General features: G+C 46.5%; 6 protein-coding genes across 14 annotated transcripts in view; 3 read left to right on the top strand and 3 right to left on the bottom strand.

Moving 5' to 3' along the window:
• Positions 1-4,248, bottom strand: part of RHNO1 (RAD9-HUS1-RAD1 interacting nuclear orphan 1) — an 11,797-nt gene extending 7,549 nt beyond the window's left edge. Inside the window, exons 1-2 of one of the 2 annotated variants that reach the window (XM_075900290.2) lie at positions 3,858-4,248; positions 2,198-2,404 (exon numbers count right to left, since the gene is read on the bottom strand). In XM_075900290.2, coding sequence (XP_075756405.2) covers positions 2,198-2,365 — 168 coding nt within the window. In that variant the 5' untranslated portion in view covers positions 2,366-2,404; positions 3,858-4,248. Of the gene's footprint in view, positions 1-2,197; positions 2,458-3,857 lie in introns of both variants that reach the window. The other variant, XM_014573606.4, reaches the window with a different exon arrangement.
• A 101-nt stretch (positions 4,249-4,349) lies between these two features.
• FOXM1 (forkhead box M1) lies at positions 4,350-17,269 on the top strand. Of its 4 annotated transcripts, none has more exons than XM_075900276.2 (9): positions 4,350-4,500; positions 6,358-6,954; positions 8,492-8,640; positions 8,861-9,064; positions 10,470-10,598; positions 13,133-13,177; positions 14,140-14,215; positions 14,736-14,917; positions 15,627-17,269. In XM_075900276.2, exons 2-9 carry the CDS (start codon positions 6,405-6,407, stop codon positions 16,683-16,685), a joined length of 2,394 nt encoding a protein of 797 aa, XP_075756391.2. In that variant the 5' UTR covers positions 4,350-4,500; positions 6,358-6,404; the 3' UTR covers positions 16,686-17,269. The 4 variants fall into 4 exon arrangements, with proteins under 4 accessions (XP_075756391.2, XP_075756397.2, XP_075756394.2 ...); XM_075900267.2 differs by having other exon boundaries at positions 4,351-4,500; positions 14,137-14,215; XM_075900282.2 differs by lacking the exon at positions 13,133-13,177.
• A 9,633-nt stretch (positions 17,270-26,902) lies between these two features.
• Positions 26,903-29,403, top strand: TEX52 (testis expressed 52). 3 transcript variants are annotated; one of them, XM_089770595.1, is made up of 2 exons: positions 26,903-27,042; positions 28,854-29,403. In XM_089770595.1, exon 2 carries the CDS (start codon positions 28,882-28,884, stop codon positions 29,401-29,403), a length of 522 nt encoding a protein of 173 aa, XP_089626721.1. In that variant the 5' UTR covers positions 26,903-27,042; positions 28,854-28,881. The 3 variants fall into 3 exon arrangements, with proteins under 3 accessions (XP_089626721.1, XP_075787118.2, XP_089626712.1); XM_075931003.2 differs by having other exon boundaries at positions 26,922-27,057; XM_089770586.1 differs by having other exon boundaries at positions 26,923-27,057; positions 28,858-29,403.
• Positions 29,404-53,229: 23,826 nt separating this feature from the next.
• Positions 53,230-74,776, top strand: NRIP2 (nuclear receptor interacting protein 2). 2 transcript variants are annotated; one of them, XM_006123018.5, is made up of 6 exons: positions 53,230-53,574; positions 63,456-63,635; positions 70,999-71,081; positions 71,930-72,057; positions 73,021-73,073; positions 74,647-74,776. In XM_006123018.5, exons 1-6 carry the CDS (start codon positions 53,344-53,346, stop codon positions 74,737-74,739), a joined length of 768 nt encoding a protein of 255 aa, XP_006123080.2. In that variant the 5' UTR covers positions 53,230-53,343; the 3' UTR covers positions 74,740-74,776. The 2 variants fall into 2 exon arrangements, with proteins under 2 accessions (XP_006123080.2, XP_089626692.1); XM_089770566.1 differs by lacking the exon at positions 74,647-74,776 and having other exon boundaries at positions 73,021-73,211.
• A 3,946-nt stretch (positions 74,777-78,722) lies between these two features.
• On the bottom strand, positions 78,723-101,258 carry ITFG2 (integrin alpha FG-GAP repeat containing 2). 2 transcript variants are annotated; one of them, XM_075900247.2, is made up of 12 exons: positions 101,050-101,258; positions 99,394-99,489; positions 98,906-98,947; positions 97,562-97,739; positions 97,075-97,214; positions 96,049-96,197; positions 94,055-94,149; positions 88,900-88,953; positions 86,341-86,432; positions 85,255-85,372; positions 84,379-84,552; positions 78,723-84,219 (listed from the first exon to the last, which is right to left on the bottom strand). In XM_075900247.2, the coding sequence occupies exons 1-12, from the start codon at positions 101,071-101,073 to the stop codon at positions 84,071-84,073; spliced, it is 1,311 nt and encodes a 436-aa protein (XP_075756362.2). In that variant the 5' UTR covers positions 101,074-101,258; the 3' UTR covers positions 78,723-84,070. The 2 variants fall into 2 exon arrangements, with proteins under 2 accessions (XP_075756362.2, XP_075756355.2); XM_075900240.2 differs by having other exon boundaries at positions 100,963-101,257.
• A 4,773-nt stretch (positions 101,259-106,031) lies between these two features.
• Positions 106,032-140,710, bottom strand: FKBP4 (FKBP prolyl isomerase 4). Its single transcript, XM_075900255.2, has 10 exons — positions 140,522-140,710; positions 132,001-132,145; positions 129,895-130,037; positions 117,919-118,039; positions 117,374-117,530; positions 114,467-114,557; positions 109,482-109,565; positions 108,353-108,538; positions 107,578-107,817; positions 106,032-106,736 (listed from the first exon to the last, which is right to left on the bottom strand). Exons 1-10 carry the CDS (start codon positions 140,603-140,605, stop codon positions 106,626-106,628), a joined length of 1,362 nt encoding a protein of 453 aa, XP_075756370.1. The 5' UTR covers positions 140,606-140,710; the 3' UTR covers positions 106,032-106,625.
• Positions 140,711-141,849: the final 1,139 nt, after the last annotated feature.

Here is a 141,849-nt window from a genome sequence, read left to right as displayed (position 1 = left end):
CTGAGCCTGGGCTCCCTGTGGCGCTGACGTTTTGAAACGTCGCAGGGAGCACAGGCCCAACATGGGACTACTTGAGTCCCCTGCTGGCCCTGAGCTCCCCACAGCACTTTCACCTTTGAAGTGTAGCAAAGGCAGAGGTGCCCTAAGCAACTAATCGAATAATCGATGCAATTTGCATTGACTATTTGATTAGCCAATTAATCTTCATTTAACATCTCTAATCCAAATAAGTCCTTGTCTACATTGGGAAATTTTCCATCGTTCCAGATGGAAATGGATTCTGTCTCCTCTCAGGAACTGTTTTACTCATGGAGTTTAAAATGCTCTATTAAAAATACAAAAATAAATTTAAAATCAAACAGAGAAATCTAGATCTCTGGGGCTGGTGGAGTGTTTCATATGAGTTTTAAAGGGGTTGCCATGTTAGGCTGTGTCTGCAAAAACAAGGTGGTGTCCTGTGGCACCTTACCAACAGATTTATTTGGGCATAAGCTTTCATGGGTAAAAACCACTTTGTCAGCTGCAAATAAACAAGATGCCCAAATAAATCTGTTAGCATTTAAGGTGCCACAGGACTCCTCATTAAAGTTTTAAATCTTTTAGGGCTGCTTTGTTATAAAGCTTTGAGACCTAAGTGTTGTTATTTAACAGAGCTGCCTGGTAATGGCTTCTGCAAAAACAGGTAGCTCCTACAGAACAATTACATGATTTTTTAAGCAAATGTGCATATCATAATAAAGTATCCTAGGACTGAGTGAAAAGAAACTTAGCAGTCCTCTCAACAAGATTTGAGTCTATTGGAAGAGTTGTGTTAGGAAAAGCAGAAGATTTAACACACACAAAAATGAAAAGGAGGGCAGGGTTAAAGTACATAGAAAACTGCTTCAAAAATCTGCTGCCTGGATATCTTCACCATAGTGTCTGCTTGTAGCCTGCATTATCACCCTGCTTTCCAGAAGAGATAATCTATTTGCTGGTTTACTTCAGGCCCAACATTTTCTTTTGATTGAAACCAAGTAATATTACATTAACAATATGTAACAGAAAAACAAATAGTTGAGATTTGTTATCAATGAAAACATGTTTCTTTAAAGAGCTCATTGGGGTGTTGACAACCCCCCCACCACACACACAAAAAGAGCACTGACCTAAATGAAGTGTAACAGTAAAACTGACCAGCATTGTCCAATCAGGAATGAAATGCAAGACATCAATAAAGTACATGAGCAGTGAAAAGTGAACACAATTTTAATTTTTTTTAGAAAATACAACTCTCTCAGTAGTACCATTTTTCTTGCTGTTGATTCTTGGTTTGTAGTCTATGTAGTTCTGCTAAAGCCTCTGAAAACAAACACATCCACTCCTTAGGCTTGATCTTCCAACAGACTCCCACTGACCTCAGGCATATACTTGTTTGTTTCCAAGCAATACACTGGCTTTTGAAGCAAACTGCATTTCTCACCAACAAGCTTAACTAAGGGAAGACACCTGCTCCTTATCACACTGCATCTGTGGAAGTAGGCCTCATCATTTTACATCAAGTATTCCACCTTTTAACTATATACATTACAAGATATAACATCCATTTTAACCCACATTTAACTCCATTGGGGGGTGACCATAGATAGGCAAACTTACAAAATTGAGATTATTAAAACATGAATATTAAATAAGAGAACCACAATTAAGATGCAGACTATTTCTGTATCATAGTTGAGCAGGAAGTTGTCACATTTAAGTGCTGGAGAGTTGAGAGTTATACCAAACAGTTTGAAATAATTGCTGTAGTTTAAATATCAAATCCAATAAAGAGTAACTAAACAGTAACTATTCTACTATCCATTTCCAAGGTTTTCAGTTATCATAAAAGCCAAAAAGAATCCCCATCTCATATGGATCCCAACCTTTTCATGCCACCATGAAAGTTCCCAAGACAGGGAACTCTGCCAGTGGCCACCATTTCCCATTTAGATGTGAGTGCGCTAATTTAAAATACATCTCAGGCTGCTTGTGACTGCAAGATTGGGATCTGAAGCAACTGTAACACTGTAACCAGGCGGGGGGGGGGGGGGGGGGGGGGGGAGTGTGTGTGTAATCCATGTCCAAGATCCACTCCAAACAATTCTTTATTAAGATATGCATAAGAAGGCTGAGAACACTTACTATAAGAAACTAAGGAAAACAAACGTGCACCTACCCATGAGATGGAAGCATTTTGGTCAAGAGGTTTGGTAGAAACACGTCTTGGGTTCTCAGCCAAAGGCAATGGAGATCCATAGTGATGTGTAGGCCCCTCTATTGGGGTTTCAAGGAATCGCAGTTGTGTCTTGTGAGCCTGGTGGATGCATTTCTTCTTTGGAGGCATCAAAAAGGGTAAGAAAGTCGCTAAGAAACCTCATGATGCCTGGTGGAGCCAGTTAGGGAGAAGAGGAAAGAGATGACAAACTGTACCCAAATCTGCAGAAAGCAACAGAGGGATGTCAAGTCGTCAAACAAACCTAGCAACTGTTTTTTCCTACATAGAACACACTTCTGATCTGCCTCCAAAAAAGTCTAATAAAAAATGGAAATATACATTTTTATATACATCCACTCAGCCATACTCCCATTAGGGACACAATCAGAGCTTTCTTGGTGTTACACAAGATATAGTCTGTAGTGGGTGCCTCTCCCCATGGTCTTGGGTTTTTGGGGTGCCCTCCCTATTGATGGCTCTGGGAGACAGACCCATAGTCTCCTATAGACAACCACCTAACCTCAAGATGATTCTTACCAACCACCACAGGACATACCACACTAATACCAACCCTGGTACCTTCCCTTGCAACAAACCCCGTTGCCAGCTTTGTCCACATATTCATTCTGCTGATACCATTATTGGACCTAACCAAGTGAGTTATAAGATCAAGAACACATATTCCTGCGCATCCAGAAATATAATCTACGCTATCATGTGCCGAAAGTGTCCGTCTGCTATGTACATTGGACAAACATCTCAGACACTTCGCCAAAGGATTAATGCCCACAAAACAGATATTAGACAAGATCACAAAGAGAAAACAGTTTCTTGCCACTTTAACCAGAAAGGACACTCTCTAAATGACTTAGCCACCTGCATTCTGCTACAAAGACCTTTTACATCTGCACTTGAAAGGGAATCCTCTGAACTGTCATTCATGTTAAAATTCGACACTTACCACCAGGGACTTAACAAGTCTTTGAACTTTCTCACCCATTATCAAGACAGTTTCCCCAATTATCACCTGTAATACCATTAACTCACAAACATCCCACTCTCCCTACCTTTAATATCAGCAATTCACAGACACTTACCTTCCTTCCTCCCCCTTCCCACCCCCCCGCATCCTCCTTCTGTTCTGCAATGTGATTTGTCCTTTTCATATTTGTTCATTTTTTTAAATTGTATCCTTTGGTATATATGGTTGTGACTACTTTCTTCCACTATTTGATCTGAGGAAGTGGGTCTGGCCCACGAAAGCTCATCATCTAATAAACCATCTTGTTAGTCTTTAAAGTGCTACATTGTCCTGCATTTTGCTTCAACTACCCCAGACTAACACGGCTACATTTCTATCACTCCCTATTGAGTATATCCAGTCATGTCTTGCTCCTGGGAAGATCCTCACTAAACGACATCAGCAAGGTGGAACTGACATAATGCTGCTCCACCATCCCTAGCCGTGGCCCTTTCCGGTTACCTAGTCCACACAGCCGCTCCAGCTGGAGGGTGCAGACAGGGGAGGAGGAGGTAACGACCCTGCTAAGTTTGGGGTCCGCTGCTCTACTTATCTACAGGCGTGTACACACACATACGCGGTGCTCTCGCTATGCCCTACCCCAGGCATCCAGTAACTCCTGGGCACTTTTCTCTCGCGCACAGCCCGGCAGCTGAACGCACACGCCGCCCGCCCAGCTGCTCTGGGGCTGGCTGTCTCTCGCACACGGCGGCTACTCTGCCATCACTGGCTGGCCGGTTGCTCCAAGCTGCAGCGGCGGGGCGGGCGGCAGGCCCAGGAGCACAGAGCAGGTGCGGCGGGGAGGGCAGCGGCAAAGGCGCTCAGGGGCCACCGTTTGAGAGCGGGGGCAGAGCCCCGAGACAAACGCCGCCGCCTCCTACGGCCGCGCCCCCGCCCCTGCGGACGCTGCTCCGCGCAGGGTGGGGGGTGGGGGGGTTGAACCGGCCTCGTGTCCCCCTCGGGTCTGATCCCAGCTCCTGCCAGGGGTCAGGCGTGTGCGAGCACCGCCGGGCCGCGGGCGCTCATTGGCCACTTCCGTTGCCGGATGGAACGCTCTGGCCCCAGGCCTCATCTCCATTGGTCCCGCCCTCGCACGTGATGCCAACGGGCCGCCAGGCGCCAAATTCAAACCGGGAAACGAAACGAACTGCCTCTGTGCCCTGAGAGCTGCGGAGCCCGGCGGTGCCGGGTCCCCGCGGGGAGGCAGCGGGGCGCGCGACCCCCTGCCCCCACCGACACCGGGGTGAGAGCGGGCTGGGAGGGGCCTTGCTGCGGGAGCGGGGCCGGGGCGGGGAGACTGATAGGGGCCACTAGGAAGGGAAAGGGGGTCGGTGGGCACCGGCGGGCCATGGGGGGGCAGGGCGAAGGGGTGAAAACACGGGCTGGGGGCTCTAGGAGCCGGAGAGCCTGTGGGGAGATGGATGGGGGAAGGGGCTGGGGCCAGGAGAAAGAGCAGGTGAGAATTCCCAGCGCGTGTGTGACAGCGCAGAGCTACCACCCGCAGCCAGGATGCAGCGAGGCCTTTGTCAGTGGCTGCAGGGCGTCCCGTGAAGCCGCCTCCTTCCAGAGGCCAGGGTTGGACGTGTCACTTGCCTCTATCACTTAGGAAGGGGGCTAGTTTATTTTTCTGTCAGTTTTGTTTGTACCCTTTTATGACCGTACAAATGACTAGGGTACTGCACGGATACAAAATACGGATCCATAGCTGTAAAAATGAGCAGCAGATATCCACAACCATATCTGTGGAAGCGGATATCCGAGGATAGAAAGCAGATATCTGTGGATTTGCAGGGCCCTACAAATTATCGGTTCTGAGGATGTTTTGTTACTAACAGGCTGGATTGGCTCTAAAGATGTAATAGTGTAGTCTATTAACCGATAAGCAAAAGCTTGTCTGTTAATGCTACAGACTACACGCATCCTCCCCCCCCCCCCCCCACTCCCCAACACTTGCCAATAAATTTTTTAGCAGGCTGGCCAGTAGCCTACGTCCTGCCTTGTGCCAGATCAAGGATCTACCCCTGCTGTGGCTCTACATTTAAAGTGTATTAAGAGCCAAGTGGGCAGCTAACCTGGCTCAGTTCTGGTTCACGCCAGGTCCAGGAACTCGGACCCCTCTCCTTCCGGACAGAAGCTGCTGCCACCCAACGCTGTGGGGTGACAGGCAGCCAGTTTGTGAGGGGAGCTGTTTTTTAAACTGGCTCCCCTCACGGGCCAGCTCCTGCCTGGTGCCCTACGCTGCTGTCTCTTATACACAGGCAGCAGCACAGAGTGTCAGGAGGTTCTTCTGGAGTAGGGCTGGAGCGCACTGGTTGCCAGCCCCACCCCTAGGGACTATAGAATAGTCAAGTAACCAATAAGAATTCATGAGGTTAATCGACTATTCAATTAACTGATATTTAATACCCCTAATCCGCTCCAATGATGTGAAATCCTCTCCATTTTGGTTAATTCTTAGTCTCCCATACGTTATCTGTATAATGCAAGCACTGTAGATCCACTGAAGATTTCTTGTGCAAGAGCAAAGTACCACTTGCCACAACTCCCATAAATGCAACAATTATCCTATCTCCACATCCCTATTTCTGGTTTTGTCATTGATTCCCCTAGTTCTAAACTTTAAAATTGTTTACCATCCATAAAGTCCAGATTAAGAAATTTATTCTGACATTAGATGATGGTGAATTGAGTTACACAGTGCTAAGAAAGGAAGTGCTTGGCTTCTAACAAATCTATTTCAAGCTCTGAGTTTATGGTGTTTCTATAAAACAAATATGATAACACTAACCTCACGGGTGTGATCTGAGATATTCAGTTATCATGCAATTAGTGCTCCTCATCTGTATGGAGTTTTCACAAGATGTGTATCAATAAATAAGGAGGAACCTTTCCCTTCAATGGATGTGGCATGCAATTCTTCCCTATGGGCATAGGGATTGTCCTCTAGTCACAAGACAGATGGTGAGGAATCTTCCTCTTTTAGGATTACCACTGTACCCCTCATACATCAGCTGATTTGGTACCTTGCATAGAGATAATTCATTCCATTCCTGTACGTTCCATGCTTACAGCTCCTCTTTCATGTTCTTATATTTTGCAGGGTCTGTTCTTGCAGTCTTCAATGGCGAGTGACTGTACAGATCAATCATGAGGACCAGCCCTCGCAGGCCTCTGATTCTCAAGAGACGAAAACTGTCCCTCCCAAATCGCAATTCATCCAACACCCCAGCGAGAGATGAACCAGATGGGCAAAGTAAAGGAGCCCCCAAGCATGAGCAGGTCAGAGAGGACAAATCCAGGGACAGAGTGGAGGGTAGCACCCAGAAATTCCCAGCAGGAATAAAGATCATTAATCACCCTACCATGGCAAACACCCAGGTGGTAGTCATCCCTCCCGATGCTGACATTCAGAGTATCATCGAGGCTCTGACAGCCAAAGGGAAAGAATGTGGCAGCAATGGGCCCAACAAGTTCATTCTCATCAGCAGTGGGGGCAACTCACTCCCCACAGGCTCACCAGCAACTCAGCAGAAGCTCCAATCAAATGATGAGACAAGCACAGCAACAAAGGGAGCCACAGCAGCAGATTGTCAGGATGGAGAGAAGAACATTGGACAAAACCCTGGGATTATGGAAAGGCCGGTACTGTGGCATCCACAAGTCAATTCCATGGAAGGACAAGAACAGGAAGGAAACAGTACGTAGGCTGTACCCTTCTGTTGAACTCTTCAGCACAATGTGGAGTGGGTAGAGATGGGGGATTGATGCTCTGCTTGATATAGGAGAGCGCAGTGGTGAAAATGTGAAATTTCAAGCAACCCAGGTGATTAATATATTAGGTTTATATGTACGCTGATAGGTGTTCAAATCCTGAGTCCAAGTAAAAGTCAGTGATTTTAGGGCCTGGGGTTTTTCTGAGAGTTGGTAAGGTATGTTACAGGTCAGGATTTTGGTATACAGAAAGTCCCCAGCTTATGAAAGGGTTGTGTTTGAAAAGTTTGTAAGTTGGTTATTTGAAACTCAGAGTGCATTTTCCCACAGAAACAATATTCTGAATGGTGGTTAGGTGCCCAGGCTAGCCCACAAAAGCCTATGTGACCCATAATGTAGCTGAAATACTATAAATTTGCAATGAAAAATTATAGAAATAGTTTTTCATTTAACCTTGAATGCTGCTGCTTGAGGAAAGGAGGATGAGGAGTTAAGTGGAGATTTGAAAGGGAACTTCTGGGCATCCCTCAACTGTACTCCCTCCCCGGTCTCTGTGCTGGCTCCTGCAGCCATCCCCATCTGCCAGCTTTCCCTCCCCTCTCATGCTCAGTGCCTGCTCTGGCAGCCCCCATCCTCCCAGCCATTCCTCCCTTTCCTCCCCACCCCACTCCCCTACCCTCTGGGAGCTGCACCTAGCTCCCACTCACATGGAGGAGGAATGCGGAAGGAGAACTCCAGAGGAGTAAGTGCTGCTTCTCTTCAGTTGCCAGCTGCACAGTCACCCCCTATTCCTACAGAGTCCTCCGTCTAGCACTTGCGCTATTTGCTGCAACCTGTGCCTCCTGCCTGTTCCCTGAGGCTGCAGGTGCGTTTGTGTTTGCAAGTGCAGATTTTCGTAAGTCAGATATTTGTAACTTGGGAAGTGCCTATAGTGACAGAGTGGGAAGTGAGGGGGGGTCAGAACTACAAGAGAGAGGATTTTTCAGCCTGGGCCTAGAGATGTTAAAGGTTAACCAGTAAACATATACCTTACCAGCATACTTATCTGTTGACCCCATAATGGGGGCCTGGCTGGAGGCGTGCAGGAGCAGCTGCCACAGCGAGCTGCCGGGTCCAGAGCAACCCGCACTGCCTGCAGTTAAATCATTTAACTGCTTTACTATTCTGGGCTGTTTTTACATCCCTAGCTGGGACAAAGATGTTTGGGTCATTGGCTAATAAATATCTTGTGATGTTTTTAAGCACTATTCTCAGCAGTCACTCTGGGCCAGGGCAGTTGAAGGTTCAGATCCAATTTGGGATTTTTAGGTTTGGAGCCTTTACGGCAATTGGGCTGATCTGCAGCTAAATCAGGAGCTCTGTCTAGATCTGCAAGATGCTTTTAGCATCAGATCTCCACCTTGTGTCTCTAGCTAGAGATGGGGAGCTTGAGCCCTTTTGAGGAGACCTTTCTAGGATCTCTCTCTAAGCATCTGGAATGGCAGCAGGTGAATGAGCAGGGCTCTCCATTTGTTTCCCTGCAGGCAGTGGAGAGGCAACAAGCAGCGGCTTGGATAACAGTTTGACTAACATCCAATGGCTAGGGAAGATGAGCTCCGATGGGCTGGGCCCCTGTACTGTGAAGCAAGAGATGGAGAAAGAGAACAAGACACCTGTGCAGGAGAGGATGAAGGTAAGTGGGGAGATGTGGGGCACATAACAGAGGAAACTTCTGGAAACTGAAAACAGGACATATGGGTGAGAACACTCAAAGAGAGCCCAACTGACAAAAATCTGTGTAACCTGAGCCTCTAGTTGATCTTTGCAACAGGGTCCTGAAGTTAAGAGGATCTTCCTGGGAATTTTCCTGGGCCCCTGCAAGTTTCATACTGTTATCTCCTTTTTTCTTCCAGACTGAAGAAGACTCCATTGCTCCCACTGCTACCGCCTCCTTGTGGCAGGACTCAGTATCAGAACGACCCCCTTACTCCTACATGGCCATGATTCAGTTTGCCATCAACAGCACTGAGAAGAAGCGCATGACCTTGAAGGATATTTATACCTGGATTGAGGACCATTTTCCTTATTTCAAATATGTGGCCAAGCCAGGCTGGAAGGTAACAAGTTCTGCTGGGGGTGCACCTGATCCCACCCCTACGTGTGGGCAACAGTGTCTTGCAGGGGTGCTAGAACAATTTGTGTAGTGGGGGTGCTGAAAACCATTGAACCAAACTGTAAACCTCATAATGGAAACCACTTCCAGCCAAATTGCACAGCATCATCTCTACTTCTAGCACCTATGGAGTCTTAGGGCTTGTCTATATTTCCCACTAAATTGGCACTGCTGAGATCTATGCAGCAGTGTCAATTTAGCGGCTCTGATAAAGACAAGCTAAGTTGATGGCAGAGTGCTCTCCTCTACCTGTATCTGTGCTCCACCTCCCCAAGAAGTGGAAGACAATTCAGCAGGAGAGCATCTCCTGTTGATACAGCGCAGTGTAGACGTTGTAACTTGAACATAGGTACATCGATTTCAGTAGTACTCTCACCGAAGTAGTGTAACTTAGGTGATTTACAACATTAGCATAGACTCTCACTAGGGCAGTTCTCAACTCTCAAGCCACCTGCGGCCCAATTAGCATACAGCTGAGCCATGGCTGTGTGGTAAAAAAAATTTCACAATTTACTGCTCTGGTCTGGCAGAGGGCAGGCGCTTCCTTAGGGGTAGACAGCCTCTGAAGGGCTGATATTGGGCTGGAGGTGGAAGAGTGGATCTGAGGGGAGAGAGGGACCTCTGGGAACTTGGCATTTGCCCCAAGTTTTATGTGGAACACTGCTCCTAGACCCTCTTCTCGGATCCTGGCTGTCTGGCCCTGTAGGTTGGGATCCGAGTCCCGGCTCCTGCCTGGCCAAGAGGGTTGGTGTCCGCACCTGAGGCTGCCAAGCCCCGCAACACCAGGATTTGGGGATCATACTGCACAGCCTGCTCCCAGGGCTCCTGGCCCTGGCCCACTGAGAAAAAGCAATGGATATAGGTGACTGTAGGTACTTTTAGGGTGCGGGGCTATGGTTCTCAACCTACAACCCACATAATATGTTATGGGCCACTTATGTGGGCCACAATAATTAATAGATTGAGAACCACTGTTCTAGGGGGATACTTGGGTGGAGAATTGCTTTTCATTTGCATCCAAAGGAACAAGCAACCTGTGAAACAGGAAGGAAAATAGTTTGAAACTAAGGGCCCCCCTCAATTCCTGATGTTCCCTTTTCCATTCCAAACACCTCAGCATACTCTCTTGACTTCCTTCAGGCAGGGCAGAGGGCTCACTGGTTACTGGACTGGCATCTGAAGTATCTTTGATGCACTATGCAGCTTTAATGATAGGGATATATCTGGGTAGCGGGTGAGAATGCAGGACCGTGGTCTGCCAGGGGGAACTTTCCCTGTCTGGTTTGTAGTGTCAGGTCCTGCATTTGCTTGGTTTTTCAAAAACATTAAGGTTTTTCCTCTCCACCCAGAACTCAATTCGACACAATCTATCCCTTCATGATATGTTTGTACGGGAGACGTCTGCCAATGGTAAGATCTCCTTCTGGACCATCCATCCTGAGGCAAACCGCTATCTGACACTGGACCAAGTGTTCAAGGTGAGTGGCTCCTGGGAAGGAAAACAGGTAGTCTTCCCAAATCTTGAACGTCAGGACCTCTGACAGCACTTGATTTCAACAGAGGGATGAAGTCCCCTTGGCATGTGGCTTCCGTTCTCTATGGCTACATCTAGACTGCATCCCTCTGCCAACAGAGGGATGTAGATTAGGCACTGCAAAAGTGCAAATGAGCCCAGGATTTAAATATCCCGGGCTTAATTTGCATACTCACGTTCGGATGCTGTGTCGATCATACGCCCTTTCAAAAGTGAAAGTAAAGTCAAGCCGTGGCTCTGCCGACAACGGGAAGCTGAAAAAGCTCCCCGCTGTCAGCAGAGCCACGGGTAGACTTTACTTTCACTTTCGAAAAGGCGTGTGATTGACACAGTGCCTGAATGTGAGTATGCAAATTAAGCCTAGGATATTTAAATCACGGGCTCATTTTTGCACTTTCGCAGTGCCAAATCTACATTCCCTCTGCCGGCAGAGGGGTGTAGTTTAGACACCCTAGATGTTGGACTAAGTCACTGTTAACTTTAATAATGGCAGGTTTTCTGTTTGAAGTGGAAAGTAACATGAAGGGCTAGAGCAACTTTGAGGCGAAAGGACTCTCCAGGTGCTGTGTAGCAATGTGATTACTGAAAGAAGGACGCTAAGCTTTCAACTAGGCCTGTTGAGTAATTGCAGTTAACTCATACGATAAATTAAAAAACATTAATCATGATTAATCAGGTTTTTATTTAAAATACAACACAGAATATAACTGTACAGTGATCACTATATTTTATTACAAATATTTGCATTACATAAATGATAAACAAAAGAAATTGTATTTTTTCAGTTCAACTTATAAAAAGTACTGTCGTGCAAACTCTTCTGTGAAAGTGCAACTTACAAATCTGGATTTTATTTTTTTTGGTTACATAACTGAACTCAAAACCAAAATAATGTAAATATTTAGCGCCTACAAGTCCACTCAGTCCTCTTTCTTGTTCAGCTAATCACTTGGAGAACCGAGGTTGTTTACATTATGTGAGATAATGCTGCCTGCTTCTTATTTATAGTGTCCCCTTAAAGTGAGAACAGCTGTTTACATGGCACTTTTGTAGCTCTCATTGCAAGGCAATTATGTGCCAGATATGCTAAACATTTGTATGCCCCTTCATACTCTGGCCACTATGTCAGGGCATACTTCAAGCTGATGATTTTTGATTAAAAAAATGCATTAATTACATTTTACTGAATTCCTTGGGGGGAAATAGTAGGTCTCCTGCTCCATTTTACCTGTATTCTGCCTTACATTATGAGCCAGTACATGCTCGTTCTAAGAACACTTTCACTGCAGATTTGACAAAACACAATGAAGATTCCTAGGTGAGATTTCTAAAGATAGCTGCAACACTTGACCCAAGATTTAAGAATCTGACATGCCTTCCAAAATCTTAGAGGAAGGAGTTGTGGAACATTCTTTCAGAAGTCTTAAAAGAATAACATTCTGATTCAGAAACTACAGAACCCAAACCACCAAAAGAAAATCAACCTTTTGCTGGTGGCATCTGACTAAAATGATGAAAATAAACATGTCTTGTTCCACACTATTTTTGATCATTGCCAAGAAGAACCCATCATCAGCATGGATGCATGTCCTCTGGAATGGCGGTTGAAACATGAAGGGACATATGAATCCTTCACACATCTGTCACAAAAATATTTTGCAATGCCAACTACAACAGTGCCACATCAATGCCTGTTCTCACTTTCAGGTGACATTGTATATGAGAGACAGCGTTATCTACTGCAAATGCAAACAAATGTTGAGCAATTGGCTGAACAAGAAGTAGGACTTGAGGGCTCTAAGTTTTTCACTATATTATTTTTGAATGCAGTTATTTTTGTGCACATTAGTCAGTTCTACTTTCAGATTAAGATATTGCACTACAGCACTTGTAATGGGGGAATTGAAAAATACAATTTATTTTGTTTATTTTATGGTGTAAATATTTGTAACTAAATAAACATAAAGGAGTACTATACAATTTGTGTTCTGTCTTATAATTTAAATAAATATATTTGAAAATATAGAAAACATCCACAAATATTTAAACAAATGGCATTGTTTAACAGTGAGATTAATCACCATGAAGTTTTGTAATTGCTTGACAGTCCTACTTTCAACTAGCCACTTCCCAAAGGCCTGATGGAAATTCGCATGGCAGCTAATGGAAAGACTCCTGTTGACTTAAATGAGAGTTTGGTTGGGCCTTTCATGTACTGCAAGGTTGTGTTTAACCTGTCGGGGGCTATTAAAAGGATTCTCTCTGTGAAAGGAATGGAGACCTTCTCCTGTGGCAGTGATTGTCAGAGCAGGCAGGCTGGACGCTTTCTATGATCTATCCTTGGTGGGTGGGCATGTTCAATAGCTGGCTGCTCTGACTTAAGAATTTTGTGCAAGGGTTAATGTCCCATATTTTTTTTCCCCTTTGGTTGGTAACGCCCTGTTATTTTTCTCCCCTCTGATGCCTTGCTGCCACCAGCCACAGGATGCGGGGTCACCAACGTCGCCTGAGTACTCTGAATCAGTAAGACTTTCCCTCTGGCTCGGGGCTTGGGCTGCTTTTCCTTTTGCCAGTCATTGCAGAAAGGATGCTTGGGGAAGGGAAATGAGTCACTGTAATTGCCAGTCCATTAGCTCCTTGCACACCTTTCTTGGGGAAGGAGACATGATACAATGGAGGGCCAAGTTTCTAACTGCTGCAGAAAATACACTAGCTGTTGGAAGACGGGATAATGACAGATGGGTATTTGCAACCCACATAATAGCTGCATGCACATATTTATAGGTGCAGTGAGGTACCAGCACCTGAATATTGGCCTGAAATGTGTCTCCAGAGAACAAATCCAGCCAGAAGTTTCATGTACAACCTTGCCTGGCAGCAGCTCTTCTTCTGGACAGTAGTTTGAGGAAGGGCAAATTCTCTGTGCACTACTTTCTTCCCCCTAGAACATGGCAACACCATGACTTTTGGCAGGATGGAAGCTGATGCTGCCTTTTTCACCTCCAACAGTGTAGTGCTAACAGGTGTGCAAACAGCTAGCCAGACTTGCCTCCATTTCCTTTCCAACCCCATCCCTCTTTCCACTTGCTTAGATCTTCAGTTCCTTTTTTTCCTCTGCTGGTCCTCTGTTGAGCATTTTTGGCTTTGGCTTGTACAAAAGACAATACATGCTATAAAGCTGTACTGTTCACTTTTCCTCAGGCAGTGAGGACACCAAAATCAGATCATTTCTTCTGAAGCAGAGACCTCAGCTAGAGAAGCTCCAACATGTCAGCTCAGCCTCTACAAGGCTTGGGTGGCAGCTGGCAGAGGGATGGCATGAGCATGCAATGGCAGGTGGCACTCATACGCAATTTTTCTGTTGTCAGTAGCTCAGCAAAGGTCTCTGGATCCAGGTTCCTAAGCGAAGCAATCAGAGATGAGTTCTTCTCTTTAACTCTTTTCCCTCCCCCCCCCTCTTTCTTATCCCATAATGACCATAGCAGCAAAAACGACACATTGCAGAACTCCAGAAGAACACAGGGGGCAACAGCAACAACAAAACTGAGCCGCAGAATGCACGTGAGTGTGTGCATCTGTCTCGGACAGAGAGAGAGCCAGTCCCCTAACCAGGGTGATGGGCGCTTGATCCTGTACTGCCATTTCCAGTCCATAGGAAAAGAAATGGAAATTGCTGTCCAGCTTTGCCTGCTTGCAGGCTTGCCACGGCCGCTCCTGTTTGACAGGTTTGGAGCTGAGGGCAGGGCTGCTGCACCTGAGAGAGAAGACATCTCGGGGGGGAAAACTTGATACAGGCATTCAAAGGGAGCAGGAGCTGAGCTCTGTTGGGAGCAGTATCCCAACCTAAGACACCTTAGTTGGGGGGTTTGTTCACCTGTGCTCTGGGGGTTCTGCTGGGTTTCAGCTCAGGACATGCATCCCCATAACTATGCAGAAAAGGCAAGGAAGCATGAACCCTTTGTTATTTTGGGAATGGTTCAGGCTTCTCAGCTCGTGGCGGTCTAGTGCCTGGGGTGCGAGGGAGGAGGTGAAGAGACTCCCCGAAGCAGGACTCTAGCTTATCCATTCTCTTCCCTTCCAGGCCGAAAGATGAAACCTTTGCTTCCTCGTGTCAGCTCCTACCTCGTTCCAATCCAGTTCCCTGTGAGTCAGTCTCTCATCCTCCAGTCCTCCCTGAAGGTACCTCAGCCTATGGCCCAGGGAGCCTCCCTCAGTGGCTCAGAGGCTATCCGGAGCAGTAAACGTGTACGCATTGCTCCAAAGGTCAGTGTTTCTGCTAGCCATGGGCTTCTGTGGTGCAGTCTCCCCTGATCTGCACACGGTGTTCTTGCCTACCCTCCGTACTGTTATCACAAATGTTCATTCTTGCCGCTGGGGGAATTGGAGCTGGCTGGCGCTTGGCTGCCCCTGCCTTCCATCCCCCATTCCTAAGACGACTGTGCTTTGCTCTAATTGCCTTATCATGGGTTGACTGTTTTTTAGTCTACACAGGGATTCTTCTCTCACAGTGTGAACCGACTCTCTAGTGAATCAGAGTTGGGAGCAGAGTGGATTCGTTCCTTTTTTCAAGCTTTCATTCAGTTCCGAATTGAACCAGCTTGCGCGCTCAACGCATTTTTGGTCTCCCTTTGCATTTTGAACAGTGTGATTTTTGCCTCTTTCAGAAGCACTTAGCTCTCCTTACTACCTGCACCCTCCATTCACAACACTCCTTGGGTTCAGAGTGCCCCTCCAGCAGTACTGCTCTCTAGGGTCGCCATCTGTTGGTGCTGTGCTAAGTTCCTTCCCATCTGTTCTGCTAGCTCTTCTCTCTCTAATCCTGTTATTGCTACTGACTTCAGTGATGTGCATTCTTTTCCTTCACTCTTCCTGTGCCCAAAACCCTACTGCCCCTCTCCTTCCTGCTATCTTTCCTGCCCTATGATTTACTCACTGCAACGTGTCTAACCTCATTTCTATGCTTTCTGTGTAGGTGTTGCCATCCATTGACGAGCCATCCTCATTGTTGCCTGCGGAGCCCATGAAGGAGGAGAGTCACTGTGAGGAAGGGCTGTCCCCATTTGCTCCAACCCAATCTGTCAAGGAGAACGCCCAGCTTGGTGGCATACCAACCTCTTTCCCTGCAGCTCTGTGTATAAAGGAGGAAAAGGAGGACTCCTATCCTGATAAATGGCTGTCCTCATTCCCCCCAGCCTTGTCTATAAAAGAAGAAGTGGCACAGTCTGATGAAGAGCCAGGCCTGTTGCTCCCAGTGCCATGTGTGAAGCAGAAGAAACACTTCACCATGCTGAAGTCCCCACCGCGGGGCGTATCTGACACAGTGATTATAAAGAGGCGGGAAATGGGCAGGTCCAGAAGGAAACAGCACCTAGTGCTGCCTTGCTCAGAAGAGCCAGTCCTGGTTATGCCAGAGAGCACTGGCTCTGACTCCTTCAGGCTGACGTCTGACCTTTCCTTACTGTGGGAAACCCAATCTCTGGAGCTCAGCTGCTCCCAGGAGGAGGGTGGCCCCTTTAAAACACCAGTCAAGGAGATGTTCTGCAAGCTGCCAGTTTCATCTACCCCCAGCAAAGCTGTAACTGTTACTCCACCAATGGGGGGTGCTGACTCTTGGAGACTTGCACCTGTTGCTAAGGAAAACAGCGAGTTGGACTTCAGCCCCGTGAGAATCCCTCAGGTACCATTCACACCCCTCCAAGAGAACTTGGATTTGCTGGGCTTCAACGGCACTCCCCTTAAAAATCCTTTGTTTGACTCCCCTCAACAACTTCTCCAAACAGAGTCCAATGACATGGTTTCCGGGCCCCTAACAAGCTCTCCTGCTTCTACTCCTGAGTTCACCAAGCAATCCTCCCCAGAACTGCCAGTCTCTGGCCTTCTTGAGAATCAGTCTCTCATGGAGGGTCTGGTCCTGGACACTATGAACAACAGCCTGAGTAAAATCCTACTGGATATCAGCTTTTCTGGCCTGGAGGATGATATCCTGGGACCAGAGATGAGTTGGTCTCAGTTTATTCCTGAACTGAGATAGGCTGTGTTTGGCTTGTTCCTAAGCTGTAATGGAAACTGGGTTCTACTGAGACTTGCTCAGATGGTTATGCAGGGGCCCATCATGTGGTTTTGACTTATTTCCATTGGAAATACTGGGCTGTACTGAGATCTGCTTGGCTGGAAAACAGACAGGCCCATTGGCTGCTATGAGCTCATTTATGAGCTGCAATAAATATTAGTTGGGGACAGGCCAAAACCTATTGGTTGGTCTTGCCTCAGGTCTGTGTTAGTGGAAAATCAGAGTCCCTTGTGAAAAGGTTACAGAGAATGTCTCCCGATGGATGCTGAATCCTGTCATCGAAGGGGTTGGAAGAGATGGACATAGGCCCTTCCAAAGTACAGCTACTGGAGGGAGAAAAATTCCTAGCCTTTCCTGGCTCTGTCCTCAACAACTCCCTCATACAATTCCCTTCCTCTCACTTTGCTTCATTTTCCTTAGGTGTCTTGCCTGTAGGGTTCATGACTGTAAATACTGTACATTCCTTAAATTAGCTTTTAATTATAAATGTCACTTTATTCTTTTAGACTTTTTATGGGAATAAAAATGGGTGGTAAAGGGCATGATTTGAAGCATTGTCCCTGTTTCTTCCCCCTGAACCAGGTTGAATGCCTTAGAGGCCATTGGTCTTCCTTTCACTTCAGAAACACGTTGACATGGGGCATGCTGAATGTTGTTGGGGTAGAGACTGAAACATCCCTCTGCATGTGTCTGTCTCTTCCAACTGCAATGTAACAGCTTTTTATGCTACAGTCCTACTTAACCCCTTTGCTTGGGTTTTGTCTCACAGCAATGTCATCCAGGTTGTGGTGGTAAAGAGCAGTTGCTCTGAAATCTAGGTCTCTTCTTGGGTGCCACTCACCAGCTCCCTGACACTGTACACTTGGAGACCTAGCTGCATTTATTGCTGCAGCTCAGACTGACATTTAGCCAAATGCTTCAAGCTGCTCTAATCAGTCCCACCAATTCAAGAGGCTGAGAGGACTTGTAAGATGAATGTTAAAATCTTCACTTAAAAATATGGAGTCTCTTGAAACTCACTTGTGTATCTTCCATTGCCGTGTGTAATAGGTGTGAGTCCTCTGGAGTTTATGTAATAACAAGGAAAGTGCCCTGGAAGGGGTTTAGATGACACCTCTGTTCAAAAACAAAATAAGACACAAAAGTACCTCAACCAAACTGTTTCTATTTCCTGTCTCCTAACTGGGGGTTGTATTGCTGGGCCACATGCTGCCAGTGCTCAAGGGGCAGAATCAGCATGGTTATTCTAACTTTCTTGGTGTACCAACTTTTTAACAATTCACTCAAGGTAGACAATGCTATGTCTATTTCTCTTGCCTGCTATTCATGCTCTAGCACTGTGACTCAGTTTTGGAAGCAAGTCTCTAGACTAATTTTGGTGGTATATGAGGTGGAAAAAATTTGGGGGGAGGGTGGGGGAATGAGTTGGGTTACACCCTGTCAATGTTTGAGAAAACCTTAGAGTTATGGAAGACTCCTGGAATCTGTTCTGCTAGCTGTTCAGAGCTAAAGACCCTGACAGTAAGTTGATGCTCCTAGCATTTGTCCTCCTCAGCTGTGAGAACATAAGGATCATGGTTTCATACAGTCACCATTCAACTTCTCCCTATTTTAAATACTACTTAGCTTTGGGGTTCAGCAGAAGTAAAACATAAGTTGTTTAAAAACAAAAAAGAGGGGTGGAATGGAATAAAAGAAACCAACAAGGCTGAAAGGAAAGAAGCAAAGAGACTAGAAAGAGGGGAGATGGTGGCAACAGTGTCCACCCATGGTGCAAGTTGACTGCCCACCAGTGTATCACAAGCAGGAGCTTGAGAAAAAGACTAGCAGACATTTGACGAGCACCAAACCCCTGTCTGGAATTCTAATCAAAGCATGTTAAACAAAAAACTAATACTGGATTAGAACCTTGCTCCAGTACATTCTCTCTGATGGGATAGTACCAGATATTTAGAGGAAAGTGCAACAGTCTCCACACTAGAAAATTAATAATATATCCACAGGAGAAGCACTCTTATATAATTAGGTGTTATCAGTAAGAATGTCTAATCAATGATATCTTATGTCACTGCGTTCCAGAAACTAACGCATCCAGGGGGTGGAGGAGGATAGCCTGTTGTAATTTTAATTTGTTTCTGTTTAATATTGTGTTTGATATCCTTCCACCATCTTCCCCCTATATTCCTGAAATCTAATTTTGCAGATAGAGTTGCAAGGGTCTTGTCAAAGTGGAATAATACAAAGAAAAGCTTAGATTGGACTGTAAAGCCTCACTATTTAGCACTGGCCTTTGCATTTAAAGGGACACAAATCTCAGTGATTTCTAACAATACTTGGTAATATTCCTTAGTAATACACAGGCTGATGCTAGCCAGTGGGGCTTTGTGGTCCAGTCCAATAGTCCCTCTAATCTTTTTAGACCGAGTGCAGATTCTTTCCATCCATGTGCAGAATACAATTTTTGTGTGCATAGAGACATGTGCAAATGTGCACTACCAGTGGAAGCAAAGAATTCTGCTCATCAGCTGGGTGGCATTTGAATCTCTTCTGAGTGGTTGCACTGGTTCAGTCTAAGATTTCCCTAGCACAATTCCACCTTCATAACAACATTTTCCCATCCCCTTGTTTTATTGGTAAGGAGATAAAACCCTTGCAGCTTGGTCAGATACCATTCTTAGAATTTTGCCTCTGCCTTCAGTGAATAGAATGCTGAATATAATCCAGCCCAACTCATATTCATTAGTGCAGAGGGGTATTCCATTAGGAAAATTATGGGAAGTAACTATTAAAGATATTGGGTCCCATGTTGTCTGTGCCCTTGGGACTAATACAGGATTGTTTCCTTAGTTGTGGTTTCCGTATGTAGCTTCCATCATTTTCATGGGGAAAGTCAGTGGACAGGAAAATAGGGCATTTGTCTGATCATATTATCTCCTTGTACCACATTAAATAAATCCTCTCTCCTAGTATTCATAGAGAAGCCCTACCACCATGACCTTTGATTTTATAAAACTAAGATGTATGGGGTCTCCCAGCCTGCTAAGTATATCTTCCCTGTCTTTAGAAAACATCCTACACAAGTTTTGGGTGTCCCTCCTCCTCTTGAGATTTAAAAATCCATATTTACCTATATACCTTTTCAAAAATTGCAGTTAAGTTCTTTCATGCTTCTCTCTTAGTGGTCATTTGCCTAAGACCCATGTATATGGGTCATTCCTCAGATGTCACTTCCTAACTACATAATCACATTTGCTGTTGGTTTCTCACTCCTACATCTGTGCTGTGCAGAATAGAATATGCCAAGCGTGGTCATATTGTTATCCACCCTCACTCTATGATGTGATGTCTCTACAAATATAGCCTAAAAGCCTATCTGTGATTTTATGGTCTCTTTTGGCACAAACAAAAGAGGAATTATGCAAGGTGAAACAGCTTCTGTTCACTAATGTACATTCAAATACAGCCTCTCCGCGAGTTACAAACCAAATACTTGGCCGTAACTCGATCTGTTCGTAACTCGGACCCCATTGAGTTACATAGCGACCGCGCTGTTCATAAGTGCGCGTCGCATTCGTAACTCTGGGACCGCCTTTATGACTACTCCATGGGAGCTATGGTCGTAAATGCAAACGGTTGTAACTCGACCGTTTGCAAGTCGGGGACCGGCTGTAGAAAATTCAGAAATGAAAAGAGGGTACAATCAGATCCAACTGGTTTGGGAATGAAAAATGCAACTTCACTATTCAGTTCACATTGAAATACTAAAACTGGTTCTCCAGCTATTTACCATTGTAACCCACAAAGTGTTTTCTGGGTGGCAGGTTGAGAACCACAGTGCTCCCCTATCTAACGCCACTCAACCTCTATGCCTAGTGCCCTCTGCCCTGAGACTGCTCCACAAAGTGGGGCCAGGAGGAGGCAGAGCAAAGTACCAGGCAGGTGGCAGGGACCCAGACCCCGCTATGCAGGGTGAGCAGGAATCCTGACCCTGCTGCATGAGGCCGGGTGACAGCACCAACCCTGACCCTGCCAGGCCAGGTGTCAGCCAGCACACCAGAGCCCACTAGGGCAAATAACAGCACTTACTCCAACCTTGTTGGGCCAAGGGGCAGCCAGCACCCTGGAATCTGACCCTGATGTGCAGGGCTTGGGGCTAGCCAGCAGCCAGGACCTCAGAGTCTCACACATGGGCCCAGGGGGTATCCTGAAGCCTGGGCAGAAGCCTGAACTCCGACTCCTCCATGTGGGGCCAGGGTCAGCCAGGTGCCCAAAGCCTGCTGAGTGAGGCTAGACAGCAGCCAGCAATCTGGACTCTACTGAACAGAGCTGGGCAGCAGCCAGGAGCCTGACATGCGCAAGGGCAGCCATGACCGGGCCCTAAGCCTTTAGCATACAGCTGAGCTGTGTGCTTAATGGGTTGCACATGACTCGCAGGTTGAGAACCACTGTGCTGATGGATCTAAGTAGAAAGGCACAAGAAACCTAAAAGTGGGATTTTCAAAAGCAAGGAAGTGTTTGCCTAAAGGGAGTTTCGCCATTAACTTCAATGGTATGGGCAGCAAAGAGCTAAACACATGACAAGCCTGCCAGAGAACTGTACTCTAATGAATTGAGCATGTGTCTGAGAGACAGCAGACTTGAGTTTTATTCTCACTTACTTTCCCCTGTCTATGCTCAGACTAGCCCTGCCAAGGATTAAATAAATTAATTGCAATTAATCACACAATTAAATGTGTGTGATTAATCACATTAAGCAATAATAGAATACCCTTTATTTAAATATTTTTGGATGTTTTCTACATTTTCAAATATAGTGATTTCCGTTACAACACAAAGTACAAAGTATACAGAGTGCTCACTTTATATTTATTACAAATATTTGTTCTTTAAAAACAAAATAAATAGTATTTTAAAATCATTTCATACAAGTACTGTAATGCAATCTCTTTACCATAAAAGTTGAACTTAAAATAATAGAATTATGTACAAAAATAACTTTTATATTTTAATACAATGTAAAACTTTAGTGCCTACAAGTTGACTCAGTCTTACTTCTTGTTCAGCCAATTGCTCAAACAAGTTTGCATTTGTCTGAGATAATTCTGCCCGTTTCCTGTATACATTGTCACCTGAAAGACAGAACAGGCATTTATGTGGCACTGCCAATGTCACAAGATGTTTATGTGCCAGATACCTTTCATGCTTCAACCACCATTCCAGAGGACATGCATCCATGCTAATGACAGGTTCTGCTCAATAATGATCCAATGAAATGCAGACTGCCACATGTTCATTTTCATCATCTTAATCAGATGCCACTAGCAGAAGGCTGATTTCTTTTTTTGGTGGTTGGGTTCTGTAGTTGCCACAACAGAGTGCTGCTTTTTTAAGACTTCTGAAAGCATACTCCATACTTTGTCCCTCTCAGATTTTGGAAGGTACTTCAGATTCTTAAACTTTGGGTCGAGTGCTGTAGGTCTCTTTAGAAATCTCAGATGGGTGCCTTCTTTGTGTTTTCTCAAATCTGCAGTGAAAGTGTTCTTAAAAAGAACAAGTGCTAGGTCATCATCTGAGACTGCTATACAATTAAATATATGGCAGAATGTGGATAAAACAGAGCAGGAGACATACTATTCTCCCCAAGGAGTTCAGTCACTAACACATTAGTTTTTAAACAAGTATCTTCAGCATGGAAGCACATTTTCTGGAATGGTGGCTGAAACATGAAGGGGCATACAATGTTTAGCATATCTGGCACGTAAGTGCTTTCAGTGTTGGCTACAAAAGTGCCACATGAAGCCTGTTTGCATTCACAGCTGTAAATAAGAAGCGGGCAGCATTATCTCCCATAAAGACAGGCCTGCCAACATGGGGGGGGGGGGAATAAAGGGGGGCAGTTGCCCCAGTGCCTGGCAATTCAAAGGGATCCAGGGCTTCCCACCATCGCTGCTCCTAATGAATCAGTGGCAGTTGGAATCCAAGGCCCTTTAAATCACTGCTGGAATGCCATGCCGTGTGCTACATGCAGCTAGGAGGACTGGCATGGTATGCTCTGGGAGGCTCCAACAGCTGGCTGCCCAAGCCCCACCCCTTCCACCCAAGGCTCCACTACTTCTGGGAGCATGGCGCTGCCACCCCCCACCACCTTGCCTGCCAAGGTTGTTGGCTCCCCTGCAGAAATGTAAACAAACTTGTTTGTCTTAGTAATTGGCTGAACAAGAAATAGGACTGAGTGGGCTTGTAGACTATAAAGTTTTACATTGTTCTGATTTTGAGTGTATTTCTGTGACAAAAATAAATCTATGTTTGTAAGTTGCACTTTCACAATAAAAGTCTGAGGAGTAGCCATGTTAGTCTGTAACTTTAAAAACAATGAGCGATCCCATGGCACCTTAGACTAACAAAAATATGAGGGCCGTCAAGAGATTAATTGCGTGCACTGCCCCTTTGAAATGCTGCAGTGGTGTTTCAAAGGGGCAGCACTGCAGAAGCCTGGGATCAGCTGGAGTTCTCAGTTGACCCCAGGCTCAGTGCAGCTGCCCCTTTGAAATGCAGTGGTGGCATTTCAAAGGGAAAGCACTGCGGGAGCCCAGGATCAGCTGGAGTCCCAGCTGACCTCAGCTCGGTGCAGCGCTGCCCCTTTGAAGTGCCAGAGTGGAGTTTCAAAGGGGCAGTGCAGCATTAATGCCTGAGATTAAAGTGTTTTAAAAAATGAACGCGTTAATGCACATCAGTTGACAGCCCTAAAATATATACAGGCAGTCCCCAGGTTACGTACAAGATAGGGACTGTAGGTTTGTTCTTAAGTTGAATTTGTATGTAAGTCGGAACTGGCTTCCAGATTCAGCTGCTGCTGAAACTGACCAGCGGCTGACTACAGGAAGCCCGAGGCAGAGTTGCTCTGTCCTGGGCTGCCTGGAATCAGCCGCTGATCAGTTTCAACAGCAGCTGAATCTGGACGCCTAGGACAGAGCAGTTGGGGCGTTGCTGGGTAGGTCCCCGCAGGGGCGGCGCTGTGGGGACCAACCGGGCAGCACCCCAGCTGCTCTGCCCCAGGTGTCCCCAAGTCAGCTGCTGCTGAAACTGATCAGCGGCTGATTCCAGGAAGCCCGGGGCAGAGCAACTCTGCCTCGGGCTTCCTGTAGTCAGCCACTGATCAGTTTAAGCAACGGCTGACTTGGGGACACCTGGGGAAGAGCAGCTGGGGTGCTGCCCGGTTGGTCCAGTAGCGCCGAGGAGCGGTGCTGCAGGACCAACCCAGCAGCCCCAGCTGCTCTACCCCAGGCGAGAAAAGCCTGGTCTGCTGGGGGGCGCACTAGCTGTGCCCCCCAGCAGACCAGGGAAACCCGGACGGTGGGACCGCAGAGATGCGCTGCGGTCCCGCCTGCATCCTCCCCAGCTTTGCTCCGTGTCTCCCTGGTCTGCTGGGGGGTCTCCAGGAAGACGAGGAGCAAAGCCGCGGAGGGGCTCGGGCAGCCGGGCAGCCCAGGCGCGCTTGGGCTGTCCCGCTGCTGGCTTCTCCCAAGGCTTTGCAAAGCCTCGGGGGAAGTCAGCAGCGGGACAGCCCAGGCGCGCCTGGGCTGCCCGGCTGCCCGAGCCCCTCCGCGGCTTTGCTCCGTGTCTTCCTGGTCTGCAAACAATGGGTGCTCCTGGGAGCTGAGCATTTGGAAATGAAGGCTCTTAAGTGCTTGGATGTTGGGCAGTGAGATCTTTTGGAAATTTGTCCCTAAGAGGGAGTCTTTCAGGCTCAGTGCCTATTCCTGTTCTACCCACAAAGACAGGTTTACTCTTTATTTACAAAGCCCCTCTCCAGTGCGATCTATGTGTTTTACAATGCTTCAGTATTACCTGCAGATTGAAGGTACGGGCACGCAAGGATACAGCTGGGCTAAACCAAAAGAACCAACCCAAAGCTAGCCCTATTGCCCCTCAGGCATGAGACTCCATCCATTTAAAGGGAGTAGCACAAGTTGTTCTGGTAACTACAAATGCAAAGCTGGTTGGACAGAATCACAAGGCATCTACAGCCTCATTCAGCTTTCCTCGGTTTGAGGTGTGTGCATCACACACAACGTCGCAAGGAAAAATATCTTATTAATAAAAAGCTTTTACCCTCAGGCATGTCAATTTTATTTGAGGCTTTTGTTTGAAACCTCGTTAAAATTCAGTTTTTCTTTCCATGTTGAGCAGCTAGATTTCTAGGCAGAGATTAGAGGGTGGTAGGAATCTCCAGAGGTGAGTCATCCAATCAGTAGTCTGGGAACTCCCTGAAAAGAAATGTCATGTCCCTGTTAAAGAAAGGGGAATCAAGTCACCTGGATTTGTTTCCCCAAACTGGCTATTCCTTTTTGTCTGAACCTGGAGAAGTCACTTAACTTCTCTTCTTTCCCCACCTGTCAGATGAAGATAATAAAATGGAGCTATTTTTAGGAATGTTGCAAGACTTTGATAATTAGTGCTGGATTCCCAGACTACCCCAAACTCAATTTCCAGCCTGGGCTACCCAGCAAATTTGAAAATCAGGTCCACGATATTTGTAAAGCACCCTGAGATGGTTGGGTAAAGTTCCTGTTAGAGGGCAAAGTCTTCATAAGTTGGCATTAGTTAATGTGTCAGTCCTATTAGGAATAGGTGACCAAATAGCAAATGTGAAAAATCAGAATGGTGTGGTTTGTGAGGGGGGAAAAACAGGGGAAAAAAATATTGGGACTGTCCCTATAAAATAGGAATATCTGACAACTCTATTGGGATATACCTTAGGCAAATAATGTCACTTGAGAGTTTTCTCATGCTTTAGAATACTTTCTTTTATGACTATACTAGGTGGAGTTACCCAGCATTGCTCGGGAAACCGGAGGAAGAAAATGTAGAAAAACAGTAGTCCACTATCTTTTTTTTGAATGGTAGAAAAGTTGCACTGATTTCTATAGGGATTAAAATATAGGTCTGCGTCATGCCCGGGGGGGAGAGGGGGAGAGGGAAGAGCGGGTGCGACCCTGGGTGGAGGGGAGGTTACATGTGGGAGGGGCGCCCCAGCTCGTGCCCGGGGCTACAGGTGCCACAGGGGACAGGGCGGGTGCCCAAGCCATTGTGCACGTGGGAGTTGGGGCACTGCATGCCGGTGCGGGGGAGGGGGGGAAGAGGGTTACTTACGTAACCTTGAAGGCAGGAGGGGGCCAGTCCTGGATGGCGCTAGGGGCCAGGCACGGGACCTAGGGCCCCTGCAGCATAGCGCGGTGGGTTACATTTTTATTTTTACAGCTTGAGCTTGGGCCCAATTGGGTCCAACAGTACCTTAAAACCTTCTCCTGGAGGAAAGGTTATCCCACGCAAAGTTTGGTTGAGGTAGCTCTTATAGCGTACAAATTATTAGCGCACAAACTTACAAACATTCTCCTTTATATATTGTAACTGAAATCAATATATTTGAAAATGTAGGAAAACATCAAAAATATTTAATAAAATTAAACTGGTATTTGATTGTTAAATAGTGTATCATAATTAACTTTTAATCACAATTAATGTTTTAGTTAATCACGTGAGTTAACTATGATTCATCAACAGGCCTAGCTCAGAGATTTTAAAGCTAGGTGGGACCCTTATGGTTGTCTGGTCTGACTTCTATTTCATAGACAGAGAATTTCACTATATGGTTCCTGTTTCAAGTCCATAACTTCTGGTTGAACCTTCAGTTTCCTCATCTCTAAGTCGGAGACACACTTGCCTTTACAGAACTTTGAGGTGATGAAGTGCTAGGTCTTGCTTTTGCCCCTAAATGAAAAAAAACATTCAATTTAGAGGCAAAGCTGCCAATATTTGTAGGGCAAGAAGGCTCTCTTCCTTTTATTTTACCACAAATGTCCTTTCAAGATTCCTTAGTTCATTTGCTCCTGCTTCAGCGCCAGCTGAAGTCATAGTTCTCTGTACATGACATCACAAGCGACTGCTGTGAAATTTGATCTGTGCAGTGCAGCTCTCAGGTCCAAGGCCCAAGGCAGATGAGAAAACAAGAGAGCCTAAAGGGAAATCCTAGTTCTGCACTGGACAGCAGGGCATGAAAAGAAGAAAGAGGAAGCAGCAGTGAGATGTAGAGAAGTCAAGCAGCCAAGAAGTCAGGAGTTTTTCTCTTTTGAATATTTTTTAGCATTTGTGATTCTTTGAGCCTTGCAGCATTTTGTTTTTGTTCACATGAAACTTACAAATCCCCATCACCTGCCATTCTGGAGCTGGGCTGGTAATGCACCGAAAGGAGGAGGATCTTAGATTGTTTCTCAAAATTATGACCTAGGCATCACTGTCTAATTGCAAACCTCAGAAGGTAAACATCTGTTGGGTGAGTCTGAACTGTGCTCTATTGCCAATAGTGTTATAGAAAATCTGTGTAAGTACGACCGAGATATAGTTGCCATAACAACAAATACACATACTAATGTCACACAGAGCTAGAGCTCTTGGGAAATCGGCTGTGTCTGTCCGAAGAGAGTTGCCTCCAAGCCCTTCTTTGTGCCCAAGCAGCTTGCCTGGAGAGAAAGAAACAGAAACATCTCTAGAAAGGTGCTTATGGCAAGACTGTCAATTTACAGTCTGCAGATATTACTTTTGTTCCTGAAATTCTTCCTTTATGGAAGAGACCCGTTGATTGGATAGAATGGTCTTTCCATAGCAGGGGACCTAATTCTGAATTGAATTCCACATTGACAGAGACGATCTCATTTTCTATGGCATTCTAGAGGCTTTTTAGAATGATTTTCCAGAATCCTATGGGTATCAAACTACAAACTCAGCAGATATCTAAAGAGGAAATTGGATTCCTTTTCCCCCAGAGTGGCAGTACACAATATCCACAGAGAGCATGCAGTTCTAGGTAAGATGCTACACAGGACTCATCGTGGCAGGGTGTGCACTGTATTTGCATGCCGCTTTGCAATGAATCTTTTGTAAGTTGTACTGTTTATAGCAAAGCTGGTGACTTTTAAACATTTCTCATTGTAGTACCCAGGGCAAAAAACAGCACCCCCTTGTGCCAGGCACAGTACAAACAGGCTAACAGTCAATCCCTGTCCCAAAGCAGCCTGCAATAGAGAGAGTATAGAGAAGGTAGGGGAGAGGGATGGAGCATACATGCAGAGTGAATGACAAGATGGCACCATTTTTTGGTTTTGTTATTTCAGCCCTTTCACTGTTAGAAGTAGATTAGCCAGCTGGAAAAACAAATGACCAGGGAGGGATGGAGACAGGGAGGAAGGCAGTTGGAAGATGTATAGAGGGAAGGAAGGCGTAGGAAGTGATGGAGCAAAGAGTCAGCACAGGGGAGAAAGTATTGAGAGTGCAAACAGCAGAAAGCTCTCTCTGATGACAGATTCTGTGGTCATTTGGTCCCTCAAGAAGATACATACCTTCACACTAAGACTACATCTAGACTGCCGCTTTTTATCAGAAAAAGATACACAAATTGCGCTCTGCAATTTGCGTATCTTTTTCTGATAGTTTTGTTGGAAGAGGCTTTTCTGAAATTTGGCCCCTCTACACTGGGCCAAATTTCGGAAAAAACCTCCTCTTTCGGAAGAACTCTTCTTCCTCGTGGCACAAAGAGGACAGGGCTTCCGAAAGAGCGTCTGGTCTTCCGCAAAATATGTTGGAAGAGCAGATGCGTTCCCTGGACACCACAGAGTTTTTCTGAGATACCAGAGGTATCCCAGAAAAACTCCATAGTCTAGATATCGCCTCAGTAAACAGAAGTTATGGGACACTCCCTCTAGTGTTAGGTGCGCTAAAGGATAAATGTGAACTGAGTCTCCTCCCTCTTCTCTTGGAGGAAAACAGTGGAAGATGCTTTCTTTCTCTCCTGTGGAGAGCCCAGGGCTAGAATAGCAGGGGGGCTGCAGGGCAGGACTGAGGGGGCACTGGCAGGGCTGTGTGGGGAACCCAGGGCTAGAACAGCAGAGATGGTGCAGGGTAGGACTGAGGGGAATTGGCAGGCCTGTGTGGAGAAAATTTACAGTGAACACTGCAAATTGTACCTGACTTTGCTCAGTTGAGAAGCTGCAAGCTATGGCAAGAACACAGAGATGGTAGAGATCTTTACCGAGGACTGGCTTTATCAAATGTTTTCTCCCTGCTTTTCCCCAGCTAGGACTTGTCTGGGATCTCTTTGCAGATGACCACTTGGGCAGAACCTGAGTTCTTGTGTAAAGAGAGGCATACAGCATGGCCTGGTTTTTCCCCAAGAGCTTATCATAAACTGGCAGTTGCAAGACCACCATGCACAGATGCCAAGATCAAGGTTCATCAGAAACAGCGCTGCCCCTGGGAAGACACATGCTGTTGGCACATCTGGGGATACCACACCTGGCTGGATGTAGGGAGGCTGCCACCACTCTTCCCTTCAAGGCCAGACATCCCTTACGACAGCAATGTGTGGCGATGGATTACAACTGCCAGGACATACTGCATGCCTCAACCCCCTGTCCCTCCTCCTTCAGAGATGGATGAGAATACTTACCTCAAGTTCATCACACAGGGAACTCTATTTTTGGACCAGAAACATAAAGAAAAAGCTATGGCCCAAATACAGAAAGAGTTACAGGAATACAAGCGACTGAAGATAATGAGCGAATGCCGAGCACCTCCACTAAATAGTCAGGGAAATATTTTGCCTCCTAAGGAGTTTAACCGGTAAGAAGCACTGACTTCCCCATTCCCGTTCAGTTGCTCTGGAGAACATGGCAGGCCATAGAAACTTAGTCACCAGTTCAAAAAGGATTGGTGGTAGGTGGGCTTCCAACTGTATATGAAGCATCTGGCATTGCCCATTGTCTGGTACTGAATAGCTGGGCAGATGGTATTTTATCAAGACACAGATTTTATAATTCCTGGGTTACATCCTGGTGATAACATTGGGGGCTACGTCTACACTGGCCCCTTTTTCAGAAGGGGCATGCTAATTTTGAAAGTGGGAATAGGGAAATCCGCGGGGGATTTAAATATCCCCCGCGGATTTAAATAAACATGTCTGCCGCTTTTTTTCCGGCTTGGGGAAAAGCCGGAAAAAAAGCATCTAGACTGGCCCGATCCTCCGGAATAAAGCCCTATTCCGGAGGATCTCTTATTCCTACTTCAAAGTATTTATTCTGGAGGATAAAGCTTTATTCCGGAGGATCGGGCCAGTCTAGACGCTTTTTTTCCGGCTTTTCCCCAAGCCGGAAAAAAAGCGGCGGACATGTTTATTTAAATCCGCGGGGGATATTTAAATCCCCCGCGGATTTCCCTATTCCCACTTTCAAAATTAGCATGCCCCTTCCGAAAAAGGGGCCAGTGTAGACGTAGCCTGGTGGTATCTCCCCTACACAGGAGCCTCTGAGTTCCTAGGGACTGTGCACAAGACTAGAAGAGCATTTATCCCCAAGTCTTTTGTGTGATCTTGGGCAACAGTCATCAGTGCTCTATGCCTCAGATTTCACCTCTGGAAAACAGGGATAAAGGAGTCACAGATTCTAACGCCAGAGGGTTTAGTTGGTCCTGCCTCAGTGCCAGGTCTAGGGCTTGGTGACCTCTCAAGGTTCTCTTCCCATCCTACATTTCTATGACAGGCCACCAACGTCACCCAGTCATCCCCACACTAAACCCAGCAACCAGAATTAGAGGTGAGAGCCAAGTCGACCAACCCTTAGGAGATTACACTTACGTGTATCACTAGCAGAGAACAGCAGGGATGGAGCAATGCCAATGGTCTCTGTAACAGCAAGGAATTCACAGTCTGAGATGTACCCAGATAATACTTCCCTTTCTTTGGAAAGCACTGAGATGTTATAGATGAAGAGCTATGGAAGGAGGAGCAGGGAAAAGGAAATAGAAAGAGAGCCTCTTTCTAACCACCTTTTCCCCATGCAAACCCCATGTTAATGGTGATCAATAGCCCCTTCTGTTTAGCGCCACACTCTTCAGTTCTCTTTGCTACCCAACCTGATTCTGTCTTCAGCTCTCCAAGGTCTTATGGTGGATTACTGCATAGAGCCATGCAATCTATTCCCAGCAGTCCTGGCCATTTGAGGGCCTCTGCAGGAATGCTGGAACCTGTTTTGGCATGGGGGAGCACCAGCACCAGAACTTTGGCCCTATGTTTGCTCCTTCTCTTTCCCTTGGAGTTCCACACCTGTCCAGGCCAGAAGTTGGAACGAGGCCCTGGGAAGAGCTGCCCAGGGAACTTGGGCTGAAATGGGGAGTAGGGTTGTCAGGCTGAAAAGGGATCTTGGCAGCTCTGGTGAGCTCCACTGACTGCGCCAGTTGATGAAACAGCGGGACTAAGCCAGGTTGCCTGTCTGCCCTGGCCCCATGCAGCTCCTAGAAATGGCTGCCAAGTAAAGCTCTTAGATGCTCTACATACTGCTCCCGCCCTGAGTGCTGGCTCCACAGTGCCCATGGGCCAGGAACTGTGGCCAATGGGAGCTCTAGAGTGGTCTCCACAGGCATGGGCAATGTGTAGAACTGCCTGGCCACTCTGTGCCTAGGAGCCAGGCATGCCAGCCACTTCCAGGAGCTCCTTGAGATAAGCATTGCCTGGCTGGAGCCTACACCCAAACTCCCTCCCAGCCCAGAGCCCCCTCCTGCAACCTGTACCCATATTTCTTGCCCCACATGGAGCCCTCACTACCTCCAGCACTCCAACCCTGTGTCCCAGCTCAGTGAAAGTGAGTGAGGGCAGGGAGAGTGAGTGACAGAGGGGTGGGAGCTTCAGAGAAGGGGTAGGCATGGGAAGAGGCAAGGGTGTTTGGTTTCATGCAATTAGAAGGTTGGGTATAGGGCTAGGGAGCCTATGAGCAGCCCTTAGTCCATGTTCCTGTTCCTTGGGGTGCACTGCCCAGGACAGGTGAAGGGGCTGGGTCTCCCCATAGAGGTCCAGGCTCCCAGGGTGGCTCTTACTATGGCCTGACTGCAACTTCTGGCCTGGCCAGGAGATAGGGCCCCAGGGGGAGGAGTGGAACAGATGATGGGTCCCCAGGGCAAGAGGCATATGGGAGGCCCAAATGTTCTTTGTGAGGGGCCCCAATACATTGTAATCTGCCTCTACCAAGGACAGCCTGGTTCTCTCCAAAAGGCTTAACCTAAATGCTCTGAGGAGAAAGCGTGTCCCTACAGAGCCAAGCACCTGGGATGTGAGCTCCCTAAGAACTCACTCAAGCAATGTTTTAATCCTTGGACTGGAACGGCACTTCCAACATAGAGCCGACACTCCACATTCCTGCAGCTGAGCCACTAACATCATCCCTGCCCGCAGAGCCCTGACTGGCTAGGGAATGGATAGACAGGAGGAAAGGGTCTCTCCATCCCCACCCTTGCACAGTCCTAGTTGGCTAGAGAGCCAGTAGATCATACCCCTGTGGACAGGTTTCCTCCTGCTGGAGGACAAAGATGCTGTTCAGTTAGATGCTATGGCAGCGGCAGGAAGCATAGCGACATAGGTCATTGTGGCATGTCTTCTCAGCAAGCCTCTTGGGCTGTGCTCAGAGACTCACAGCGTGAGCCCTGCTACTTTAAAAACAGCGCTTTGAATTTGTGGCTCAGGTCAGAGCTTGGGCTCAGAGCCAATGAGAGTTCAGAAGAAAACACTTACAACTGAATATGGAAGTGCCAACAGCCCACTGGACCTAGCTACTGATCAGTGCAGAACCAAGAGCTGTGTCTGCTGTGGAGGCTGTGTCCTAATACCTGTGCAGCTTTGGACAGCGGCTGCAGCTCTAGAAATGGAAACTTGGCTATGGTATGGGAATTCATCAGACAGTTTTGCTGAGTTGATTCTAAGGTGTTTGGAGGGGTGCCAAGAGGCTGCCATCCTCCTTGGGCTCTGGAGATTAGGTGACATACTCCTACATTTTGTTCATACCACAGGGATGGAGAAATTCTCTCCTTGAGAAGATCATAGGGGAATGTATCTCTGTGTGTGTACCAAAGTATAAAAGTTGATTTATTCTGTTGAAACATAGGAATGAAATATATGAAGCCACAAAAACAGAGGAAGTCTGGATAAATAGCACCAATAGTTTGGCCCTTGAATGGTTGTGTTTAAGTTGTTCAAAAATATTCAGAATACCGTTTGCAAAGATTTGTGTACATATTACATAGTTATTTACTAAGAAGTTGTATGGTACTGTCTCTTAGGCTGATTGATAAATGTTAACACCAACATCCAAGGGCTCCGCACACCATAGCTTTGAGGTTCAACGCTGTATATTTCTTCTTAATACTTTTCTGCAAAGAACGTACACTGATCTGTGCTTCTGCAGAGCAATAAACTGGGGTGCTGGAAAAAGGACAGTGTAGTAAGTCATACATACTGCCTCAGCACACCCCTGGCTGAAGGGGGGTTCTTCACCTCCAGGCAAGGGGTGGGAGTCTAGAACAACCTAACTCTAAGAGAGATGCTCCACCACACCAATAAGCAACTTTGTCCTGCTGTGGCATCCTGGCTGAGACACACCCCAGTTCCTGTCATTCTGAACCCAAGAATGCCAACAGTAAGTACTGTACGTTGAATGGCCACTAGAGAGCACTCACATCACAGAAATTAGGTCTGACAAGCATTGGCTTATCTCTGCAGGTAGTACTGTTTTCATTACAGTACATTTCCTGCTGCTGTGTCCAGCCTCGCTAAGAATTCCTACATGATGGGGTTTCCACTACTTCCTGGAGAGACTATTTTACAGCTGCCCTAAAGCATATCTCCCTCAGGAAGTTTTGCCCCCACCTGATAGTCTGCCTAAATGTTATTCCCTGAGGTTATGTCTACACAGCAGTGTTATTTCAAAATAATGTAATTTATTTCAGAATAATGTCCAAAATAACAAAGAGCGCATCTACACAGTAAGCCTTTATTTTGAAGTAATGGCAAGCTGGAGGATTTTTTACTCTGACTTCTGTAACTCCCATTTCACGAGGAGTAAGGGAAGTCGGAGGAAGAGTTTTCTTCCTTCAGCTTCCTGCTGTGTAGACAGTGCAAAAGCCAAATTAAATTATTTTGATTTCAGTTATGTAATTGACATAAGTTGTGTAGCTTAATTCGACTTTTGCCCAGCTGTGTACATGTGCCCTTGGTTCCATCCTATTATTCCTCAAACTGCCACAAGGCAGCTTAAACAATTGCATGCTCACAGTGATACTTCAGTAACTGGCAAACTGAAGCCAAATTATCTAAATTCTGTAGAACCTTCATTCTCTTTGTTTTTTCTCCCTTTTGCACGTACATATTGCTATGCCTGCTGGAACCCCTGGAGGATGCCTATTCCTTGCAGACTAGGAGGTTCTAGCCAAGCCTAGCTATAGGACAGAACCACTCCTTGCTAGTATCGATTAGGGGAGCTTGCTAAACATCTGTACTTCTATGAGCAGGCATGCATTCCTGTAACTGGGATCAGTCTTGAACAATGTTTTCCAGAAGACAGGGAGACCTTTATCCAGCAGTGCAGCATAGTAACCAAGTATATTACCCCTTTCTTTAGAGAAAATTAGTATTAACAGTGAGGTCCTAATCCCTCCAATCCTATGACAGCTAGCTAAGTCAGAAAAAGACATGCAAGGTACCTCTGTGCTTGGAAACTTAATGCATTGATCCTCCTTTCCTTTTGGACAGATACAAACACCTGATTGCAGGAAGAGGCCTGCGATCTCTCTATGTCCAGCTGCAACCAGTCAAACCTGCAACTAGAGACTGTTGGGACTTGCCTTGCCCCAGTCTCCAACCACATTATCAGGAGACAGCCCAGAGACTCGCCTTGAGGAACAGCAGTCCGGTCTATGAAGAGCTGCTGCAGAGATACCAGGAGCTGGCTGTTTCTGGGAGACAAATGAGGCACCAGGGCCCTGTCAGCAAACAGAACACAGCCCACTAGATGGGCTAATCCTAAGGCACAAGGAGGCTGTTTGACACTATAGGCAGGGGACCCAACTATATGAGATTGAGCAAGCCATCATGTCAAATAACAGCAATCAGCACCCCAAATACTGAGAGTACACAGATGATGCAAGTAGGATTTGCCAGCAATTGGGCACCTCCAGAATAGCAAGATTCCTCTGCTTCTTGATATAAAAAATTATTATCCAGGAACCTACCCCATAAAAATACTAATGCAACAGCTTGGCTTTAAAACAGCATTGTGCTTGAGAGTCCCCAGCACTGAGGCACAACTGCAGCACTTAGACAGCGTGACATCCTTGCCTGTATTTACCCGTGTCTTGGATTTCGGATGCTTATTGTTGAGCTGGCCAGCATTCTGATAGCTCTAGAGAGTCTCTGGCACCTGCCCAGGAAGATTTCCTTCTCTTCCCATTTGTGAACCAGTTGGGTGCTGAGCTTTCAGGTAGCCCCAAATACAACCAGGAAATCCTGTTGCCCCTCCTCAAGGTCATCCAAATCTGCAATTAGGCCCTTGGTTCTTGTATAAAATGCTAAGCCAGCTGGGTTGAAGCTTTCAGTTTGATTATGGTGGCTGGAACCTGTGTAACAAGACAACTTGCAGTGCTTGGTCAGGATGAGTGGGAGTGGCTTGTTACTGGGAAGAACATTTGGTCAGTGTGTTCACTTGGCCTTTCGGTCAACGGGAGGGGGAAGGTGCATGGCTTGGTTGGCTTAGGGGTATGGGAGGGTCAGTAACTGAGTGGAAGGCCTGGCTGGAGAACACAGGGTGTATGTGTGGGGAGGGTATCAGTACAGAAGAAGTCAACCTGGGGTTCAATGTGACAGAGAGTTTGTCTGACATGTTAAGGTTGCACTTATGCATATCCTGCAGGGCACGTCCCCTGCTCTTATTGCAAAACACTTCACAGATATGCCACACATGAGAATTCTGAGAGCACCATTTAGGAGAGATTCTGGGTAGCCCCATATTCTGTGACCAATGTTAAGGGCAAGGAGAACTTTTAAGGGCCTGATTTGCAAAGCAGCTGAGCACTGACAAATCCAAGTGAAGTCACTAGGAACAATAGGTACTCAGAGCCTCTGAAAATCCAGCTCTAAGTCTGGAAAAAAAGGCACAGCACACACAAGGGGAGAGCAACTCACTGATCCTTTCCAGTCAAGCAACTTCTTTTTCTTGCCCTCACTAAGTGGGCTTCCTCACACAGCATCCTGGACTGATGGGGAGGGTCTGGGCACTCAATGTGTTAGGGAAGTAGAGGTAATTCCTAAGATTTGTCTCCTGCATCTTGACTGATGAAGCAAGAATAGGAGTTTCCTCCTTAAGGAAGGGAAGGACCTAATTATACTAATTAACAATCATCACTCAAGCAAAAGCAGCTGTCAGGGTTCTATCACCAAGAAGAGGGGACTCCTATTGAAATAGCACCAAAACAATCTACTTTATTTGCTGAAATCCCTATGGAAACATCTGGCCCTGGAAAGATATAGCTTTCTTTTTAATACCCCTCATGGCAGTGCAATATAGTTAGCACTGTCCCTGTCAGCTGATACCAGAGTAAATTGTATGTCCTGAAGAATTGCAGAAACTAATTCCTAAGAGTTAAATATTTAAACAACCCCACAGAATGAGATCAAAACACCATTCTAAGGGTATGTCTACACTACCCTCCTAGTTCGAACTAGGAGGGTAATGTAGGCATACCGCACTTGCAAATGAAGCCCGGGATTTGAATTCCCTGGGCTTCATTTGCATAAGCGGGGAGCCGCCATTTTTAAAACCCTGCTGGTTCGAACCCCGTGCAGCGCGGCTACACGGGGCTCAAACTAGGTAGTTCGGACTAGGCTTCCTATTCCGAACTACCAGTACACCTCGTGGAACGAGGAAGCCTAGTCCGAACTACCTAGTTCGTGCCCCGTGTAGCCACGCTGCACGGGGTTCGAACCAGCGGGTTTTAAAAATGGCGGCTCCCCGCTTATGCAAATGAAGCCCGGGAAATTCAAATCCCGGGCTTCATTTGCAAGTGCGGTATGCCGACATTACCCCGCTAGTTCGAACTAGCGGGGTAGTGTAGACATACCCTAACTTACTTAGTTGCCAGCATTCTTCTATCAACTGCCTTCCTGACAAGTTTAATTCAATGTAGATGCATGCCAGAATATTCACGACAATGAAACTTCCTTCGAATACTCCTAGCCATTCGGAAGACACCAACTGGGACTGAAGCAAGAGCTTCTTTCTCTTCCAAAGGGCCACTGATCAGGGCATTTCCTGTCATCTTTTATTAATGCATTGCTTGAGTCTGGTCAGCAGGGCAAGGGCAGGCTCCCTACCTGGCTCTGTGTGGTTCCTTAAAGTGGCTTGCATGTCCCTGCAACTCCTAGATGCAGAGGGGGCTGGGAAGTTCTATATGCTGCTCCTGCCCCAAGTGCCAGCTCCACAGCTATCATTGGAATGGAATGGAGTGAGCTGGGAGACCTCAGAAAAGGGGTTAGGGGTGGGGCAAGAGTGGTTTTTATTTTTGTTTTTGCAATCAGAAAGTTGGCAATCCTAGAAAAAGTCCATAGGTTTTCATAGCAGATGTTTTCTTAAAAAGAAAACAAAAATTTGTTGGGGTGTTAGCTGGAAAGCTTGAAGCGATACAAGAGTAACCTATTATTCCACCAATTAATAACAATCAGCAAAAGATAGTTACGCACCTTAACAAAACAAATGTTATTGATGATAAAACCATCTATATGTCGATATGCCAAGTCCTGAAACTATTCTCCAATATCTGGAAGTAACAGGCTTTTCCAAAGATGAGGACAATTGATAAATTGTAGAGGAATTAATAGACAAAGCAATCATAGAAGCAATAATAACAAGTGTGAAAAGTGGTAAAACTGCAGGGCCTTGAGGGCTTTTCACCTTAACTTTTTGCAAAATATTTAAGGAGTATTAGTGAGTTCCTTGAGAGGTACTGTCAGTGACATTCTCTAAAAGGAGGAACTTCCACAACCTATGAAAAAAGCTACTGTGGTGCTTTCTCCTAAAACTGGAAAAGACCTAGCTTATGCAGCTCTTATAGATTCATAGCACTGTTGAATCATGACATAAGGATTTTAACAAAAATACTAGCCAGCCAATTGTGGTCCATGCTCTCAACCTATATAAACCCTGATCAGACTGGATTCATTAAGTTTAGACGACACTCAAGGCACGTCTACACAGCAGGGCAAAAGTCGAATTAAGCTATGCAACTTCAGCTATGTCAATTGTGTAGCAGAAGTCGAAATAGCTTAATTCGGCTTTTGGTGCGGGCTACACAACAGAAAATCGAAGAACACTCTTCTTTCGACTTCTCTTACTCCTCATGAAATGAGGGTAACAGGAGTTGAAGTAAGAAGTCCTCCATCTCAACATTATTTCAAAATAAAGGCTTGTAGTGTAGCCATGCATTTTGTTATTTTGAAATAACATCAGTTATTTCTAAATAACACTGCTGTGTAGACATATCCTCAGAGAGTACTTGAAACCATTCATAATGCCAGATCTAACAAAGGTCAATTTTTCTTATCATCTCTTGATGCAGAGAAAGGTTGATAGAGTAGGACGAAACTCTCTGTTTCAAGTCCTATGCAAATGCACTTTCCTTAAATGAATATCTGCTCTGTATACCAGCCCCAAAGCAGCTGTGAAAGTTAATGGGCTTACAGCTCCTGTTGGAATTACACAGAGCAGTGTTTCTGAAAGTGTTCTGCAAAATCACTTTCAGAAACACTGACATAGAGGGACCAGGCAGGGATGTCCCTTGTCTCCTTTACTTCATGCCCTGGCCCTGGAGCTTTCTGCATACAGGATAAGGAACAATGCATTTTTCATTGGAATATAACTTGTAAGAACACATCAGAATGATGTAATATTATTTTTATCTAAACCAAACAGTGCCCTAAAATTAGTTTCTAAAAAAATCCAGGACTTTGGGAAAGCAGCTGAATTTAAAAGAAATTGTGCCAAATCTAAGTGCTGGCTTTAAATTAGTCAGATTCTGAAAAGTCATTCCTCTGCAAAACATGTGGGCACAAACAGGTAAAAAACTCTGCAAGACACCTGCAAATCCAAATCTCAGTCAGTCTAGAAGAGCTTTCTGACTTAAATATTAAATCAATACTTCAGTAAATGAAAAAGTGCTGGACTGTCTTTCTTGTTTCAAAATCTTCCTATAATCATCCTAGATTAAACCCTAGCAGCAACACAAAGGATCTTCTTAGAATTTATATGGATTCAGAAAAGACCAAGAAGGGGTACAGATACTTTGTACAGATCAATAAAACTACCTCTTTCAAATATTCTATCATACTATCAAACCAATCAGCTCAAAGCAGTAGTGATTTAGGGGTGCTGTAAATCCAGCCAAATACTAGGTCTTTTGTGAATAAGAAAGTTGTGACAGTGGAAACATTGCAATGCTACCATGGATTAATTAATTGAAAAATACAGACCCTTTAGCAAAGGTTACTTTATGAGCCTGGGTTAGAACTAGAGGCAGGACAATTTTTCCCCTACCCAACAATACCCATTGTAAATAATCCAGATCTTTACCCAAACTGCAAACTGGAGAACTTAAAATATTGGGAGAGCCAAGGAACACATACAATTGGCCAGCTATTCAGGCACTATATCTCCCAGCTTTCTAGAAAACCTGTTTTATACAATAAGCTAATTTTAATGGAAATGTTGGAATCTGATCAATTAGGAAACAATATATTATAATAAGTGTGTATCAATCTTGGCATTTTTTGTTAGGAAAATTATGCATACATGTGACATTTAGATATTTGATTACTTTTTATGTAGTACTCAGAGTACATTCAGCTGCAAATAAACAAGCACATCTGTCCATTTTTTAAACTATTAACATTTGATAACATGCCTGCTTTGTGAAATGTGTAATCAGAGGTCACAATTTAATAAAATCACATGTTAAGCGAGTTGTAATAAGGCTCACTCTGCAATACTGTAACACCCTGTTAAAAAGGTTCTTGTGGAGCAGTGATGAGCAAACTGCAGTCAAAAGGCCAGGTGCGGACCATTGGGATTCTATGGTTGGCCCACAAGACATTTTGTTTACTGTTGCCTATGCATAACGTTGCAGATTCTGCTAGTTTTCATCCACATAGTTGGGTTTTTTTTCCTATTGGTATTACAAAAGTGACAGGCACTTAAAGCAAGCGGTATGTGAAGTGAGGTGTGTGCTCATTGCACACAACATTGTGAGAGCTGTGAACTTCCTCTGCATCCAAAGAACTACTACAGTTCAATTGGCACATATCCCAAATTCTTAGTATGCAAGCACAGTTAGCAAAACTACCCTACCCCAGGAAACCATCTTGGCTCTGACAATCTTGCAGTCCATTGAAATGAAGGAGGGGGGTCACTCATCTGGCCCACTCACTAGCCTAGATTGCCCCTCACTGCTGTATAGTCTCCTTAAAGAAAAGCTCAATACTGTAATGATTGTTTTGTTTCTGCTATTTACAAGTTAAGGATTTGTGAACCTATTAATACTTCCTAAATAAAAAATAATCATAATAATTTTTTAAAGGTCACAACTAGAACTGGGAGATAATGTTTTCTGAAGCTCTTTCCCAGCCCTTTCTACCTTTTGTCCCCTTTTTTCACTTTGCAAAAAGGAGAAAGGCAAATTGGATAGAGCATGCCAAGACTGGAGGCAGGGGAGAGTTATCTGCTTTCAGAGCTAATTTTTTGGTCATTTGTAGAAAAGGGAGGTTGGTAATAAAAAAGAAGACAATTTAAATAACAAAAATCTTTTGAAATTTTCTTGTGAATCAGCTTGTCATTTTTGATCTGCTCTGTATGAAGCCTTCTGCAAAGAGCGAATATATGTTCAGTCTTGCTGACTGATTTGGCATAAAGGCAAACAAAGAGAAGAAGAACCGATACTAAGTCTCCATGGCTACGTCTAGACTGGCATGATTTTCCGCAAATGCTTTTAATGGAAAAGTTTTTCTGTTAAAAGCATTTGCGGAAAAGAGTGTCTAGATTGGCACGGACGCTTTTCTGCAAAAGCACTTTTTGCGAAAAAGCATCCGTGATAATCTAGATGCGGTTTTGCGCAAGAAAGCCCCGATCGCCATTTTCGTGATCGGGGCTTTTTTGCGCAAAACAATACCATATTGTCTACACTGGCCCTCTTCCACAAAAGCATTTGCGCAAGAGGGCTTTTGCCCGAACGGGAGCAGCATAGTATTTCCGCAAGAACACTGACAATCTTACATGAGATCGTCAGTGTTCTTGCAGAAATTCAAGCGGCCAGTGTAGACAGCTGGCAAGTTTTTCCGCAAAAGCAAGTGCTTTTGCGGAAAAACTTGCCAGTCTAGACGCAGCCCATGTGTACCTGAGACAGTGAGATTCTCCGTAACAACTGCTGTCCTGAATTGTGTCTCACAGATACACACTGTAATATAAAGGTCCAGTACATACTAAGCAGCCTTACATTTTACATAGCTGCATATGCCACACTTTAACATCAGGCTGCTAGTTACCACATGGATGTGGAAAAAGAATCTGAAAAGAAAAATATGTGGTAACACCACAAGGCAGAAAAAAGCTAACATTTTAAAAATCTAATCTAGGACCACCACACTAAAATACTTTAATCATAAAGCTCCATTTTAATTTTTTATAAATCTAAATTAATAAGCATGGCACTTAAGTGGGGTCACTACAGATGAGAGTAAATATTTGTTATTGGCTTAACTGTGCTTTTCCATAGCTTAGCATGTTTAGATTAATTTTAACACTGAATTTCTTGTGTTTGGGGGCTTTCCTACACTTGAAAGTTCTTTCAGACCAAGATAAAGTGTGAATGTAAAGTGCAATAGCTATTACGGAATAACTCTTGCAGTTAATTTCCCTTTATAGACAAACCCTAAAACACTTGGGTGTGTTACAAAATCCCTGCGGTGTATTATACCTCCAATTACTGATATGTACTTTCAACTTTAATTCCATTTTAATATGATTTTATCTGGGAATACTAATTTATGGTCAGTCAGACTATCATTCCACATGCAGAACAAAATAATTAGAGGAAGAATTGTTTGTGGCTGGATGAGTTTGGCAGTTTCCTTCCTGAGGCCTGGTACTTCAATACTAATGCTTTGCTGGAGCAGTGAACATTGTCACCCATTGTTTGGAGGCAAAGATGACAGATACACCAGACAATGCCTCTCTCTGTTTCTGCCCAGCCATGATCTCCTTTCTAATCCCTCTCCTTAGAACTTTTTTCTTTCCTCCATTCTTCACCTCCTCTTGTTTGCGGTCTTTCTGCTTGTGCCATCTTCCCCTCTTATACTGTGCTCTCGGGTTCCTCCAGCTGGCATTCCATTACTTTCTCGAGTCCCTGCAAAAGAAGGGGACTCTCCTGGAGTGGGATATATTGAAGACTCACATTGGATTACTAGGAGCAGGTGTGGTGGGTGCTACCTGTTTCTTGCCCACAGGCCTCCATCCTGCCTTTTGATTTGGGCTTTTTTTCATTGCCCTCACTTGGCCTTTGACATTTTATCTAGGAAAGTGGTTCTCATCCCGCAGCCTACTTGTGGCCAATCAGCAACCATCTGTGGCTCATCTGACATCCTCAAGGCTGATCAGATAGTAAATGTTTTAGTTCACATAACACATAGGGGGCTGTGGTTGCATGCATGGCCCACAATGGTAAATAGGTTGAGAACCACTGCTCTACAACAATCTCACCATGGAGCAGGTATTTCTTTGGTGCCTGCCTCCTTGATCCAGACTCCTCACACCTAGATTGGAATGAACTCCTCTCACTCTTCTTTCTGCTTGGTATGTTGGTATATATAAGGCTGCTCTTTGTAGTTCCCTCCCACCATCCCTGTCTAGCCCCAGTTTTCACTTTGTGCCCTTATTAGTTCCTCTTCTCTTCCTCCTGCTTCAAAGGCCTCATGGGTCCCCTCTGACTCAGCAGCTCTTTCCTGACAGTCTGTAAATGTCATTGCTTGGCAATCTGTCCACCTGGATTCATCTTCCTGATACAGTTATAGAACAAACCTTTTCCAGTCCTCATGCCTTCAGACAGGAACTCTGTCTTTAGAGTTTTGGAACAGTAATGAAGTTTTACATATTTAACATTCACCAAAGGTGAATAAAACAATGTCTTCAAATGATGTGGCACCAACATCAGGGTTTTGTGACTGGTGTTTTCAGGATCATCACACTTTCTAAACATTCATTCCAGGCTAGTGATCAAACAGAAGATGGTTTGGTCCCAGAAGTACCACCCTGCCACTAGCTGGCAGCATCCAGCAATTACAATTTACTACCATTCTTCACCCAGCAGCCAGCACTGTGGGAGATCAGCACTTTAAGATGTCTGCATTTGTTGTGCCTGGAGGAGCGACCACTATCAGGCCCGCTGATTGATGGGAGGTAAAGGGGGAAATTGCCCCAGGCTTGGCAATTCAAAGGGGACCGGGGCTCCAGCCACCTCTGATGCCACAGTAGCAGCAATGATAGCCAGAGCCCCAGGCCCTTTAAATCATTGCTGGAGCCCTGCATCATGCACTCCATGTGGCAGGGTTGTGTGCTGTGCTGAGGGCAGCACATTGAGGGCTGGCTGCCCTCAGCCCACCCCTTCTGGAAGTGTGAAGTCCCCTCCCCCATTGAGACTGTGAGCTCTGCTGGCCTCAGAGAGCATACTTGGTTTCCTCTACCTTTTGTGTCTGGGTTGCCTGGATCCTGGCTTGCCTGGATCTCGCCCCCAAAGCTCAGCATTGGGAAGCCCGTGCTGGCACTCCAGCTCCCCTGCCAACCACCCACAGGGCTGAAGCACACAAAATCTACTAGCCTGGGTCCCCCCTAGGCTCTGGTGTGCAAGGGGAATGCGGGGAGTGTCTTTTTCCTGTCAGAGACTTCTCACTTTGCTTCACCGTGTGCAGCCCCCAAATGATTTTTCTGTGATTCGGTGGCCCCTGACCCTAAGGTTCCCCACCCCTGGTGTAGGTTATTAGACCCAACAGTACAGCTTTTTACCACTTGACCTAGTGGAATAATTAGAAGTGGTAGTGAGCTATCATCTCCTACATGGACCAGCCACAAGAAGACAATAGGACATGATTTACCAGAGGGTTTCACATCTATTTGCTGACAGTAAGTGAAATATCCCAATAACAAGCCAGTGCCTTAACTACAAGGCCATCAAGCTGAAAAAAGCACTAGGAAAAAAGTTTGGGTTTTTTTACCATGTATGTTAGTAGGGACAAAGAAATTGTAGTTTTCCCACATTACCAAATTGAAGTAAAAACAGATGTGGTATGCACATAACTCTATAACTGAAGGGAGATGTTTTCACTCTGTTTTCTGCATTACACATTTGAATGCTTTGTAGCAGGGCTAATGATTCTAACACTACTTCATTACCATGCAACTAGCGACATCCCATTTTTATGCAGCTGAGCTCAAAATAGTGAAATCAATACATACAGAAGACATCATTAAAATAGTCAATATTTATACAGCAAGTAGAATTCATATCAGGCTGGACACTGCCTGCTACATTTTTCCATAAACTTATCTCCTCAGGAGATGGCTGTTAAGACTGTACTTTAACTGACTAATTAGACTAATTGTTCCACTCACTGATTGATTTGATTGACAAGATAAGCTTCATAGAATCATAGAATCATGGAATACTAAAACTGGAAGGGACCTCAAGAGGTCATCAAGTCCAGTCTCCTGCCGTCGCGGCAGGATCAAGCACCATCTAGATCATCCCTGATGGATGTCTATCTAACCTGCTCTTAAATATCTCTAGAGATAGAGATTCCACAACTTCCCTAGGCAATTTATTCCGGTGATTAGCTGCCCTGACAGTTAGGAAGTTTTTCCCAATATCCAACCAAAAGCTCGCTTGCTGCGATTTAAGCCTATTGCTTCTTCTCCTATCCTCAGAGATTAAGGAGAATAATTTTTTTTCCTCATCCTTGTAACAACCTTTTAGGTATTTGAAAGTCTTCTCTTTTACAGACTAAACAAGCCCAGTTCTTTCAGTCTTCCCTCATATGTCATGTTTTCTAGACCTTTAATCATTCTTGTTGCCCTTCTCTGGACCTTCTCCAATTCCTCCACATCTTTCTTGAAATGCGGTGCCCAGAACTGGACAAAAAAATCCAGTTGAGGCCTAATAAGCACAAAGTAGAGCGGAAGAATTATTTCTCATGTCTTGTTTACAACACTCCTGTTAATGCATCCCAGAATGATGTTTGCTTTTTTTTTTCAACAGTCTCACACTGTTGACTCATATTTAGCTTGTGGATCCACTATGACCCCTAGATCCCTTTCTTCAGTACTCCTTGCCAGATAGTCACTTTCCATTTTGTATGTGTGAAACTGATTGTTCCTCGCTGAGTGCAATATTTTGCATTTGTCCTTATTGAACTGCATCCTACTAACTTCAGACTATTTCCCCATTTTTCCAGATCACTTTGAATTATGACCCTATCCTCCAAAACACTTGCAAGCCCTCCCAGTTTGGTATCATTTGCAAACTTTATAAGCATACTCTCTATGCCATTATCAAAATCGTTGATGAAGATACTGAACAGAACTGGTCCCAAAACTGATCCCTGTGGAACCCAACTTACAATGCCCTTTCAGCATAAGAAGGGCCATATTGGGTCAGACCAAAGGTCCATCTAGCCCATTATCCTGTCTTCCAACAGTGGCCAATGCCAGATGCCCCAGAGGGCGTAACCAGAACAGATAATCATCATGTGATCCTTCTCCTTTCATCCATTTCCAGCGTCTGACAGACAGAGGCTAGGGACACCATACCTACCTACCCTGGCTAATAGCCTTTGATGGACCTAACCTCCATGAATTTATCTAGTTCATTTTTTAACCCTGTTAAATTCCTGGTCTTCACAACATCCTCTGGCAAGGAGTTCCACAGGTTGATTGTGTGCTGTGTGAAGAAAAACTTCCTTTTGTTTTAAACCTTTTTGTTTAAACAAGTTAAATAACTTTTCCTTATCCTCTATACCTGTCATGATTTTATAGACCTCTATCATATCCCTGCTTAGGTATGTCTAGACTGGGATACCAGAAGTATCCCAAAATAGCAATGCTGCATCTTTTAAAGCACCCGCTATTTCCCAAAATAGCGGGTGTACTATTCCGGTGTCCCTGTAACTCTTGTTCCACACCAAATTTCAAAATAAGCTCTTTCGATTTAGACTTGGAATAAGCTACCCAATTTGTGTAGTGCAAATTGCATGGCTTATTTCGACAGACAGGTGCTGTCTAGACACACCTTTAGGCTCCTTTTCTCTAAGATGAAATGTTCCAGTCTTTTTAATCTCTCTTCATATGGGATGTTCCAAAGCCTCACCATTTTTGTTGCCCTTTTCTGAACCTTTTCCAAGGCCAATATATCTTTTTTGAGATAAGGCAACCACATCTGTATGCCAATATATCTTTTTTGAGATAAGGCGACCACATCTGTATGCAGTATTCAAAATGTGGGCGGCGTACCATGGTTTTATATAGAAGCAATAAGATATTCTCTGTTATATTCTCTATCCCTTTTAAAATGATTCCTAACATTCTGTTTGCTTTTTTGACTGCTGCTGCACATTGAGCGTGACTGTGAACCTTTGATAACTACTCTCTAAGAAGACCCGTTTCATACCCACCTTATAATAGCCCCATCTACATTGTATTTTCCTAGTTTATCAATAAGGTCATGTGAAACTGTATCAAATGCTTTACTAAAGACTAGGTATACCATGTCTACCTCTTCCCCCTTATCCACAAGCCTTATTATTCTATCAAAGAAAGCTATCAGGTTGGCTTGACATGATTTGTTCTTCACAAATCTATGCTATCATTTATTTTATCTTCCAGATGTTTGCAGATGGATTCCTTAATTATTTGCTCCATTATTTTTCCTGGCAAAGAAGTTAAGCAGACTTGTCTGTAGTTTCCTGGGGTCTCCTTATATCCCTTTTTATAGATGGCCACTATATTCACCCTTTTCCAGTCTTCTGGAACCCCTCCCATTTTCCATGACAGCCAGATATATCTTTTCATTCAAATTTCAACATCCTCTCCCATTGGTTCTCCTGGCTCCCTGCCAATACCCCTTAACTACCTGAATTTAACCCGTTAGTCACTGAATGCTGGCCAGTACTCCTCCTATCCATCATACCTCTACACCAGGAAAACCTCAAGGGGGCTTCTCTGATCCAACCCATCACAGGTCCCCAAATATATTACTTGTGGTTGCAATGTCTGTCACTCTGTGTTGGCCAACATAGGCAACCCATCACTGGCCTCACCCAACACAAGACCCTGGGAATGGGGTCATATTGTGAATGAGGCAATAGCATATGTTGCTATGGCCATTGTGCCTTGTGGGAGTCTAGTGTAATGTAGTGAAAGCCCGTGCACTGCCTATATTATGTTGGGGATTGTTTTGATCCCTTAGTAGCTCAGAGATGGAATCATGCAAAGATACTTTAAAGTTACTTTTGACCCAACTTCCCCCTGGATTGTGCTAGTCCTCAGACAAGACAAATTAATAGACAACAGATATTTGAATTGGATAAAAAAGCCAAAGATGGCTTTAAAGTGGTAAAATAATTGGGGGAAGAGTTAAGAAAAAGGAGGTTAGGTTAGATAGGAAGGGTTTATCAGCAAGATGCTATAAAACAGGCAGTAAGTGGTAGAAATTCCATGGCTTGTGACTTTAAAAACTATCCTGGACAGAGTGCTAGACCAGGTGTGGCCAACCCATTAAATGAAGAGAGCCGAAACAGCGGCGGAAAAAATGTGAAGAGCCACACCAGAATTTTTTTTTGAGCAACAATGTTTGTTGGGGGGGGGGGGGGGGGGGAAGGAAGAGCTCCCATCCAGCCCCCCAGAGTTGTTGAGAAAAAAAAAGGAAGAGCACCCCACCATTCCGCAGAGTTGTTGAGCAAAAGGAAAGAAAAAAAAAGGACACTGCACCTTTAAAAGACAAGGCTTTTTGGACACCATTTTGAGTCACCACACCAGACAGCTCCTCTGCCCCGGTGAGTACAGGGAGCCAGGGGCCATTTCTAGGGACTCAGGGGAGGCTTTGCGAGCTGCACTTTAAGGGGGGAAAAGCCGCATGTGGCTCGCGAGTTGCAGGTTGGCCACCTCTGTGCTAGACTATGTGCTATAGGGAATAGTGCTGCATTGCTCCCTGAGGCTACATCTAGACTGCAGGCTCTTTCAGAAGAAGCTTTTTTTGGAAGAGATCTTTCGAAAAAACTTCTTCCGAAAGAGAGCATCCACACACAAAAATGCACAGAAAAAGCAATGCGCTTTTTCGAAAGAGAGTGTCCACACTGATTGGACGCTCTCTTGCATAAAAGACCACCTAGAACCACTTCAGCAAGGGCTTTAGGTCACCAGTTCCTTCTGAATGCTGGTGCTGGAGTCTTGCAGAGACACGTGCTTAAAAGGACCCCCCCGGACAGCTGTTTATCTGCTTCTGCTGCGTGCTTGCCTACCTCTTTGGGGGACAGCAAAGCTCTTGCAGTGCCTAATGTGGTTGCCCTGCTTTTGTGGACGCTACAGCTTTTGCTTTTGTACCATGGAGCCGGAGCTGCCCCAGGGCATGCGATGGCTCCACACGGCCATGCTGCAGTTTTTGCAGCACTTTATGCCAGCCGCCTTCCTGGTCCTAACCGAGCTGGACCCCATACTCATTCTAGTGACCCTCTCCTTGGGTGCAGGAGCTACACTCTGGCAACCGCAACCCAGTGTGAAGACGTGTTTCTGGAGGCTCAACACCAGTTCTGACTGGTGGAACCGGCTGGTCATGGAGCATTGGGATGACCAGCAGTGACTCCAAAACTTTTGCATTCGGAAGGTGACCTTTTTGGAGCTATGTGCCTGGCTTGTCCTTGCCCTCCGGAAATGGGACACCCACCTGCAGCTTGCTATTCCCTGGAGCAGCGGGTCGCCATCGCCCTCTGTAAGCTCGCCACCAGTTGGTGGGGAACCAGTTTGGCATGGGGAAGTCCACCGTCAGGGTTTTCCTCATGGACCCTTGTGCCCCCTGTGCGCCTGCCTCCCCCATCCTGAGTGTGTGACAAACTGAGACCACTCACCCAAAGATCCTTCCTTGGCGTCCAATGAGGCCTGGGAGACGTCCTGGCTGATCAGCACTGGTTCCAGGGACAGGGTCATGGCGTCCGTCTCCTCCTCTGCCATGACCTCAGGGCAGGCAACGACAGGGGTCTGGAGGCTGGAGTCCACGACAATGGGTGGGGAAGATGTCCCTCCCTCACAGGATCTGGTGCAGCTCCTGGTAATAGGATTAGGTGTGGGGTCCTGCCCTTGAGCGCAAGCTGTGCTCTCTGGCTCAGACGTATGCCTGACAGAGCTCTTTAACCTTATTTTCCAAGGTCCAGGGTGGGTGTCCGCACTCCACCAGGGATGCAGCCATGCGCTCATAGATGCCAGCGTTTCACTGCCTGGAGCAGAGACCCCACAGCTTGAGGAGGGTCAGGATCTCCACTCAAGACTAGGAGGGTGCCCGCCTCTTGGTCCCCCTGGGTGGGTGTTGGGATCCCTGGGACTGCTCCTTGTGAGGGCCAGGAGGGTCGCAGGGGGCTTGAGGCTCTGCCAGGCCTGTGGCAGGGAGAACCGTGTGGCGAGGTGCTGCTCTCAGGCTGGTTTCCTGCCACAAGGCTTGTCCAGGGTGCCTGCAGCTTTAAGAGGGGTCAGGAGACAGGAACTATAGAGTCCTGATTAATTTGGATGGAGTGTCCACCAGGGCACCTGTATTATTTCCTGGAGGCCTCTTCTTTTGCAAAAAAATATAAAAAAAAATAAAACAACAAAAAAAAACCCTCCTCCCCGTCCACACATGCCTTTTTCCAAAAGAGCTCTTTCAGAAAAAGGCTTCTTCCTCATAGAAAAAGGATTACCAACACCGGAAAAACCCTTCTGTTCTTTCAATTTACTTTTGGAAGAACGCGATTGCAATGTGGACGTAATGCAGGTTTTGTGGGGAAAACAGCTGTTTTTCCGACAAAACTCTGTCGTGTAGACATACTCTGAGAGATGGGCTATGATTAAGTAAATCTCTCATCTCCAGCATCTATGACTCTATCAGACACAATATTTACGGAAAGTCTCCAGTGCAAGGCATGATGCAGGGGGACTCTAGCACTGGAGTTTTCAGCTTTTTTCTTGTGGCACCTCAAAGTTCAACAGCCTTATTTTCTCTGGCTCCATATCCCAGAACGCAGATGGAAGGAGAATCCCATTCACTTTGTTTCCCACTCCTTCATCTTCTGGGATCATCTTCTCCTCAATGCCACTCCGGGAATTTCACTCCTCACCTACCCTGGCTACTGCCACTTGCCCTCACCACATGCTGCTAGAAGGGATGTATTCCGTCTCTTGTTTTTTGGCTAGGTGTGTTGAATTCCCACCTGGCAGCTTCCAATGACTTTTACTCACAAATGAGGGAACTGGTTAAAAATTCTTCAGTGCCTCTCAGGTGCTTCCAAGCATGACAAATTTACCCAAATTTACTTTTGCTGCACAAAAGAGGTATAACTGTGGCTTCTGAGTAAGATGCCAGAATCTTTAGCTCAAAAACAAACAAACAAACAAACAAACAAACAAACAAACAAACAAACAAACAAAACCACCCCACAAGCCTCTTAACACTTGAGCTAAAAGGGAATCTTCATTAGCTGTTAGTAGTAAAGCTTTTATCCTCTGCAGGTATCTCAGACCAGGCAGAGCCAGCAGAACACTGAAGGGCCACCTTTGTGATGGAAGAGAAACTGTGGTGTCATAAGTCAAGAATTTTGAGATATGACAATTTTAAGAGCACTCTGTATGACCTGGTGTGGGTGGTGAGATTTTGTGTTATGGGTTATAAGACTTTCCTCTGTGAATGCATTGATTTAGATTATGAGGGGACTTTGGAAAGAAGAAACAGGAAGAAAACAATCGCCCCAAATAAGGACACTCCAGCACACACCTGAAAGTCAGTGGGAAAGCCGTTACCTTTGGACATCTTACACCATGTTTCTAATAAGATGCAAGTCCTGTTCCATCAAGACTGGGATCTAACAGATCAAAGGGGTATAAGAAGTTAAAAAGTTATGGTGTTTGAAGAAATGGGGGTGATTGTGACTGTGCCAGCCAGACCCTAGAGATCTTGGCATACCTCTGGAAAATTAGATTTACCAGGGTCCCCATGTAGAAGATGGTTAGCTATCTATCATACTAGTCATGCACAAAGTCTATTTTATTATTCTTGGGTTTGTTTTTCTCTCAGGTGCTGTTGCTCTAATTAATACTACTTTGCTCCCAAATGGCTGCCTAGCCACTCGGTACCACTGTCGTTCTTTGCAGAGTGAGCAGAACTGCAGGGTCTGAGCGTAAGTCAGGCCTGATGAGCCAATCAGCTTGCAACTCAAAGCCCAGTCTAAGAACAGGAGAACTGTGTGATTCTATCCAGGGAGCGATGATAGCCTGAGGCCCGAGAGCTGAATGGAGGAGCACTTGGAGAGACCAGGATAAGTGCAATTAACCTAATAACTGTAACAACCCATGAGCAAGGGAATAACAGTGTGGGATGTGGCTTCCCTGGGAACATTCATACCTCCAATGTTAGCCCAGAGTCTACTTGCAGCTATTATGAATTAAAGTCAGATCACAAATAACAGTAAATATACCACCCAGCAATCTTCCTCCATATTTCACAGTCTTCCCATAGCCTTAAAAGGTGCATCAGGAAGCATTCCATCCAGGAAGCCCTACTCTTGAATCACACTAGCCATGGGCACCCCCATCCCCTGGCACTAGTCCTTTGAAAAGCCACCTCAGAGTTCTTACAGACTCTTAAAATCAGGAATAAGGGATCTTTCGGAAAAGGCTTTATTTTCTGAAAGATCCCCGTCTAGACTGGCGCTTTTTGCCGGCAAAGCCCCGAGCCAGAAAAAAGTGGCAGCCATGTTTATGCAAATGAAGCGGGGGAGATTTAAATCCCCGCTTCATTTGCAATTGTGCTGTGTCTAATCTGCATCCCTTTTCCGCAAAAGGGGTGCAGTCTAGACACAGCCTAACTCTGCTACCCCCTAAAGCTCATAATGTTTGGCTTCCCAAGCATTCACATGCCTTGCACTCACATAGCAAGAGGCTGAAGACAAGAAACAGCAGCAATTTCCTTTTACACTTCATGGTAATAACTCTGCTTCTCCAAACGTGGCTGCATGTCACAAGAGTAGCAGTCATGAGTCCAATGCTATTTCAGATCTGAGTGATGTTTAGCATCCCTTGTAGTCATGCCACCCAGATATTTGAAGTGCTCCTTGCAATTCAATGCCTCCTTGGATTTGGGTAGGAACATCTACAAAAATGAAGAGCCATTCAATGCGATCAATGGTAGCTTGCCTGAATAAGGACTTCAGGATTTGATCTTATAGAATTAAATGCCTAGAGCCCAATTCTACTCTCATTCACATCGTGTGACACTAATGTAATGCTGCTGATTTCGGGGAAGACATTCCTGATTTGCTCTTGTGCATGTGAAATCGGAATCATGCACTCTGTGACTCTCAAAGCATTACACTGGCTTACAGGGGGACCAAAACAGACCAAACTTCAGCTGACAATTCAAAGCAGAGATGGAAAGACACAAAAAGGGGTGGAGGGTAAAACCTGCTGTCTGTCCCTGCCCCTACATCAGGGACTGAAGCACGGCTCTCAAACTGCACCTATTTCAGCAGGTGAGAGTCAAAACAGAAAGATTCAAATCTCGAAGGTGTAAATCAGGAGTAGCTGCATTGACTTGAGTGAGCCTGCTGCTGATCTCACTCTGATTTTACACTCACACAAGGCACTGGCTTCAGTGAGTTACTCCCGTGAGATCAGAGTCAGGCCCAATGCAGTTGTGCTGGTGTGAGCAAAAAAGCAGGCCTTCTGTGTCTCACTGGAAACACACAGTAAAATCCTCCACGTTGGCTTTAAAAACCATCCCAAATATATGACTCTCTGTTCAAATAAGAGAGATTGGGCATGCCTGACAGAACCCTGGAGGCTAAAGCTTTTCCCTTTACATCATCTCCTAGAGCAAAGTATGTTCTCTCCAGTATTAATAGACTTACTGAGATGCGTCAAAAACCCCGGCAGAGACTCTGAACAGCACAGCCTGCCACAGAAAGATTTACAGTCTCTCTGGCGTATCAGTGGGGAACAGGACAGTATGTGTGTGCACCCATACAGACAAAGCAGGAGGAAGGTGAGTCCAACCCCCAGCAGCAGGGCCATCCTTCTGCTGCTGGATTTTTCCAGCTGAAGCATCTTACCGTCTCTGCTGCAATTTATGGAAATTGGTTTCTGACGTGGGGCTTTTTCTGCTACAGCAGGGACCCACCGGCTGGAGGAGGCAGAGCTGCAGTCAGGGCAGGAGAAGGGAGGGAGGAAAAGAGCGGAGCGCAGGAGGAAGCCAGAAAGAGAGAAGGGCATCTAGATACCACAGTGATGGGGCAGCTACAGATGAGATAGATAAAGGGGAAAGGGAGAGCAGAGATCCTGAGTGAGTCACAGGAGAGCAGACAAACACAGAGAGGGAGCCTAGAGAGCACTCTGCCATCCCAAAAAAGACCTACCTAGCTGGACTCTTCGCCATGAGCACAAGGGAGACCTATGTCCAGGAAGTGGGGCTAGGAGATGGGGAGGAAAAGCAGAGTGAAGACACTCAAGATCCGGAGAGAAAACAGGGAGATGTGGAGCTGCAGGATAAAGCCATCCTGCAACAGAAGAGGCACCTGAAACAGGCCACCCAGTTCGTGCACAAGGATTCTGCTGATCTGCTGCCCCTGGATGGCTTAAAGAGGCTGGGCACCTCCAAGGATCTGGTGAGTCAAACGGGACCCAGTTTGGAACTGGATATTCCACTCCTCTCCTCCTAGAGATACCAGGGAATCTAGAGATACTAGCCGGGGGGGGGGGGGGGGGAATCATAGGTCCAGGTACAACAAATAGCTCACCAGAGTCATTATAGGGCTAGGGTAGGAGAAGAAAAAGGAGCTATCCCTCCCTTCCTGCATCTTTCTCCCTATCCATCTTCATTAGGTCTAGTCCCCTTCACAGCCTGGAGGAAGTAGATGGCAGGGGATTCCCCCTAGCTCTCAGCTCCAAGCCCACACAGTTTGTGTAACTTGCATAGGGATTCTGTGAATGTTTCACATGTGTTTACACGTTGGGCTGATGTGAATCCATACATTGAGTCACATGATATAATGTGGAAACAGTCCCTCTTGTATTCCGCAGTAAACACACCCACCAGTCCCTGAAACTTTGGAGTCTTCTGTTGAAACGTTTTACTTTTCTGTGCAGTTTCCCAATTCTGGATTTGCTTTGACACATTTCCTTAGGGCGTGGGTGTGGGGCAAGAGCAGGGGGCGAGGGACTCTGCCCCTGCACTCTGAGGAGAAGCTGGAGAGACCAGGCAGGATTTTCCCTAAGGATGTATAATAAGCACAGGGAATGGTTTCTCCTGGGATTAATCAATTAAGTACATCTCTGCCCCTCCCATTGGTCACCATGAGTTTTCTCCGCTACTTCATAGTGTAACACACTATGTTGATCCAGGATCTGAGCTGAAATCCTGTTTCCCAGTCTGGCTTTGTTTCCTGCTCCTTTCCCCTGCAGGCTCCAGGTTGTTTTACCAAACTGATGAGGGCTCCTGCAAAAAGTTGGTTGAGTTGCCTGTAGTCAGTGACCTGACCCAAAGAAATCACTGGCTCTGAGGTGATCTGATTGCTGCTGAGGTGGGCAACTCCTAGGCCCAGGAAATACAGGGCACTATGTCAACTATCTCCACTGCAGGAGGATCTCCTGGCAGCTCCAGCCCACTGGGGAAGCAGGCTAGAGGGACCATCACTGACTCTTCTTGAAACCTAGAGATCTCTCTGTTTCAGAGAACTACACTGTAACGATCTTGGGGGTTCATTAAACAACAAGTCAGTGAATGAGAAAGGAATAAAATTTTAATAAAACAAATGGGAGTGTCTTTGGGAAACTGCTGCAATATCTGTGCAGGGTTCCCAGCCTCTCCCTCACCAGCTGCACATCTCCTAATCCCCAGACAACACAGCCCCTTATGTGGGAGTGTCTCCAAATCTCAATCTTACAGAATTATATCTCTACATGCACCTGTATCCGCTCCATGGTGCCCAGCCAGGTCTCTGGCCTCCAGCCATCCCTTCTCTGACAGGAACCATTGTCCTACTTCCTTCTGGCGGGGTGTGGTAAGGCTGCATAATTCCCTGCCTTTCCTGTGATACCCCCAGTAAACTGGTTTGCCTGTAAGCCAACCCCTGTGCTGAGCTATTTGCCTGAGAGTTATGAACAGTACAATGCCAGCCACTACAAAATACCATCCAGCTCTCTCTCAGCTGACTACATTTTAAGGACAAAAGCATCACAGAAAAAACGTAAAACCAAAAAGTTCCTATGTGATTATTAACAAACATACCAGGAATCACCCTCTTCCTTATGGGACCCAACACCCTTTCCAAACCCTCCTCAAGTGCTAGGGCCCTCCTTTGGACAAAGGGTCCTGTCCATTTACTGACGCAAAACAAAGGGACTGTGTTAGTTAAAGTATGGCACCCTTTCTTTGCCTGAGCCTCTAGAAAACCCACTTTAAACCAGTATATGCTGACCTCCCTATCTGGCTCCCTAGTGTGGTGCCATTTACTATTCCCTTAGGTAATCAGCCCACCCTACTGGTTTTAAAGCTTCAGAGGGGTAGCCGAGTTAGTCTGTAACAGGACTTCAGCTGGTCATCTGAAGAAGTGGGTTGTGCCCATGAAAGCTCATGATACCATCTACATGTTTTGTTAGTCTTTAAGGTGCTATGAGACTATTTGTTGTTTTTTAAGTTTTTTCTACTTGTTTTAGTTCCTAAAGGAGCTGTGGCAACTCCTTTCCATGCTGCAGGGCACAATCATTCAGAAAATATTCATATGTTTCATGCCGTGATCCCCAAAGACACTGCATGGGGTTGCACTAGCTGTCATTCTCACCTCATTGGGCCAGGTACATATATCAGCACTGACTCACTATGTGATTCAAGAGATCACCTAACAACCTAAGCTCAGGGAGCAGTATCTAGTTATCACCTACCCTCCCCATCCTACCTTTTACCTACCTTTTACATCTGCACTTGAAAGGGAATCCTCTGAACTGTCATTTATGTTAAAATTCGACACTTGCCAACAAGGACTTAACAAGACTTTGAACTTTCTCACCCATTACCAAGACAGTTTCCCCAATTATCACCTGTAATACCATTAACTCACAAACATCCCACTCTCCCTACCTTTAATATCAGCAATTCACAGACACTTACCTTCCTTTCTCCCCCTTCCCACCCCCCCGCATCCCCCTTCTGTTCTGCAATGTGATTTGTCCTTTTCATATTTGTTCATTTTTTTAATTGTATCCTTTGGTATATATGGTTGTGACTACTTTCTTCCACTATTTGATCTGAGGAAGTGGGTCTGGCCCACGAAAGCTCATCATCTAATAAACCATCTTGTTAGTCTTTAAAGTGCTACATTGTCCTGCATTTTGCTTCAACTACCCTCCCCACTTTCCCTTATAGTCCCTGTATCTCTACAACTTCCCAGTGCTGAGAAGGGGGAGGGACAGTTCACTCTTGGACCACTCAAGGCAGCTTCTTACCAGGTCAGCAGATGTAGAAACTACAGGAAAACGTGTTACACACCTTCCCCTGCACCATCCATAAGAGGCAGATGGAGTCTGTATTCTGCTGTGTAGGCCTTCTTTATTGCTTGCCAATTGCTCATGAACTGGCCCTGACTGGTCACTTAAGTCACATGTTAACGTATCTAATACACCATTAGCTGACTGAAATTTTTTAAACAGGGGAATAGCAAGTAAATTATGGCTAACTTTCAGATATGAATTTATGAGATTTGTGTTAAAATCACAAAACTTTTAGGATTCCTGAACATTCTCACAAACAGTGCTTGTATGAATATTTGAACAACAAACACTGTAACTCCAGCCTCCCAATAACTTCCAAGAAGAACTCACTCTGTTTATGTGAAAATATTTGTTGCTCTCTTCCTGTACTGGCCCAGTGTTCCCTGTAAGCTGAGTGCTTGGGTGGCCACGCAGATGAGATTCATATGCCTCCGAGCTGTGTTTCTACTAGTGATTCACATCTGCACATGCCTTGGTGCACATAACAAAATTTATTCTGCACGTGAATGGAAAAATTAGAGGGAATACTGTTAGGGCCCAATTCTCCACTCACTTTGGTTTTACAGTGGTGTGACTGCACTAACTTCAGTAAAGACACTCTTGATTTGTACTGGGGTGAGAGGAAAAGGAGGCCTTAGATCTCCAGGAATAATGAGAAACATACAGCAGCACCAGGTACTTCACAGAATCATAGAATACTAGGACTGGAAGGGACCTCGAGAGGTCATCGAGTCCAGTCTCCTGCCCTCATGGCAGGACCAAATACTGTCTAGACCATCCCTGATAGACATTTATCTAGCCTACTCTTAAATATCTCCAGAGATGGGGAGTCCACAACCTCCCTGGGCAATTTATTCCAGTGTTTGACCACCCTGACAGTTAGGAACTTTTTCCTCCCTTGCTAAGCCTCCCAACCTAAACCTCCCTTGCTGCAGTTTAAGCCCATTACTTCTTGTTCTATCCTCAGAGGCCAAGATGAACAAGTTTTCTCCCTCCTCCTTATGACACCCTTTTAGATATCTGAAAACTGCTATCATGTCCCCCCTCAATCTTCTCTTTTCTAAACTAAACAAACCCAATTCCTTCAGTCTTCCCTCATACGTCATGTTCTCTAGACCTTTAATCATTCTCGTTGCTCCACATCTTTCTTGAAATGCGGTGCCCAGAACTGGACACAATACTCCAATTGAGGCCTAACCAGCACAGAGTAGAGCGGAAGAATGACTTCTCGTGTCTTGCTCACAACACACCTGTTAATACATCCTAGAATCATGTTTGCTTTCTTTGCAACAGCATCACACTGCTGACTCATATTTAACTTGTGGTCCACTATAACCCCTAGATCCCTTTCTGCCGTACTCCTTCCCAGACTGTCGCTTCCCATTCTGTATGTGTGAAACTGATTGTTCCTTCCTAAGTGGAGCACTTTGCATTTGTCTTTATTAAACTTCATCCTATTTATCTCAGACCATTTCTCCAATTTGTCCAGGTCATTTTGAATTATGACCCTATCCTCCAGATTAGTCGCAACCCCTCCCAGCTTGGTATCATCTGCAAACTTAATAAGCCTACTTTCTATACCAATATCTAAATAGTTGATGAAGATATTGAACAGAGCCAGTCCCAAAACAGATCCCTGAAGAACCCCACTTGTTATGCCTTTCCAGCAGGATTGTGAACCATTAATAACTACTCTCTGAGTACAGTTATCCAGCCAGTTATGCACCCACCTTATAGTAGCCCCATCTAAATTGTATTTACCTAGTTTATTGATAAGAATAACATGCGAGACCTATCAAAAGCCTTACTAAAGTCTAGGTATACCACATCCACCGCTTCTCCCTTATCCACTAGACTTGTTATCCTATTAAAGAAAGCTACCAGATTGGTTTGACATTATTTGTTCTTTACAAATCCATGCTGGCTGTTCCCTATCATCTTGCCACTTTCCAAGTGTTTATAGATGATCTCCTTAATTACTTGCTCTATTATCTTCCCTGGCACAGAAGTTAAACTAACTGGTCTGTAGTTTCCTGGGTTGTTCTTATTTCCCTTTTTATAGATGGGCACTATATTTGCCCTTTTCCAGTCTTCTGGAATCTCTCCTGTCTCCCATGATTTTCCCTTCATGTGTCTGTGGCAAGATGTCTTTTTGGCTGCATATTATCACCCAGTGTGAATTCCTTAGGTGGTTGTGGAACCACATACAGGGAATTAATCATGATAATTGTTGCAGAGCGACAATAATATAATACCTAACTCTTATATAGTGTTTTTCATCCCAAATCACTTTACAAAGAAGGTCAATATCATTAACTCCACATCTTTGTGCCTCAGTGTCTCCATCTATAAAATGAAGTCACTTGCCTGAGGGCACACAGCCGGCCAGTGGCCAAGCTGGGAATGGAATCAGGAGACCTGGGTTCTCAATCTGGTGGTCTAGTCACCTGGTCACATTGCCTTACTCATGGTAGGGCCATGAGAGACAATTCAGCATTCTATGCATTCCAGCTGTAGGCCAGAATCACCATTCAGTCATTTCTTAGCCACATCCCTCTCTCTGTCTTGTTCCTGACCTCCTTTCTCACTCTCTCCTGGATCAGACCCCACATGCTCCTCTGCACCCCCAATACTCTACCCTGAGCTCCCTTCTGCACCCAATCTCCATTCCAGACCCCATACTCCCTCCATAGAAAAGTGTGGTCCTTGACCACTTGCCAAAAGCTTGGAGTGGCCCCCCAGTAAAAATTATTGCCCACCCCAACCTATGCAAAGACTCATCCCAAAGCTATTTACCCCTTCACATAACATATAAACCAGGGGTCACCCAATGAAATAAATAAGCAGCAGGTTAAAACAAACAAAAGGATATATTTCTTCACACAATGCATTGTCAACCTGTGGAACTCATTGCCAAGGATTGTCATGAAGGCCAAAAGTATAACTAGATTCATAAAAAGAACGAGGTAAGTTCACGCAGGACAGGTCCACTAATGGCTATTAGCCAGGATGGCCAGGGAAGCAACCCCATGCTTTGAGTGCCCCAAAACCTCTGGCTGCCAGAAGCTGGAGCTAGATAACAGGGGATGAATTCCTCAATAACTGCCCTATTCTTGTGTCTATATGCAAAGCATATGGCACCACCTACTATTGGGAGGACAGGATGGGCTATTGGTCTGACCCAAAACTCACACGGTTACGTATATTTCAGTATTACTGATCCCACTTAAATATCAAGACTGGCTTAAAAATCCTGATATGTTTTTAAAATATAAAGGTTGGGCTGTTTATCTTTGCCTTCTGGTTTCTGAGCCCTTAGGGTGCAGATACATCATATTTTTCAGCTTATCTCTGCAAACATGAGGGCTAGAAACAGATTTTAAAACAGAGAAAAGAAAGCTGAGAGTCTCCAGTGATCACATGACTCGGCGGAAAACAAGACAAGTGATAAAATTGTGAGAATCAGCCATATGTAATTGTTGTGTATGATCTAGCAATCAATCCTCAGTTCAGGTGTGTTCCTTAAGCGGGGCAGTGCTGCTCACGGCTGCCAATAGGAAGGACCTGGGGCCTGGTGATTTAAAAGAGCCCCCTGGCTCCCAGCCACCACTACCATGGCAACAGCCAGAGCCTCAGGCCCTTTAACTCATCACCAGAATTCTGAGCAGCACAGGCTGGACAGCACTGAAGGGCTGGCTGGGGAAGGCCCAGCAGCTTCTGGGATCCCGGCAAGTCTGTCAGCAGCCCTGGTGTTGCCATCCCCACCCTTGGGATTCCGGGACCCCACCAAGGTGGGACTGAGTTCCAGAGGTGCAAGGAGAAATAGGGAAGGTTCACTGAATTAGGTTCAGCCTCTACTGGCTAAGGAGCAGCATTGCTGGATTCCACAAGGAGCTCTGTCCAACCATCCCAGAGTCAGGAAGCTTCCCATGAAGGACCATTTTTCTCCCGACACCACACCTCCCAGCTTACCAGTTTATCTTCTCCCTCATGCTGCATTTCTTGCCCTGTCTTCTCTTCATTCCTATTTCTCCTCAGTAATGCAGGATGACAGACTGTGAGACAGTCTGGATGACAGACTGTGAGAGTACAAGGAGAAGAGAGGATGGGAATATGGAGCCCCTGTCCTTCTCCCATGGCCCCAATCTTAGCTGGCAGCCTGATTGGCACTGGGTTATAGTTTGACTCTAAAGCCTCATTATACTGAGCTTGGAGTACTTAGAGAATAAAATGACATAGCAGTCCTCCCTTTTAATGTGTAGACTGGGATGCAGGGAATAGAGGGTGGGTAGGTAAAAGGGTGTAATTATTTCTTTGAACTTAGATGGTGTCTTTCATCCCAAAGCACTTTACAAAGCTATTACCCTTCACATTTTATGGGTAGGTAAATTGAGGATCAGCAAGGTTGAATGTCTTATCCCACAACATTCATTGCACTATTAGCAGAGCTGAGAATAGAAAACAGGTCTCCTGCTCTAATCATTTGGGAAGCTGATAAATCAGAGCTACAGTGGGCTCCATTTGAGGTTTAATCTAAGCTTATATAGCCTTATGGTTAAGATCAAATTGACAACTATTGAGATGCAGGGATATGTTCTCTGTAAGGATATTACAGTGTATCTTGTACTTGTGGGCTGTGTAAAAAAGTAGCCTTTTTTCAAAAAAACTTCACCTGCGTCTAGACTACAGCCGCGTTCTTTCAAAATTAAATCGAAAGAACGTGGCTTTTCTTTCAACGGCAGTATTCCCCATTTCACGAGGAAGAATGCCTTTTTTTCAAAAGTGCTCTTTCGAAAAAAGGCGTTCTTGAATGCAAACAGGGCTTTTTCGAAAGAGAGCATCCAGACTGCCTGGGTGCTCTCTTTAGAAAAAGTGGCTCACTTTTTTGAAAGAAGAGATTGCAGTGTAGATGCTCTTTTTCGAAAGAAGCTTTTTTGAAAGTATCTTTCGAAAAAGCCTCTTTCGAAAGAGGCTTGCAGTCTAGATGTAGCCGTAGGGAGAAGGACTTGGTAGGCCTTCTTTCTCTCAGAAATTCACACTACATTGTGGTAAAAAAGCTACCAAGCCCAAACTCCTACCATAAGAGAGCTGGATATTTCAGGGGCAGGTGGAAGCAGCTGGCCATTACAGTAAGGGTACCATTTATGGGGGGCTAAAAGTTTGAACCGCTGGATTTCATACATGAGGTCTGCTGCAAGCCCATGCCCTAACTTTAGAGGCAGTTCTTAAATGCAACACAGTTTGAGCTGCTTGCAGCTTTGCCTTTAGGACAGTTTGTTATAAAAAGAGGGAGGCAGGTGATTAAGAATAACAAAAGACTGATCATTCAAGTAATTGAAGGACTGTTAGATCATCATGAAAACATTGCCACGTACTCCACTTAAAAGATAGGGAAAAAAAGAATAGGAATGAGTGTTGTGCTGCTGGGCTCTGTACTGCTGCTAAACTTTTAAATGTTCTTGAAAAAAGGGGTGAATGGGGACTAATTCAAAGCTGACTGCATAAAGTTACAAAGGGATCTCACAAAACAGGGTGGTTGGGCAACACATGGGCAGATGGAATTCAGTGCTGATAAATGCAAAGCAATGCACATGGAAAAATATAATCCTAACTATAGATACAAAAAATGATGTGGTTGAAAATAGTTGTTACCACTCAAGAAAGAGATCTTGGAATCCTTGTGGATAATTCTCTGAAAACATCTATTCAATATTCAGTGGCAGTCTAAAAACTAAAAAGCTAAAAAAATATTGGAAATAATTGGGAAAGGAATAGATAATAAGACAAAATACCACACTGCCTCTATATAAAGTCATTGTATGCCCACATCTTGAATACTGCATGCAGATCTGGTCACCCCGTCTAAAAAAAGGTATTTTGAATTTGGAAAAGGTGCAGAAAGGGCACTAGAAATGATTGGGGTAAGGAACAGCTTCCATATGAGGAGAGATTAACAAGACTGGGACTTTTCAGCTTGGAAAAGAAATGGCTAACAGGTGGGGGGATATGTTAGAGGTCTAGAAAATCCTGAATGGTATAGAAAAATAGAATAAGGAAATGTTATTCATTTCATCACTAAGATAACACAAGAAGCTAACCCAATTAAATTTAAAGGCAGCAAATTTAAAACAAACAAAATAGGTGACAGGGGATGGATCATGATGATTGCTTCTTCTGTTTATTCCTTTTGAAGCCCCTGGCATTGGTCACTGTTGGAAAACAGAATACTGGACTACAAGGACCTTTGATCTGACCGAGTATGGCCATTCTGATGTTCTTACATAGAGCTGAAATGTATCTGTCCCCTGATGTAACCCACTAGGCCCCACTCCTCTATCAGAGCTTAGATAGAGCCCAGGAGTCCTGACTGAGTCTCTCTCCCTCCACAGAATTAATAACAAAGTAAGAATATACATTAAAATGTTAAGAGTCATTGGTGTCTCTGAAGTGACTTGCCACAAGATGTCAGAATAAGTTAGTGTTAGAGCTGAGTGGGTCTAATATTTATTTAATTGTCTTTCTTTTATGTAGGAATTAGATACAGTGCTCCTGTCAGCTAACTGCTAAGCTGTCCACCAAAAAAAGTAGAGTTTTCCAATGCCATAGTAGCCCTTGTATAAAGAGGATGTGGGATGGGAGGGGGGATGAAGGGGAGATGGGGTTGGTTTCCCCCTCATTTGGTGCTTGGCTTGTGCTGAGCATGCTGAGTAACAATGCTGAAGCCTCTGTCCTCAGTCTATCCTCCCATGTTCTCACTCTTCCTCCATCACGGCATAGACAGGTCGGTCACCTCCCTTCAAAATCTGAAATGGCGCCCCTAAGAAGGACCCTTAAGACACTCATGCCATGTGTGGCCTCTGAGAGTAAGTTGCTCATCCAGGCCTAAAGAGCTTTTGCAGACTGCTTTCCTAGGCCCATACAGCTGCTGGTGGTAGAAGTAATTTTCTGGATCATGGTCCAATACCTTGCTGACAATGTTCTTTTTTTGTGGTGGAGACAGCAGCCACACAGTGTGGTACAACGGCGCCTCTTGGAGGGGAATCTGAACAAGCTGCGGGGTGAGAGCAGGGAGTATACCACATGGGTTCAATCCCCACTGGTGAAGGACAAGGATAACGGGGCAGAAAAGAAACAGAATGACAGACGAAAAGAGATTGTGTCCCTGCTCATACACTGCAAGGTAAGAACCCTGGCATTTATACAGAGCTGCTTTATGTATTTAGTGATAGAAAATAACCAGAGTCCCATCTGTTTCACTCCTGGGGAGCCAATGCCAGAGTGTTAGCTACAGGCTGTGCTAGTGCTTTTGTCCAGTCTTATTTCAAATGACCCAAGCAGAGGAACTGCTACTTTTCTGTTCTCTCTCCTGTTCTGCAATTCCTCATTCCATTTTCTATGTCTATCAGTCTGTCTCATTGACAGACTGGATCAGACGCAGTCAAGTGGACTATACAAGATCTTTCTTTCTTTCTTTCTTTCTTTCTTTCTTTCTTTCTTTCTTTCTTCAGAACAGCTACATATGTCCCTCTCTTGTTCCGTGCATGAATCTGAATACAATTTATTTCTCCCACAGAGCTGTGGGCTCACCTACTGCTATATTTTCACTAATGTATGTGGTCAATTAGTAAGGATTCAGAAGATTTCTTTGTTCGGTTGAATCCACAAACATTAAGTAGCTCCACTGAGCCCCAGTGAGGTAGTCTTACTTTAACTTCTGTAGTGCCTTTTTTCTTAAGTTGTTCCATGTACAAGAAAACTAGCCTGACACCTCCTAGTATCCTCTTGCAATCTCTGAAGTAAATCCAAATCCCACGTGTGTCGAACCACCATTGCCAAAGGTATAGATCCATTTTTGGTTAATTTTAGGTGACTAAAAATCTCCTTTAAAACTATATTTCAATTTCAGTGGCTAGTTTTAAATCCATTAGTATCCTTATATTCAAAGATTAGACTTCCAGTAAAATGTGCATGTCTTTGCACTTCCAGTTAGAACACATAGGTGCCACAGTTGCATACAAATGTACGCACAAGGGGACACTCACACTCTTTTGGAAAGTTTAGGCCCATGTATCTCAGACTCACACAATTACTTATTAATCTGTTTTGTTTCCAGGCTATTACTGTTGAAGTTACTCAGCTTTGTCTACATTGGGTTTTAGCCACTGGAGTAGCTTATACATCTGACATAACAGCAAAAGGACATACTGCGACTTGCACTGGTGTGAAGTCATGGCTTGAGCTGCTGGAGTATATCAAAGTAGCCAAAGGGCTTGCTCAAACCAATTCGGAGAATAAAGGGGTTTGATTATTTTAACATGATAGGGTCTTTGTATTTCCATAAATGGAGAATGACATTTTTTGGTATATCTAGACTACATGGCTCCGTTGATGGAGCTGTGTAAACTAGTTTACCTGGCATAGGCAAATAAGCAGGGATTTAAATAATCCCCGCTTCATTAAAATAAATATGGCCGCCGTGCTGTGCCAACAATCAGCTGATCCGGCACAGCGCGGCAGTCTAGACGCGGATCTGTCGGCTGGGGAAGCCTTTGCCAACCGATCCTGTAAACCTCGTTTCACTCTGATGCAAGTTAAATAACACCCTTTCTTGCAATCTGGATTATTAAAACAGCACCAAAGTTCAAACAGTGCTTTGGTATATACTGAGTCTGTCCTTACTCCACAGTTTCTTCAACCACTTGTTCAGTTCCACAGTGCTTTTTTGAAAACCCTATCCCCTGGACATGGGCACTTCTTCTTGGCTGGTATCTTTCTGCCTTGTGTCTGCCTTAAAGCCCAACACCTGGAGAGGCAGGTGATAAGTTCTAATGAGTCTGAGCCCTCTAAGGGCCAGCCCATCCAGTGACAGGCAGTCAGGATTTCCGAGAGAATTTGTAACCACTTCACAAGAATTACTCTGAAACATTGACGACTGTTATAGTCAGGCTTATTTTGTTCTGCTGAGTGATAGTCAAGTATTATTCATTGAACCTGAGTTCCCACCTTAAGAACTCAGTTTCCTTTGGTCCTGAAACTTTTCTAATTCACTTCATGGATAAAAACACATGCATGGAAACTGCTTGAGTAGGAGTCACCAAAAAGCTGCAAGTGCTGTTAGGTCTGGGACGAATGCTTATTACTAGCTGTGATATTGTTTTTAAAAGAGACTGAGCACATCTTCACAAAAGTCTGTTCTCTGTGCCAGAATCCGTCTGTGTGAAACTTATTCTTCAGCTAAGAGCTGCTCTTTATAGGTTAGACCCAAGCAAGCAAGCAGAATATTATGTGGTGGTGACATGTGTGTCCCCATAATGTCACTTGGCTGCAGTATTTGGAAATAAAGCTGACTGCAGATAGTCAATGGTAATTAGTTCGTGAGGATCCTCAATCTATCATTATTTTCACACGAACAACTATACAGTCAAATTGCATTTCGGGCCTTGGTTAGTTCCAGAGATCTCCATGTCCAAAACACATTCTGCTGCAGAGTCATTGTGGCTTCTGTTTACTTGATTTATACGAGTTCTGCATACAGTTCTAGAGCAAAGTGCCCTTATTTCATCCCATTGTTTGCCAGCTGCAGATTTTGCAAGGCATATTGGAAAGTCAGTCATGTGACTGACATCTGCACACTAGAAGTAAGATGTTATTTTTGTACTGTGGCTTGTGCATTGTTCATTTGGAAACAAACGCTGAAGGAGCCCACAGTGTGAGGCTGTTTTTCCTCCATGCTGAGCATGTGCTGCAGCCACAGGACAGAGCTCCGTGGAAGCAGCTAGCTGGCTTTGAAACTGATGTGATTTCTGCAAAAATATGGCTATTGGTAAATGACTGATTCTTAAAAAAGTCCTTCCCCCTCCTTTCTTTTCTGGAAATTTGACTAATAAACACTGAATAAATAATAATGGCATCTGATGGCCCCAGATTTAAAGTTTGGTAGGTAGTAATTCTGAATGGCTATGAAGAAGAGTAACACAATGAACAAGTCTTCTGACTCCAACAGGGCTTGAAACCCAGATCTGCTCACAGGCATCATCTGGCCTTTCAACCCTGTTATCGCTCCTTTAAGGTAAACATGATCCTCTGACTGATAATGAGTTCATGATATAGTTAGGAAACAATCTAGCCCTTGGAAATGTCACTGATTTCATGGATATTAGCTTCCTGGAGGTTGATTTTATTAATAAAACAATTAATCATAACATTACATAAAGTGCAGCTCAAGCCTCCTTCCATGGCTTGGCTGCTCCTAGGATTCCTCTTTCAGAATATCGTAGCATAGTTTAGTTTAGCTCAGCTCAGCCTACCCCCTAAGATCCTCTGCTCCTAGAAAGCCACTCCCACCTCCCTTTTATCCAGATGGAGCAATGGGCTATCTGCCTCAGTTAGTCAGCAGAATCCATTTAACTGTTTCCCAGCAGGATTAACACCTATTAATGGGATGAAATGTTTCAGTCAAATGCTACAAGCCTGTTGCAATCTTCCATTATTGTCCACGATTGTAGTATACAGGACACATCATAAAGAGAAGCTAGATAATTTCATGGAGGTTAGGTCCATAAAAGGCTATTAGCCAGGGGATAAAATGGTGTCCTTGGCCTCTGTTTTTCAGAGGCTGGAGAGAGATGGCAGGAGACAAATTGCTTGATCATTGTCTTCGGTCCACCCTCTCTGGGGCACCTGGTGTTGGCCACTGTCGGTAGACAGGATACTGGGCTAGAAGGACCTTTGGTCTGACCCAGTACGGCCGTTCTTATGTTCTTATGATAACACTGTGCACCCTACTAACCAGCCAAGAAGCAGGGTTCAGCCCTTGAGAGCACACATGCTTTATCCCAGCGCTATTCAACACACGGCCCGTGGTGCGGTTTGGGTTTACACAGGGTTCAACACATGGTCCCATCAGTAGGATCCTTTGAACATGGCCTCCACTAGGAACATGCTCCAAAATGGCCAGCCGTCTCCTGGGGGGGAGGGGAGGTGAGCACTGAAAGACACAAGTGAATGTTGGTGTTTCTAGCCCCCAGGGTGGAAGTGTTGGAAGCACTGGAGCACTGTGGGAAGTGCTGGCTGCTTAGCCTTGAGATGCTGACTGGCTTACACTGGCCACATTTGGTTCCGGCATCATGGCTTAAGGCTTAATCTTTGTATTCATGTCTGTCAGTGTGAAAGAAGCTATTTGCATATATTTGCATATATATTCACATGTATATGCAACCACACTTAAGTTGCGGCCCTCGGCATGTGCTGTGAGTATCATTGTGGCTCCTGGGGCTTCCAAAGTTGAGTAGCCCTGCTTTATCCCATTTCCTTCCCTAACATACTGCCCCCTCCATCTCGGAGGGGTCAGTGTTTCACCTACACCCCATTCAGTGAGCATTCTGTGGCTGAGACAGCTTTTCAGGGTTCCGAAGGCAGAAAGAGAGACATTTGGTACACTTGGGTCAGAAATTGGCTTTTTGAGTACAGCCCAGTCTGTGAGCATTCACAGCAGGGACAGATGGTTGGCCCTTCTCATTTCAGTGTTGTTCTCTTTTCAGCTGCCGGGAGTTTAGGGTAGTAATTTTTCCGGTAGGCTGCTGTGCAGCGTGGGGGCAGGAGGCGGGGGGGCAGTGGAATGAGAACACTGGAAAGTGGTGTCCTCTCACAAGGTACAAGCTACAGCTCATTCTGATGCTTAACCTTAGTGGTTTGGGATGATGAAGACTGATATGAGGTAACTGGCAGCAGTAGCTTCTAGGAAAGTAGCTGTGTCAGCCCGAAGGAAGGCTTTTCGCTTCATTCCGCAAAGCTCTAACATCCTGTTCCATGTACTCATGTTCATTGTGCACAAAGAGGCCAGAGCTGAGAGTGAATGGAGTATAAATGCGTGGGTTTATACACTGAATAGGCAGCAGCTTGGCTGGGTCTCTCAGTCCTTTCATGCATGAAATTCACCACAAGGAGAGAACTGGATGCTCTGCAGCATGAGATAGGGGCCAAAGCTGCTCATTTGCAAGGCTGCTGAGAGGGATACTTCTGTGCTAGCATGTACTGGAAGCACTGGTTGCTGGAATCAGTGCTTTGGGCAGCTTCTGGAGCTGGTTTCTCTGCCTTGTTTTACATTCTTTGCATGCTGTTGCTACTGGGCTTGGGATATTAGAGCTTCATGTTGTCCATTCTGTACTTTCCTGACCCATTGCCCTGCAGGACACCAGTGATTTCCTGATTAGCAGCCAAATGACTCCTTAGCACAAGGAGCGTAAACGGTAAGCATCATACTCGGACTCAGGAATCCATGAGCTCTTTCTTGGCACTGACTCCCTCTATGACCTGGGTACAGTCACTTGTCTGCCTCACCCGGGTTTTGTGAGGAATAGTTAATATTTTCAAAGTGCTGAGTGTCATGAATAATTTGCTAAGGTTTATAAATCATTCTGAAGGTGGAAAGTGCTATGTAAGGACTGTGTGGCTACGTCTACACTTTAAAGTAGGAATAAGATCCTCCGGAAAAGGGCTTTTTTTCCGGAGGATCGGGGCCAGTGTAGACGCTCTTTTCCGGCTTTTCTAAAAGCCGGAAAAAAACGGCGGACATTTTTATTTAAATGCCGCGGGGGATATTTAAATCCCCCGCGGATTTCCCTATTACGATCTCAAAAATTAACATGCCCCTTCCGGAAAAGGGGCCAATGTAGACGAGCCCAGAGTGTTTGTTATTTATTGTTACTGGGGATTCTAGTGGAGAATGTGACAGATTTAAGCACTCGTAATTGTGATACTCCCTGGACTGATTTACTTCAAATGTACCTGGACGTCTAGCTGTTCCAGTTTCAGTAGTTCTGAATCCATCAAAAATGCTCCAAGTCTTGGAGGTTCTGACGACTCTTTCTGTTATTACCTTATTTAGATGCTTGTATCTTTCCCTCACTATTTTTTTTCTCTCTCTCTGACAACTCACCAGCCATTTATTTTCAAAATGAAATCTCATATTGGAATTAGCCCTCTGGGAAGATTAGTTTAGAGTGAAAAGAGTTGGTTTAGAAATCAGGATATTATGAACTTTCTCTTTCATTAACCCTTTTCTTTCCATCATGCTCCCGTGGCACAGATTGTAATGAGAAGCAGAGCTCTGCCTGTGTTGTATTTAGGATTAGATCTGGCAGTTTATCCAGCACCCTGTATTGGAGGTAGTACAGAGCTGTCCCCACCCTCCAGGGAGTTCTGGGAGGGATTGCTGTTGCCTATAGCTGTCTCACTGCTCTATCTCGCATAGCATATGTCTACACTGCAGAGCTATTTTGGGATACTTCTGGTATCCCCAAATAATTATTCTGCGTCTTTTAAGCAAGCCTGTTATTTTGAAAGATAATGGGCTCGCTATTCTGACGTCCCTGTAAACCTTGTTCCACGAGGATTAAGAGACGTTTCAGAATAGCAGTTTAGTTTGAAATTTGGAGCTGGATAGATCGCGCCAAATTACAAAATAAGCTATTTTGAAATTGACTTGAAATAAGCTGCACAATTTGCAGTTTAAGGGTGTAGTGTAGATGGACCCATAGTGAAATGAAGAAAATTAACATTCAGGCAAAATATATGGGAAATTTTCATGACAGCAAGATGTGATGGTCAATAGAAGAATCTTCCTAAGGGAAAGGGAAGAATTTCATCACTTGGATAATTTAAAATGAATCCTGAACATGTCCCTGGAGAATAGGCCCTTGAAACAGTCCTGCACTGGCAGGGGACACGATGGATTGACTGGATGGAGCTAATATGTCTTTCTCCTTTCCTGTGTTCTGTGATTCTGTCTCATCTTTCTCTGATCATGTTACCTATTGATTCCAGGGCCAATCCACACAGCTCCTGGTAGCCTAGGGTTATAAATCCTCTCCCAAGTACTGAGGACTGTTTCTGCCTCAGCTTTAGAAAGCAATGCCACCAACAGCTGTGAGAGAAGCGAGCAGGAGGCAAATGGTGACTGCTTCCTTGTGCTCCCTGGACCCTAGCTGAGTGCAGAGGGGAGAGGCAGTAAAGCAGGAAAGGAGTCTGCCCCCTTCTAATTTCCTGAATGCTGCAGTGGTTCCAGGGAAGAGCAGTCAATCTCTTCCCTTGAGCCTGTCTGGGTACTCACAGAAACTGGAGCTGGAGGGAGGAGAATCCACTCCAAGAGTAGCAAACAAGAGTACAGTTTGTGGCAGGAGAATGCAAAACTATACGGATGGGTGGTTGGGGGCTCACTCAGTAGGAGGAAGGGAGAATGAAACAGCGAGATGGAAGCAGACCCATCATCCTTCCCTAAAGATGCCAGAAGAGGAGGAGGTGGCAGGTTACCAGGCCTCCCATAATAAGACAGAGACAGGAAAATGCTAGTGAGGTCAGGTTCTCAGAAACTTGCTAGGGCCTCTATGGAATCCCAGTCACCCCCCAACTTGTGGATGCTATCTGAACCCCAAACCTTCTGATGATCTTTTGTTTCTAGATTTTAGGGATTTTTCACATTATTTCCAGGGGGGTTGGATCAGTTTAAGTCCATATTAATTAACCTGCCTTTATATTTCTTCTAGTGCCAAGGTCAAGTATTAAGAGCTTCTGTTAACACTGGCTGCCAGCAAAACCTCATCTCCATGAGCTGTCTGAAACGCCTGGGGTAAGAGCCTTTTTGCAGAAGAGACGGAGGTGGGACAGAAAACACAGCATTTAAACTGGGCTCAGTCTGAATCTGAAATTACCACTTTTGGTCATACCCCAACTCCAGTTCATATAGGGAACCCCTGTATTCACACCTGGTGCTTACGATGTGGGGAGCCCAAAACTGGAAATGCAGGGGGTCAGAGGAAAGGACCGAGGGGCACTGGCAGGGTTGTGAGGGGAGCCCTGGGCTGGAATAGCAGGGGGCTGCAGGGTAGGACTGAGAGGCACTGGCAGAGCTGTGTGGGAAATCCAGGACTCCACTCCCTCCCCACGAGTGCCTCGCTGCCACTAGCAATGCCAGATCAACTCCTCTCCCGGTCCTCTTCCCAGCACTACTGTCAATCAGCCAGTTCTGCAGTATGCAGAAGGTGCTTGGAGGGAGGGAGAGAAGTGGGCACAGGGTGTGCTCAGGGTAGGGAAGATGCCAGGAAGATGTGGGCTGGGCTTGTAGTGGAAGGGGTGTTGAGCATGCCCCCCAGTAGAGAGGAAGTCAGCACTCATGGCTGCAGGGCAGGATTGAGGAGCATTGGCAGAGGGGTAACAGTTTGGCTGTAGATAACTACATATCCCAAGATGACCAGATGATTCTTTGCACCTGCTCAGGGAAACCTGCCCCCAAAGTGCCTCAGGGCTACCCCTGGAAAATCTGTCTCTCTCTGACATGCCTGTTACATGAGTGAGCTCCCCTCTTCAGCAGGCCAGTCCCACGGAGACAGTGAAGTGCCCATAACTACTTGGAGCTCCCAGTGTTCTTCCCCCTCTCCATGCCATGTTTCAGGCAGTAACATCCCTTGTGTCCCACAGGCTGCAGGAAGTGTCCGATGCTGACCATGGGGATCTCTTCCTTCCTGTCCCAAGTGTGGTTGGCCAGGTGGAGTGTGTGGAGGTGCAGCTTGGCCAGGAGACAGTAGTGTGCTCAGCGCTGATTGTAGGTAAGCACAACAGAGCTTCCTTTCCCCTTCCCAGATCGCTTCTTCCTTCCCTGCTGAGCACACCTATATCGCTCCTCTAGGAGCAGGGATGGGGGGAAGGTCCCATGGCCCACAGGGCTGGGCCCAGGCACAGTACCATGTACTAAAGACAATAGATGGGGAAAGGCTCCAGAACTTCTTGCTGTGTCCCCCTCCCAGAGATCCCTTCCTGCAAGGATGGCTATGTGTGTCAGTGTTCCCTGCCGCAGAAATGTATTGTAGAAAAGTCTGGAAACTAGAAGCAGAATCTTGTTGGGAGGGGCTGATGGGAATGAAGGCATTGGAGGGAGTAGCAGGGAGATTGCATTTTTTGCAGGAATGTGGATCTCTGCATACAACAATAACGAATTCTTCTTTCCACCCCTTCCCCCCATCATATTTATCTTCTCAGCCATCACTGATTTCTCCCAGTGCCTTTGTCCCCTCCTCCTCCGCCCCACTTATTAACTCCCAGCCCCCTTTCTGTCATGTTCCTCTGTTGTCTTTAGCCCTCCTTACTGTACCTCTGCCACACCCTTTCCTCCTTCGATTCTGGTTTCTATCGCTCTCCGCACCCCAGCTCACTTTATTGTTTTTCCCTCCCCCTCTTTGCTTCTGCTCATCCCTAGTTCTGTGTCCTTCCAGTATGGGAAAGTGGGACTTCTCCTCCAGCCTTTCTGATGGCTGCTTGTGTATAGGAGTCTGGGCAGGCAGAGTAGCACTTAATCCCTGCAGGCTGCAGCTGTGGGATGGCTGGAGTTCAGGAGTCTGGGAAGATAGGGGTTGCCACACTCTACTATGCCTCACATGCTGACCCCATATGTGCCATCATTTTGATAACTTTTAGCAAGTTCCAGCTACAGTCATAAGACAGGTGCTGTGTAAAAGCAACAGTCAGAAAACCCTTATGCCTGAGCCTGACTCACTTCCTCTCTGGTTCCCCAGAGGATGAAATGCTGGAGTTCTGTTTCGGCCTCCAGACTCTGCTGTCTCTCAAGGTAAGGAATGGGTTCCCTCTCATCACATCTATGCATGGAGCAGTTGTGATGTCTCCACAAGACCCCAGCTGGGGCTGCAGGAAGCATGCAATGCTGCTGGCCAAACCTATCAGGATGTCAGCCACCCTGCTTCCTTGATCTCCGGTTGCAGCACGCTCTTCGCTGCTATGGATCTCCAGTCATTAAAAAACCTTAGCGGATAAGGCAGTGGCTAGGGCCCTGTGCAAACCCATGGGAGAGAGACAGAGTATCTCCCAGTCCTGGTGTCTCTGTCCTGGGAGCGGGGCAAATGCTCTGCTCAGGGACACGAGGCGAGGAGATTTCATCTCTCAAAAGTAGCCCCATCCTCACAGTATCTTTGATGTACCTTGAAGAATCCCCACCAGTCTCCATCATGCAGGAGGATGGGCCTGTCTGTGCATGGAGTGCATGGACTTTGAATTGTTCAGTGGAGGGAGACTCAGCTGGGAAATCTCTCTTAGAGGTTTTGCCTCCCTGCAGTGTAGGGACAGAGAGCATCTATGCCTGCCATTCCCAAACACAGCCTGTGACTGAGATCCTAGCACAGCTCGAAGAGAAAGCCCCGTCTTGATTCGGTTGTGATTACTCAGAACATCAGACAATGCTTCCTAGGAGAAGAAATGCTTTTTGCAGCTGTGAAACTCCCCTATCCTGCAGACGGAACAGAGAGAACTACAGGAGGAGAGGGATGAATGCAAGTGTAAAGAAAACCTCAACTGTAACTGTGCTAAGAAAGCCAGTGAAGGCCTTGTAGATGTGTAAATAAGAGGCAGCAAGGATAGAGACAAAAGGTGAATGGGGTGAGAAGATGGGGCTGGGAAAATGCAGGAATGGGAGCGTGGACAGATGAGTGGGAAAGGGGAGGATGGAAGTAGGGAGCAATGAGGGAAGGGAAAACAATGGGGCTGGGCACTGTCACTCAATGGGAGGGATGGCGTCAGGCTGAAGACTGATTGACTCCATGATCTGGAAGGTGGGGAAGAGACAGAACCAGATGTGCAGTGTGGGATCAGTGTATCCCAGGGCCATATGCAGGGGTGAGAGAGAAACACAATGGGGAAGCAGAGGGAATGAAGGCAGGGAGCTAAGAGCGGAAGGTGATTTGGAATCTACCCAGCCTGGAACGTGTTGGGGGGTGGGATGTCTTTGATCCCCCTAACAAGGGCCAAGTATGCAATGCGTGAATAAGGAGGCTGTGCTGAAGGTGCGAGAGAGCCACCTGAGCAGGCCTTGCTGGGGAGCTGGAGGACGTGAGGGGAGGGAAGGAGCAACGAAGGTCTATTCAGAAGAAGAGGTCCAGTTGTGTTAGGGGGATGGAAGGAAAAGAAGGCCGAGAGTGGAGAGCATCCTAAGGAAGAATGCTTCCTTAATGAATGCTTTGAATCTGATGGAAGGGTGCATGCGAAAATCTGGCTTGGGGGGGGGAGGGACTGATTATTGGATGGGCTCCAGCTTCTTGTGGTAATAGACACCACACAGTCTATATACCCTGCTGATGCCTTGTGACTCTGATATGCACTATGAGTAACCAGCTATCGTCTGCACCCACTAGTGCTGCATCGACTTGGAGGAAGGAGTCCTGCGGCTGAAAGCCCTGAATGAAGAGCTGCCTTTCCTAAATGCCTCTGATGAGCATGGGCAGTGATGGGCTGGCTCCCCATGTCCACAGGGAAGAGACTCTGTGTCCTACCAGAGAAACCTGCAGCTGGGGCTGACACACCTGAATCTTGCTGAGTCCTGGTGCTGATACTGGGGATGGAGGAGATAAAGGGGAGCCAGGTGCTGTTCCACAGTTGTTGATAGAAGCTGACCTCTTGTATGGAGAGCTCTTCCTCCTTGCAATGGACACTCCTGCTTGTCCCCACGTGCTGCGTGGATAGTTGTTCTTTGTCCCTGTTCTCTCTGGTTCCTGCTTTTGCCCTTTTAGTGACTTCTTTTTACACTGCCATGGATTGATAACATAGAAAGTGTCACTGCAAGCAGTCTCCAGAGGTTCTGCCTGCTTTCTTCTAAAGCCTCTGAAGATTAAAGTTTTCCTTCCCTTTTGGATGCAGGTCTACCTAGACAAGAATGAACTCTCTTCCCTTGAGGCCTGGGTAAGGCCCTGTGGCCAATGGCCCCCTATCCTCTGGAGAACTGGATTTCATTGCCCTGCACTGGCCCAGAGCAGACTAGAAGGATTTTACTGGAAGTGGCTACATTGCAGTCTCTGTATTTTGAGAGTTTTCATTCAAAGCAGGCAAACTTCTAGGAAAGGCTGAGCTGAAACACCCTGCAAGCAACGGAGGCACCAGGGCCTGGCCAGGCCAGCCTTTGCTACCAGACTGTATTGTATGAGCTCCAGTGCTAGTCTCTCTCCCTGATAACCATAGGAACTGTGCTGACACCCCCGCTGGCCAGGAGCGCTAGTCACCAGATTAATACACGCATCAGTGCTGCTTCTTCACTGGGAGGGATTCAACTGGGATATCACACAGCCTATATCTGCCATCAGCTATCCTCTTCTAGCCTGGACTCTGGCTATTCAACAAAGAGACACCATCTACTTCAATCACTGCACTTTCACACCCCATTGGAAAGGAAAGAACCTGACTCCTTCCCAGTATCAGATCAGATTACAAACTCACCTGGAATGGACAGAAACTGGGAAAGGGGGAGGGAGGTCATCCTTTCTCCTTCATACAGGTGGGCCTGATTTCATTACCCTAAAAGCATCGCATCAATATCTCAAGGGACAGACACACTATAACCATTGTGGGCAGCTGTCTCCATTCTCAAAAGTATGCATTGGATAATTTTTGTTTCTAATCTTTGACTAAAATTTTCTATTCTACAATACGTGCCCAGTTACATCTTTTCTCCTCAATGACTAATGAGAATAACTGATGCCAGCCTCCTTCATAATGTCCCTTTATTCACTTGTAAATGGTTCTAATGTCTGCTCTTTGGCATCTTTTTCCTGGATCCATCTGGGTTTGTTTTTCTTTCTTTCTTTCTTTCTTTCTTTCTTTCTTTCTTTCTTTCTTTCTTTCTTTCTTTCTTTCTTTCTTTCTTCCTTCCTTCCTTCCTTCCTTCCTTCCTTCCTTCCCTCCCTCCCTCCCTCCCTCCCTCCCTCCCTCCCTCCCTCCCTCAACTGGGATCAGGACTCTGAGGCATAACTAGTGCTAAGAAGAGTGGAATAATTACCCTGCTTATTTTATATATAATACTCCTGTCAATGCAACTCAGTATGGCATGTGCCTCTCTTAATGGATGTGTCGCACTGTTGACTCTTACTCAGTTCATCACCCATTGTATCTGGCAGCTCCTTTTCTGTGGTGTAGATGCCTAGTTCAATGTTTTACAATTGTGCATCCGATGATTTCTTCCTATGTGACACACTTTACATGCCTTTCCTGAATAATAACAATGATTTAAAGGTCTTTGTCTCATATGTGTCATGATTGTCCTGTATTATGATCCTATCCTTTGAATATCTGCAGTTCCTCTTAGATCTGTATCATTTGTGCATTTGAATTTTTACTGAGCACATTGGCTGGTATCGGAACCTCTTTCAAATTTGACATTGACTCTTGAATGAACACAATTTGTTAAATGCGTTGTTTATTTTTATATCCCACCCTGCGGCAACTCATCGAGTCCACAACTCTCTAGTTTCATTCAAAGGATAGTTTGTGGAAATGTATCAAATAACCTGTTGAAATCAATAGCTGTTATGTCCACTCCATTTCCTTTATCCATTAAGTTTGTTATTTCATCAAACAAACAAAACCTAAGAGTTCTCTCTAGCTCAGACTGGAATCAATAGGTCTTTATACTGATTTTAATGGGAGGATTGGTTCCTGTGGTAAACTGGTATGATTTTTCTTTGAGAAATATACTTTGCTTACTGTTTCTTATTTTTGTGTAGGTGCTCACTACTTGGCTTCTCTGTTATCTGCTTGTACAATATACCAGGCATTGCAGTTAAATTTACTCACCTGTAAGTCATAGACTCATAGAAGATTAGGGTTGGAAGAGATCTCAGGACAGGGATGGGCAATAATATGTGATGGGGGGGGCCACTCAAAGTAAGTGGTAAGCCTCACTCTTTCATGATGGCCCAGGCAGCTCCCATTGGTCACTTTTTGGCCACTGAGAGCTGCAAGATTGTGCTGGGGGATGGGGTGGCACACAGAGAGCACATGGCCCCTGCAACCGAACACTGAGTGGTGTGAGGGGGCATGGCAGGCTGGAAGCCGTCTTGAGGTTCCCTTTGGGCTGTCGGACGGTAGTGGGCTGGATCCAACCTGGGGGACGTATTTTGCCTGCACCTGCCTCAGGTGGTCATCTAGTCCAACCCCCTGCTCAAAGCAGGACCAACCCCAACTAAATCATCCCAGCCAGGGTTCTGTCAAGCCAGGACTTAAAAAGCTCTAGGGATGAAGATTTCAACACCTCATTAGGTAACCCCATTCCAGTGCTTCATCACCCTCCTAAGGAAATTGTTTTCCTGGTATCCAAACTAGACCTCCCCCATTGCAACATGAGACCATTGCTCCTTGTTCTGTCATCTGCCATCACTGAGAACAGCCTAATCCTGGGATCCTCCTCTTTTTATTCTCCTTCAAAAAATCCTTTGCTTTTTCTCTTTCCTTCCAGAGGCTTTATCTTTCATCAGTTCTCAATTTAATCTCCAAAGGTTCTGATGCTTCTGCTTACTCTGATTGCACAGTGGTGTGAATTTCACCAGCCTCCGTGGCTGTGGATAAATTTAGGTTATCTGGCTATTCTGTACTCTCTTCCTCTCCATAATGAATCATTTCAGGTTCCTCCTTTGGCTTGTTTGTTCTCCTATCCTGATAAGTACCAGATCTGCCCTTTTCTATGTTAGCCTCTTGTTTCTCACATAAATATTATAGTGATGCTTTCTTGTTTCTTTTGCTAATATCCCGATTTTGTGCCTTTGCTTTTCCAGTCTCTCCTCTTTCTCCTGCTTTCAAATCAGTCATGTATGCTTGCATGCAGTCTCTATGTCAGTTGTGTTGAGGGTGTTTCTGCTTGATCCTTACATCTGTGCACAGGAGACTCTAATTCCCAATTTGTTATCATCAGACATGCTCTTCCACTCTCCTCCCTATTGTGTCAGTCAAGTGCTTGGTACTTCCAATAGGTCACTCGGTACTGAGCTCTGTGGCATTTACCTTCTCCCTGAACACTGTGGACCCTTTTGTAGATAACAGCATTTACCCTCAGCATTATCTGGGTTGCCAAATCCTGTCCCAGCCCCAACGCATAAAGGGCAGAAGCAATACAGGCAGTGAGAGCTTTAGGCTTGAATCAGGTTGAGATCCCTTCTACTGCTTCCTTTGCTCCCTCCCTTCACTGGGAATTGAATCATGGTTTGGCCTCTTTTCCTTTGCATCAGAAATGGAACCTCTGCCCAGCACCCTTGCTAGGCTCTGCCCTCGCATGACAGCATCAAATGTTGCCAGTTCTCACCATTTCACCATTTTGCACTCTTTGGTGTTCATCTTCAAGCCCCCGCTGCTGGAGTCATTGGATTACACAAGAACCACTGCTTGATTTTTTGAAAAAAGTCAGTTTCATGGTGCAATAAAGTATTAATAACCAAGTGACAAATAAAAAGAAACCCAAATAGCTTAATTGTAAAATGTCATGATTTTTAAGCCAGTCCCATGATTTTCAGGGGGATGACTTGTGATGTTTGCGCTCTTAGAGTTAGTGATGCTGATGATGGCTTAACCCTTGTTTAACTTTGGAAAAGCCTCAAGTGCATTTACAAATGTATTTTCTCCTAGAGCCATTGTCAGTGCTTAGTCATCCTTGTTTTCCTGAAAGGCACCAAAGACTAAAGTCCTCTTCCACTGGACAGGAGAAAATATCAAGCAGATCTGAAGCATGATTTTTCTATGAAATATAAGTACTGTAAGGGGGTAACAACGGGGGATGGTGAAGAGCTATTTAAGCTAAAGGCCAATGCTATCCCAAGAACAAATGGATGTAAACTGGCCACAAATAAATTCAGTCTGGAAATTGGAAGGTTTCCAACCATCAGAGGGATGGGGTTCTGGAACAGCCTCCCAGTTGGGAGCTGTGGGGGGAAACAAATGCATTAGTTTCAAGAGAGGGGACAAACTTTTGAGTATAACTGTATGGGGGGATATGCTTGTAATGGGGCCAGAGTATAGCTAAGCAGTCATGGGTCTCACTGTGTTTCTAAAGTTCATGCTTCAAGGCTTCAGACAGCCATTTATAGGGGTCAGGAAGGCCTCCATGTATTCTGGGAAGTTTTTTATCTCCTTCTTCAGAGCATCAAGAAAGGCTATGACTGGCGATGGGACATTGGGCAGGGTGGGCTAGGGATTCTGAGATGGCCCCAAGCATTCTCTCTCTTGCAGGTGCTTGGCTGGCTGGGTCTTGCTCACAAGCTCAGGCTCTAAGCGATCCCCCCAGGTCAAACTGGCAAGTAACAGTGGGGAGGCATCCATTTTTATTGTCTCACGGGAAAAAAAATCTTTTTGTTTGGAAACTGAGCATCCTGAACTGGAATCAGTTATGGTTCAGATCTTACATTCTGTTGATTTCAAAGAAAGGTAAGAACCTAAATTCCTTCAAGGATCTGGGCCTAAATGCCAATCCTGCAAGCTGCCTAGAATCTCAGAGTCAAGCGTGCTCATTCTTTCTCCTCTGTTATTACCTGTGACTAAGAGGCTGTCGGGCAAATTCTGCCGTGTGACACAGTGGAGTCCTAGTGCCATCAGTGGAGTTGCACAGATGTCAATGATCATAGCAAGGCAGGAACAGAATCCAGCTCCCTCTCTCAGTCGTGCTGGTTCTGCGGGGTGAAAAGCATTACGAGCAGCAGAGATTACCCTGAATGTACCCTAGGAAGAAGGGGCCATGTTTAGTCACTTCTCATTGTAGAGCCACACTTTAGTGGAAGTTATTCAAGTGGGGTTGCCACCACTGATTGCTGGGTTGCAGCTTGGGACATGGAGAGAAAGGGAAGTTATCATTTGGCACAAAGGCAAGATAAAGACTGCCCTGATCCTCAGCAGAAGACAACACTTCTGGTTTGTATAAGGGATTTTTGTCCTTGCCCTCCTCCTGTGCATGTAATGGGAACAGGGGAAAGATGGGACTAAACAGGAACAGCCACTGGCTTTGATTGGTAGGAACAATCTAGACCAGGGAGGAGCAACCTAGACTAGTGAGTGGGCTGCATTAGTGGCCCTCCTTCAACTCAGTGGGCTGCAAGATTGTCATAACCAAGACGGTCTCCTGGGATAGGGTAGTTTTACTAACTGTGCTTGTATACCAAGAATTTGCAATATGTGACCAGTAGCGCTCTGATTGCATGCAAAGGAGCATATGGTTCTCACAATGCTGTGTGCACCTCACTTCTCATCCTTTTGCTTTAAATGTGTATCACTTTTGTAATTCCAGTAGGAAAAAAAATTACATAGACAAAAAACAGCACAATCTGGCAACCTTGTGCGTGGACAGTGGTAAACAAAATGTCTTGTGGGCCTCATAAAAAACCCTGATGGGCTGCAGGTTGCCCACCACCAATCTAGACCACAATCTGACCTGTGTGGCGGAGTCTGTGTTTTATATGAACATGCTGCAGCCACCGTACCAGGACAGTCATTTGTGCTCCCTTATCTCATGTGTTGTTAATAAAGATTTCTGCTTCAAGCAGGCAGCCAAAAGCAAGTCATTCTCTGTTGTTATTGACCCAGCTGAGCAAACAGCTGCTCTTCTGTCAGGCCACTGGGAATGCTATACAATAGCCACAGCCCGGGCTCAGAGTACTTAGGCAGCTCTGCCAGTCTAATCCCGGCATTGGCAGATGGAGAGCTCCTGGTAGCAGGCTGTGGGAACCCTTTGGTGAGGGGGACCCCATCAGGAGATGTAATCAGAGTTGGGACATGTAGTAACTCCTGCCAACCAAAGTGGGATGTGCAGGGAACAGAGCTTGAGAAGAGGCATCACGCTGTGGCCATGCAGGACTATATCTGTGTATAATTTTCTTTTCATAAGCACTCTATGTTGGCGCATGTGTAAAAAATACCCAGACAAACGAAGTGTTACGGTAATGAGCACAAGAGCACATGTGAGACTGGGAGCGTGTGTGTTTCTGTGCGGAACTCCATGCCAAATGGAAGGGACAGAGGAGCATTGGCAGAGGTGTAGGCAACTATGTGCCTACATCACAAATTCATCAGAGTCCCATAGGATTGGCAGAGGAAGCCTGTGTAGAAAACCTGCTTAGACTCCAGCTCCATTGGAGTCTCGCTGCTTTCACTCCTTATAACAGTGGGACATAGAAGCTTTATAGACATAGGGAGAAACATGCATCAGACCCTCCCTCCCCAGCAGTACAGCACGGGAAAGTGATTATTTTTGTCACTTTCTTCCACTCCAGGAATGTTAGGTGAATGTTCCCTGGGATCACACCAACACCTGTGGCAAGAGCTTTCTCCATCATTTTTACAGAGACAGACCTATACTGCTGTTCAGTGCCCAGCCTCAAAAGCCAGGTGGGAAATGCTGAGTTTTGGCTGTGTTAGAAATGAAGATAATTGCTAACCATGAGTCTTCTGCAAAGCCTGACTGTGTTGGGGCTGGAGACCGTAATTGACTTGCAGCCTGGACGTAGAATAAGATGCTAACTATCGCAAGTTTTCTAGTGGGATTCATCTCCACTAGAAAATGACAAAATTAAAAACACAGCCCTGATAAGTGGTTACTAGTAACCCATCACCAGCTGGCACAGTGTGAAACATGGCTGGTCCCTGTCTACAGCACCTGAAAAGTCCTACTCAGTATTGTGTTAGCTGAGATCACTGCTCAATGGCATATTCTAGTGAAGACAAGCCCTTGGATAACTATCCCCACAGCTTCATCTCATTCATCACTAAATGTTTCCTACAGGCTAGTTGATTTTTTTCAACAGATGCTTCTACATCTTAAAGGCCCAGTTTCAGTTTGTGCAGGAGTGTTCCTGAAACTCCAACCCCTCCCTATCCACAAATGGCAATGTTAAAAAAAAAAAAATCAATGGGACTTGAGGTCCTAGGTCATTTAGGCCTAGGCCCTTACAAGATATTCAGGGACATAATCCTCATAATCTAGGCCTTAAGCACTGTTGAAGAAATTACCCATAATGCTATCCCCTGTACTGGTTACAGGGGAAGAGAAAACCTGCTTTCTCTGTAGCTGTGGAGCAGAATTGGATGGGGGAAGGCACAGGATTTGGGAATCAGGAAAACTTACTTCTGTGCCCAGCTCTGTCACCAACTCACCGGTGTGGCCTGAAGCAGGGATCTTTACCTCTCAGTGCCTCCCTTTCTATAGCTGAGAAATAGGGAGAACCTTTATTTCTAAAACACTTTGAGATCTCTGGACATAAATAACTCCCAGGAGTTGAGGATTATGGTCTAATGATCAAATGCTTCCCACCTCACCCAACTCTGTCTGTTCCACTTCTATATCTCTCCCCAGGCAGGGACTTCTACTCTCCTGAAATGAGCGGGGAATTTGGTGTTTTGAGGTGCTGAAGAGTGTTTTGCAGAACATGGTGCAGCAGGAGCTCAACAGCTTGTGGGATCCTTACATGTTATCATTTGCTAAGGAGTGATCACTGAATTAATTATATTTCCTCTGAGTCAGATCCAAATCTCTCTGTGGTGGGGCAGGGGGAGGAAAGGTCCATCCATTATGCATGTTAAATAAATCATCACATGGATGAGAGGTGATAATGGATGCAGAGCAGCAGGTCTGCCTGTTGATCTCATCTTAATGAGCTGAGAGTGGTGCTGGACTGAAGGAGGTAAAGCAGACAGAGATGTGCAAGGGCTGGAGAGCAGAGTAGCGCCTGCAGAAGCTGCAGTGCCCCCTACCCCCCAACCATGTAGAGTGCTGGACCTGGACTTCCATGGTCCCAGGCTTTGCAGTGCCCACTTCTCCTAGGTATTACACATGCAGGGCTAGAAAGCAACATGAGTCTCTTTCTAGCTGTTCCGGGTGTGTAGAGGCGGAAGGCAGAGTAGCACTACTGCAGCTGTTACAGATGTGCAAGGCTGGGAGGCACAGTGGCACCGCTGGTTGCAAGGCTTGTCATGATCATAGAACAATGCTTAGAATGGATTCAATGTATTGTCCAATTCTTGACTGCTCTGTATAAATAACATAGAGTCAGCCCAGGGATTAGCTGGGCCCATAGCATTTATGTGAGCGACCAGAATGGGAGCTCCATTTTCTCTTGATTGTATTCCTACTAAGGGCAGCTCGGGTTGCTTTTGCCAGCACCGTTGCTAGGGAAGCCTAGGTGTCCCTACACATCTCCCTCTCATGAGTACCGGGGAGACAACTCAGCCCTGCGCATGGGATCAACCCCTCGGAATGAAAGGCTGCTACTGTGAGAGGAGGTCTAGGACCAAGGGAGGTGTCTGAACTGAAGCAGGAGTAATGCTCCAGGTCTGTCTAGTAATTCATGGAGATGGGATAAAAAAAAAAGAACAATCCAAAAGCCCTCTCTACCACCAGCTGATTCCCCCCTTAAGCTGCTAGAAACTCAAGAGGACCAACTCCACAGGTACTGCACAAATAACTTATCAAGAACTGGACTGAAGTTTGCTGTTCTCTACTCCCCACCCCCTGCCCTTCCCCACACACAAACACAAGTCTGGGCAGCAGAGAACATGGCTGCTGAGAGCTGAATACCTCAGTGGACCTTCATTGCCTCTACTTTAAAGGGCAATGAACTTGCCACCCTGCATGGATAAAACAAGCACCCTGTTCTCATCTTACCTCAATCCTGATCTGAAAGCTCAGTTCTAACACAGTGCCGTGTTTGCTGCTGCCAGCTCGCTGGAAGTCTACACTGACAAAGATGCAAGATGCAAACTGAGCTTGATGCAACGGAGTCACTACTGCGAGAAGAGGTGCTAATTAAAGCTCAGCTCTGATTATAAACCATCTTCAGGAATGGTGGGGTGGTTGGAGGAGTCTGCTCCAGCAGGGTCCCGATGTTGGGAAGAGCTGTTCTGTGGCTGCTTTTCTGGGAAGTACAGGGTCTTGTGAATCAGATCTCTGACAGCCGAGACATCATCTGCCTCTGTAAGAGTGGGACAGAGGAACAGCACTATCACCACTAGCGAGAAACATTGTAGCCCTAGTAAGGTAGCTAGGAACCCCAGCTGTCACCACCACTTACACTTCCTCCCATTATCCCATCACCCTTCTCACTGCACTCTGCAGACTGCGCAATGCTCACCCACGCCCAGCTGCTGCAGAAGATCCCTGTATTCTGGGTTGGTTTCTAGTATCTTCAGGAGGTTGGTGGATTCCATTCTCTCCAGCTGCACATCCCAGTAGATGTAGATCTTTTGATTGAAACTGACGTAAACCAGGCAGGGGCTGTTGTGGTCTCCTTTGCACGCATAGAGGCCTGGGAAAAGCCAGGGAGGGAGCCAACAGTAGTTAGTGAAAAGCAGAGGAAATGAAGTGGTAACTTGGGAAAACAGATAAGGAGGAGGCAACTGGAGATCAGAAGGCACATGGTGGGGTAAAGCAAACACAATGGAGTAACCTAATTCTCCCCTCTGTGCCCAACTGTGCTACTGATCTAAGAGGGAGTAGAAAGGCTCTGGCTGCCAGCCAATACATTGGTGAGAGGCACTGTACAGAGACATGGCCTGTGTTGTGCTAAACTGAGTCACATGGTGGCAGGAGCAGGCTGTCTGTGCAGCGAGTGCTTGAGCAATCCAGCTGGGGGCAGAGGTGCCCCAGGGCAACAGAGAAAATCAGTGAAAACACCTTGATGGGAAAAGGTCTCAGGAGCTGACAGTGGGGGGCACAGCACCCACTGGGGTCAACAGGAAGTAAATGTGGCACAGAGCAGGACACTTGTGCTTCTTCCGGGTCAGGTCTCCTAGCATCCCTCCCCTCTGACATGGCCTCTTCCCAGCAGCCAGGAAGAAGAGGAGATTAGCTGGGCTTCCCACAATGTCACCCACCTCCAAAGCAGGACATATTATCTGGGGGCTTCCCCCTTTCCCAGAGCAGCAGTGACATATTTCATGGAAAGCAGCCAACAGCTCAGTTCACAGCCAGGCCTCGTGTCTCAGATGCAGGAGCAGGCCACACTCACCTGCACAGAAGGCGCTGACGTTCTCATCCACTTGGAACCTGGCCACAGTCCGATTGTGGTCGATGATGTACGTCTGGCCATCCCAGGCGCAGGCTATCACCTCCTCGTGTCCATTGCCCTGCCAGAGTTGCACAGGTGAGAGAGCGGGACGAGCTTTGATTAGTACAGGCCTCAGCCATCCAGAGATCCAGCAGCCTACAGCAAGGAGCATCCATTCCTTGCCTCTTCCATAACCTGTGTTCAATGCAGCAGTCTCCTAACAGGGGACACTGATAACTTGTTTTCAAGGAAAAGACATCTCTGCTCTTCCTGTACAAGTGGCCTCTCTAGGTTCATTCTGCCCTACAACACAAAATGTAGACAGGGCCAGTCACCCATTCTCCCATCCCATGTGCTCTCAACCTCTCATTTTCCCCATTTCAGTCCTTCTTGACAAACATCCTGACTCCCTAGTAGCAACTGCTTCCTTCTCAATCACTCCTCGCTGCCTTATTCTCCTATAAGCATCTCAGTCTGACCTACCTGCTTTGGAAGAGGAGAGTCAGGCTGTTCCAGTTTCCAGAGGAGAGGAACAAAAGAATTACGTACCGGATCTGACCCAAGGTCCATCTAACCCAGTGTCCTGTCTCTGACTACAGCCAACAGCAGATACTGCAGAGTAAGGTGTAAGAACCCTGGAGGTATCCCGCCCCATATAACTCTCATCCTGGTGTCTAACTCTTTAAGCCCTGAGGCACAAAGTTTAATATTCCTGGTAATTATGTGGTGTCATTAATTATACGTCTGGATGCTCTATTCATGTTTACACTCACAGTAACAGTAAATGGCCAATTGCTTTTGGAATTCTGTTGAGTTACTGGCTTGAACAACTTCATGTGCCAGCAAGTTCCTTAGCTGAATGTCTACAGTACCGATGGGGTTTGTAGTACAGGCTCCATTTTCTTGGGCCCTCTGTGTGGGCATGGGACAATCCCAGGATGCCCTGCTCTCTCTTCTGTGGGTGAGATGGCAAAGAGACATCTCAATGTCTCACCCCAGTCACCCTCTCCCCACACCAGATTTTGCTCTGTTCACGTTTACACTCACAGTAACATCCAGTTTTTCCAGAGCAAAGAGCTGGTGATCGACTTGCACAGACCACAGCAGCTTATCTGCCCCCTCCATGAGCTTCAATGTTCCTGAAGGGGAAAGAGAGACATTCTGACAACATCTAACCACAAAGGAGTCAGCATCTTGGGTCTGTGGGATGGGAAGTGGAGCGAGCCCTTGTCCCACAGCTGTGCTGCCAGGGGTACTTTTCAGTATTAGAGTCAAGCATGCTCTGAAATTGGCAGGGAGAAGGGGGCATTTGAACATGCTCAGGCCACCTCAAGAATTCCAGGCTTGCTCTGTTTATAGCCAAGCAGATTTCAGAGCAAAGCAAAGGGAGGTGCCAACTTTTCCTATCCCCATGACATGCAGCCAAGCCTGACTCTGTGACACTACCACTGGGGATGGTGGTGTCCCCAGCAACATGTTGCGCCCGATCCAGAGACTTCCATCTGCAATCTCCCAGGGAGAAGAAGCCCTGTAGTGCTGCCTGTGGTTGATGACTCACACAGCACCGTCTCTCACTCCAGGAGCAACAAGGACCCATTAGCTTGTCAGCAATAGCTGGAGATACAGAGGGAAAAAAGCAGCAGCTCTGCTAATTGGATTGAACTCTGAGACTGCAGGGAAATGGACTGAAATGCTCTCTCAGAATACGATATGGCGGCACAATGAGCTCTAACATCTCAAATCAGATACTGCTTAAGCCAGAGGGTCCCCAGCTGTGACTCATGGATTCCTGGTGATCCGAGGCGCTTGAGCTGGGATCTGCAGAGAGCTGGGTGTTCACATGGGACTGCTTCTCCTTTATGTTCCCAGAGGCCAAATTACATTAAGAGAAACTAAAAACCCACTTGATACTTTCCTAACATTTCTGTTCCCTGTCAGCAACTGCTATAGCTGGCACATGGATGTTGCTAGGAGATTGTGACTGGCAGGAAAGGTGTGTCTGTGAGACAAAGCATGGGTTAAACTCTAAACAATCCTCACAGCACCCTGTGGAGTCAGTAAATATCATTAGCCCCATTTTACAGAGAGGGGAACTGAGTTTGAAGGAGGCTAATGGAGTTGCCAAAGGCCACACAAGTCAAAACAGGGATTAATCAGCCTTGGATCACCAGAAATCCATGAGTCACAGCTGGGGACCCTCTGGCTTAAGCAGTATCTGATTTGAGATGTCTCTTCCATGACTACTGAAGTAGGCCAGGATTTAGGGAGACCCTGCATGGTGACTTCAGGCTGTTAGCCAGTCTGGGAGTTAAAGTTAGTGAGAATCACAGCTTTCTGTATCCAAAAGCTTCAATACCAAATCCCTTCTATTTATTAGACCTGAATCCTGTCTCTTCTTTACCAAATCACATGGGAGAACCTGGCTCCCAGGCCCATGCACAGTCCACTACACACCATAGCCTCTTCATTTACCTTGCTGCTTGGCAGCATCTCAACCACCTTAAAGTGGGTAAGGAACATGCCTCCCTGCTCTTTTGATGGCATTGTTTGTATAGAATTTCAGCTTAGCGTGCAAGTGGACTTGGAAATACACCTACACAGAAATTCTGTGAATGATTCGAGTCTTAAATGGGGACTGTTATCTAGTGGCTAGAGCAGAAGATTGGGAGTCGGAGGAGATTTGGGTTCTTAGTACCACCTTTCCTAAGAACCTGCTGTTTGATCACTGAAGCCACACAAATGTTCGTCAAGTGCTTTGAAATCCATGGATGCACAGCACCTGCTTAGGGAAGTGTAGTGGACTGCTATGAATAATTCACTGAGAAATAAACATTTCGGTTTTCCTGTAGAGAACAAAACCCTGGAGCATGGCCCTGATTCAGTAAGAAACTGGAGCACACGCCTAGCAAAATGGGGCCACTCTCATGCCTAGAGTCAGCCTGGTACATATACACCTGGCTGAATCAGGGCATGACCTTCTGGTGATGCCTCTCCTCTTGGCTCCTGTGGGCACAAGAGCAAAGGCTGGTGCAGGGAGCGATAGGGGACCTTCTGCCCTCTCCCCTCAGATGAAAGCATGTATCTGAGATGAGGACAAGGAATAATGCCAGTGCAGCAACCTCTGCTGCCAAATTCTCCTACATATCTCTAAGGCAGTAACACTTAGAGCTCAGCGGTTCAGGAGCCAAATTAGCAAGCACTATCCAAATGAGCCACAGTTGAGTGAATTTATTCTGTCAATTCAATAGGACTACTTACATTTAAAGAGTATGACAGGGAAATACTTAGTTTATATTGTTCTCACAGCAAATAAATTAATAACTTAGCACAAGCTGATAACTTAAAAGGTCAATAACATCATAAAAGCATCCTGATGAATAATTCAATCCCACAGGAGATATGAGTGCTTGCAACTCTTGAGCCTCGGTCTGAGAATCACTGCTCTACTGGTACTTCAGAGGCCTGATTCTATCCCATCTCAAATCCAGTAGCACTGAGCCTCTGGTGTAGTCTTAGAAAAACCCCTATAGCCCTACTCCAGATAGGTAACGGGTGTCAATCCTTTCCTTCCTTGTCTCTCGACCCAAGGGCAGCAGTGGGACTTACCATCCAGAGTGCAGAGCGCAAAGAGGCCTGAGCCAGCATCTGTTTTAGTGCAACCTGCGGACACAGAACAGAAGCACATGTTGCTCATGGTGCAGTCGATCTAGCCCCGATCTCAGCAGTGAGATTGAGCTGTAGCCTCCATAACCTCTCACTATCCATCTGTCCACCACTCCCGTCTCCTTCTCTCTCTCTACATGGTGCACTAGGGCTATGGTGAGGCAGCATGTGGCAAGCCAGAGGAGTCTGCTTCCCTTGCTCTCCTGGAGGGGTGGGTCACTGTGATATAGTCATGTCTGAATGTTTGGAGGGAGAGGACGAGCTGAAAGGGAAAAGGGGCACAGAAGCAGTTCAGTGAATCTACCCTCCCAAGCTAGTGGCCCTTGTTGCTGTTTCTAGTCTTCTGCACCCCTCCTTTCTGCTTCCTCTTCCTGGGCTTGGCCAATATTTTAATCTGGTCTTAAACATAGTCCTTCCCACTCCTAGCCACAGGTCGCAAGGCTCTCCCCTTCTGATTTCTCTCCCACTCAAGGGCTCTGTGACAGCAGCAATTCCAGGAAGAAGCTTTTAACATGCTAGGGATAGAGGCTCCACCCCCTTCATCTGGCACTGCTACCTAAAGCCCACAGAAGGGACACTGATGGTGCTCTCGACCCAGAGAGTCCAGCTTGACTTTCCCCTGAACTGTGACAGAACAACTTGAGCTGGTGACTGCCCTTGAATTTAAGGGCCAGCATCAAGCTAACAACTGTGAGTCTGACTTTGCTCTCACTAACTATGTCTATGAGAATCTCATTATGATACCATCTACATGTTTTGTCAGTCTTTAAGTGCTACCTGACCATTTGTTGCTTGCTAATTAATAGTTCTTAACTGTCTCTTTTGACTATTCAGCCTTTATGTACTTATAAACTATTTGTTTTTCCTATTACATTCCAGTATGGCTTTCCCCTTGGTATATTTTATACCCACTGCCTCTTCTTGTCCCCCCCCCCCCCATCTTTTCCTTCTCCCACCCTCACCCCCCTCCCTTCTCCCCTATTTATTTTGGTCCTGGACATCCAACACTCTGGTCATCTAAAGAAGTGGGCTGTGCCCACGAAAGCTCATGATACCATCTACATGTTTTGTTAGTCTTTAAAGTGCTACCAAACGATTTGTTGGTTTTTTAAGTTTATCCTGTACAGACTAACTCGGCTACCTCCTGAAGCTTATGTAAATAAGGACTCAAGTGGTGGATGTACAATACGAGCTTTGGACAGGGACAGGGACAGGGAGGGGAAATAGCAATTGGGTGTTGCAGGAATGACTGAAGGAATCAAGCCTGAAATGTTAGGAGAGATTTCTGCTCAGCCTTGAAACTCTGCCTAGTGGTTATTTACCATACTTTCACCATCTTGATACTATCCTATTTTCTGCCAGCCACATCACTTTCCTTCCCCTGTGGGGCACTCCTGGTCATTACCAACCGATGAATTTTAAACAGGAGCTTACACACAAGTGGGACTGGCTGATTTGGCTCCCTGGGATTCCCCACGTAATGGGAGTGACAGCTGCATGCCCATAGGAGCCTGTGGTTTAATTGTCTCTCTTATAGCCCCCACTTCTCCAGAAATGCACAAGTGCAGGTAGCAACTCCACTGTGGAGCAGGAGAGGCTACGCAGCTACATCTGACTCCCTGCCCTTGAACACAGCCTGGTGCTGCTGCTGGGGGCATGTGGCAAACTCCACAAGATGGAAGAGGAACAGCTGTCTATATGGGAACACAAACACAAAGTGGCTTTCACATACTGTGCCCATGAGCAAGTGCTATGAGGCAATCCTTCATGATACACAAAGGCAAACACAGCACCATTCCCAAGGTCTGCAGGCCAGGCAAAAATTGTATTTTTATATGACAGTACCAAGAGGGCAGCATGAAAAGGGGCATATGTCTCTCCAAGGAACATAGCTGACGGTAGCCACAGAGTGGCACTGTTAAATACTGTAACTGAGTGGGGTCCCTTGGGATACAACTACACAGTAAAAAAAGATTTGCAGGAGTAAGACTCAGAGCCTGGATCAACAGACTCAGGCTTGCACGGTTTGAACTACAGTGCTTAAAATAGACAGGTAGATGTTTGAGCTTCAGAGCCTAGACTCTAGCTCATGCTCGATGAGGGGAGAGGGTCTCGGAGGCTACACTCCAACCTGAGCTTAAATATCTACATGTCTATTTTTAGCCCCATAATGTGAGCCCAAGTTATCTGATCTGGGATCTAAGACTTGCTCCTGTGGTGTTGGGTTTTTTGTTTTGTTTTGTGGTGTTGATGTACTCTTGAAACCAGCTCTGCTGTTGGGATTATACCAGCCACTTTAGCTATCTTTACCCTGCCTCCCATCTAGAGAGGACATTCAGCACAGTTTGATAACAATGCCCACTTCGACTCAGTCACTTTCCTTCTGTGGCTCACAACTTATCTCATGGATCTAACCAGGGTAATTGCAAAGCTACCTATTGTGCACAGGGAGGAAAGTGAGTGCAATTGCCTAGCAACTGAGGTTTCGTGTCTTCTTTACAGAAGAGCAACTGTCTACACAAAGGGCAAGTGTGAAGGCCTCTGCTTCTAATCAGTTTTGCTTTGTGGTTTTCCCACTCTGGCACAACTCTGTTTTGTCTGGGTGTCTAGTGCAGCAGGAGAGTGCTTACATGTAGAAATGAGACCCATATTTCATTGAAAAAACAGTGACAGGAGAAACCAGAGGACCCTGAGGACCTGAGGGGGACAACACAGAAAGCCTTCTAAGAAGCAGGGTCCAGCTGACTAGAGTACTACGTAGTGAGCTGTAAGGGAACCTTCCAGATTAGGTGCTGACATACAGCTTCCCCACAGCCAGCCAGTGCAGCTGAGGGGCAGTCCCTTCCCTCAGCCACGCAGCGACTACACAAGAACTCAGCTTCACTGTGAGAGACTGGGACGCCAAACTGCAATGCCTTTGCTGGCCAGCCTTGTGGAAATGGAGTGGAGTTCGCTAGCTCTTCTCTCTGTCTCACACACACACCTCAAAAAAGATACCTTGATATTGGAAAAAGCTCCGAAAAGGGCAACAAAAATTATTAGAGATATAGAACAGCTGCCACATGAGGAGAGATTAAGACAACTGGGATGTATCAGCTTGGAAAAGAGACAACTATAAGGGGGAATATGACAGGTCTATAAAATCATGACTGGTGTGGAAAAAGTGACTAAAGAAGAGTCATTTACTCCTTCTCGTAACACAAGACCAAGGGGTCACCAAATTAACAGGTAGCAGGCAGTGGTGAAAGTAACTTACAATTTCTTATAGGTACGGTCCTATTGCAACCCAGATCCCTGTCAGCTCTTTAAATAGCTCCCTGCTGGCTTTTGCCACAGCTTAGCTCAGTCAGCTCAGCTCTTGCCATAGCTGTGTACCAGGGCACACCCACTTACTTTCACCTCTGGTAGCAGGTATCAAGCAAACAAAAAAGCCTTTTTTTAAACAATGCAGTTAATCTGTGGAACTCCTTGCCAGAGGATGTTGTGAAATCCCAAGACTTAAAACAGAGTTCAAAAAAAGTTAGATAAATTTATAGGGGAAAGGTCCATCGATGGCTATTAGTCAGCATGGGCAGATATGGTATCCCAAGCTTCGGTTTGTCAGAAACTGGGAATGGGTGGCAGGGGATGGCTCACTTGGTGATTACCTGTTCTGGTCATTTGTTCTGGGGCACTTGGTATTGGACACTGTCAGAAGACAGGATACTGGGTTAGACGGACCTTCGGTTTGACCCAGTATGGCCATTCTTCTGTTCTTATGGCAGGATTTTCTTTTGGGCAACACTGTGCCTTTTCTTTTGGGCAACACTGTGCCAGGTAAGCAATGTTCTCATGTACAGTCACCTTGGGGTTTGTAAAGTGACACTGAAAGCCAGTTAGAGCTGGATGCTCAGAAGTGTACTGAGAGAAACCTGACCCCTCTGTACAAAGCCTAGCTCTTAGCCCTCACCAGATGGCACTGCTCTGACATCAGGAATCCTTGTCTCCCCGTGTTCTGCACATCTCCTTTTGCTAGCAAGCTCTACCAATCAATACAAGGTTTGGGGCTTCATATGCAGAGAAAGAACTGATTCCATGGCCTGGTGCTCCCAGCGCTCGGAGCAACATTTAAAATGTGGAGAATGTGACAGGTTGAATGGGAACCTTAGAGGCTCCCCCTCACTGCTCCAGCTCTACAAAGCAGCTCACACTTTCTCAGACAGCATGGTTGGGATAACCCTCTCCCCAGCCCAGGGCAAGCACAACTAGACTCAACAAGCAGTAGAGAAAGAGGATTACACTGACAACTCATGCCTCCTCGATCACAGTCTCCATGAACTATGGAGTAAAGGAGGGAAGCTAGGGCAGCTCTGCTAGGCTGGAGTCTAGGAGGAAGAGTCCAGGACCATGGGCAGGCAGGAAAGTGCCTGCAGCTAGAGGAGAGCAGGCAGCTGCATGTGAGGGATGGTTACACATAAGGGGGGTAAGAGGAGCCTGCAGCTGGCCAAGATTTGAATATGGCAGCTACAAAGACCAAAATGGGAGGTGAGCCAGCACAAAGCCTAGAGCCTGGACATGGCCCCAGAAGGGGCTGGGACTGTGCAGGGTAAAGGAAAAGTGGGCTAAAGCTGAGCAGAGGTGTGGGACTGGGACTGCATGGGGCAGGGCAGGAACATGTGCCGCAGCAGCACTAGGTGGGTTTGGGAATGAGGGTGGCAAATGAACTGACTCAATGTGCAGGATTGAAGCTGCTGACGTGAAGGCATGAGGGTGACACATGCAGTGCAGCAGGGCGCACGGCCCAGCTGCACAAAGCAGGCATCCAGGGCAATGCTAGCGTGGGAGGAAGCTACGCTAGGTGGGAGATGAGGGCAGCTCCATTGGAGGGAGCTGCACAGAAAAGCCCAATGCAAACTGTTTAGCTGTTTGAACATCCCAGGGCCAGCCCTAATTTGGGGGCTAGCTAATGTGGGCCAGGCTTCTCTGTTTTTGTGGCCACATACTAAGGATCTTGTTTTCTGCTGGATTTCTTTATGTGATATCCCTACCCTCTAACACAGTCGCTATCTCGGAGTCCATGGTCTCAGCCCTGCGCATTGCTGCAGGTTCTGCCTCTTACCTCGACCAATGCTGCCAACTAAGTGAGTGGAAACGTTCTTGTTGTGAATCCTGCCAGATGTCTGGTGAAGGATGACATCCCGAACTGGGGCCTCCCTAGGGAGAAGAAGTGAGACAGAGGGGAAAGGGTTAGGGATTCCAGACAGACAGAATCTCAGAACGACTCCCTAGCCTCTGCCCTCGAATCCCAAAGCCAGGATTTTTTACACATGCTGACTTTGGGGAGCTGCTTGTTGTCCCAGAAGGGCTGCGAGGCAGGCAAGATTAGTTCATCTGGGGGATATTTCAGTCAGAGAGCCCTGGTCTACACTAGGATTTTATTTTGAAATAAACCCCCTAAGGCCAAATTTATAAGCAGAGCATCCACACTACCAAGCCCATTATTTCAACATAACAGGCCATGTCATTCTGCCTGCAGGCTCCTGGCCTGGCCAGCACCTTCCCATGCCTGCTTGTCCCCAGGCCATGGGTGTTGTGATCCTCCTCTGAGACATCTGTGTACCTGCTGCAAAGTGCCTGCTGTCTAGGCAACAGATGGCCTTGCTCAAAGCACATCGTCACTGTATGAACTGAGACCTTCGGTACTGGCTCAGAGATTAGGGCTAGGCCTCATACACAGTGTCTCCTGTAATGACTGCCCTTGTAACTCTGCTTCACAACTGGGCTTGGCACAACCCCCAACTCCCATGCCATCTACCCACCTAAGCGGGATCCACAAGTGGAAATGCACACAGAAGCAGCTCATGAAGGAGCAGATGGCCTCCCTGCAGTTTCTCGTTCAGGGGCTCGAAGAAGAGCACCAGGAGAGGGCTGCCAACCAGGAAGTGCATCAGGCTGGCTGGGAGCAGAGAAAGGCCACCTGGGACAAGCTGGTGAACCAGCACGCCACCATGTTTTTCACCCTCACCTCAGTGAAGGAGTGCATGGCATCATACATGGAGTGGGCCACCATCCACCTCCCTGCCTGCACCCTGGTTTCCCCTCCACGGCTCCCCAATGGCCACCGGGGCCCTCAAACATGGGGCAGTGGGACCTCTAGGGCAGCCAGAGACTCCAGACCACCCGGACGCAGGCACCACTCCCAGCCCTATCCATGACCTCCTGTACCAGCACCAGTTGTTAGGTTTAGTGTGCAAGTACACTAAACCTAACAACTGAAATGAGGCCAAAGTATTAGAGCCCTCAGGAAACTAGACTATTATATGCCACAGGCAGCAGCTAGCAGGATCTGAGGTGCACCAGTGCCAGAGACCTGGAACAGTAGGGAAATTATTATATTATAAGGCTGTCTTTTATTCACTCAGGAAATCAGCTAGGTGGGACACAAGAACAGGTTCTGGAAGGAGCAAGCCTGCCTTGGTCCCAGGGAGAGAGTCTGGATGAACGTATGGGGCTTTTCTGTCTCAATCTCCCCAAATTTGATTTATAAAACACTCCTTTTGACACCTCTGGGAGCACAGACAACAATAATAAAACCCACCGAAGTTCTGCTATGGGCCTTTAGATTCAGAGGCCTGACTGAGCCTCCTGCTAGTTCCCTGCCCATTGATCAGACCCCCAGTAAGCTTCACTTCCCTCATCTTGGCATTTACTCGACTCTCGTCCACTTCCCTCAACTCAGCACCCACTCCCCCAAACCTTTGGGGATCTCACAAGCCATTTCCTCCACACCCCAATGGCATCTGCTTGCCCTGCATGCCAACCCACAACACGGGGAGCATTATGTGGATAAAAGACTTGTAGCCAGAATGTTTGCTCCATGGCAGAGCAAAGCAGGAAACACCAGGGTTTGGGGGAGGGAAGGTAAGGGGGCTTAGAGCATGTGCATGCTTCCAGAACAGGGGGAGAGGCCAGGGTAGAATTCAGGCAGCCAAGGAGGATGCAAAGTCAATGGGGCCGACTGACTGAAGTCAGGATATGGTGCAACTGTGCCTCCTTGTGGCAGGTCTGTAAAACTGCATCTCTATGTCTGTGCCATTGGATCCAAATGCCCACCTGCTGGTTGCAGAGCTGTCTCCTTCTTCTGCTGGGGGCTGCAGGTCTGACTTCCAGGTGCACAGCAGGATAGCGTAGCCACAGCCTGGCTGGGACACCATCATCTCTGGGGCACCATCAGGGCCCGGGTTCACAGAGAGGCTGTCTACCTGCACCAGCCCAGGAACAGTAAGTAAGGAGGATTTAATGAAAGGGTTGTACACATCCCAAAGGGACTATGTGCATGTATCCCCCACCAATACTTTGGCAACTCCCAGTGAATGCCCCCTGCCACACTCAAGGCAGCCAGCTCTTTGGAGAAACACGATTCTTCCAAAAGCGGCGAGAAGTCCCGTGGCACCTTATAGACTAACTGAAGTGTAGGAGCATAAGCTTTCGTAGGCAAAGATCCACTTCGTACATGCATCTGACGAAGTGGGTCTTTGCCCATGAAAGCTTATGCTCCTACACTTCAGTTAGTCTATAAGGTGCCACAGGACTCCTCGCTGCTTTTGCAGATTCAGACTAACACGGCTACCCCTCTGATACAATTCTTCCAGAAAGTCATCAGGCAGTGAACTGAGTTCAGCAAGAGATGACATGTCCTGCCTCATGTTGGGAAACGCAATCTTTTTTCCCCAGAAGAGAAAGGAAGCACTTTGGTGGGGAAAGGATTCATATAGGATTGACAATTTGGATGAACATATTCCTGGGGGTTTCATCACATGGTATAATCTTTAATTAAAGATTACTCTTTAATTCTTGGAAACTCCAGGATGATCCTGAAGGGCTGGCAACCCTGGATTCACAGAGAGCACAGTAAGGTTAAAACAACTGATCAGACACTCAGTCATCTGCATCAGTCAGCTGCCCTGCACACCCAGCACAAACTCTGGGGAAATTCACTCCTGAGACTCCCATTACTGATTCGTTTGTTTGGAAGACTGAAGCTTTGCTCCCCTTCCTTTAGAGGGCTCTGCCTTTTGGGGGAGACAGCTCCTGAAGTCTGTACTCAACGTATCTCCCCTAGGGATTTCTGCTTCCTACCTGTCCCTCCAGCAGCCACTTCTTCAGCAGCACCAGCTGGCCAGAGATGTGGTCAGAGCTCTCAGACTGGTCCTCCCAGCGGAAGGCTCGTACCACTCGGTCCGTGTAACCCACCACCAGCTCAAACTTCCCATCTCCATCTGCAGGGGACATCGGGGGACAACAATGGGTTCCCTCGACACATCACAGTCTCACTGCCTGCAGGCACACTTAGCACTGAGCAACATAAGTGTTAGTCGTACCAGGATCCAAGAGAGCCTTAGTGTTCAGATACCAAGTGAAGGGCACCTTAGAAAAATCTCAGACCTCTCAGCTCCCTCACATCTCGTGTACTGCTGCATCCCCAAAGCCCCAAGGTGTTCTCTCCTCTGCTTCCCTCATGACCTGGTATGTGCACTGCCTCACTGTGCCCCATGTGCCTGTTCTACTCTTACCATCACCATTTTCATAAGCTCCTGCTCTGCCCCCTTCTATCCCACATACTCACCAATGTCATTGATCAGCATGACCTTGGTGTTGGCAGGAATGTGCTGCCTGAATACCAGCTTTTGCTCATCTGCCACTGGAGGTTCTTGGTGGCCAGAAGCATCTGGATGCTTTGAGGGTGGAGGAGTCAGGTCAAAGAGATTAAACCAGCCCTCGGCACTCACAGCAACAACCAGATTCTGACAGGAGAGAGGAAACAGAATTAATAGAAGAGGTGGTGAGATTGCCTGCAACTGTCCTTCATGGTGACACGGGCAAGGCCATCAAGATGAACAATGACTACTCTGTGAGCGCTGTTGGAGGGACCAGTTGTTATAGCAATCAGCTAAGTGTGATCGGTGAACAGTGGCAACTGCACCAGAGCCAGTTTACACTGACGGAAAGATATTTGGAGAGTACAGAACAGTGCAGCAGAGATTCTGCCTTTGCCTAAAAGCTGTTGCAGAGCCACAGTGTCCAACCTTCTTGGTCACTTTTGCCAGCCCACAGGCTTCCCTGTACTTGTAACACTACAGCAACTGCACTGCTGCAGAACTTCAGTGTATGCTACATACTCTCACAGGAGGGGTCTCCTATTGGTGTAGGCAATCCTTCTCCCCAAGAGTTAAGTAAGCTTAACAATGTCGCTCAATGGTGTGGATTTTTCATATCCGTAAGTAACACAGCTGGGTTAAACTACATTTTTAGTGCAGACCAGACCTAAGACTTCAGATGTCATAGTCCCCTCCTATTCATTACATTCGTGTCGAGTGGCTCTTTCTCTCACTAGCGTATAAAGGTTAATGAAGTTGCTATAGCAGTTAAGCCATGGAACCTGATCTTGGATTATTGAATCCAAAGGTTTTGGGTTTAATCCTAGTAGATAATAGCCCAGAAAGAGCTGGAGCTGTTGTATTACATGGACTGGAACCTGCAATGGTGCTTGGACTGCTCTGCATCTCAGTCTTCGCAAGAGTCAGTTTAAGTGTGCAGAAGTGAATGGCAGGCAGCCAACATCTGCACCAAAGGGCTCAGCACAGTCAAGTAATAACCCTGAGAATCAGGTGGAATATTCCAGGGTCAAAAATGCAAGTAAAGATAAGATGAGCTAGTCATTGGCAGGTCACTTCTCTAGTAAAGGGTTGGTTTGCTTACTCATCAGGCCTGACTATGGCTCAAACAGGACATTAGTTGAAGGACAATGTTTAAATCAGGAGCACTAGCTCTCTCAAACCCAAGGGAAGAGATGTATGGAGAAAAACCTTGGAGATTAAAATGTGCCATAATCCCAAGCAACTGCACATGTCAAAAGCCAATCTCCCACCACCAGCATGAGTGTAGCTGGGGAAAAGCCAAATGTTCTCACCTTTCCTCTATTACACACATCCCCAACACCGACACAGGTGAGCTGCAAGAAAAGAAAAGGACTTCAGAAAACAGGAAGCAGCAAAGGAAAACACATTGTGCTAATCCTGCACTAGTGATCTCCCAGCCTTCAGGATCATCCTCAGAATCAGCATCTCATTGGCTGAGGGCCTGTCTAACCTCACTCCTCAAGGCAAATGAGTGAGAAGCCAGGCCCAAGGACCTCAGCATATGGAGGGAAGGATCAGGATTGGGTAGAGAACAAAATCTTCTCTCCTGTGGCTGTTCAGCACTTTGGACAGCACTGCTCGCCCAGGGAGGAAGGAGGGGAGGGCAGAAACAGGATCACTGATGCAATTGTGCAGGGCATCAGGGCTGGTCCTGATAGCCTTCAGAGAAGCAGGCATTCTGTTCCCACACAGCATTCCAAGTAAACAAATGGCAAAGGCTCAAAAGAATATGGAAGTGTCAAACTCTGTCCCAACTGACCATTCCTTGACAGGAGCGCACAGTCCAGGGTTTGCTATCGTCATTCTTGTACACGCAGAGTTTCCCATTGGTATCTCCCACCACTAACTCGTTCAGCTGAAGAGAAGGGAAGACTGTTAGCGATGGGAAATTCACACCCACTCTCAGAAGCCCCATGAGAGAAAAAAAGACCAGAATTCAGATGTAAGATGAGAGAGAAAAGAGGAGACCAGAGATGATGGGAGAAAACGTAGCTACCATAGAGACACAAGATAAAAGAGAACATTTTATTCCATCAAATAGGGAGGTAGTGGAGGGGGTTCCCATATTCAAATTTAAACACCAGGGAAGACTGGGTTGATTTCCCTGTCCCTGTTTTGGAACACCATTAAATCAGCACCATCTGAGATTACATCCTTTGGGTGGACAGAAATGCTCCCTAAAATATTAGTCCAATGTATTGGAGGGGGACTCTGAAGAGCTGGGTTCTACAACTGATGTACTGCGTGACCTTATGGAAATCACTTTAGTGTTTACTGACTCCGTTTCCCCTCCCATTCTCTTTTTAGAGTGTAAGCTCTTTGAGGCAGGAACTGTCTCATACTATACACATGTAAAACACCCAGCTCCAAAGGGCTCTGATCTGATCTGTGGCCTATTAGTACCTACCGCAATACAAATAAATAATATCTTTGCAATGGACCAATGCACCAAGTGACAGAGATTTCAAAAATTTCTCCAGGGGCTGGCCATTTCTCAGAGAGGCCAGCGACAATTAGCTGCTGACTTCCATAATTTTGATTAGGATAGACAAGTTTCTATTTAAGCGGAAAAACAAGTTACATGTTTATAGTGACCCGTGTTGCTAAGTGTTGTATCAAATGGAGGAGTTCTCAGGTTCAGTAGTTTTTTCCTGAACACGAGTTGTAATAATCAAGGCTGATGGTCACAAATTTCTCTCAGGAATCCTGAGGTAGCACTTGAGCACAGTAGTCCACTACAGGCGGATTGTTTGTGCCACATTGGATGGGAGGAACAGGAGTGTTTGAATTGCATTCCAGTGACCTAACCAAGGGTTTGCACTGCTTTGGTATGACCTGCCTCAAATGGCGAGGCCGTAATCTTGTACAACATGGATGGAAACACACACACAGTCTCACCCGCAAAGATGGGAAAATAATCATCAAACTAGTGTGTAAACTAGTGCGGCCCCACCCCTCCCAAGAGGGTGCCAGCTCTCACACTTAGCAGGCACCCAGGGGCGGGCAGTGCAGGGAGCCTGCCAGGGGAAAGGCAGCACCAGGCACCGGGGGGGGGAGGGGCAATGCAGGGGGGGCGCCAGGAGAACGCAGCGCAGGGCGCGCGATGTTGGGGGAAGGCAGCACGCGGGGGCAGCACCGCCAGGCACAGCGCGCGGGGGCGGGGGGGGGCGTTCGCTCAGGCCGCGCACCACGCTGGTGCCCCGCCCACAGCCCGTTATGCAAAAACTGATCCAGACCCCGCCCACTGATCCTGCAGATTCTCGCCGTGTTCTCGCGCTCCCCTCTCGCGCATGCGCAGGGTCCCCCCCGCCCTGCCGCCTCTCGGTACCGTATCGTTATCGGCGTCCCCCAGGCATATGGCGTGGGGGAAGAGGCTCCCGCTGAACTCGAGCGCCACCCGCTGCACATAACTGACCGACCGCATCTCTCCGGCGACCATAGAGATGGCGCCTCCCACTCGGGTGGGCCGGCACTCTGCGGCAGAGAGGGCGGGTGGGGCTACGGAAGCTCCTTGGGCTCAAAAAGCGCACGTGGGAGGGGGAGCTATCACGTGATAGGCCGGTCCTCGCAAGACCCGGTTCCAGAGCCCGCAGCGCAGCCATAGGCTCGGTCTCTCCACCAGTTCCAGGGGGCGGGGCCCTGCTCCGCCTCTGGCCCCCTCCCCCCAGCGCTGTGCGGGCGCCTGCAGCCGGAGCTTGGCTGTCACGGGCAGCTCCCGCCTCTCGCGGGAAAAGCAGCCCAGGCTGCTGGATTGCAACCTGCGGCGTTATCAGCCGCCTGCTTAAAGTCTCAGCGGGGGGGGGGGGGTGCGCGACTCCTACGGGGTTTGGTGACAGTGGGGTTTAGGCAGCCACAATGGGGAGAGTAGGGAAGAGCCCAGCTCAACTCTCACGTTCCTCCTTGGGTTTCACCATGTGCCAGTTACAAACCCACTGGCTTTCACTCATACACTGAACAGACTGGCACTGGAGTCGCTGAGCCCCATGGTGCCATGGTTAACAATCGCTGGAGCCCTGCTTCACTTCGGTATAAAGATGAGATCCTGGCGATTCACTTCTGGCACATAGAAGTCCTGGGCTATGTTTAACTGGCCGGATCTTGCGCAAGAACCAGCCGAGAGTCGACATGGCTGGGCCTGCTCTTGCGCAAGAGAATTTACAGTCTGTCAGAAGACAGGGCTTCTCACGAAAGAGCTATGCTCTTTTCTAACAAATGTAAGCCCTCTTGCACAAGAGGCCAGTGTGGATGCATGGCAGGGGTTTCTTACACAAGAAAGCCCTATGGCTAAAATGGGCTTCAGAGCTTTCTTGCACAAGAGAGCATCCACACTGCCATGGATGCTCTTGTGCAAAAGCACATGGCAGTGTGGATGTTTTCTTGCACAAGAGTTCTTGAACAAGAACCCTTGCGCAAAATGTTCATGCACAAGAACACACCAGTGCAGACAGCCAGGAGGCTATGTACAAACGGAATTATATGCTGAAACCTCTGCTCTCTCTGAACTAGACATCTAAATTCCCAGCTCTCTAATATGTAGTGTGACTACGGACAATCACAAAGTCTCGAGGTCTTGGCTTCCTCAACTATACAATAGGATACATTCCTTTGTAAAGCAGGTTGAGGTTTACTTGCTATGGGTTCTTGTACTCCAGTCACTGCAATTCAGATGACTGAGATCCACCTGTGTGGTCATGTGGCCCCTGTGGCAAAAGCAACTTCTTTGAACAGGTGCGGTGGTACTGATAGAAAGCAATATATTAGTAGTAGTATAAACACTGGTAGAACTCTATAGTTCAGCTTTAGAACATGAAACCTGTGTAAAGTTCTCATGCTGAACTTTACATAATCAGATCTGTGACGGCACCTGTAGGTCCAAAAAAACTGTAAAATTCAGCTAGAAAGTGTTCATATATTGCAGGTGGGGGACCCAATTGTTATTTCTTGAAATTCCCCCACATAAGTTGGGAGGTTGTGCTTCATAGTTTGTCCTAAAGTGTCATGTAGTGTTTCTCATGTTCCACTCAAGGGGTAGTTTCACTGCAGCACAGGAAATGGGTCTTGTTCACATACAGCCTGATTCTCCTCCAGTTTACACTAGAATAAATCAGGAGGAATTCCATTAGTCAGTGGTGTTACAGTGTGTTACAGTGAGATCCGAATAAGGCTCACAGTAAAGTGGATCAGTTCAGGAGGAAACCTCAGAGCTGGAAACACAAGAATTATAAAGTAACCAGGGTTCCCTGTAAGGTGCACACCTGCATGGGTGCACACCAAGAATTTCATTCCTGCCCACGCCCTCAACCAAGCTGCACAAATGTGGCCCCAATTGCTCCCAGGGGCAGGGCCACATGGTGGATGACTGCCCACCCATGAGCAGCTGAGCAGCCACCATGTGGCCTGTGTGGCAGCTACCAGATCTGGAGCCTGGGCTGAGGTACTAAAGATAGCACCATGGCCAGGCCCAATCGCGGCACACAGGGCAGCTGCCCGCTGTGTGGCCCAGCCCCTCAGAGGAGCTGGGGCCGTAGTTTCTGGGGCTAGGACCGCGGTACAGAGTGTGCTGCCTCATGTGCCAGGTCTGCAGTGCTATTTTTAGTACTGTGGTTGCACCCTCAGCTGTCCTGGGGCTGAGTCATGCCACAGGCAGCTACCCTGTGTGCCGGAACTGGAGTCGGGCCATGGTGCAGTTTTTTCTGGGCTGGGGCCACAGTACTAAAAATAGCACCACAGCCCTGGCTCCAGTCCCACCACACAGGGCAGCCACCCACCATTCTGCCCAGCCCAGCAGATGCAGGTATCAGGAAGGCAGAAGGGGAGGGAAGAGGCAGGGAGAGAACTAAGCAGAAGGTGGGAGTGAGGAGAGAAAGGGGCTTGTACTGAGGGAAGAGGAAGGGGCCAGAGTGGAGAGACAAATGCCAGGGGGCCAAGAGGAGACAATGAGGGGAAAAGGCAGGAGGAGCAGGGGTGGGGGGAAATGGGAAGGTGTCAGCGGGGGTAGGAGAGGGGAGGGAACAGGGTGATGCTGGGAAATGAGAGGGGTACAAAAGGAAGGAAGAGGAGAGAGGAGAAGAGGCGTGGGCATGAGGAAGGCAGGGGATCGAACAAGTCATGTGTGAGGGTGAAGAGGGGCATGAGAATTAGGGTAAAGAGTTGTGAGGAGGTAGGCATCAGGGAGGAAGAGGGCAAGGGGGCCAGGTGTTGGGAAGGCAGGGGCAGTGATGGAAGTGGGAAGCACCAGGAGGGTGTAGGGAGTAAGGGAAATTGAAGGTGCCAGGGAGAATGTGGGGGTGAAACAGAAGGGCAGACATGGTGATGGGCATGAAAGAGAGGGACAGGCACCAGAGGGCAGAGAAGTGAGACAGGGTAGGTAGGTAGAGGAAGGTGTTAGGAGAGGGGAGGGGTAGCTACAAATCAGAGTGGGGCTAGAGGAGGAGTGGACACAGGGGGAAGAGAAGGGCTGGTGCAGAGGAGGGGGCCAGGTCCCAGGAATGCTGAAGGGAGTGAGGGCAGGAGCCAGGACAGCAGAGGGTGACAGGTAGGAGGGCAGCAGCAGGCACCAGGTGAGCAGAAGGGGCAAGGGGAAGGTGGGAAACATGGCAGCAGAGGGGAAAAGGGAGAGGTTTATAACTTAGGTACCACGGTGACATACAGGCTACGTCTACACTGGCCCCTTTTCCGAAAGGGGCATGCTAATTTTACAGGTCGTAATAGGGAAATCCGCGGGGCAATTTAAATATCCCCCGCGGCATTTAAATAAAAATGTCCGCCGCTTTTTTCCGGCTTTTAGAAAAGCCGGAAAAGAGCGTCTACACTGGCCCCGATCCTCCGGAAAAAAGCCCTTTTCCAGAGGATCTTACTCCTACTTCAAAGTAGGAGTACTTCAAAGTAGGAGTAAGAGATCCTCCGGAAAAGGGCTTTTTTCCGGAGGATCGGGGCCAGTGTAGACGCTCTTTTCCGGCTTTTCTAAAAGCCGGAAAAAAGCAGTGGACATTTTTATTTAAATACCACGGGGGATATTTAAATCCCCCGCGGATTTCCCTATTACGACCTGTAAAATTAGCATGCCCCTTTCGGAAAAGGGGCCAGTGTAGACGTAGCCACATTGAACTAGCACACATTACCTCAATATTGGTGCACAAGACAAAACTCACTTACCTCATGGATAGAAAATCTTAGAAGGAACACAGAAAGTGACTCATCAACAACACACCTCATTTGGAATTGGAAATACTCAAATAGCAGAAACAAAAACAGTGTAGTATATTAAACTACTAAAAAAAAGGGGGGGGGTTAAAACAAGATTTGACAAGTTAAAGAAGTTGTTTCTGTGTTTGTTTCCTTTAAATTAAGATGGTTAAAGCAGAGTTTTTCTTCTGCATAGTAACATTTATACGTTTGAAAGAACATTTTGCTGAGTTATGAACAAACATCCTCTATTCTCCAAGTGCTTGTAGCTCATTTAAATGAAAGCTATAATATACATATTGGTTCAGATGAGCGTGTAGGATTTTTTTCCTTTCTTCCTTAAAATTCTTCATTCGTGGCTGTTCCTTTCTCCATCCCATTATGTAAAGGAAAGCCAAAGGGCATCTCCACTTACATTCTCTGAAGGCAAAGACCCTCATCCTATATCTAAATGAAGTATGCGTGCTGCAATATTCTGCCGTAGGTGGACAGCCCACTTAAGATATCCAATCTGTGGTTCTGTAGGAACTCAGCCCCTAGGTGAACCAGCCCACCCTTTCCCCCTATAGCACAGTGACAAAAGGAAAGTGACGCCCATTGGTTTCACTCCAGGTAGCAGAACCACCAAGGCAGATAAATTTAGAACAGTGCTACATTCCATGCCTGCAGTCAGGAAGAACACTTCATAGCTGGGAGGGTGTACAACATATAACGGCGTCTCTGTGGGATTGGAGAAGTTAACAGGAGTCATTTTGCTACTTTCTTCTCAACAGCTTATACTTAAGATTTAAAAATCCTGCATATTTCTACTAGGTATAACTTTAACCACTGCTGCAGTCCCTTTAAAACTGATGCATCAGTGAATGATATTTTTGCAGGCTCTGCTACAGATGCTTCAGAAACTGAGACTATTGGCAATGCTCCCATCAACAGAGAAGCTGTGGTGCAGAAGCTGAGGGCACCAATTACTGGACTCCTAGTTTTTCTAGGTACAGTGAGAAGTTCATTTTTTCCTTTGCAATTAGTGGGTGGAGAAAGCTTATCTTTTATAATAATGAACGAGGTGAACACTGAATACAGGCATCTATTAAAACCACTACGACTTAGATGCAGCAGTATGACTGTGAAGGCTTGGTATAGTTTGGGGATGCTGAGAGAATCAAGTTCTTTCGTAGAGCTGTGCACATCCTGTTTAAAAACACAAATTTGACCTTTGGGAGTTTTTCTGCTTTATTGCTTAAGCTTTGACTTCACAGTCTTCACCTTCAGCAATGTGCAAAGAACAGGCATACAATGAGGGTTACAAACACTTACTCATGGGAGGGGTTTCTGTTTTAACAGAGGCAACAGCAAGGAGCAAGGTGGAGGCAGACAAATTGGGTGCAGTAATTTGTTCGTAAGTCTCTCAGGTGAGGACTCTCTCAAGAAAGGCAGATTGCTTTAAAAGAAAAAAAATCAAGGAAGTGTGATTAGGAAGCAGGACTGGGATTAAAATGAGCTGGGACCACCCCTCCAAAAAAGACACACACCAATGGCAGAATGAAATGAAACTGAGCAGAAGGAATCCTGACAGACCTCCCAACATTAACAGAGAGCTATAGAATGAATAAATAAAGTCCTAAAATTACACCAGATCTGGGCTGCCACCGAGTTTCCTACACAGACACACACAAAGTTGCAAATGACTGCGGTGTTGTGGCCCCAGCCTCTGCTCCCCTGAAGCCACCATCCAACCAGATAGAAAAATAAAGGTCTAATTCACTGGAAATTCTTCAGTTTACAAAACTAATGGATTCGGGTTTGTTTTTATGCTTCTGCATCAACTTGTGATTTATCTTCAACTCCATTCTGTTTCTCTTCTTTCATATCTTTGTCATTTTTGCAGCTGCCACTGGTCTGGAGGGTATCAGCTTCTGGCTACATGGGAGACATTGAAAAAATCTGAGTAATATGTTCACCTCTTCCCCACTCTAACAGCTTATTACTATGAAAGGGTATGTCTACACTACCCCGCTAGTTCGAACTAGCGGGGTAACGTAGGCATACCGCACTTGCAAATGAAGCCCGGGATTTGAATTTCCCGGGTTTCATTTGCATAAGCGGGGAGCCGCCGTTTTTAAAACCCCGCTGGTTCGAACACCGTGCAGCGCGGCTACACGGGGCACGAACTAGGTAGTTCGAACTAGTTCGTGCCCCGTGTAGCCACGCTGCACGGGGTTCGAACCAGAGGGGTTTTAAAAATGGCGGCTCCCCGCTTATGCAAATGAAGCCCGGGAAATTCAAATCCCGGCCTTCATTTGCAAGTGCGGTATGCCTACATTACCCCGCTAGTTCGAACTAGTGGGGTAGTGTAGATATACCCAAAGAGATTTGGTGCTCGCCCACAGGATCTCTCAGCTGAGACTCAGGATCTCAGTAACACAGACCATGCACCCTGCTTTTCTCAAATTTCTTCAGTTAACTAAGAAGCCAGGAGCAGTAAGGGAAGCCTGGGCAAAGAGGTGCTTCACGCCGTTCTTCCTAAATTAGTCCAGGTTCATGCTTAATGTATTCATGCAGAGAGCAACAGCATGCACATGCTTCTGATTCCATTTTGGCTCTGAATTATGAGGACTTTACATAGTGCTGGGATATCCTCCCTTTGTACCATCAGCAGCACCAAAGATGACAAGCAGACTATCCCTATGACCTTTTTTGCCTCTTTTCCCCACATGAACTCTTTCATCTTATCAGGACTCTGCAGTGTGCTGCCACTTACCTTGGAATCCTTGTCTGCAAGCCTCTGGAACATGTTGGCATACAACTTCTTCTCTCTCTCGTGCTGCTCCCGGATCTTTTGCTGACAGGCTAGAAGCTGCACTTTGGCTGCTTTGTTGCTAGGGTAAAGTTGCAGCACCTTCTGGAAATCTGTCCGGGCCAATTCAAAGTCGTTGACAGCCAGATGGGCCTCGCCACGCCGGAAAAGGCCTTTCTCATTGCTGCTGTCCAACTCAAGAGCCTGGATGAGAAGGGAGCAGTAGGCTGGAGTTTGGCTTTAGAAAATACAGCCAGACAATCAGCAGGATACATTTAGGGGATAAGCTTGCTTATTTTACAGGGTACACACTCCAGGAATTATGGGCTTGGTAAGACAAAGGGAGACAGTGTGCCACAGCTGCTAGGGCATCTGACAGGAAGTCAGGTGATGTGGATTTTAGTCATGGCTGGACCACCTACTTCCAGTGTGACCTTGGCCACATCATCTCACCTCTCTGTGCCTCAGTTCCCCTATCTGAAAAGTGAAGCTTACCTTCCTTTCTAAAGTGCTCAGAGCTTCTCAAACAAGAAGCTATTAAAAACTCTCCCACAGTCAATGAAGAAGGAAAAGAATAATAATTTCCATTGAGGAATTTGACATATTAAACCCATCCCAGGTGTGGGCAGAGTAAGTAAGAGGCAGAAACCCACTACAGTGATTTGTGTTGCCCACTAGTTACAGCAAGGCCCAACTGCTCTGCCCACTTTGCTCATCAGGGTGTGTAAAACCTTGTTACCTTGCTGCAGTTTTCCAAGGCCAGGGAGTACTCCTTCAGCTTAAGATGGCACATGGCCAGGTTAAGGAGGGCAGCAAGCCTCAGGCTCTTGGCCTTTGCATCATCCTCTTCAGAGAAGCCAGTTTCATGTTCCAGCCAGGACACAATCTTCTTATATTGTAATGTTGCCTGTTTGTACTTCCCTTCCTGTAGTCAAGAACTTGAATTTAGGAACTTGAATTTAGGTCCACCCCTTCTTCACAACACTCCTTATGCCCCTTTTTCAACCTAGGAACAGCTACCTTATGATAAACAGGGAACATTTTCTTTGGCCAAAATCCACACAAGTGCTCGTATGTGAAGATAAAATTGATATAAGGGCAGGACACTAATATGCTTCTCTCTAGTTGTGCAAAAGCCACAGGACCAGGCCAAAATATACCATGGAAAGCCAAGTCCCCCATGAATGCCACATATCTCACACTAAAAAGGAAAAGGCAGGATATCACTGTACCCCCTCTGTACCAGCGGCTGCAATTGGTGAGATGCAGAGCAGGGAGCATGCTGCACTCTCTAGAGGTAGGGGAAGTGACACTGTGGCATGCATGCCAGGGCAGGCCACAAGAAAGCACCCAGGACAGCCAAAACTCCTCCTTGGTCCCCAGCTGTAATAATGGCCTTCTCAGTCCCCATGGGTGAGCAGAACCTTGCCCACATGTAGCATTGTCTCATGGCAGTAAATTCAAGCATTGTAGCTTTGCCACATTGTTCTTGCAGAGTGGAGAATTCTCATTAAAGCTGCAAAAGCCCCAGCTCACTAACTCCAGACATATAACACAGTAGGTACAACAAAAAAAGGTCTATAAGGCTCCACCTCACTTGGTCCTCAGGGAAAAATGCAAAATAGACATCAAGGAGAGCTCTCTAACAAGACAAAAAACCTCCAAGGTCCATCCTCCAGTACCCCCCAATCCCTCCCCAAGAAACAAAAAAAACCCAAGGCAAGCACCCCTATTTTCAGCAGCACATTGTAAGCAACATGCACTCAATATATGAGATCATCCTGCAATAGGGTCTTCTCCAGCACCAATACAGGTCTGTAGCAGGGACTGGTCAATACAGACAACATGCAGAGAGGATTCTAACTTACCTTGAAATATTGAGTGCCTCTCTCCTTCACAATGGAGCTTTGTTCCAGCTTCTCTTCTGTATTCATCTCCCAAGATTCTTTAGCCTGTCCAGACAGAAAAAGTTGTCAGCCACCTGCTTTTGGAAGAAACTGTGATGCTGGGAGATGAGGTGCCAGCTCAGGGCAAGGTCTCCATGTCTCAACTCAACACTGACAAATGCAGAACCAGAACCAGTCCAACTCACATGTGTGTTAGCATGGTTAAAACAGATATTATAACTGTAGCAATGTATTTAGTGTTTAGACTTTACTAATGCTTGTGAATTGCTACAGGCGTTAATATCACTTAAAACATCTGTATCCCATTCTGTAAGGCTGCGCCTAGACTGGCAAGTTTTTCCGCAAAAGCATTGTGGAAAAACCTGCCAGCTGTCTACACTGGCCGCTTGAATTTCCGCAAGAACACTGACAATCTCATGTAAGATTGTCAGTGTTCTTGCGGAAATGCTATGCTGCTCCCAGTTGCGAAAAAGCCCTCTTGCGCAAATGCTTTTGCAACTGCTTAAGTGCTGAATGTGCGGTACTGGGAGATGGGTTGGAAATGGGGGGGGACTACGGCCTATAATGGCAAGGAGAAAGGAGGGTCAGGGCACAACAGGGAGGCAAGATCAAATCAGTATCTTAGATGCCTATATACAAATGCGAGAAGTATGGGTAATAAGCAGGAAGAACTGGAATTGCTAACAAATAAATACAACTATGATATCATTGGTATTACAGAAACCTGGTGGGATGGGACGCATGATTGGAATGTTGGTATGGAAGGGTACGGCTTGCTCAGGAAGGACAGACAGGGAAAAAAGGGAGGAGGGGTTGCCTTGTATATTAAAAATGTACACACTTGGACTGAAGTGGAGATGAATGTAGGAGATAGCTGTGTAGAGAGTCTCTGGGTTAAGCTAAAAGGGGTAAAAAACGAGGGTGATATCATGCTAGGAGTCTACTACAGGCCACCTAGCCAGGTGGAAGAGGTGGATGAGGCCTTTTTTAAACAATTAACAAAACTATCCAAAGCCCAAGATTTGGTGGCGATGGGGGACTTCAACTATCCAGACATATGTTGGGAAACTAACACAGCGAGGCACAGGCTATCCAATAAGTTTCTGGACTGCATTGGAGACAACTTTCTGTTTCAGAAGGTTGAAAAAGCTACCAGAGGAGAAGCTGTTCTGGATTTGGTTTTAACAAATAGGGAGGAACTAGTTGAGAACTTGAAAGTGGAAGACTGTATAGGGGACAGTGATCACGAAATAATAGAGTTCATGATCTTAAGGAAAGGTAGAAGGGAGACCAGCACAATTGAGGTAATGGATTTCAGGAAGGCAGATTTTGATAAGCTCAGAGAACTTGTAGGTAAGGTCCCATGGGAAGCAAGACTGAAGGGAAAAACAACTGAGGAGAGTTGGAAGTATTTCAAAGGGACGTTGTTAAGGGCCCAAAAGCAAACAATTCCGCTGTGTAGGAAAGATAGAAAATATGGCAAAAGACCAGCTTGGCTTAACAAGGAGATCTTGCACAATCTCAAAATAAAAAAGGAGTCTCATAAAAAATGGAAACTAGGACAAATAACAAAGGATGAATATAGGCAAGCAACACGGGAATGCAGGGGCAAGATTAGAAAGGCAAAGGCACAAAATGAGATCAAATTAGCTACAGGCATAAAGGGAAACAAGAAGACCTTTTATAAATACATTAAAAGCAAGAGGAAGACCAAGGACAGGGTAGGCCCACTGCTTAGTGAGGAGGGAGAAGCAGTAACAGGAAACTTGGAAATGGCGGAGATGCTCAATGACTTCTTTGTTTCGGTCTTCACCGAGAAGTCTGGAGGTGTGCCTAACGTAGTGAATACAAGCAGAGAGAGGGTAAGTTTAGAAGATAGGATACACAAAGAACAAGTTAAAAATCACTTAGGAAAGTTAGATGTCAGCAAGTCACCAGGTCCTGATGAAATGCATCCCAGGATACTCAAGGAGCTGATAGAGGAGGTATCTGAGCCTTTAGCTATGATCTTTGAAAAATCATGGCAGACAGGGGAGATTCCAGAAGACTGGAAAAGGGCAAATATTGTGCCCATCTATAAAAAGGGGAATAAGAACAACCCAGGAAACTATAGACCGGTCAGTTTAACGTCTGTCCCAGGGAAGATAATGGAGCAGGTAATTAAGGAAATCATATGCAAACACTTGGAAGGTAATAAAGTGATAGGGAATAGCCAGCATGGGTTTGTGAAGAACAAGTCATGCCAAACTAATCTGATAGCTTTCTTTGATAAGATAACGAGCCTTGTGGATAAGGGAGAAGTGGTGGATGTCATATACCTAGACTTTAGTAAGGCATTTGATACGGTCTCGCATGATATTCTTATTGATAAACTAGGCAAATATAACTTAGATAGGGCCACGATAAGGTGGGTGCATAATTGGCTGGATAACCGTAGTCAGAGAGTGGTTGTTAACGGTTCTAAATCCTGCTGGAAAGGGATAACAAGTGGAGTTCCTCAAGGGTCTGTTTTGGGACCCATACTGTTCAATATCTTCATCAATGATGTAGATATTGGGATAGAGAGTACGCTTATTAAGTTTGCAGATGATACCAAACTGGGTGGGGTTGCGACTTCTTTGGAGGATAGGGACATAATTCAGAATGACCTTAGCAAGTTAGAGAAATGGTCGGAGGTAAACAGGATGAGGTTTAATAAAGAGAAATGCAAAGTGCTCCACTTAGGAAGGAACAATCAGTTCCATACATACAAGATGGGAAGCGACTGTCTAGGAAGGAGCATGGCGGAAAGGGATCTAGGGGTCATAGTGGACCACAAGTTGAATATGAGTCAACAGTGTGATGCTGTTGCAAAAAAAGCAAATATGATTCTAGGTTGTATCAACAGGTGTGTTGTAAGCAAAACTCGTGAAGTCATTCTGCCGCTCTACTCTGCACTAGTTAGGCCTCAGCTGGAGTACTGTGTCCAGTTCTGGGCGCCACATTTCAAGAAAGATGTGGAGAAATTGGAAAGGGTACAGAGAAGAGCGACAAGAATGATTAAAGGTTTAGAGAACATGACCTATGAAGCCAGGCTTCATGAACTGGGCTTGTTTAGTTTGGAAAAAAGAAGATTAAGGGGGGACATGATAGCGGCTTTCAAATATCTAAAAGGGTGTCACAAGGAGGAAGGCGAAAATTTGTTCCTCTTGGTTTCTGAGGACAGGACAAGGAGTAATGGGCTTAAAGTGCAGCAGGGGAGGTTTAGATTGGACATTAGGAAAAAATTCCTAACTGTCAGGGTGGTCAAATATTGGAATAAATTGCCAAGGGAGGTGGTGGAATCTCCCTCTCTGGAGATATTTAAGAACAGGTTAGATAGACAGGGATGGTGTAGACGGAGCTTGATCCTGCCTTGAGGGCGGGGGGCTGGACTTGACCTCTCGAGGTCCCTTCCAGTCCTATGATTCTATGATTCTATGAAAAGGGCCAGTGTAGACAACACGATATTGTTTTGCGCAAAAAGCCCCGATTGCGAAAATGGCGATCGGGACTTTCTTGCGGAAAAGAGCATCTAGATTGGCACGGACGCTTTTCCGCAAAATTGCTTTTGCAGAAAAGCGTCCGTGCCAATCTAGACACTCTTTTCCGCAAATGCTTTTAACGGAAAAACTTTTCCATTAAAAGCATTTGCAGAAAATCATGCCAGTCTAGACGTAGCCTAAGTGTTTGTCTACTCTACCAAGTTTTGTCACCAAAAACTATATTTTGGCGACAAAACAGTGAGAGTTCACACTGTAATGCAACTTTTGATGGGAAAAACACCCAGTTTTGGTGACAAAAAAACTTCCACCCTACCAGAGACTTTTCTGTTCCTCTCCCTTTATTGATGACAAAGAGCCTGTATCCCACCATTTCTGACCTGATGGCTCTGCTCAGTGCTTTGATCTCTGTTGACCTGCAGGCATGTGCCCCTCTCCTTTCAAAGCTTCAGGGAGTATCTGACAGCTGAGTGAGCTGCTCCCTTTGGGCAACAAACAGAACAAAACAATGAACTGCTCTTGTTTTGCCCTGTACTAGGAACACAGCGGCAGGCAAACTTCTGCTACAAAGGGAGGACAGACTGTTGTGCTGCTTTGACATTCCTCAGCACGGAGAGCTCACAGAGCTACTGTGATGCCACTCCCAGCAATGGAGGATGTTGTGGGAGAACTTGGAAGGAATCCCAAAATGCGCAGGGATTAGCTCTGCCTTCCCACAATACTGCACTGTAGGATACATACATACAGTGCACTGCTCACAATGTCAATAATGGTTCCCCCAATGTGGACATGGTCTGTCAACAGAGGAAAGAAAGGCTTACACCTTCTGGCGATTTTTGTTTTGTCAGTTTTTAGAAGTCAACGTAAGTTCTGTCAACCAAACCTGATAGTGTAGACATACCCTAGGATAATATCTGAACACTTGTCTTATGAGCCTCTGTGACTGTATAAATCAGCAGACAAGAGGAAGATATTAGCTACTGTAAAGTGCTGCTCTCCAACAGAAGGTGTTACATCCTGCCCAACAGGAAAGGTCCAGTGACACCAGACTATTGAGAGATGATAAAGAGTACAACAGACATCTGTTATTTTCCCTCCAGGCAGCATTACAGAAATCAATTGGCATGTGCTGCATTTTTATGGGACAAGGAGAGGAAGGAAGGCATGGAGGAATGGTGGAGATATTACCACCAAGCATGAATTGGATTTCATGCAGGAGAGATGCTGCTCAAAGGTTTGGGTCCATTGAAAAAAAACAGGGGATTTAATCCAAGGATTCCTATTCCCACCTCACCTTTTATAGGATTAATATTTTTTTTCCATCCTCAGCTGCTCAAAGTTCATCTTCCTCCTGCTCTCTCAAGCAGAGGCTGTACTCACACACCCCTCTCCTCCCACAACAGGACTTCAGCACTTTGTTCCTACCTTTTCAAAGCTTTTGAGTTTCACTTCGTATTGAAGCTCTGCATTTGGAGGGATCTGAAACTTCTCCTTCCCAGCACTCCCAAAACCGTAGCTGTAACAGAAGTAAATGGCTTTAAGAATCCAGCTGGACCTTTTCTCTGTTATGGAAGCACGGAGCCAAGATAAAATGCCTGTATAGAAGCACCATATTCACATTCTACTCAGCATTATCAAAGACACTAAGGCATGAGCAGTTTTTGCCTAAAAACAGGAGAGGTGGGGCTTGGATGACTGTGTGGGATTGGAATGCAAATTCTTTCATCATTAGGTTACTAGTTTGTATTGTTTTTGGGTTAGCAGTAAGGATGATAAAGTGTTTATCTGGTTAATCTTATAATCAATACAATTTGTATCGACTATATGATTAGTCGATAGGTGTCTCTGCAGAGCCGCAGAGGGGGTAGCTCCAGAGGAGCCAACCTGAGCCAGGACTGAGCAGTCCTGGCTCGTGCCGGCGCCAGAGCCGGCCGCGCTGTGGCTCTGCATTTTTTAAATGTAGTAAGAGCCTCTGGGCTTTTACTAAACTTAATATGAAGAGGTACAGTGATCAGCACGAGCCAGGACTGCTCGGTTCTGGCTCGCACTGAGTCCAGCAGCCCCAGTTCGCAGCGGCCAGCCTTGTCCGATACAAACAGGGGTTGCTTGGCGGCAACAACTCCTGTCCGGGGGAGGGGGCTCAGCTCCCTGTTGGGACCCCTGTGGACAGGGGCTGCTTTGCAGCATCAGCTCCTTTCCCCCCTCCTTGCTGCCTTTCAGAGGCAGTGAGGGGAGGGGGGCACTGCTTGAGTCCCAGCTTGCCACATGCTCCCTGCTCCATGCTCCCGGAGGGCTCTCGTACATTTCAAAAGCAGAAGTGCCACTGTGGGACTCGGCCAGAACGGGGACTGCTTCCATCCCCATTTGTGCTGTTTCCCACTGTGCCTCTGCCTCCCCTGCCCCCTGCAGAGACGGTGCTCGGGGGAACCAGCTTTACTGCTCCCCTACCCCTTGCTGCCTCTCTCTGATAGAGGCAGCAAACGGGGCAAGGAGGGGGGAGCGACTAGTCGAGTCGACTATCCGATAAGCATTTGCTTATCATATAGTCAACTAGTTGATTACAACCCTAGCCAGCAGTGACCCAAAGCTGTTACCATGTCATGGCTGTTAAATGGCCTATATGAAATGAGTTTGCTGGTCATAATTCAGTTCCTAGTAGATGTGACCACACCATAAAACTACTGGTAACGGGCAGTAGATGCCTCTCTTGGTGACTCTTACCTGGGGCCAAGAGTTTATTGAGCTTGGACACAGAACTACTTCCTCCCAGCTGAAGGACTACCTTAAGCACAGTTGCTGGCATGTTGGGTAAGGGGAGTGTGTCTAGTTGCTGCCTGTCCTCTATCCATTCTGAGAATGAAGAGAGGACTCTGGTTCCAAATGCTGTTTAATGCTAGTGAGTAATGCAGAGCAGATTCAGTTTAAGGTATTTCAAAACTTAAAACAAGGCAGGATTTGCTGAAAGCTATAATGACAAACTACTCATGCTTGCAACCTTGCTGTGTAGCCTGCATCCCCTCCCTTTCCTTAGAATCTGTCTTATTTCTTTGGAAAAGGGAACTACTGCTTACATGCGGGACCATTAAAAAAGATGCAGCTTCTTGCTGCCTATGCCCCACCTTCCTCAGAACGTCCATCATCAAAACAAATGTTGCATCCACCATGGAAGCTGAACAGAAGGTGGTGTTATTTCAGAGGAAACAGAGATGTTTTTTCATCTCCCCAAAAGTCTCTCAAATTGTTCATAGTTGAGATTTTCCTAACTTTAGCCTCTATAAGCCGGGTGTTTTCTCACACTGGGCTGATCAAAAGGCTGATCTCAAGAATGTCCGTCCTCTACTCCAGGCTCATTCACATGAATCACTATACACTGATTATTACTGAGGTAAATAAGAGTAAAAAAAGGGCATGCATTTTTAAGCATATAGGAACAACTTGTGAAATCACATGGGCTACGAAGAAAATGACAACAGCTGTGAATCCAAGTGCTTCAGAGCATAATCACTCCCAGGGGATAGGAAGGCACTACCCGCTACAGTTTTATGCTGAATACTAGGAGCTGCATGGGGTTTTTACCCCTCTCCCTAACCTCAGAGACGGCATTAGCTAGACTATCGCTGTGTCTTGGTACATCAATCACTATATTCCACCTGAACCCTTTAGTCAATTCTACTCCTCTACTCCAACAGTGGGGAATGCATCTCATGTCCACTCACATTACAGTTTAGCTGCTTCATCAACCTGAGTGTCAAGCTGGTTAGATACTTCCTACCTATCAGGGCCATCCAAATTTGGACCAGGGTATTTTGGTGGGCAAGAAGGAAAAACTACACTAAGAAAACACTCACACCCACTCCCCTGAGCTGCAAATATGCCCAGAATAATCAAAAGCCAGAAGTACTAGGGCCACCTTGGGCCAGGGTCACAGTCTAATGTTGTGGTGTCCAACACACTAGCCATATGTGGCTATTTGGCCAGTTGAGTGTGGCTAGTTTGCAATAAACTTCAAAACAGGTTGGACGTCACAGCTCTAGTTCATGGGTTCTCAAACTTCATTGCACAGCAACCCCTTTCTGTTAATAATTACTCTATGATCCCAGGAGGGGGGACCAAAATCTGAACCCCACTACCTCAGGCAGTGAGCCTATAACCTGAGACCTATAACCAAGAGCTGAAGCTCTTTGGCTTTAGCCCTGGGCAGTGGGGCTGGGGCTTCAGCCCCAGACTCCAACAAATCTAAGCCAGCCCTGCCAACTCCATTAAAATAGGGTCCAGACCCACAGTTTGAGAACTGTTGACCTAATGAAACCACTTGAGTTCAGCAACACTTACCTGGGTTTGAGATACACCACAGATTCCTCTGACCTCTCCATTTTCTGAATTACTTGTTCCAAGCCAGGAGGAAGGTCATAATTTTCTCCTTCTCCAATCTCAAACCGCAACTCCCTCTTGTCAAACACCCGATCTCCATGTCGACCTTCTAGGTGGACTGAGATGCAAAAAAAAAACCAACACTCTCAGGCAGGTACCCCTTAAAAAAGATTTTCTGGGCAACAAATGTAACATCTGTGCTAAACCCAGTAAACCTGTTCACTCACATCTGGGAACAAATGTCAGAACCTTCCCCCTTCCCTCTATTGACACATTTCCATTTCCTGAAACATGTCTGGCTGTTATTGTCAAAGAGTGTGGGCACCTGGGCAGCCCTACCAAGCCTCCTGAGTCTCCAAGTCAGGTTTCTGGTAGATTAAAAGCTGTCCAGCAAAAAAGAAAAAGAGGTGATTTTAAAATGACTTCTTTGCTATCTAGTAACCAGCCATCCGTCCTGCCACCCACTCACAGGACAACTTCCTTTAATATTCCTGAAACAGGCTTACTCTCTACAAGGGCTCCCTCATTCGGCTTGGAGTAGCCTTCACCCTTCACACGGATTCGTCGAATTATTCCACCATCTTCATCCTCTGTGATATCCTCCCCCTTAAACTCGAACAGCTCTATCTGCAGAGAAAAGGGAAGACTTACATTAATTCCTATCCTAACAAGATAGCAGTTTTGTGGAGCTATGTTCCCATGCATGAGAGGAAAAGCAGCAGCAAGGGCTTTGAAAATCCTGCTGCACATAAGGACTGGATATTTCACGCATAAGACAAACACAGCTGGGACTGCTGCCATGTGCAGAGTCTACCTGCCTTTCTGCAGATGGATTTGCAACTCCTTTCGTGTTTGTCATTACTTTTAGCCCTCTAGGGGCAAATAACATGAAAGCCTGAATACTATGAACAAGCTTTGTAACCATATAGTCCTGCCTTCTACATACTGTTTGATTGACAATGATGCTGTGAGAAGGATGACACCAAGTGAGAGCCAGCCCTCATCCTTCAACAGGCAGTTTAAAATTAGTGAGTATTTGTGCGGGGATAGGCAAGAGGGGTGGGGGGGAGGAGCGTTTACACTAAATACGGATAGGACCACAGGCAGCTCAGCAGGAATGACATTAAAGACTTGCATTTTAAAGCCGGATGGACTTGCTCCTGGCTGCCATGTTGGCACTGGAATTAAATGCACTACAAATGGGCATGGCCATATGCGTTCCATCCATGAGCTGAGTTTTGTTGTGTGCTTGTGCGGATGTGTGCCACTGTGGCACCCAAGTTATTAACCAATATCTTTTTATATAATTTTTTGTTAAATGTTATGGAAGATAGAACACTAAAATAAGGGCTAATTAACAAGGAGCATGACTTTAAATGTTTATTTAATATGAAGTCAAATTAAAAGAAAATTAACACTGCAAAATTTTCAGTAGGCAACTTCCTCTGTTTATAGCCCTTGTGGGCAGAGATGGGGGTGGGGATGTCCCAGGCTGGGCTAGGGCTGGCTGGAGATCTCACAGGAGGGGCAGACCTCCCACGGTGAGTGGCCCGCAGTGTTGTTCTGGGGCCTCAGCCCCTCCCAGCCGTGGCGCTAGAGCAGGCCTGCACAACATACAGCCTGAGGGCCGTATGCGGCCCGCAGGGGCTCACTGTGCGGCCCATACCAGCTACGGGCAGCGTGGCCCCATCCGATCTTCCGGCCAGGCGGAGGAGCAGAGTGCCGCCAGGGACGGGGAAGTGCAGTGATTCTCGCTGCCAGACTGCCTGCATGCAGCTCCGGTGCGAGGAGGCGGGGCATGAGCGAGGAGAGCGGGACGCCTGCAGACACCAGCGTGACATCACGGCCAGCGACTGCAGGATTCAAAAAGGCTCCGGCAGCCCCGCAACCCGGAAGGCAGAAGCCAGGTAGGAGAGGGGAAGGGGCTTGTGCTGAGGGGAGAGGGACAGGTCAGGAGAAAGGGGAAGGCACCAAGGGGCAGGAGAGACAAATGCCAGGGGGCCAAATGGAGACACACGTGGGGGTTTTTTCCCCTTGACAAAAATTTTTAGCCCGCAGGTTCGGTATTTTTTGGGAGAGCATCCCTACTTGCGGCCCGCAGCTGTTTTCTTTGGAGTAATATGGCCCTCGCCACTTCCCGAGTTGTGCAGGCCTGCGCTAGAGGCATGGGATAGATCCAGACATCCTGCCTTAGCCCTCCTCTCTCCACAAGCAAGAAGCCCTCAAGCAGAGGCTGTGAGGTGGCACCCAGCACAGTGGCCAGGCCAGAGGTGGATCCTGCCGTGGCATCCCAAGTCCAGAAGCTACATATGTACGTATGTATGTGTGTGTGTGTGTTTGGGGGGGCAGGGGGGGGGGGCAGAGGTCTCTAGCCTGACTGGGGAGGGCAGCTTATAGGTCACAACAAGCATAGTACGTAAAGCAGCCAGCTGGGCCCCCACCACACAGTGACTGTATGCTCAAGGGCATTCATATTCTGGAGCTAAGTCCAGCTTGGCCTCTATCTGTAGCACTTTTTGCAGTATGGGCTTGGCTAGTGGCTGGGCTGAGACCTGCCAAACTCATTTCATGTGGGCACCTTGCATGCAGCCATTGGGGCTTCATGGAGCCAGAGCCAAGAGTCCCATACCCCCCCATGCTCCTGCCCCATCTGGATCCCCAGTGACAGGAACTGCGTATGTAGGGCTGAAGCTGGGGCCAGAGCTGTCTGGTGACTTCCCAGCTGCTTCCGCCCTGCAGCTCCAGCCTTGGCCTTGGCCACTGGAGCAGCCACCTGCCGTCCACTGCCCTGCTGCGTGGCTCTGCTTAGGAGGTGGGTAGGGTAAAAATGTCCTCTGCGCATGCACACAAGTGCGCAGCTGAGAGGGAACTATGATGACCATGACATTCTCTTGAATAGGACTCTGGAGGAAACAGAAGTTAACTGGATCGGCGCTGGCTATGAGCAACAAGGTGAGGTAGAAATGGAAAAGACTGGCATGGAGAGCTGGGGATAGGGGTGGGGAAAGAGGAGAGAGAGAGAATATGAAGAAACATCAAATGCAGTTATAGGAGCTGAAGCAACCTGCTCACACAGGCCAGATTCTGTTCTCGCTAAAAGTCAACGGACAAACTCCTACTGAACTCAATAGGCACAGGATTGGAGCCCCAGTCTTGACAGATTCCCAGAGGCTGGTCCCAGTACCTCAGGAGAAACTCTCCAAGAGTCTAGTCGAGTCTCAGCCTAGCTCTAACTCAGGTGAAGTCAAGTGATTCCCAATTTATTGTTGTTAGCCCTCCTTCTCCTCTTGTGATGGACTGGTGAGTGAGGCCCTACCACAAAGAGGGCTAGGTTGGGAAGCACCACATTTCAGGGAAAAGTTAGGATACTGAGAAGAGGAGAGTGAAGCCAAACTGACTCTGAGTTTGTAGGCTGCTGGAAGGGAAACACAAACAGCCACTGTTGCAACTGAAAATTAAGCTGGCTGGAACATGTACCCAAGTTCTCAACGACAGTGTGGCATGAGAGTATTTCCAGATTTTTAAGAAATGATAATCACTATCCGCTTCCCCCTAGCTATCTGCATGGGTCATTGTTGAAAACAGGATACCAGACTAGATGGGCCAGCAAGCTGATCACTGATAGCAAGTCTTACGTTATGATAATGGTAACAAAAGACTGTTTTGACCAATAAACCTGTTGTAGTGAGACTGATGGTAAAACAAAAAGTACAAATGAACAGAGTGGCTATAATCAGCCCTATTTAGGCTAACGCACCTTGTTTAAAGATAGCAAACAACTGTGCAAGGTCACTGCTGGGGAGGTTCACAGAATAGACAATATCTGGATCTGGAAAGGTGCTTAAACTTGGAAGCGGCAGAACACTGTTCTACATGCACAATTTGATGACATCTCTCTTTTGGGATGTGGTTCCATAAAGCTGAAACCCTAGGTTAGCATGTATCTGTCCAGCTTTTTCACACACTGCACTAGCCCTCTGTTTTACCTTTCAATACATATTGAACCTGGCAGAAGGAGCAAAAAATGGGAAATGAGTCCAGACTGTGACCAGTGCAAATGCTGATAGGATGAGGAGATAGCTGCTCAATCTCCACCTGCACACTCCTGAGCCTACTATGTACAAGGCCAGTCATGAGAAGACACTTTCATTTCTGTTTCTGTCTTCCAGAATGCAATGTGTTTCTCCCTCTTTTTTCAACGGCCTATGACGTCACTGTAGGGAAACCACAACTTTCTGATTAAAAAAGGAACATGCCAATGAGACACTTAAGGAAGGAATTCGTCTCTCCCTGCAGAAAAGGGCGTTTTACCACATTAACTGCTCATTTAGTCTGGATTTTCGTAACTAGCTTTAAGCCTAGATAGAACAGACTTTAATCATTTGGGAGTGTCAAACAACTGTTGGAAAGAATTCCTGGGTCACAGACTCCCCACATCCAGCACTATAGCACCGCTTAAATGGCAGCTGGCTAATGGATTTATCCAGCCAGCTGAGAAGACCCTTGTTTTGCGAAGGAAGCTCTCAATGAGCATAATGTTGGTTCTAAGCCATCCCTTCCATTTGTCCCACGTGTAAGGAGAGGAAGGGATCCTGGCTGCAGCACTGCTGTTCTCTGGAAATTCTCAGCTGGCAGATGGTCCCTCGAGGGACCGTGACTAGATTGGTGTAAATTAGAACATCCTACCAGGAACACACTGGACCTGCATGGGGCAGAGAAATGGGGAGCAATAACCAAATGAGGGCTTGCTTCCCTCTTTGGCAGAATGTGCCTTCTTTTGGCTAGCAGATCATCACTTTGGAAAATCATTCCAACCCACAATTAGCTGGCTAATCTGCAGGTGGTAAAAAAGAGAACTTTACAGCCTATAGCAGTGGTCCCCAATGCAGTGCCAGTGCCCACCGGGCCATTTATGTGCGCCCGCAGAGCAATCTGGGCTGGTCCCGCCCCCGGGCGTGCGGCAGGTGCCAGCCCCTGCCCGGGGTCGTGGCACATGCCAGAACTGGCACTGGCGCGCAGCGCATGCTTGCTCCGCCCCCCAGGCACGTGGCCTGTGAGCGGCCCCGCCCCCGGATGCACAGCACGTGAGCAGCCCCACCCCCAGGCGCCTGGCAGCCCCAAAACGTTGGAGACCACTGGTCTATGGCCTTGTTTTCATAAAAAAAAAAAATTACACTGGCTTAGTAAGTGAGGGTATGTCTACACTACAAAGTTAATTTGAACTAACAAACGTTAGTTCGAATTAACTTTGATAGGCGCTACACAGGCAAACCGCTAGTTCGAACATAATTCGAACTAGCGGAGTGCTTAATTTGAACTAGGTAAACCTCATTCTACAAGGACTAACGCCTAGTTCGAATTAAGTAGTTCGAATTAAGGGCTGTGTAGCCATTTAATTCGAACTAGTGGGAGGCTAGCCCTCCCCAGCTTGCCCTGGTGGCCACTCTGGGCACCACCAGGGAAACACTTCTGCCACCCTCCTGGCCCCGGAGCCCTTAAAGGGGCATGGTCTGGCTATGGTGCCCGTGCTAGGTACAAGCCTGCCAGCACCCAGCCAGCAGACCCTGCACCTGGCACGGCACGAGCCAACCACTCGCTGCCACCCAGCCCTCCGCCTCTTCCCGGGACCTGGCTGCTCCCAGGAGCCTGCCCGGGGCTGCAAGAGGCAGGCGCCCGCCTGGTCTAGTGCGGACATCGTGGACCTCATCCATGACCTCCACACTAGGCACAGGAAAGTGGCTGTCTAGGGCAGGAGAGCTGCCAGCCTGGCCACCCAGGAGCAGGTGTGCATGAAAATCAAGGTGGTCCAGTGACACACCCGACCCTGAGCCCTGAGTTTAGAACGGCCGTACTGGGTCACACCAAAGGTCCATCTAGCCCAGTAGCCTGTCTGCCGACAGCAGCCAACACCAGCTACCCTGGAGGGGATGGACCGAAGACAATGACCAAGCCATTTGTCTCGTGCCATCCGTCTCCAGCCTTCCAAAACAGAGGCCAGGGACACCATTTCTATCCCCTGGCTAATAGCACTCCACGGACCCAGCCTCCATGAATTTATCTAACTTCTCTTTAAACTCTGTTATAGTTCTAGCCTTCACAGCCTCCTGCAGCAAGGAGTTCCACAGGTTGACTATTTGCTTTGTGAAGAACAACTTACGCTTATTAGTTTGAAGCCTGCTACCCATTCATTTCATTTGGTGTCCTCTAGTCCTTCTATTATGGGAACTAATGAAGAACTTTTCTTTATGCACCCTCTCCACACCACTCATGATTTTATAGACCTCTATCATATCCCCCCTCAGTCTCATCTTTTCTAAGCTGAAAAGTCCCAGTCTCTTTAGCCTCTCTTCCTATGGGACCTGTTCCAAACCCCTGATCATTTTAGTTGCCCTCCCCTCTCCCACCCTCTCTCTTCCCCTCTCCTACCTCCTTTTCCCAGTCTCCCCGAGTTTTGAGAGTTTCTATTTTTGAACATACGTGTCCTTTATTTTGTACATCAGGAAGGGGGGCTAGGGAGGGGTAAGTGGAAGGAGGTGAGGGACGAATGGGGTACAAGCCCCCGATGGGGAGGACTGGGGTGGCTCTGCGGGCTCTTCTCCTGCAGCCCCCCGATTGACCCCTCCCCCCCCGGGATGGCAGCCTGCGGCAAGTGCAGCCGGGCTGATGGCCGAGTGCTGTGATGTGCCAAGTGTGGGCATTCAGGGCAATCCAAGACAGGACTGCTTTGCTGTCCCTCATCGAGTTAGACAAGCGAGCGGGGAACCCCTGAGAACTGTCTGTCCGGGGTGGAGGTCGGGACCCTTTAAGCACAGCCCTCGGCTAGCCTGAGACAGCAGCTCCACGCTCTAAGTCCTAATCTGATGCCCTGCTGGCACTGCTTCCAGCCAGCCTTAACCTCGGTTCAGGGTCCACTCAATGTGGACATGCTAGTTCGAATTAGCAAAACGCTAATTCAAACTAGTTTTTAGGTCTAGATGCACTAGTTCGAATTAGCTTAGTTCGAATTAACTAATTCGAATTAAGTTAGTTCGAATTAGTGCTGTAGTGTAGACATACCCTGATTTAGTAAATAATTGCAACCCTGTGCCTTAAACACACTTACTTTGGTTTAAATGCCTTATTGAGTCCCTCACTGAGTTCAGCTAAAGCAGCATCGGGGCAGTGAACAAGGAGTAGGAAGCTCTATGTCTGGGGAAAGGATCCCTCTTTCATTGCTCATCTGGAGGTAGGGCAGGGGAAGGGGGAGGCAGATGAGTGGAATGACTCCTACTAGGGATGTAAGAGTTTAATATGTTAATTGATAAGCTGATGCTTATCTGTTTCTGTTACTGGTTAAACTCTCCCTGCCCAGAGAGCTGGCTGCCCCACATTCCGGAGGAGCTGGCTGCCCTGCGCTGAAGGCTCTACAGTACAATCCAGCTCCCGGCACCCTAGCAGTGGGGCTGTCAGAGCCTGCAGCAAGGGGCAGCTGGCTGTCCAAGAGCAAGGCCAGGAGCAGGAAACTGGAGCACACCGGGAGCCAGTTTACTCTCTGCAGAGCGGGACAGCCAGCTCCCCGTGAGCAGGGCCAGCAGCCCACACGTGCCGAGAGACTACCAGCTCTACTGCAGAGACTGTAGCGCAGGGCAGCTGGCTCTCCGGGAACCATGGAGGCATCCCTCTACCATTCTTCCTTCCCTCTCTAGATCCATTGCTCATACAACCCCTGGTAAAACAGTTAACCATGTAACCATTAGTATTTTTAACGTTACACTATTACAGTTTTCAACGATTTTTTACATCCCTAACTTCTACTGGGGGAAAAAAAAGGCTGGAAGCCCCAACTCACTGCTTAGAACATTCATTACTAGAGTACTCGTGCTAAAGGGTCTCATGCATAAGAGCAGTTGGGAAACAGAAAGCAGAGCACAAAAGGAAGTAGAATGAAGCTAGTGAAAAGCTGAGTTAAGTTCAACAGAGAACCAGATACTCTTTGGAATTTCTCTCTTAAGATTCTCAGGAAAGTCATTTGCATCATATTACTTGAACTTATTTTTTTTACATAAAACTCCTCCCAATTTCCTCAGCACAAGCATTTGGAAGATCAAACATTTCTCCCCAGGCATAAAAGCTGTAGAGTATGTGTCACCTTTGTTGGGATAGAATCAAACTGAGCCACTTAAAGTGATTACAATGATTTTCTCACTGGAGCTGTAATAGTACTTCTTTTCACATGAGTAAGCTGCAAAAAAAACCACTTCAATAAGAAAGGTCTTTTCTCCCCCCCTACCCTGCAAAGTCTGGAGAGGAAGTGGGGTACCACTGGATCCTGGGCCTTATGGCATGCAAGATACTAGGCCATTTTTATTTTTTTGAGCCATTAGATCAGAACAATGCAGCATTTTTCAGTGGAAAAGAAGAGGAATATAAACTCATCTCCTTAATGCAACTTGTGCGGTTATCTAAGCCCCTCTTAGGAATATAAATCAGGTTAAATGCTCTGAGGCAGACAACCTCCTTCCCATAAAAGTCACATGTGGGGCAAAAAGGGAGGGGTTTCATTATAATCTTCCTCCCCAGACATTCCACCATAGAGAACAGGTCATAGCTTCAAGCCAGGCCCTATGCACATCCTTACAAAAACCACAGCACATCCGTGCAAAGGCCCTATGGTCTCCACTAAGGATGTTAAGAGGCAAGTAATGGACTAATCATGTAAAGACAATTTATATTGGGGGGGGAAGAGGAGACAGCACCAGGGGGAATCGACTTTTAAGCTGGCTCCCCCCGCAACATTAGCTCCTGTTTCCACACACCACCCCCCTTGCTGCTTCATACAGCAAGGAGGGGAGAAGCCAGTAGTTGTGTACTCGACTACTCGCTTATATCCCTAGTCTCCACAACAGTGCATTCCAATAGAGCCATCTGACCAAGGACTCTCTTGGATCTTCCTCCAAAGGGGAATCCCTGCCCCGGAGAAACAAACAACTCAAAACTGTGTGCACTGAGAAATATTTCAAGGGAGCTCCTATCAGAGCTATAAGGACTATTCTGTTTTGCAGGTAATGTGACAGACTTCTCAACCTACACAGTTGCCACAGCAATATCCCAGGCTTTTGATGACCTCACTGAACAAATCAGAGCCTCTGCACTAATATTCCTAGACTGTGCAGTAATGAGCATGGTTCCTAGGGGTGCATCTACACAGCATCCTAAACTCAAAATAAGATACGCAATTTGAGCTATGCAAATTACGTATCTTCTCTCAAATCTATTTCGAAATAGCTTATTTTTAAATGTGGTACGTCTACACAACGCCAAATTTTGAAATAACGTACTATTTCGAGCCATCCCTTATCCCTCATGCAATGAGGTTTACTGGGATGGTGGAATAGTGTGCCCATTATTTCAAAAAATATTTCAAAATAACCAGCGGTTTGTGTAGATGTGGGGTAGCTATTTCAGGATAGCCATGCAGTGTAGATGTACCTAGGTAAGAAACCTCTTCTCCCTGCTAGAATGTCTGGGGAGGAGTACAATGGACTCTTCATACTATAAAACATGCTCCCAGAACTGCCTTAAAGGGGGAATCTCTGGCTCCAAGAAATGAAATCCAATGCTCTACTATTTTCTTCTAGGACAGTACATAAGGGATAATGTGTCTCTCTCCAACCCTGCCCCCACTCCAATTGGCAGAACATGTGACTCAAATCTCAGGGATGTGGGGTTGAGCCTCACATGAGATGACAGTTCTAAAATTTCCCTACACTTGTTTGTTTATGCAGACTTTATCTATGTGGTCACAAAATCATGGGGCCATCTTAACCCCTCCTAGTAATGGCTAAGGCAGCTATTCAGAACACCGGGGAAAGGCAGTTGGCTGAGGAGGTCCCTGCAAGTTTGGGGGCCTGTTCTGTTTTCATTCTTTTATTTGTTCATGTATCCAAAAGAATTCCTCTGGGCAGTGTCCACTGGCTCCCTGGAAGCTTTTGAGGAGCAGTGGGGCACTGTCTGGGATTCTCTGCTTGGTGTCCCCTTCAGCTTCCCTAGTTTTGCACCTCTAACTCTCACACCTGTTCCTGGTTTTTGCCTTCATTGTCCCTCAGACTTAGTTGAGTTCTGGGTACAGTAGCTTCTTCCTAGGCTAAGGGATGGGCTTTTTTTTAAGCTGTGGACAGGCTTGCACCCACCCACATCCCAGTAATCAGTAGGAGCTACTTCTCCAGGGCTGACAAGAGGCAGCTGGTAGCATCCTCCCTTTCTGCTCTGTGTTCATCTTGGGAATACCTTTTGGGGGGCGGGGGGAGGGAAACCTTCTCTTTGCTGGGAAGGGTAATTTAGACTTTGAAACATATCAGATATCACTGCGACTTCACCCTAGATCCTCAAAGTTATTTAAGCATCTATCTACCTTTGAGGACCTTGACCTTTTAGCTTCACTATAGATGATTCAAGAGCATCTATATCGTGTTGCAGGGTGAATCAAGGCAACACTTAAAAGTAGTGAGGAACAAAGGGCATTAGGTGCAAGGGAGCCATCTGCAGAAACAGGCCCAATGTTTTCCACAGAATGAAGTTTTGTTTCGCTTATTCACAACTATCTAGAATCACAGAACTGAAAGGGGCCTCGAGAGGTCATTGAGTCCAGTCCCCTATCCTCACGGCAGGACCAAGTACTGTCTAGATCATCTCTCACAGGTGTCTGTCTAACCTGCTCTTAAATATCTCCAGTGATGAAGATTCCACAACCCTCATAGGCAATATATTCCAGTGTTTCACCACCCTGACAGTTAGCAAGTTTTTCCTAATGTCCAACTTAAACCTGCCTTGCTGCAATTTAAGCCCACTGCTTCTTGTCCTAGCCTCAGAGGCCAAGGAGAACAATTTTTTTCCCCTTCTCCTTGTAATGCCCTTTTAGATACTTGAAAACCACTCTCATGTCCCCTCTCAGTCTTCTCCTTTCCAAACTAAACAAGCCCAGTTCTTTCAGTCTTCACTCATAAGTCATGTTTTAATAATTTTGTATGCTCTTTTCTGGACCTTCTCCAATTTTTCCACATCTTTCTTGAAATGTGGTGCCCAGAATTGGACACAATACTAAGAATATTAAATTTAGAATTAATTAACTAATCAAATAGTTGATGGGATTTTCATCGACTGTTCAATTAGTCTACAAGGGCACAGAGCTTTTGTACATTTTAAAGGCTCAGGTGCCACAGAGAGCACAGGGTCAGCAGGAGAGTCCCTTGCTGGCCCCGCACTCCCTTCTGCGCCTCCATCTTTGAAAAGTACAAGAGCCCGAGTAGGACTCTTGTACATTTTAAAAGGAAGCACAGTCCACGGAGGACTCCCCCACTGCCCCCGCGCTCCATGCTATGTCTGAACCTTTGAAATGTACAAGAACCCTGCGTCCTTATAGACTAATCAAATAGTTAATGGGATTTCCATTGACTATTTGATTAGTTAATTAATCTTAATTTAACATCCCTAGTATTGCATCCAGTTCTGGGCACCATATTTCTCTTGAGGTCTCTGGACACTCATCTCCCATGTGATCCTTGAACCAGAGGAAGATGAGCATTGCCCACATCTCTCGCACCTGTGGGCCCTGATGCTATATATTCAGAGCCTACACACTGGATCGCTGCCCATTCAAACTGAAAGTGTGATAGTGATGCCTTTGAGTTCTGGGGTTAAGCACTCACCTGGGACGTGGAAGACCCCAGTTCATTTCCATTCTCTACCTAATGGAAAGAAGAGAACTGAACAGGAGTCTCCCACCTCTCAGATAAATGCTCTCACCACAACTATGTGAATAGTCTGATCTAGGTCTCTGCATCTCTTCTGTTGAAGCTGTTCTGTTTTGAATGAACAATTATTTAGTCACTGGGGCAGGTGGTCTGGACCCAGAGTCTCCCATATCCTGACCGCAGACCTCCTACTTATTCCCATTGTATAGAACCCCCTTTTCCTTAAGTTACACAGCAAGTCAAAGGCAGCTGGGAATGGAACCCTGGAATTCTCACTCTCTGCCCTTCCAGATCATCCTTCCTTTCTTCCTCCCTTATATAAAGAGTATTTCACTTTGAATGTATTATTTCATGCCAATAAGGTGTCCTTGGATCCCATCCTAGAGTGAGCTATACATCTGTGTCAATCTCCCTTGCATCTGCTACCAGATCTATGGTGCGGATCATATGAGTAACAACAGGTCACACTGTTCCCTCCTCCAGCCCTTTCCTCTTCCTACAAGTTCATAAGCTAGGGCAAGATTTCAAAACAAAGTTAATTATTAAACTGTATATCTGCTGATGGTCCTGGATTCTGAGGACAAGGACTGTCCTGTTTTGTTCCCATTGACTGGCCAGTCTTCCAAGCTAATGAAAGGAATTTAGAAATAAGCAAGTGTCATCTGGTGGAGTTAAGATGCATTCCCTACATTCTACAGCAAATGCACCATCTCTTTTACACAGAGTGTAGTATTAATGACAATCCCTACTTACCTCAAAAATCAATGTGGCATTGGGAGGTATCTTAGGGGGGCTCCCAGCACTACCATAGGCATATTCTGATTTGCAGGTAATCCGACAGATTTCTCCAACCTTCATAGTTGCCACAGCAATGTCCCAAGCTTTGATCACCTCACCTGCACAAATCAGAGCTCAGTTATAGAACTGCTAGGCATACATCAAAGAAGCGAACAGTGAGTCACTGGGGTCATTAGAGTTTTACACGAACACTCAAAAGTTGATATAGCACTTTATAGAAACTACAGACTTCATTCTGCTCTCTTCAGCTTGTATACTTCAGGATTAATTACATTCAAGTAAAAACATGCCAGTAATCAAAATCTGGCTTACAGTACTTAACCCTAAATTCCCCCACTCCCAATCTTTTGTCTACACAAGAGTACAAACCGTCTGAGGTTCCTGGCATGCTGCCAAGTGCTGTGAAATAATAATAATAAATTCTTGGAAGAGGAAGGTCTTAGAGTGTAAGATTTTTTCATATTTTGAAAACAGACAATCCACAATGATGGCTTTTTCTCTTTGTACTTTATCAATTGGCAGAAGGCAGCATAAATGTTATTCAGATGCCTTTCAACATGAAAAAAAAATATCTAGGTAAATAAGCTCTACTACAGCTGAGGACAGTTGGGGCATTAATTCCTTTAGACACCCTTAGAACTTGCCTTCTTCGCATTCCCCCATCCCAAAAAATTGAGCAAAAGGAGGAGGAAAATGTTTCTTCTGAAGACAAAGACAATAGAGGCTTGAACCCCTGATGACATGCCACATCAAATCCTCTTATTAACTGCCCCAGATCCAATTGGTACACTAGTCTTTCCATTAATTATTTTAGGGTAGTCAACTTTACACTGTCCCCTAATTTTACGTGTGCTGACATTTTCATATTGACAAAATATAAGTGTCAGGTACAAGATGTCTAGGAGAAGCTTTGGAGATTCAGGAAATGGAAGAAGTTATTCCTGGGCTTCTGGAGTCATGGAGATAAACTGAGGCATGCTTCTCTTCTTTCCCACTCCCTTCTGACAAAGGATGACTTACAAACATAGGGGAAGAGGGACTATTTTCCTCATTCTCCACCTTCACCGTTTGACAGCTGCTTCAAATGCTGAACCTCTTTAGTCCAGCATTGAACTAGAGAATTTGCTGAACCTACAGTCAAGAGGTCAATATTTTCTAGCAGCATTTCCAACACTTCCACTGCTTACCGGGCTCTTAGAATACATGAGGGGTAAATCAGAACAGCAGCACAGAATACTGAGAGCCAGGACTGGAGGCTGTAAACAAACTTTATGGGACAACAGGAAACTTGGACTCCCCCATGATAAGTGGACATACAGCTAACTAAAATCATGCCAGACCACAGATGTTGCCAGACCAGAGAGGTTAAACCTGTACAATCTGCTTTTATATCCAAATATCAAAAATAGCTATGCTCTCTTGATGTTTCTACCAGGACAAGAAGAGTGAAATAGCCAGTGTGGATTTTTTAAGTTATCAGTACAATTCAGGGTGAATCTGACCACTGAGATGAATAAGCAAGTTCAATTATTTAGACTATTGTTCCAGATCATCAGCATTCTTCTTTGTGCTTCTCTACATGGGGAAAATAATCCCTAGTATAATATATTATTATAATATATTATTTAAGAGGGAATAGTTTTTCCTGTTTAGTTTCCTTTGTGGTTATTATTCTGGAATAAGAATGCCTTATTCCAAATTATCTTAATCCACTTTGGAATCGCACTAAGAAAATTTGTAAGATTCTTATTCCATAATAAGACCATTCATACAGAGAGTTAATCAGAAATGCCTTCCCATGTAGATAAATGCTGAGGCAGGCTTTGCTGCACTGACTACACCCCATTCGCATTCAGAAGGTTTACTTCAAAAATCAGAACAGGTACATGTCTAATGTTTAAAAAACATAACATTTAGTTTCTAGAGCACAATTATGTAGGAGCTAAAATATGCAAGTATGAAAGAATTAAATAAAGCCACAATCATTATATATGTGGGGGAGGGAGTTCTCAGCTTTACCGGTACCAAACAGATTGTTAAACATGAAACACGAGACATTACCTTTCCCCAAGTCAAATGAGAACTTGTCCTTCCTGTCCAGGCTGGAATCAAACTTTGTGCCATCCAGGAGCCATCCTGTATAATGGACACTCACTTTATCACCTATCATAGGAAACTCTGTCCCAGTTCCTTCCTTCTTGATAACCTGCAAAAGAAATGCTAAGTAAGTGATACTGAGATACATATACAAATACAGTTTGAATAACGAAGTCACATAACTGTGCCTTGTGTGTAACACTAGGCAGGCTTACACTATCCTAACACTTTGTTCTTTAGATTAGAAATCAGAGAAAATGGCTCTTTCGGCTTCCTGGTAACTACACAGTTTTCCTTGATAATACCAACTGGGGAAGATTACTACTATTATTTCATTCTATTCATCCTAAGATACTACCTGGCTACCATAAGCTATTCCTGCATTTGAGCTATTTTGGGTTGATAGGCGCACATTTTGCTGTCAAAAGGAAGACCGTCTAAGACAAAATGTTGAAGTTTTGAATCTAAGAATCAGTCAAGTATGTATTAGCTATCTAGATTTAGGAGACTAACTATGGGAACCTAGATTTGAAAATTGCAACCTTTAAAGATAAACTAACTCTCTGAAAGGAAGCAAATGAAAATACCATGTTTCCAAAGGAAGCTTTTTTTAAAACAGTACCTATAAATCCAACTACAGGATCTACCCAACCTAAAATGGGAGGCTACATCTACACTGGCCCCTTTTCCGGAAGGGGCATGTTAATTTCAGCGATCGTAATAGGGAAATGCGCGGGGGATTTAAATATCCCCCGCGGCATTTAAATAAAAATGTCCGCCGCTTTTTTCCGGCTTTTAGAAAAGCCGGAAAATAGCGTCTACACTGGCCCGGATCCTCCGGAAAAAGCGCCCTTTACCGGAGGATCTTATTCCTACTTCGAAGTAGGAATAAGATCCTCCGGAAAAGGGCGCTTTTTCCGGAGGATCGGGGCCAGTGTAGACGCTCTTTTCCGGCTTTCAGAAAAGCCGGAAAAAAGCGGCGGACATTTTTATTTAAATGCCGCGGGGGATATTTAAATCCCCCGCGCATTTCCCTATTACGATCGCTGAAATTAACATGCCCCTTCCGGAAAAGGGGCCAGTGTAGATGTAGCCGGAAAGTTTAGGAGAGGGTTTTCGCATAACACTAGGGATTATTCTGGCAGGGAAAGGTGATTATCACAATTTCTATTTCATTAATGAGACTAACTTCCTCTTAAACCCTACTGAAATCACTGACACTCATGGAAAAACCTTTATCCCAACATTGACCAAACTATATCAGCAAAGAGGTGCTTACATATCTGCTTCACAGCATGGTATCTGTTTAGAAAATACACACTTATCAGCTAACTTTTCATTCCCCAAGATTTTAAAGGGACATCACTCAAAAGTTAGGAAATGACAAAAGTAAGGTATAATCCATAAAACCTTAATTCTGTTTCCTTGTGTATATACTTGATTGCTGTCTTAAGCACAGAAGCAGAATTCTGCACTAAAACATCTGTGCAGTCAAGAAGAAGCCCTGCCTCTTTCTACCTGAGAACACATTCTTACGTTAGATGGGGACTAAGGGTTCTAGTCTCAAATTCAAGTGTTATCTAGTAGGGAACACAGTTAGGTTACATAATACTCTTAGGCTACATCTACACTGCCCTCTCTTGTGCAAAAAATATGCAAATGAGGCAAAGTGTGGAATATTGTCATGCCTTATTTGCATAATGAATGAGGCTCCATTTTTGTGCAAAAAAACCCTCTTCCGCAAGAGCCATTCTTCCGCTTTCTTTCAGGAAAAACGGCTCTTGTACAAGAGGGGGGTTTTGCGCAAAACTGTGCAAAAGCCTCTTGCACAAAAACGGCGGCTCATTAATTATGCAAATGAGGTGTGATGCTATTCCATGCTTTGCCTCATTTGCATATTTTTTGCACAGGAGAGGGCAGTGTAGACATAGCCTTACGACCCTGAAAATCTGCAGATATCTGCCTTATATCCACGGTTATCTGCCCGGATCCATGGCTCATTTTGTAGATACAGATGTGGATACAAATTTTGTACAGGTTGAACCGCTCTAGACCGGCATTCTCTGGTCCAGCATGATTTTAGTTAGCCGGATGTCCACTTATCATGGGTGTGGCCAAATTTCCTGCAATCCCATAAACTTTGTTTACAGCCACCTGTCTTGGCTCACAGTGTTCTGTGCTATTATTTAGCTCTAATTTACCCCTAAATGTCCAGTAAGCAGTGAAAGTGTTGGCAAGGCTGCTAGACAATGTTGACCTCCCATGGTCTGGCAAATTCTCTGGTTTGGCACTGGTCAGGTCCCAAGGGTGCTGGACTAGAGAGATTCAATCTGTATCAGGAACCCTTCAAATTTGCAGATATGTGTGGCTCATTTTTGCGGATACAAAATTTGTATCTAGAACCCTGAAAATCTCTGGCTATCCACTTTATATCCATGGATGTGGATACCTGCAGCCATTTTTGTGGCTACACATGTTTTATCTATGCAGGGCTCGACTTATTCATCCACAGACTTTCAGAACTTTATAAAGGTGGTGAGGGGAGATCCATTTTACAGACAACATATACAAATACATAGATTTGACATTTTTTTCCAAGAGGGACTGCCAGTTGGGCTCAATTCCCAGCTCAGCAAGCAGTATCCTTGTGCAACCCCACTAATCCTCAGTTACCTCATCTGTAACATGGGAAACATTATTTGACCTCTTCCTAAGGTACAAGGTCTCACCAAGTAATAGAAACCAGGAAAGTTCATAAGTAGAGGAGACAGAACTAGAACTAGCCCGGCATTTCAACAAGGACAAAGGTTATTTTAAGGATGTAAGCGACGAAATTGACTATCCGATAAGCAAAAGCTTACTGGACAGTCTACACATTAGTCTACTAATCACTCCTCTCCCCACCCCCTTGCTGCCTCTTTGTGATATAGGCAGCCGGGGGGAGGGGGAGGAGGAAAAGAGAAGAGGGAGTCAGCTAAAAGCTGGTTCCCATCCACCCCCCACCCCATGGGACAGAGGTAGGGGCGCAGTAGTGGCACTTCCTCTTTGAAAGGTACACTAGCCCCACCAGGGACTCTTCTGCATTTCAAAGATCGAAATGCCAAGTAGAGCCCAGAGTCAGCAGGGAACTCCCTACTGACCCCACACTCCAGGAGGTGTTTCAATCTTTGAAATGCATAAGAGGCCCTGCTGGGGCTCTTGTACATTCGAAAGGCTAAATGCGGCACTAGTCCTTATCAACTAATTGAACAGCCAATAGAAATCCCATCGACTATTCGATTAGTTAATTAATATTTAACATCCCTAGGTTATTTGGGAAGACTGGAACGATTCATGTAGCTCTGTAGATACAGATGGAACACAAGCTAAGAGATTCAGAGGAAACAGGTGCATGTGCAGAGCAGCCTGGCAAAGCCCAAAATGCCAAAAGTTGAACACACTCATCTGCACGTGCTTATGAAGACTGTCCATTCTGGAGCTTATAAATCAAGACAGATTTTCCCTGTAACTGTAGGGGACAGAACTATTTCCCTCCAAAATGTTGACTTACTTCTTCAAACTGCAACTGTTAAAACAACAACAACAACAACAACAACAAAAACCCACCCTCTCCCTTCCCACAAAGTAGTAAAAATTTTAAAAAAAAATCACTCTGTGTGTCTTTCCTACAAGCTTCGTTCTTGTAAAGGACTGAACTATAGCACTTAAGCATTAGAGCACAAGCATTAAAATTTCAGTCCAGAATGGTAGGGACAGAACTATTAACCACCGAAACAGAGGGTTATGAAAATGTAAAGTTGCCAGTGCCAGCTGTTTAACAGGAAAAACTCCCTTGCTGGTATAAATGTATATACAGAGAGAAGCCCAAATACTAAGTACAACCCACCAGCCACTATATGATGGGCAATAGCTGCTATTCCTCCCACCCAATGTGCACTCTGCTTTAAAAATACTGCTGATTAATTAACACAAGCAAATTCATGACATCTGTCAAGGAAGACAGATGTTCAGGCAACTGATGATTGTAGCCTTCCATTTTTTGATTTAGATAAGTGTATTTACATGGAAATAAAGCACAGTCCTTGGTGTCATGACCCTCGGTGTCACCAGCAGTATGCCACCTTGTGCTTTAGATTTTTTTAAATTATTTTTAGAAGATCTTACCCTGATTTGTCAGCAATGGCTGTTAGCATTGGGATGTTGAGCTGAAACCTGAGATCTGAAATGGGATCATGCTCAGAAAGTGGTGGGTACCCATTTTGAAGAGTTGTTTCTTTACGATGTGTGTTGGGTACTCGAAAGTTAGTCATGTCTGACCTTGCACCACATATGTGTGCTTCACCTTTTGTGCTTCATTCATTTTGGATGATCATAAGGTTCACCTGCACTCCCAGCGTTTTTCAATCACCTACACTGAATTAATTTTTCCATTCACAGCAGGGTTGTAAACATCTCTCTACACTCTCATTTAATTGTATTTAACAGCCTGTGCACTGGGCCTAACCTCCTAGATCTGATACTGCTTGCAGTAACACCAAGATACAATGATTGGATCTAATTATAGTCTAACACTGCTGAGAAACAGGAGCATCCCCCAAGTGCACTCCTCAGCATCCCACATTGTCCTGGCAGGGAAACTTTCTAGAAAATAGGACTGAGACTTAAAAGAGCTGTCAACCTCTCCTTTTCTCCTCACCCTGCCACCAGTATTGATTTTACACTTATCAAACAACACTCACCCAAATCTGCACATTTCAAAACCTTAACAGGTACCGGGAATCAAAGGACACAGCAATCTGAACTGTGCAACTAACTCTATGACATGGCTGTATTTTGGTCATCTGCATACACACTAGGGATGTTAAATTTCGATCAATCAGCTAATCAAGTAGTCAATGGAATTTCCATTGACTACTTGATTAGTCGATAAGGTGGGGGTGCTCATTATCCCTGCTGCACCTCTGCCTTTTAAATGTACTAAGAGCTGCCCACGGGGCTCTTACTACATTTAAAAGGCAGAGGGGCAGCAGTCGGAACCTAGTGCAAGTGGAGACTGCTTCAGTCCCCACTCACACCATTTCCCCCGCTGCACCTCTACCTCCCCACCCCCCTGCAGACAGTGCTGGGGGGAACCAGCTTTTAAGCCAGCTCCTGCCCTCCCCCCACCTTGTTTCCTCTATGTCAGAGGTAGCAAGCGGGGGTGGGGGTGGGGGTGGAACTAGTCGAGTAGCGACTCAAATACTCAATAAGCTTAGGCTTATTGAGTAGTCAACTGGTTGCTTACATCCCTAATACACACTATGTAAACTTCAAATTAAATCATGCTAGAATCTGTAGTTTTCCTGATGTGAATGAATCCTCCTACCCCATTATACAACCTGTGAAGGGGCTCAGTCTAAGAGAAGGGTGGACAGAGTCTTTCATTCTTTATTTCTGGAGTACGTGGGTGCCCTCATAGATCCACATGTTCACATTTCAACAAGACTAAGGATGATAATCAAAACAGACTTTTGAAAAGGACTGTGCAGTACAGCCCTGCTGCAGGACTGCGATCCTGGAGAGCTCCTGCCATTATAGCAGGAACACAGAAAATGTACTTTTGTTGTGGACAGGACTGAGTGGGAAAATAAAACAACAAACCAGACTCAATGTTTTCTTGCAAATAACTAATCTCTCACCAAGTTTCCCACATAAAAATTGCATCTTAATTCCATATTTTTATATATCAACTGACTGTTCTTGGGTTTTATTTTTTTAAAGTAGCATGGAGGAATCTGTCTCTCTTGCAGGATCTAAAATTTGTGTGAGTGGGATAATTAATGCAAGAAATAATGAAGAAACTGGTGGAATGGGTTTTGCAAGACAGGAGTGGGATTTAAAAAACAGCCCCAGGCAGAGTTATACACTACAGTCTGAGTGGAGTAGTATCCACCTACAAAAATAAAATAAAATAAAAAGTTACATTCTGAATTTTCAAACCCTGTGTAAGTCAGACTTCTGCTTTTCTGGGTATAATGATCAATGGTACCACTACAGTCAGCTTGGCAGTAAGCCATGCCTCTTAATGCAAGAAGCATAGAGACTCGGCCCAGCTGATGGCTGCATCTTCAGCTTGCCAAAAGCTCATGGGCTGCATCTAAACTGCACAAAACCTGATACATAGCAGTCTCCACTAGGAATGTAACATTTTGATTTGGCTAATCAAATAGTTGATGCAATTTACATTGACTATTCGATTAGTCAATAAGAGCACCTCTGCCTTTGAAGTACAGCAACAGCCCCAGGAAGGCTCTGCCTCCACAGGCGCCCCCTCCGCCTTCATCTCCTCTGCAGTCATGCGCGGGCAGCGCGGCTTGCTCTGCATCAGGGCCCGCTCCGCAGTAGGGCCTGCATGGGGTGCTGGGCGTGGCGGGGTCTGCATGAGGTGCTGCTGGTGGGGGGGAGAAGGTGTGTGGCAGCAGAGGAGAGTGAGGCACGGGCTGTCGCAGCAGCAGGAAGCGGAACTGAGAAGTTTCTAGAGGGGCAGCATGCTCCGGTTAAATGCATGCTTTAAAGGCAAAACTGCTGTGGAGACGGAGAGTAAGGGGCCACTGGGGGGCTCAAGTCTGCTTGAGTCCCCCACTGGCCCTGTGATCCCCTCAGCGTTTCAAAGCGGCAGTGCTACATGGAACACGGGGTCAGCTGGGAATTGAGTTGCTGCCACTTTGAATGGCCACAGGGAGCCCGGGGCCAGTTGGCTGTCCCTGCACACAGCATTTCAAAACAGCAGTGACATGTGGAACGTGGGGTCTAGCCCCAAGCTCCACACAGCACTGCTGCTTTGAAGCATCTCCTCTTCTCTCTGCCCTCCCTCCCCCTTGCTGCCTCTTTCTGACAGAGGCAGCAAGGGTTGACTAGCTTCTTTGCTTATCTGATAGTGAACTAGTCATTCACATCCCTAATCTCTGCCCCACCCACCTTTAAAAAAAATCAGGAAGGTGGGGTCAAGGTGATTACAGATCCAACCATGTGGTGCTGCACCTTTGTCTGAGGAGGACACTCACATTAAGATGGATCATCCCCTCCTGGAACCGTTACTGTCAGATGCACAGCTGCTGTAAATCAGCAGAGTGTCCTGGATTTCTGTGGAACCACATCAACTGCAGCAGCTGAGCATGTGGCTGTAGTTCCCAGAGTACAGCATTTGGCTCTCAAGGGGAAACCACTTGTAACATGTGCGCCAGCTGCTTCCCAGTCCCCGGGCAGGGCTGCGGCTGGAACCATGAGAGACGCTCACGGTCTCTATGGGGAGAGTGGGGAGCAGCCCCGCCGCCAAGTGTCTGGCCCCTTGCAAGACCGGGCCGCCGCCGCCGCCGCACCTTGGGCTCCCGCAGCCCGCCCGATGCGGTCACGCACGCGGTCGCGCGCCCCGCCGGGGCTGAACTCTGCCTGCGCCTCCCGACGAGGGGCGAATATGTAACCGCAGAGGCTGCGAAGCCCTCTCGCGCCGCGGGCCGGTAGCCTGGGTCCCGCCCGGCCTGGGCAACAGCGGCGGCGGGGCAGCGTTCACACGCTCGAAGCAAGACGCAGGCGGCTGCCAGGTGCGTCCCCCGGCGGGCTCCAGCGCTGCACTCTCCCCCAAACACACACACGCGCGCGCTGCGTGTTCCAGCGCTGCACCCCCCCCTTCCCCCCCCACACACACACTGCCCCGGCGCTGCACCCCCCTCCCCACAGACACACACACACACACACAGTGCCCTGGCGCTGCACCCCCCCTTCCCCCCCACACACACAGTGCCCCGGCGCTGCACCCCCCTCTTCCCCCCCCCCACACACAGTGCCCCGGCGCTGCACCCCCCCTTCCCCCCCCCCCACACACAGTGCCCCGGCGCTGCACCCCCCTCTTCCCCCCCCCACACACAGTGCCCCGGCGCTGCACCCCCCTCTTCCCCCCCCACACACACACAGTGCCCCGGCGCTGCACCCCCCTCTTCCCCCCCCACACACACACACAGTGCCCCGGCGCTGCACCCCCCTCTTCCCCCCCCCACACACACACAGTGCCCCGGCGCTGCACCCCCCTCTTCCCCCCCCCCCACACACACAGTGCCCCGGCGCTGCACCCCCCTCTTCCCCCCCCACACACACAGTGCCCCGGCGCTGCACCCCCCCCCCCCCCCCCCACACACACACAGTGCCCCGGCGCTGCACCCCCCCTTCCCCCCCCCACACACACACAGTGCCCCGGCGCTGCACCCCCCCTTCCCCCCCCCCACACACACAGTGCCCCGGCGCTGCACCCCCCCCCCCACACACACACAGTGCCCCGGCGCTGCACCCCCCCCCCCACACACACACAGTGCCCCGGCGCTGCACCCCCCCCCCACACACACACAGTGCCCCGGCGCTGCACCCGCCGCCCTGCTACCCGGCCTGGGAGCCGCCCGCCTGCGCCCCCGCGTTGCTCCCAGCCGCGCCCCGCCGAGCCAGCCCCCCCCCCTACCTTCAGCACCCCCCCGTCGCCCTTGGGGGTGATGTCCGCGCCCTCCACGGGCGCCCCCTCCGCCTTCATCTCCTCCGCAGTCATGGCGCGGGCTGCACGGGGCGCGGGCGGGGGGAGCGGGCGCGCGGCAGTGGAGAGCGAGGCGCGGGCTCTCGCGGCGGCAAGAGGCGGGACTGAGAAGTTTCTAGAGGGACAGCCCGGTCTGGTGAAAGGCAGGGGCGCGCCGGGGGCCGGGTCTAAAGTCCGCACCGCGCAAGCACCCGAAAAGCAGCGATGGAAAAGCCCAGCGGCAGGGCGGGGCGGGGCGGGGCGGGGAGGGAGGTGGCGCGCTCCGGGCGCAGCAAAGCAGAGACGAGCGGACGCAGGCGTGTAGCGAGCAAAGCTTGGTGCATAGGGGTGCGCATCTGAGAGCGTCCGCTGTGTTATTCCAAATCGTGACTCGGCGATACTGGAGTTATGGCTTAATAACATCTGTTATCCACTAACAGCGTCTTCCCCCAGCTGCTTCTCCCACTGCCTTTCCTGCCTCTGGCTGGACACATCCTATCACCCCATTCATCTTGAATGGTCCCTCCAAAAGCGTTAACTACTTAGGCTAAACAATCTGATCCACATTGTATTTTACCGTAACCAGACCTGAAGAAGAACTGTTGTGTAAGCATGAAAACGTATCTTGCTCACCAATAATAATTAGTCTAATAAAAAATAGCTTTACTCACATGGGCTGTCATTGCATCCACTCATTCCCGGTGGTAGTAAGTGTCCCATGGGCAGTTTTTGTAACTGTTGCGCTAGTCTTTCTATGTGCCCCTTTCCAGATAAGAGGTTTCTAAATGAAAGTGAGAAAAATTACAAGTTATCCAGGGGGGCAGAAGTAAATTAGTCAATCCCCTTTTGACTCCCCCACCTTGGTTTTTTTTCTTGCAGCGAAGAGGAAGTGGCATTGTGGAAAACTGCATTTTAAAATTGCTATAATGCTTATTAATATTTTACATTTGTATATTATATAGTGCTTTCCATCCATACTTTCAAAAAGAGACACATAATGCTGAGTAGTCACAGCGTTTCAAATCAAGCCCTAAATTACTTCCAAATCTAGTCTTAACTTTAAAATTGTTTTCATGATTTGAGGACTTCAGTAACTCAGCTACAGATTATGGGCTTATTACTGGAGTGGGTGGGCACTGTTCTGTGGCCTGCAATGTGCAGGTCAGAGTAGATCACAAACACAATTGCCCTATCTGGCCCTTAAATCTTTGATCATTTTACAGATGAGATAGCCAAACAGGCACAGAGAAGAGATGGAATATTCCCAAAGTCTCAAATTG

Source organism: Pelodiscus sinensis, chromosome 1 (assembly GCF_052426305.1).
Source record: "Pelodiscus sinensis isolate ZL-2025 chromosome 1, ASM5242630v1, whole genome shotgun sequence".
In the NCBI taxonomy this organism is placed as follows: domain Eukaryota; kingdom Metazoa; phylum Chordata; order Testudines; family Trionychidae; genus Pelodiscus; species Pelodiscus sinensis.
The sequence above is the reverse complement of the archived record's forward strand: the minus strand, read 5'-3'. Positions and strand labels throughout refer to the sequence as shown.

Bases quoted from the DNA above. Each gene is read 5' to 3' on its own strand.
- FOXM1 (XM_075900267.2), top strand. From the start codon at position 6,405: ATGAGGACCAGCCCTCGCAGGCCTCTGATTCTCAAGAGACGAAAACTG. The intron at 6,955-8,491 runs GTACGTAGGCTG...GTTTCCCTGCAG, and splicing joins ACAAGAACAGGAAGGAAACA to GCAGTGGAGAGGCAACAAGC. The intron at 14,918-15,626 runs GTCAGTGTTTCT...CTTTCTGTGTAG, and splicing joins GTGTACGCATTGCTCCAAAG to GTGTTGCCATCCATTGACGA.
- TEX52 (XM_089770595.1), top strand. From the start codon at position 28,882: ATGACCACTTGGGCAGAACCTGAGTTCTTGTGTAAAGAGAGGCATACA.
- NRIP2 (XM_089770566.1), top strand. From the start codon at position 53,344: ATGAGCACAAGGGAGACCTATGTCCAGGAAGTGGGGCTAGGAGATGGG. The intron at 71,082-71,929 runs GTAAGAGCCTTT...TGTGTCCCACAG, and splicing joins AGCTGTCTGAAACGCCTGGG to GCTGCAGGAAGTGTCCGATG. The intron at 72,058-73,020 runs GTAAGCACAACA...CTGGTTCCCCAG, and splicing joins GTGCTCAGCGCTGATTGTAG to AGGATGAAATGCTGGAGTTC.
- ITFG2 (XM_075900240.2), bottom strand. From the start codon at position 101,073: ATGGTCGCCGGAGAGATGCGGTCGGTCAGTTATGTGCAGCGGGTGGCG. The intron at 97,215-97,561 runs GTGAGTATGTGG...TGTCCCCTGCAG, and splicing joins CATGCTGATCAATGACATTG to ATGGAGATGGGAAGTTTGAG. The intron at 94,150-96,048 runs GTGGGCATTTGG...TCTTCTCCCTAG, and splicing joins GACAGCTCTGCAACCAGCAG to GGAGGCCCCAGTTCGGGATG.
- FKBP4 (XM_075900255.2), bottom strand. From the start codon at position 140,605: ATGACTGCGGAGGAGATGAAGGCGGAGGGGGCGCCCGTGGAGGGCGCG. The intron at 117,531-117,918 runs GTAAGCCTGTTT...TTTGCATCTCAG, and splicing joins TGAGGGAGCCCTTGTAGAGA to TCCACCTAGAAGGTCGACAT. The intron at 107,818-108,352 runs GTAACAAGGTTT...CTTCTCATCCAG, and splicing joins CCTTGGAAAACTGCAGCAAG to GCTCTTGAGTTGGACAGCAG.